Raw genomic sequence first — 144,179 nt, forward strand, 5'->3', positions numbered from 1 at the left:
CTCGCGAGCAGAACGAATCCCATCGTTCGCTTATATGTATCCGTAGAAAAACTAGATTGCTCCTATTTCGTTGCAAATGCGTCAAGATTTAACTAATACAGAAAACGAAGAATCCATTCGTCAGCCTGATTCTACGTAAATTCATTCCTAAGAGAACCTCGTTCCCTTTCAGTCGTTGAAACCTCAACGAAGCTTTCTAGTTCCTCTTTCGTCCCTTTTTTCCAAGAGGTATCACCGCTTAAAATTATCATACAACATAATTACCTCAAAGGATAGAGGGTAAAACGCGTTAAAACACTCTGACGGCGAGAGCAAAGTCACGATGGCCCTTTTAATTTCTCTGCTCAGCAAATTTTCCATCCGCTCACCCTTTTTCAGTGTCACACCCCTGGAAAAAAGGGATGTCGCGAGCACGCGAGTAGAAACAGCGGTCGTATCACGCGAAATGAAAGTCTCCTTCCGTGAGTTTAATTAGAGCGTGCTGAAATATCGGCACGACCGAATACCGGCAAGATGATCGCAACGGATTGCGGTGTGACGCATGGTGCAACGCGGATAGATTTCCACGGTCGAATCCCGCGAAAAATGAAGCGCGCACCGCGTGAAAACGATTTGTTCGACGTACTTTTTTTATTAGAAGCCGCCATCATACAGATTCTATCGCCGTTCTCGCTCGCTACACCACCTTTCATCCAGGATTTTTCATCGTTGCTCGCGCGTATAGCGATAACGATTGTATAATCGTATACGTATAGGGTATGTACCTGTCTCTGTTTGAAACGTTTTGAACACGCCTGAACACGTAGCTACGTAATAAAAGAACGAGGTATCCGTTTTAAGGATTGTAACGTCTCTTTTACAGTGACACTTTTACGTTTTAAGGCCATTTCACGATTAAATAGATAAAACTACATTACGCCCTCCTCGATATCGTACGATTTTTGGCCCAAACAGTTTTTCCTCTCGTTCGTATTTTTGAGCGTTTCAAGTTAAACAGAACGTATCGTATAGTATAGCGAAAAATCTGTACTTAGAAGTTTTATATATTCAAGTAGGAGAATTTTTTATTCGTGATCGTATAATAGATCGACAGAGAGCTTTTATGATTTTAATATTTAAAACGATTAGTTTTATTATTTCATTCTAGTATCCAAAATACGAATAGAATTGTCGATATTTTGTATCGATTTTCTAAAAACGTTTGTTTAAACGTTAATTTAAACGAACTTTTCACGAAGCAGGTTTAGATTATATCGTACCGCGTTCCCTGTTGGTGAAGCATTTACGATTTTATCGGCCGATTCGTTCGTCGTGAATGATAAATGTTTATGGTTGACTGTGGGGTGGATAGTATAACCGTGAGACTGAATTTGACGAGCCTCTAACTTAAAATGAATGGGATATACCGTGTGTTTGTTAGAAATGGAATACATATACGCGTTGGAAAGGTGGCAGTCTTTAAAAGATGCCGAAGAGAAAAAAGAACAGAATTAAAACGATATTGCGTAATTGTAGAATTTTTCATTGGCTACGCTATTTAACGTAAATACATTGAGATTTTTTAGCGCGAAATTTTAGCAGCGATAATCATTTAAATATCTGTTACATACCTGCGAAGATACCGAACGGTTAGTGATTCCGCAAAGTGTATGTTACATACGTAATACCCGACGAATATGCATAATTAACGGAAATAGTATCGTTATTTCGTGTTCGATGTCGAGATTAGAATTATGTGTATAATATAAACTAGACATTGAACCCTTTCCCTAGGCCTAAAAGCGAACGCATTTTTAACGTAGAGATCGAAATCATGGTTAATATGGAAAGAAATAAAAAAAGCACGAATATTTAAGTACTTCGTATAATTACCCACTTAAAGTAACCGTATTATGATCTAGAAATTATTTGCAGAAGTCCTCGATGAGAGGTCTAAACGAGATATCCGATTAAAAAGAAACTTTATATCCATACTTGATTCAAGTTTCACATGTGTAGGCTGTGCACATTTAAATAATAATACGCATAAATCAAGATCTTATAGCATGATTAATTCAACTTTAACGAGACGGATAATTAGAATGTGTATCGTCGAATTATTTTAATGCAATAGTAATGATCGAAATAATTAGCTTATCCGAGGCTAATTATCGAGCCCGCTGCGTGTAGCTTCTAGCTAGCGAGCTATTCCCTCCCTTGAATGATAATGCATTGAAATTTGAGGCGGGTACGTTTTAACTCTATTATTAATTCGGTTGGGACCGAGGTATGCACACGATCGTCTCTATGCCGCGTAGCCACGTTACTTTATGCGCTAATTATTATAAACGCAAATTAAATTCCTAGAATCGAGATTTCAGATAACGCGTAGGCAATCATTCGTTGCTGGCAATTTTTTCCGTTTCCGATAATTTGTTGTTTCATCTTGAAAGTGAATCTTTATAGCGTAGCCATTCAGCGATTCATCCGACGTTACTATGTTATTTTAGTCTTAGTATCTCTATTACCGTTATCCTTCGGTATCGATACAAATCAACTAAAACGTTCGGATATTTACGAACGATGGTATCTATGTCTGCACTTTGATATCGCTACACGTAGTCGACTTCCATTGGAATCGAATTTCAGTAGTTGTGCACAGCATAAGCAATCGGTTAGATAGGGTCTATGGTCGTGAAAAATCTAAGTCTTACGTGAGGTAGTAGGAAGGTCGTCATGAGGGGGTTAAAGGGCCGAACGGTTCACGCGCTGACTCGAACTACTAGCTGCCTCTGCCTATTGAATATTCAAAGCCCAAGTTCCCGCTGCTGGGTAATTATAACGACATTACCGTTACTTGTACCTTGGCTGCGACGCGGAACCGACTTGATATCGGCGAATTAGCGCTGTACGGGCTAATAATTTTGAAAATATTAGCCTGGCCAGTGAGTCGGAGGATGTGAATCGAACCTTGGGAGGCGTATCCGCTCGGGGCAATAACTATCGTCGAGCTATTAATGTGTTTTCTTAAGGATCGCACGGCCGTGTAACGGGGACTTTCGCGTTTGAATTTCCAAAACGTTCTTGCCAAGGTATTATCAGTATCGGTAAAATATGTTACGGTAACGTTGTTAATTAACCCTAGGAATCAAACTTGGGATCGTTAAATTTGTCGAAACAATGGTTTTTACGGTATTCGTATTACGTTGTATTTCGAGATATCTTGCGACAAAATGATCGCTCGTAAATTGCTTTGCAAAACTTTCGTCCCTTCCTCGAGACTTTCGATAGAGAAGAATTACATCGACCGATTGCTCGGTCACATCGTTCCATCGAGGTCGCGGATCATTAGAACAAACCGCGTATCTATATGCGCGAAAAAATTAAATTACGATCGGAACGCCGAGGCGGTCGGTGTCATCTGTTGCTCGAGCGTGCCGCCAACAAGTGGTACAGGCCGAAATTTAAGGGGTCGAGAAAACTCGGCTAGTCCTCCCCTCGCGTTCCATCTCTGCGAGCTTGCCCTCCTTTCGACATACCCTCCCCCTCCCCCTTCAATACACACAAATACACGTACGTACATGCCTACATACATAGGTATAGGTGTATACATAGACGAAGTAGAACGGGTTCGGAGCTGGGATGGCTCTCACGCTTCCTGCCTTTAATTGTGTTCCGGAAAGAGATCCTCTCGGACTGGATATCCGGGCCGGTGTAATGACCCGCGAGCAGGAACAGCGGAAAAAGGAGCAGCAGAAGGCACGTTCGATATCCTCGGCACGCTCGTGTACGTACGTACGAGTTCGTGGACGTGGTACGCTCTTGGAATCATGATCGACTCGATTCGCTAGAACGTGTTGACTGTTTAGTATAATGAGCTTGCTGGGGAGATGAGCGACGTGTGATCAAAACGTGGATATACGGAGTGTATAGTCAGTCGATGAAAGCGATACGAGCGAGGTAGTCAAATTAATCGGGTATTAAGGATTGCGCGGTAGTATCGTGAATCGGAACGGAAATCTAGCACACGCAGGATATTTTATGAGAAGGATTTTTATCGACTGCGACGCAGTTATCGGGTCGTATATTTAAAATCACGTACTTTTTGTTTAGAGTAGCAACTGACTTTGCAGTCGAATCTTTTATATGAAAGATATGAAATCATTGGATAAAACATATGCAATTTAAGTTTTATTATCGTACCAAAATTATAAAAGTGTAATCCGATATCTAGCGTTCAACCTATGTATTCGGTGAATTTTAAAACATCGTTATTCGCTTTTTCTATCGGTTGTTTCCAACTGATCGTTACTGCAATTTTTTTTCCATCTAATCTTCGCGTCAGTCAAAAAATAAATCGCGTCAAACAATTCTGCATACAACATGGTGTAATTTTTTTTTCGGCGAAAGGATAAAAAAAAATAAAAACGAGGAGAAAATGAACGAAAAATACTGTGTGACAAACGTCGCGTCGATCGATTCCGGTGATCGGGCACGAATCACGCGCGGAAAGCTTAATCGATTCGGCCGGAAATCACCGGCTCGATGCGAAGTCTCGCGCGTAAAATTCAGTCGCGTTAATCATAACGTCACGAGCATCCATCCCGATAGAGACTGACAAAGCACGTACACGCGCGTCCACGCGCGCTTAATGAATCCCCTTGTGCTCGATGTGTTCGGGCGAAAAGCACGCAAAATACACGACACGCGCGCAAAACACACGACAACGCGCGCGTACACGCGCCAACAGACCTCGGCTGTTGCTGGCATCCGCTTGTTGCCACGCTTCGGACACTTTATGATATCGTGAAATAGCTATCTCGCACAGAAACGTTTCTGTAACTCGATCGCGACAAAGAGTTCAACGATTGTGAGAATATTATTCCGAAAGTTTGTAGAATTTTCTAAAGAAAAAGTCAATCTTTATAACAGTGGGATTTCTATTTTGACACGAGTTGGAATTAAGTCTTCTTTGAAGCGTTCGACGGTAGAGCAAAGTTATATCCGACTATGTCTCTGGTTGAATTTGGACTGGTTTCGTACGATAAATACTCGATAAAAATGCTCGTGCTCAGAGACGGATTTGCCCAGCGTAGAACGTTTATTGATCCAGCCAGGATGTCCTATAATAGCGACGAATACTCATAGAGACTGTTTGAAGAATCAGTCTCGTGTCCCGTTTAAATTTGTATCAGCGTATTAACCACAAGTTACGAAGTCACTCGCAGTACTTAGCGAGTGAAACGTGCCTGGTCAAATAATTTAATTGGTGGCACCGGGGAGCAACTGCTACTTTGATTAATCGAGAATCGGAATACCTATACTTTGCTCTACAAATACTCTAAATGAAATTGTCAGATAAAGTGCGTTCAATGCAGATTTTCACAGTTAAGCGTTTATAAGATTAACTGAAAATTACTTTGAAGAATTCGTATCATAGAGCAGGGTATCTCGTCACGTCTAAATTGTTTCCACTGCTACCGAAGATAAGAAAAAACGTCGAATTGTAAGAGAAGTTGGAGTCGTTTCAAGAAATCTGGTAATGATGAAAAATTTTATTCTAAACTACGGCACGATATTACAGAGAATAGATGCTGATATACGAATTATTTGAATGTCATTCCGAGTTGAATAGGTTGTCTGATCATTGATCGACTTATTTCATTTTACTGCAGTGTCGTTCTGATTGCGTCAGAATCTACATATTTTCAGACATTTCATCATCGCTGTTTTTATATCTATCGACTTCTCCATTACGCTTGCTTAGGTGAAATCATTCCGAGTAATTCTTACACATAAACCGTTTCTAGTGTTTCCATCGTATCGAGGCATGGTATGGTATGACTCATGCAATATTTTGGTTATACCATAATAATCATATATGAAAATAGTGTTAACTAGAAAATGAGATAAATGATACATTTTCCACTAGATGGACGAACGAATAATGCAATTAAGTAAAGATGTGACTCGAAAGGTGTTTCTTTGTCTTCTCTCGTTGTAGAAGATTGCAGCGTGTATGAGAAGAGGGAACGTGGATTAAAACCCGTACAGGAGAGAGAGGAATATTTTTGGTGATATTCGGTGGCCGAATAAGGACATCCCTGTAATAGTGCGAAATAATCATAGACGAAGTGGTTGAAGAGGTATCGGTGAGGGGGTTGTTGGAAATCGGCCGTTCGAAGAATTGGAAGAAAAGGCGAGAATAGTCTGGGGAAAAGACAGGGGACCGAGATGATCAAATGAAAGGGGAGAGGGATGAAGATGGTCGCATGAACCGGCGACGAATAGCAGGGGATGTTTCAGTTAGCGATGGGATCAAACGTGACTCGGATGGTATTGATGTGGCTTCGTTAAATCGATATTTTAATATGCCAGCCGCTAATTATATTCTATCCTTCTTGAATTTTATCCATTTTTCGATTTCGTTCCTTTCTTATTTTCTTTGAGACAACGTCGGCGTTTTTCTACCGCGTTTTAACCATTTAACGAATATTTCTACATATAGGAATCCGAACATGTATTTGTTTCCCGGATATCGACGTCAAAAGACAATGTTAATTTACATTTATTCAAATCAAACGTTTCAACTTCGTGATTAATTCTCCGAGTTGTCCCCGTTTTTAATTGATTTTACTGCTGAAGCAGAATTTTCCTCGCGTTTGAATAGCTTCAAATCGAGGACGAATCGAGCTTTCAAACGCACGGTTACTATTTCTGTTGTGCCACGTTGAATTTGCAATTCGCGAAGCTCTTTCGTTACGGTATCACGCTCTTTTTACGCTAAATACTTTTGCTGAAATCACAAATGCGTCTTAGAATTCTGTCCGATCGATAAATTCCGAAAAATGCACAATAATTCGATATGTCTGAAAGAAGAAAAAAGAAGTCTCAATTTAGATAGAAACCAGAGAAAAGAAAAGGAGACCAGAGAACCCAAACAAGATCTCTCGAAACAAGTAAATTAATCAGCCATAAAATTCCTCGTACGCCGTTTCCACTATGAATTCGCTTAAAACTGACAAAGCTCGACCAATCAAACGACAAATCGATGAAAAATAGCAAGTAGGTCTCGGATCGGTCCCATCGCTATTCCACGATGGAAAGAAAGGAGAAAGAGGAAGGAACGACGAGGCGTAGAGGGACGTACGGGGCATCCGAGCAGAAATCGCACGCGCAGGCGCCATTTCGCAAACATGGCCAGCCATCTTGCGATGCGTAGCGTTCGAACGGCGGAGAAGGGGTTGGAATATAACCGTTCTTGGTATCGAACTGCGCTTCAGTACCTACGGAGACAGAGACAGGCATAGAACGTCCTTTAACACCTCTGCAATCGCTACGCGTTCACCATTTTTTCCCCTTTCGACCTCTTTTCTCTACTCTTTCTCTTCTATCCCTCTTTTTTCCTTTCTTTATCTTCTAGTTTTACCATTTCTTTAATTTCTCTTCTACGTTATTTTTACTTCGATTCTTTTCTTTCGTCGCTAAAATCCCGTTGGAGTTAACCAAGTATGCGGCCACGCGAGTAATTGATCGCGCCAGTCGCGAGTCGGTGTGAAACTGTAACGATACATCGCGATCTTCGCTCCGACGTCTCGAACGAGAAAACGTAATATATCTGTCGAAAATTTTCAAAGCCACTTTACTTCGAATATTTCTCTCGACGAATCTTGCTCAGTCTCTTTCTCTCGTTTTTTCTGTATCCGCTGATCTTTTTGATTAAGTACAAGCTGGTACATTGTGTAATTAAGAGCCGTTGATCGCTTACGTGTGAAATTGAAGGGCTGGCACGTCGAAGTTCGCACGAAACAGGTTTCGAAAGAGGTTGTTTGAAAGCTCCCGAATAGTTGCCTGCTCTCTGATCAACGTGTTTTAACTCGGAGCCTTTCTTTCAACGAATAGTACGGTGATTTCACGGCGAACCAATGTGGTGATTCGATAGACGATAAAAAGTTTTGTTTCGGAAGTAGAAAGTTTCGCCGGTTTATAAATTGGAAAAAAACACGTTGAAAATAGCAATCACCGATCGAAAATCGATGGTATCGTGAGCTTTTCTTTTTAAATGATTTTCAAAGTAGCTTTTCGTTCGCGACTGATTAGAAATTTGTTGGCGAACGAGCGTGGCTGGTCATTTGTTAAAAGCGGCACAAAGCGTGCGCCAAAAACCGGGTCATCCACTTCTCGCGAAAAATCGATACGAAATGGTGGAACGCGATTCCTGGTCTGACCACTGGTTGACTCGTTCCACTTGTCGCGCCGTGGATAGTCATTTTTCAATGGCGAATTTCGTGGTTCGCGTTGCATTGGGTTGCGTTAGTTACGTCGCGCTTAAACCGAGTTTGCCAATATCGTGTCATTAGACGACTCCAACGGTACGAAACGACGTTGAACGATCGGCAAGAATGAATCGTCGTCGAAGGAAACAAGACGTTTCGTTCGAGATAATCCGATTCTTCGATGAAAAATATTCCTAGAGATCGTATAGATATTACTATCCCTAATTGTTTCCTACGTTTATATTTTGTCACCGCCATATTCTTCACGCTCCAATTTTTTTACTTTACTTACTCTCTTCTACGAAGAGTTACCATTTCTCTTCTCATCCTTTGTTCGGACGAATTAAAATTCTTTTTATCGTTTTATTTATTGGATATCTTTCAACGACGGATGCGAACTCTTCGAAGATCATTCTTCTGGAGCCAATTCGTGGATCGAATCAGGTGCACATGACAGTGAAATAATCGTCGTTAGAAAGCGAGACGTTGTAAGTCGGTCTCGAATAAAATTCCGTCGAAGCCAGCTGTATCTATTTGATCGAGAAGTTCCAATGCGATACGATTCGCGAGCAAGGCGACGTTCTCTACCTGTTGCACGTTGCTTTCATAGGAAATTGCCTTACCGACATATTGAACATTGTCATTCCTGTCTATGGATGGTAATCCTGTGCAGAAACGTGCCACTGTGGGATTACGACGCCTTCTTTTTGTCTTTTTTCATCGTTATCGGCCTCGTATGCGCGATAAAGTCACTCGTTGTTCTCATCTGTAAACGCATTTGTTCAGTGCGGTGCAATTTATCAACGCACTCTTCCTTTAGAGCTTATTATCGCGCCTGATATTTCCCCATGTCTGACGGAAGATCGTTTACCGTTCCGTAAATGGTATGCAGACAATATTTACGAAGCTTTTGCTTTCCCTTTCCTTTAATCTCATCTCTTATCTTATCTCTTTAAAAAAAAGATCTTGCTACAAGGGGGAAAAACGTAACGGGGTAGTTCTTGGATATTCGTAGAATTAATTTTCTCGTAGTTCGGTGTAGCAACGATAGGAAAAGTATTTCAATCAAGGGAAAGAAGTCGTAGAAACGATGCACCGCGAAATTGGTTCGTATTGCTTTGTTATTTTGATCGTTTCTAATGAAATCTCGTATTATCCTATTCGAGGTTTTAATCTGGAGAGAAAAATTATTCGTTCGTTGGAATTAAAATTCCGGAATGCAATATTAAAGTCGGTAATTTTCGATTTCTTTAAACTCTGGATTACTAAACAGCCGAGAAAGATTCTCACGAGGAAAAGAATAGATGGCTCGTACCATAGCTACACACGTTTCGTTCTGATAAACGTGGATCGCGTCGAGGAAATTAATTCCGCTTCGTAGAAGGATACTAAGTGTCTACCTGTTGCACCACGCTGCCAGACGAAACGGTCTCGATCGTTTTTGGAGAATCGCGAAAGTGAAGGAGAAATACAGAGAAAGAAAGAGGAGGAGAGAACGACAGCACTTGGCGAATGAAAAATTTTACGCGTCTACGCGTACGAAGAAACCTGCTGGTACGTCGTTGCCTTCGCAACTTGTTGCTAGTCGTTCAGAGATCTCTCCACTTCTCGATTCCCGGTGCTGCTTCCTGCACACAGGTAATTTTCCCACTAATTTTCAAACTAGAAAGATACTCGTTTCTCCGAATAGACGTTATGCACGTAAATGCCCGAGAATGAGAACGCTTTTCATAAAAGACGCTGCTTATCTTCAATTTAGAAGTACGTATCGCTGAATTACGTTTCTGCTTGCCTCTAAACGTTTTCTTGGCAATTTTTTATACAGCAATCGCTTTCACTCGATACCGACTGACTTATGTTCGGAATATTCCCTGTTATTTCTTTCTATAATTTCTTTATAGACTTTCCTATAATCTTCTTCGGCCTGTGCCTTCTACTTGTCTATTCTCAGATCTACGTTTAATTATTCACAAAGCTATCGTAAGTCTTCCGTCGTTTAGTCGGACCTTCTGTTCTTTGTGGTTTTGGTCCCTTATATACTAGCTCGTGTCTCGACGTTAATTCCTTTTTAATTACAAGTACCGCGACATCTTATCTTACGTTCACGGTTCATCGATATTCCTTTGACATTCGAGGAAAAAAATTCGTTCGGCTATCGTTTCAATCTCTTCGAGTCTGTTTTATTCGGAAAGCTCGTCTCCTTTGTCGACGATATTTCGTTTCTCCTAGCTTCTTTTTGCCGTTCGCGATCCTGGACATCTCTCGGATTATCGATCTCCTTGCTCGATGTCTGAAAGGACAGTGCACGTTTCTAATTCCCAAATGCAACATACCGATATCGTAGTCCCGTATAAATCTTCTGCGATTCGTTGCTATCTACGCGACAGATTAAAACGGTTGCGTTCATAGTTTCTCTCGTCGAGCGTAAGTTACGTAGCTCGAAGCGTGTTTTAAAAAGTTATAACAAAAATACTTTGCTGCTTTGAATACCGAAAGAAATTAAAAAGAAATTTACGGTTTCCAACGGGATAACTTTCTCAACTTGGAGTCGAGCAATTGACGTTTCACGTAACATCGAACTATAATCCAGGCTTAAACCGAGTGACCCGAAACTTTCGTCCGCCAGTGCACGTTCTCACGATACTTGACGCCATTTTCCTCTGACGCAACACCGAGCAAAGGTGTTGGTTTGTTGGTTCGTTCGACAAACGCAGGACGCGACAAAATGACGAGAAAGGATGGAAAAATTCGAAATATCCGTCTCGCTGAGTTATGCGCGGACAGTGTAGGGACTCACCTGTTGCGCGTTAATTCGTCGCCAGGGAAAGAGGGTTGAAGGGGACCGGTAAAGGGTAGAAAAAAAGACATCGCGGCCGCTCCTTTCGTGCAATATTTAAACAATTCTCTTCGACACGCGCCATACACGACCTGTTGCGCTGTTAATTTAATGAAAAATTCAGGCTTTCCAGCCAGGCGCCGCCCTGGAATTTCATTGACCGACGTATGTAGGAGGTCTTGAGGAATGTCTCTTGCTTTATTCGCCTCGAACCAAGCCTCCGAGGCACGTGCTGGGGACTTGTCTCGCGAAATGAAGTTGAAATGTTGAAGAGACGCGCATTTAGGTTGATGTATAGCGGACGGTTCAGCTTTCACGATGAGTCACTTCTCGCCTTATGTTTTTTCTCATAAGTTACTCGAGCGATACCATTAACTGTTGCAGCACCGTGCCCGATGTAGAATATTTAAATATTATATTTAACAGTTGTTACGTCGAAACTTTTTTAAATTCTAGGTGCTGTAATGGGAGAAAATTCTCGTCGTTTCCGTGACACTGATCTTTCTACGATGGATCCATTAACGCCAGCGTGGTATTTTCAAGATACGTTCCTGTTTCCCTTCGACGATGGAAGCCTCGCCTCTAGAACGATTCTAATTGTATAGCAATTATGGTAAGTGATTTTAACGTACCCATAATGTTTTACGTAATGAAGTTATATCGTTTTATTTTGCCTTCAGAAGGATTCAAAGTAAATTCAGTGCATATTAAATACGATTCGTAACAACATTAACGACCATCGCGATAACCTGCCTGAACTACGTACCAAACATATAAAATTTCTGCTTTTTCCCTATTTCGCTTTTCGCGAAGAAAATAACGCCAGTGTACCGACTCCGTTAGGGGTTAGGGGTGGCTCTAACCAATTTGAAGCCTGCTCGATTTTATCGGAAGTCAGGTCGGTAGACAGTGCAGCCGAACAACACCGCAGGAATTTAATTCAACGAGCAATTCTTCCATCGACCTCGGCAACCACGAGAATAAAGTTTCGGGAAGAAAAGATCCGCCAGAAGCGTGTTGCTATCGATCGGCATGTTTGGTGTGCCGTTTTCGGTTGCGTGCCTAACTTTCGGCCGATTTTCTCGCTGTTATTCGATAACGCGAAGACTAATCGCCGAAATTAGCTGGTTTAAAGAGCAAAACTAAGAATAGAAAATGCCAAAATTCAGGAAGTATGGTCGATTACGTTCATTCAATGTTAAGGCGTCGATAATCGCAATTGGAGGCAATGTTTAATTGCTCGAATCGAATCGACTAATTGTTAAAAGTAGCTCCGAATATTATTACAGACGAAACTGCTTAAAAATTATTCGTTATCGATTTTTCATTTTCAGATATACCCGTATAATACTTATTAAAAGTACTAAAATTTAAAAAAATTGCAACATTCTATTCGCATTAATTATTCTCAAAGATCCATATGACACGCGTATCAGTGAACGCTCCTCTTTAAGACGCGAGTCGATACGACTTCTGCCTTTTGAGACGTCGTCGTTCGATGCAAAGCATAATTTTGAATATTTCGCTGTGTTTGCTCTCGTCGCACACTCTCGGATTACTCGCTCACACTCGTTCATCGACTTACGCACGAGTCGCCAGAGCTAGGCAATGATAGGACGCTGAGTCAACATCATTTTTCTGTTGCTGCCAGCGGTGTACGTAATTTCAGGAAGAAAAAGTAGGTCACTCCGTATCTTAGAATGTCAGCCACCGTTTTACCATGCCGCGTGTCTGAGACGCTGCGCTCCAATATCTCGTATCTCGGAAACTAATCGAGTTATCGACTCGAAACAAAACCGAGATTAAAGAGCAAAGCTCTGTCTCCTGTCCAACTCTTGACACCTTCCCTGACGGAGTTTCGCGTTAAATTTGGCCGTTTGAAGAAAGTTCCGCTAGCTTTGGTATTTGGTGGATGTTAACTTAGGCGTACAAATGTTTCGTCAACGTACACAGATGCTCAAATAAGCGAGTAGATCGGAGACGAAAGAAAACTTTCTTTTTCGAAAAAAGAAACTACGTTCTGTGAGTGATTTATTTACCGTTATTCCGAAAAATATATAATCCTCGAATTTTCTTGACAATTTCTCTCGAAAGTATCCTTCTCGCGCAGTTTCGTTGCAGACCTAGCATACACCGTTAATATTTATATTTATTACAACTATCCCGAAAGCAAGTTTTGTTGCTCGTTTAAACCATCTTATATAGCATCCCATTATCTACTTGGTCGGGACAGAGATTTAGCCGGTGCAGCGACGGTTTCGCGACTAAGGGTGGCAAACGAAGGGCGATAAAGCTCTATTTACGAGGCTCGTGATAGCAAAGTCCATTCTGAGTACATCGTATACGAGAAAACGATCAAGGATGCGCGTTAGTCGGCCGCTTAATGGGCCGCCATTCTCGAATTCATTAGGCGATTGTCTAATTAAGTTAATCGACTCGAGCTCGTCTTGCCATCGTAAAAGTCGCGTAGCGCGCCTCGACGCTCACGCCAGACACGTTCTCAGCGCCGAAATTGTTACTTTGCCACGGCCTAATGGCGATAGAAGTTATGACTCGGTTTATTCGATGGCGGATGACCAGGATTATGGCTATCCCATGGACGTTCTATTTCTTATATCTGCGTTGGTATCGATAACGTTTTCTTTCTTTCCATACCTTTTCACGAATTTTCGATCGTTCTCGTGGTAACTTAACGTTGATCGAATATTTTCCTTGATCCGTAAAATGTATAATGTCCGTCAAACGTAACAGCCGTTACATTTGCATATACCTAGCAAGTAGCTATAAATTACCAGAATACCAGAAGTTGGACCAAAAATCCCGCGAAATCACCAAATCAAATGGAGAATCTCGTTCCCCTTCTCGCACGAGATCCAGCTCCGGTAGTACCACTAACAAGCGTCGAACGATCGATACAATTATATTCCCCGATCATTGATATCCCTGCAGCAAATGATCCGGTTCGAAACGGGTCATAAATCCGTGGCCTATTAGCCACCACGTGGTTCACGGATTCGGATTCAAGCGATCGTTCCTAATTATATGTCGCGTTTAATTGACAACCTTTAATTAAAACCGCCGCGAAATCGAGAATCGAACGAGCGAAACACGACCCGTTAGGTGAAATTCGTCGAACGATAAAGGAAACGAATGCGAGGAAACGCGCGAGGACATACCTTGGATCATCCGGCTACCAAACAACTACATAGCTCCAATTTCATTCCATCCGCCAAACGTTTTCTCCAGTTTTCTCTGCCCCTTTTTTCTTCCATATTTTTTTTATTGTTTCTTCGAATCAATTTTCCGTTTCTCGCTGTTTCCCTTTGTCCTATCTATTTCCACTGAAAGCTGCGCAATCGGCTCGATTACACGGAGCGTGAGGATGCGGGAGCGATATTTCGTCACGAGGATAATCCCAAAGCTGGTCGAACGTCAGTTTCCATTTGCACGTACGGAATTAGCGAACCGCATCGGCGAAACGCATCGATCGGCCGGAGAGGATCAGAGTCGCGCTTCGGATAATTTGTCGCGGTTTTCTGCCCACCGACAAATGGTGAGATGCGATCTTGTGGCAGGAATAAAAGGCTTTTTGGGAGAAGCCACCTTTCGATAGGGTTATAGGTTTTTACGGCGTTTTTAAGGCTCGTAGAAGGTTCGATATAGAGTAACGGAACTGGATATACCGGATATGTGAACGCGTCGAATATGTCTTAAAACGTGGTAGACGAAAGGTCAACCGAAACACGAGACCAAACCAGCGTATATTTCATCCTATCGTGCAATGAAATTCCTCGCATGATGCGGCTATAGAGCTTCTTGTTAACTATTAGCCTGATGCACGTGAAATGTCGTTTATACGAAATTTCAATTTTACTTGGTCCTTAAATTTTGCCCTACCGTCCGATATTATCATTATCAATCGTTATATCGTCGTGGATATCTGCTGCGCTTAAAAATACGCAAATAATATTTTCGTATATCCGTTTCTAGGATCCGTTTAAATATAAAACTATCTTAAATAACTTGATTCGTGTCAATTTTGTCATCGATTTAAGATAATAAGATACATTCGCGATATTCGATGCTTTTCTTTTATCGGAAAACACGAGCGAAAAGCGAATCTCGCTTGCATTTAGCAAAAGATCGAAGTATATTTTCAATCGTAACCAAAAAAGGGATGCTCGCGCAACGAAAACCACACGAAATACAGCGACGTATACGCGACTAAACCGCATACGGCTAATTTATTGGACCGTGCCATCGTTCGGTCGACGAACCACGACGGTGAACAGAGATGGAAGTACAGAAACGTAATTATATGTAAATGGAAACTTCTACATACGTAGAATTTTTAATTACGATACTCTGTTGGTTCTTGACCAGTATTATCGCGTAAAAGATGCTCATCAATGCTGGGTATTATAACAACATTCCATGAAATTGACCAAATTGATGAATATTTCGGACGAACGGGGGGTTCAACCACGATAACGTTTCGCCGAACGTTTTGATTTACTTAGCGATCTTGTTTCTGGCAAATATGATTCTATGTGACATATAAAAAGCATTCGTTGAAATACTCTAGACGATCCAATAGAAAAGGAAATTGAAATTGCATACGATTTAAATTGATATAATTTGAGTCGTAAGCGAGTTAATAATAATTCTCAAGTTACAGTGGAATTTTTATAATCTTCGGGTATCAGTTAAGCTAACAGTGTTCTAGCTGCGCTCGGGTCGATTATAATTTTCGAGCTATAATTAAAGTAACGAAACATCCTTTGGGAGCACATTTTAGTTGAAAGTGCCGTGTTGTTTATTATGGATGTTAAAAGCTGCAGACAAATTGATCGAAAGAAATTTGCCAAATTTATTATCGGAAATATATTCTCATAAAGATTCGGTTGATCGAAATTGTCGGCATTTCTTTTGGTTGGAAGCGAAAAAGAATATAATCTCGTAGTTCTTTGTAATCGTATCGTGTTATAGATGTTACGACAGAGATTCGTCAGAACCAAGAACGTTGTTTCGACATGGCTGAAGCAGTCTTAAGGACACTTGTACGAGCTTTATTGCAAGTTGCACATTGTTTATCGACGCCCTTTCCTCGGGACACGGCGTACAAAGCCTGGCTGTGTCGTGAAAACAAGTCAAGCACGACGCAGCACAGTGTACGTAGCGAATACATCTCGTTACACGCTACACGGTAGCAAGCTGACGTGATTTTTGCTAATCAACCTGTCTCAATGTTTACTCGTCGCTCGCAATGCCGCATTTATTCTACGATGGTCGGTCTATTAAATTTATTTCTTGAGGAAACTTAAACTCGACGTATATATATCGATACATGTTTGGTATTATATCACGTAACAAATCGACGAGTGTGTACTATTGCTCGTCGTACCGTAAAAGCCGGCATTAACACACTGGAAACACAATGCATAATTTATCTCAAATTGGGAAAGAAGTTTGGCTACCCGAAGATTAATTAGCAGGAAACGCAACAGCGGACGCAAGCGGCCAGAGAAATAACGATGATAATAGTTGATTTGTAATTCCCGATAGTATTGATTCAGATAATAGACGAAGCTACTCAAACGTCAATTTCCATTTGCCTGGTTAGAATTAGCCACGTTTCGTGGAACCGCGTGAAACGCATCAATCGGCAAACGAACGAAACGCATCGAACCATTCCTCTCTCTCTCCCCCCTCCCTCTTTCTCCATCCACTCGAATGTGCTTTTTCGCGTGGGAATAACAGGGATTTATTTATACGTTGTGCACGGAAATTGCTATACATGATACGATGCCATAGATTATATCGAGCGTAACGGACGTCGCCCAATAAATCATTATTGCGAGGGCCAATTATGATAATTACAACGGTTGAACGTCGATAATGTCGTTACGATGACCAGCTATGTATTAACGCTCGACTCGACTCGCTAACACACACTCAAGTATGTTTTTTTTTTTATTAAATCGTTTTTAATCATCTTGATTGGGGTCGAGTCGTTGGCGTTGCGCAACGTCAGCTTTATTTCGTTGGTTTGGAAGATTGTCCGATTATGGCCAGGGATGGGATCGAGCTCGATACGTAGGCGAGACCGGGAAACCAAATGAAACGAGTAACTGAAATTGTTTATTAAGAGGACTTTAAATCTTTGGAGAATGTACTTGCAATACGTACGAATATAAAAGAAGAAACAAGCATAATATGTAATACAGAATGAATGCGGAGTACGCGTATAAATTACGATGCATTCTCCTTTAGTTTTGTTCTCCGTTCCAGTACACTGGCATAGAGATCGCATCAAAATAAAAGATGCGAGTGTAAATATCGCGAAAAACGCGGGGAAAATCCGGCACGTGACCTGAATATCAGACGGTTCGGTGTTACATTCAACGTGTGAGGTAAACGGTGAAATATAACGTCAGATAAGCGCGAAAAATAATGTCACGCTGATGCAACATCAAGCTGTAACGCGAAGGGTTGGGTAAAGATCGCGAGAGAAAAAAGGTTTTCCGATGCTCCGTGTTTGCGTTTTACCTGGTAGTGTACGGGTAGATTGAAAAAAAAGGGAGAAGAGAAAAGATACGAGGCGAAGCAAAAACAAAACGCGACGATGATAGCGGTGGTACGATACGAAAGATAGAACAGCTGGTGAAAAGTTTTCTCGGCCGATAGAAAAAGAGATGTGCGGACAGGAAAGCACCGAATTCGGGTCAATGGGAAACGGGATACGGGGAACTGGAACGTTTTTGCTCCTCTTTGAAGTTTTCACGAGACTCCTAATCTCTTTTTTTTTTCTCTTCCTTCTTTGTTCTGTCGTTTTTTTATTACGCGTGACTAGGTTTTACAGTTTCATACGACGCATGATCTGTTTTTTTCCCTAAAGCTTTAATTTTAAATGTTTCGTCGAAGATCGTTCAATCATGGCGGATGAACGTCAGGTTATCCGAGGCGAAATCTGATTCACGATCAAATTTTGCTACCACGATGCATGGTAGAAGCCATCCTGGATAAAAAATGTACGATTATCGTATTAAAAGGTTATCGCTGTTCGATCCGAAATTCTTCGACGAAGCCAGAAATCTCTCTCTCTCTCTCTCTCTCTTTCTTTGTTTCTTCGTCTAGAATCAATGTTGTATCGCGTTACGCGAATTCGACGCCAAAGTGAAGGAAAATACATTTAATGGCTTGCTGGCTTTTTTAGGTCACTTTCGTGCCACCTCTCTCCATCGCCGCCAGTTTCTCCGTTACGTTTTTCTACCTGGTTGCCTTTTAAAAAGCGGACCTGCACGGCAGTAGGATTCAGCCGATAAAAACCAATGTCTTGTTACCGAAATTCATCACCGGTAATTAATCGTAAATGCCGTGCTTGGCACCTGGTAGGCCACATACGTATCGTGAAGTTTGGTTATTTCAAACCATCTACTTTCTTCCTCGAAGAGTCCCCTGAAAAAACTATTTTTTGAAAAGAATTCCGTGCTAAGAAAGAAAAATGGAAGAAAGAGGAATAGGAAAGACCGCGGCACCCGCAGAAATTACTTGTCGGCGCCCCCGGTGACTCGATAAAAGTCAATCCGTCGCATAAAGCGGCTAAATAACATCCCTTCGATCGTATTTGAAATCGCGTAACAGGGGATGAAAAGCCGTGACGTGCAGAAGGGTGCAGTCACCCTGCTCCATCGCCCTTATTCGTCTCCCTCTCTCGCATTTGAATCGAGTTAAACCTTAATCAGGCGTAAATGCCGGCACAAACGTAACTTTTAACAGGCCAATAAAGAGGAGGAAATGGAAATCGCGGACGAGCTTGTGTCTTGCGCTCGCGCAAAGCTCATCGAGATAATAAAGCACGTGAACGCATTCTGCAAAACGTTTTAAAAGCAACGTGCAGAGAGAGAGAGAGAGAGAGTGAGAGAGAAGGGAGAAGGAGGTGGAGGAGGAAGGTTTATCGTGTCTGAGCCACGAATCGCGTGGTCGGTGACGCGAACGAATTTATCGATGCTATACGTCGATTAGAATTGTGCGAATTCGGTGAACCGCGATTCTCTTTTGCTTTTTTCCGAAAATCCTTCGCCTCTACGTTTCGTCGGGCTTTTTACAGGAACAACGGCATCGCTGATCGTTCGACCGAGGAATCGAGCGAAGGCCAATTCGCATTCAACCATCGCGTTGCGCTGTTGCGACTACATTCCTCTCGATTCTCGATTATTCTGGTATCTTGGTTCGATGCTGATAAACTCGGCCGTTTCCTCGATTCCCGCTTGTCGTTCACTCGATCACTCTATTACGGTAATTTCCACTTTTTCAATTTCATGCCGCAATTTCAACCGTTAAATAACAATCTTTAGCACTATCGCGTATATCGACGCGTGAGATTATTAAAAATTACATCGGCCGATCGTTTCTTATTATCATTCTTGCCGTTGCCAGCAGTGCAAAAGAGAAATTTCGTTAGAATGGGCGAGTGGCAGATCGAAACGTCGAACGATTGACTATTTGACAGAGGGTGGCCGATCGAAACGTTGAACGATTGACCGTTTGACAGAGGGTGGCCGATCGATTTTTCGGCGTCGCCGCTTTGGAAGCGTGGAACGCCGACAGGGAGTCGGAACGTACCGATGAATATCGGATGGAATGCTACGAGCTTCAAATATTCGGGTTCGGTTATGATTTAGAGCTGTTTGCTGATTGATTTTTATTTTTCTTGGAATGCTCGCGCGCAATACCCGCGGCATTTCGCGTACGTCGATATTAAAAACAGATACGCGTGAAATTGCTATGGGGGGTGCGGGTTATTGATAGCTCGCAGCAGCTGCGGCGAGTTCACAATTATACTCGATTCGCTGGATATTTCCTGGTGATAACCAGCGTGTACGCGATATGTTCGTATAATTAGTGGGCGAAAATTTATTCGAACGAAAAAATATGAAAGAGCGATATTTCGAAGGGACAAATTTTTTGAGACATTGGTCACGATGCACGGTGTTTTAAAACGGCCGTATCATCGCGAAACGTTGCGATCTCGATCCTTTTGATCGTGCAAACCGCTATTGTCGCTGTACGTTTCTATTTTCGTTTAAAACAGATGCCTGAATCGTGACAAATCTCGCACGTACAAATACAATTTCCAATTGCATCAATCTCTGGCGCACATTCTCATCTATGGAAGCAATTCGTTCGTCGTTTCACGAAACACAGGCTGTTCTCCGTTTCGCTAGAGTGGCGAAATATATTTTTCTCGGCGGCGTTGTCGCGGCCGTTTCCTCATTTAATGAAACTCGAAGTTGTGGTGGCAGAGACGCAGCCACCCGGAAAACTTTATCGGGTCATGAAGTGTGACTGGTAAATGAAACGAAATAGAAAAGACGAATCGGAGCTGGCTTGGCGGATATACGTGGCTGGCAGCGAATACACGCGAGATAAGAAAAAAGTTGGAAGTGAAATATAAGTTTCGACAGAAAGAGATACGATAGGGGAATGGGAAGGATGGTCGGGCAGGCAAAAGCGAGCTGGTATTACCAGAAATTCCGGAATATAGGCGGCAGGCTAGCGAAGGAACGGGAAAAACAGAAGGCTATACAGACAGATAGTACATTTTTTATTTGGAGTTCAAGTCACACCGAATAGAACCGATGGGCCGTGGATTCGAACGATAGTTGATTGCAGCTTGCGAATCGGCATGAAAATAAATCACAGGCTCTCTGTCGCGAAAGAGATTCCTTCGAGGTCATGCTCTCGAGCTCGACGTGTTTTCCTTATCTTCTTTCTCAAGTGGGTCGAGTTGGTCGTGAGGATCCAGTCGAGCTAAGGTTCGAAGATATTGCTGGAAAACTTGGAACATGTAACTTTTGTAATCATGGTACAAGCAGAATTACAATATACGTTTTTCCTGGCTCGTACTTTTCAAACTTTGGAAAACAAATACAGCTAGAAGCTAAGATATTTTAAACAATCCTAAATTTTCGCGCTTCCACTTACATAAGCTCTATGCAAACGCTACAGTATGACAGTTTACGCGAATACAGGTATCGAAGATGTCCGTGAGCCGTTGATGTTACGGATGTCTGGACTCTGATCGAGGCATCAGCCTGTACACTGTTAAACACGGGATCATTTGCGAACATCATCGTCAAGTCGCGCGTAAATAAATTTATCCAAGCGCCATCGTAGAATATTTGATAGCTGAGATAACATCCACTGTGCACCCAACTCTGATGGAATTAACTTCATCTTGCGTCGTACATAAATAATTAATCGTTATTAAACGCTACCACGTATATTAAATGCATAAAAAGCAATTTTGAGCGGGCGAGTTAAGTAAAAAAGTTTGTCATACTGTTATCATTATCAAATATACCAAAATGGTTTCCTCTTGGCTACAAAATTTCGCTATAGCCATCATAAAACATTTGCCGCACGATCTTCTTGGCCAAAGTATAGGAGAAGCGGTAACCCGGTTGCGCGGTTTCCAGAACTATAATTCTCAGCCGTCCGTTCTAATACTCCTTGTAGCCACGGCACAAAGGTGGCGGCGTTCGCCGCTTAAAACTTTCATCCAACAGGGGTCTGCAAGTCTGTAACTTAGATTTGAAGGTGGGAAACGAGGTTGGACGAGGACTTGCAGCAGCTTGCGGTGCCTCGTGGTCGAGGTCGCTCCTCTTTAATTCGGCCACGCAATCATCCCACTCGTCTGTGAAGTAGTCTCGTCCATGTTTTTGCGAGTAATCGGCCGAACCCACGGGTCGACGTTGCGCGTCATTGAGATACTCACGGCAGCCTGTTTTGCCCTCGAATCTTCCTTGCAGAAGCGCAGATTTTCTCCCTCGCGCGCTAGAAAAAGCCCGAGGAAGAGAACTTCCACCAAAGGTCGCAACTATTATTAGCATCGGACAGGATTTCTCTAACTTGGAATTTTCTACCGTTAGCGAATTAAATTAGCTCGGCAGAGACCACCGGAGACAACGAAACTCGGTGGTTTTTACATTGGACAATATTAATCGTCTCGTTGGTGATTCGTTCGATAGAGTTATTGATTCGTAGATTGACAAGAACGTACGTTTCGTGACAGAAAGGTAGCGTCACCTCAAATACTAATATTTCTTATACGCACATCCGTCCGTAAGTGTTAAAACGCCAACTGCGTCAGAACCTTGTAATCGTTTTTTCGCTTTTCAAAATTTCTTCGTCAAATTCTGAACGAGACTGCCTCTCCACGACGAAGGAACAGAGTTTCCGAACGATTGGAAAGCGGACTTGCGCGAAAGAAACAAATCTGTCGATCACTCCGCAGCGTTTCTCGGCTGTCCTCGAAGAAGTTGGCTGGCTCTCTTTGGCCGATCGATCTTCACTGAATCGCGGCCAACCCTGCCAACTGGGAACCGCGTGACCTTTGTCGACGCGTCGCCAGGCGTCTCGGGGAAACGTCGGCGCGGCGAGAAAACGCTGGCAAAAACGAAGGCACGCTTTAATTTGAGACACCGTGTCGCGCTCTCGTGCCTCTCAAGTGGTCTCGCGTCTTTGCCAGTACGGTCCGGAGAGAGCCGCCTCGACGGCGGCCACTTGTCCGACGAAAGTCTGTCTCTTTCTACTGGCGGTGGCGTTTATCGACAGTTTCGCTGCTTATACTAGTCGCGCTGAATGTGATCGAAGCGATTACTTTCGTAGAAATTATATCTCGAAAGTTATCGGATAAGTAAAAAGCACGTTTCGATTGTACGCGATTGTCCTCGAATCTTTAATTTGCTACGTATGCTTCGTCGCACCGTTAACACTGAAAATAATTTTGTCCGAACGAGCATCGTCCTTGAAACTAGACGTGCTTGTAACGCTGGCAGTCGTTTATTCGACGCAACCATAGCTTTCGCCACTCGGGCTAACTCGGACAGTCGAGTGCGTGAAGTTTTATCCAAATATTATACGCTTACAATTTCGTTTATAAAAAAGCAATCGAACGTTAATATTTTATACTTATTTTAATATCTTATATTTATATCAGTAGCTGCTGTCGAAAGCTTTTTTCGAAGAAATAAAAGTCAAATAGGTTTCGGAGGTTCGAAACTCGGTTCTAACTTTTCGCCATTCGAAAGCATCGTTTATATTCTCCCGAATTCCATAAAAATCCTCTAATTTTCTAATTTTGAGAAAATTACGATATTTTGTACGAAAGTCATAGCTCGGTATTCTCATTCGAATTCTTCCGGTTGAATTGGAAAACGTTGGGAAGTTGTTGGCATTAGCGAGCAATCGATAGGCGAAGAGGGGTTAATTCATCGTGACGGAAACTCGGCTGTCGAGTTGAAAACCGGTGCGAATGAAATGCAAATCGTCTCGAAAAAATGTCGGACAACGGCAGGTTGTCTTAATTATTTATTTATACGGGTGGCCGGAGCGTCGCGTCGGAGGAAATGTTCCATTAAAGCAGACACGCCTAGGCGTTATTCGACAGGGTCGAGCAAGCCTCGAACTCAATTCACTCGGAATTCAAATTACGGCGTGCACCGTCGGAGCCCGGCTTCCTTCTCTTCCGTTACGTCGTTCCCAACCCTCGTCCCTTCTTCTGGCACCCCCTTTATTTTCCTTCGCCCGGTGCTTCCACCGTCGTGTACGAAGGAATGCGTCGCAGACGATGCGCTCATGCGGTTGGAAACGAGCAGACGGTACCTTACGAACTTGTCGCTGAAATAGGCTGATCGAGGGGGACCTTGGTTCCTCTCGAGGATCTTTCCAGGCTTACGATCATCTACAACTAAAATTCTCTTTATTCCCACAAGAAAAAAGTTGTACGATAGACTTTCTCTTTAATCGGTTGTATTTTTCGTTGGGAGATCCAGGAGGATGAAATAAAATACTCGAATCGCGCGTGAACCAAAAAGAAGCGACTTAATACTTTAATCGGCGCGTTTTTAAATAAAATGCTCGTGTGAGCTTACGCGTTTGAGTGGACGCGAGATACCGTTCGACGTTTTTCGTCCAAACACAAGTCACGATTTTCTTGTTCATCCTTCCAATAACTTTAGCCGTGCTCTTTTATATCGAAGCTCAGTCGCGCCGCGGAGCATAGCCCGTAACCAGCGAAGCGAATGCTATTGCGGCAAGCGATAAAGTTGATGGAATCGATGTTTATTTGGACAATGGTAAATGCGCGTTTCTTCCGGTGGCCGCGAGAATAACGGATATATCGAATACACGCAGATGCTTTCGCTATCGAAATACTTTCATTTAACTGTTATCCTTTAACCATTCAGGCCATATTTATATATACTATACAGTAGAACTCCATTTGTCCGAACGAAATTTTAGTTAATGCCCGATTAACCGAACTTCTGCTGCTTGAATTCGACTATCTGAACTTTGTCTCCTATTATACGAACGAAAAATAGGTAGGAAGGATAATTGGCGAGCTCCTACAATACGAACTGCAATTATGTAAACTGTTTGTCCCCCGAACAAGTTCGGATAAACGGAGTTTTATCGTATTTACTGTACCATGTTACATCGATGGAATAAAAATTCAGTTTTGTGTGAAACATCGATCGTAACAAAGGGCAATCGGATCCAGCGAAAACATCCAACATCCGGCCCGTTTCTCTTCGGAAAGTTCTGGCTGAGCAACGTTCGAATAAGAGGAGGCGTCACGGTTAGAAGTAAGATCGGCGAGCGAAATGACTTTATCGAAAACTGCGCGCGACGTTTACTATGCTCGCGATAAAGTTTTAATCGGTAACGATAATTTATGGGCCGGGCAAGTCGGCTAGCCGAAAGAAGATCGGAAAGGGAGCGTGTTCATCGAGAAATTCGAGCGTCGATAATTCACAAGCGGAGTTGGAGTTTACGAGAAGTCGTCCATTAATCGCGAGAGTGCTTTTAATGTAAAGTGGGCAAAGTCGTAAAGCTCGGGCTAGATCCCATCCCTGTCGTTTCATACGTAGATCATAGAGGTTTCCTTCCTTTTACGATCCCTTGACCATCATGGACCGCTGATCGCTTCTCTATCTGTGGAGCATGTCAGAAAATCGCCTTTAACCGCTCTAATGTATGTTTTCGCGACCTTTCGCTTCTTTGCCACTGACCACTTTGATTTTTTTCCTCTCGTTTAAACTACTCGTCGTTACGTCAAATATCTTTCATCGTTTTACAGTACGTAACGTTTATCGTAATTTAAATTGGAGGAGCGTGCGATTCAGTTCCATTAAGAACCAAACTGTAGAACAGGCGTGCTAATTTTTTGCCCGGAAGCGTAGTTCGCAGGAAAGTCTCGATAAGTAGATCAATTCGGGGGAAATTGAGAGAAGCCGGAAACCAAGACGCCGACGGAGAAGAGTTATAATCGGCAAGGAATTTCGACATCGTGCATTTAGTTTATCATGTCTGTGTAGCTAAAGCGTTCCAGTTTGTCCCTACTAACGACTCACGGACCCGCAAAAAGCGAGCCAACAGGTTTAGTTGCATAGTTACAGTATCTAATTGGTTTAATTACAGAGAGTTTATTACGGAGTACAGCTAGAAGAATGTTTATCGTAAAATATTTAGTTTCGAATTGTTTAACGTAAATGTGTCAAAAATTTCGTAACTTTAAAACAATCCATACATATTTATAACATTTATAGAACGTTCTAAACTGTTGCCGATAAAAAATCGTGCCTTATCGATGTTTTATAAATACCATACCATGCCTCTTCTCTTAAGACGATTTAAAAATAATCATCGCCGTAATAAACCGTTATAAATTGGGTTGCATGGTTCCACTTACTTTCCTCCTCTCTCCTCGAATTTTGACGTAGAAATATTCTGTTGCAATTACTGGAATAACCGAGACACGAAGGAACGCATCGACTAATCGATAAATTCTACCAAGATATTGCCAGTATTCTGTTGCAATTACCGTGGTTTACGTAATCTCTAAAAGAATATTATGCGAGCATTGATCAGATCTCGGCGATTTTGCAACGATACGGTAGTATCGAATCGACTTAATTAAACGTAAAACGCTCCTCGAAACGTACATCGAGTATTCAAATTGATCCCACTGTATATTATTTACTTTACTATTGGACATTGCTACGTACCGAGTACTCGATTATTCAAGCGAGGTTTTTCATTTCTATCCTCTGTTCGGCAGCCGATTAGCAATTAGCGTCCCGACAGAAATTTTCTATCCAATCGAAATTATTTATTATTAGTTTCTGATAAATTATTCGTTAATCGTCGAGTTACGATCAGTTAGTACGAAAAGAGTATTAATCGGAAGTGGAAATTATTATCGTTAACACACTTTAAAGAATTTTGTAACAATAAAACGACTTCAAAGTCGAATATATGCGATTTATGTAAATGCGTTTCTCACGTTTGACTGTGGCACCGATTCTAAAAAGCGTATCCGATATTTCGAATAAACTTTGGAAATATACAGAAAAATCGATCGAGAAGTACGCGACAATATTTGATATGTGTTTACGCAAAATTCCGTGCAAATATTGAACGTAGTATGCATGTTGTATAAATTCTGCTACTAGCACGCGATATTCTAAATATTTATCGAAGCTGTTCGATTGTTGGGACAAATTCACGCGCAGCTTGTCTATTCTGTAGAATTATTATCGCGATCTATCAACTTTAACTATATTCATGTATTATCGTAGATCTCGATAAGGAATTATATTTTAAACGGTCTAAAAATATCGTCCTAAAAATATTGTGCTTTTTTTAAATAAATTCCGCTCCAGTTGTACAAACATTACTCGACATCGAAATACGATTTGCATTATTTATTTTATCTCTGTAAATTCTACTTTAAAGGCGCATCGTCTTCCAGTGAAATAATCTAAAACATCCTAACACGAATATTTATGTCAAAAACCGCCCTTTAATTAATCTGTTCTACTTACTTATGGTGTTAATATACCATGAACTTAGACACGGTATGTAGCAGAACTTACATCTTATCGTTAGACGAGAGAGCTGACGCAATGCTCGTTCACCTTTGTACTAAATATGTACGCAGGCACTATACAGGCATACATGACACGCGTACGTGTACATAGTTGCATGAATATGCAACGCCGAAATGCGTGTAATGTTCAGCCATCGTAGCTAATGTACGCATTATAGTTGACGCGCATATAGATCTTACGACAGTCACACTACGGATACACAAACCGCTATGTAAACTTTTTAATAGTTGACAGTAACATAAAATTTCCGCTTTCGTCGCAAAAAGCGAGCAGAAATCGTTATTTCTTCGTCGATAAGCTTACTCGAAACCCGATAAACTAGAATCTCTGCTAAACTCTTGGTAAATTAAGCTCGTGTAAGCAATATTCTCTACCAAAGTTATCGATCTTAAAACCTATATTGGTTTTTCACTTTTTATCTTTCTTGCCGGGTATCGTAAGATTTCAGAGTAAACACTTTTTAAAAATATCCTTCGTACGATGTATTGCGAGGCATATATTTGAAGATGAACGAAGATTATTTTTTCTTACTGAAATTATTATCTTTACTCCTACTTTAACCTTAAACGATATCTCAAAACGAGCGTAACACGTCGATATTTCGTTAAGTCGAAATACAACTTGGTTCTGTTTCTACCCGATCGAAATATCGTATTAATGTTGATAACGCTCGTGCATTATTTATCTACCTCTACGAAGGAAAGCGTAACCAGAAGATATCGTTTCCATAAACCTCATTACGTACTTATTTCATTATCCACATTGTTACCGTAAGAGATTTCAATTTCTCGTTTGAATTACGGTTACACGAAATTGTGAATTTTGCGATCCGTAATCACGCTCATATTAATTACCGATTGGAATGAATCGCGGATTTGCACGTTCGTTCGTTAAATATGGCGAATAAACGTTTCACTCCTATCTTCTTTCCTATATTCGTCTACCGCATAAATTACGCGACGTGCAAATTTTGCATCGTATATAGGTATGTAAATTATTAGGTTCGATACGATATTTTCACGCTGTTATGAATCTTTCTCTCGGATAAAAAGTATTAGCGAAACTTATTCTTTTCGCTTTCTATTACATAGTACGTATAACCGACCCCCGGCCTTACTTTCCAAGATCTTTGTTCTTCGTCTCTACACATTCTCTTGTTATTCCTATATCGCCTTCTCAGCTCGCTCGCGTACTCTCTATCTTTACATCACTACGTTGATATTACGCTACTAAATTATCTTTGTCATGTGTGTAACACGCATATACGTCTCATTAAAAAGCTACGAGCTCGTTTCGTTAGAAAGTACTTGTAGCCTATGGAATTTCTCTGTCCGACAGCCTCGTAATTAATTACGAAGATTAAACTCTATATCGCGGAAACTTCAGAATCCTGTCGTTTCCTATTTATTTACGAGCCGTGTCTCTAATTAACAGTTCGCTTAAATTCGCGACAAAGCGTGTCTTTGCTTAACGCGTGTCAATCATAAATTACACGCGAATACACAAGCTGTATGCTCGTTTCGACAATGTCGAGCAGTAATTATTTCTGAAACTTTCCCAAGTGTATCCTTCGGCTGCGACATGCACGTGCCTACTTATACTCTAGTATACGTACGAAAGTTTCCTTTACACATCGACGGCCGCCAATGTCGACATTTTATTCGAAATATATATACCTCTGTTCTAGTACCTTTAAAGTTTTACCAATCGTTCGAAACGACAATTAATTAATAATTCCGAAACTTGTTGAAGCGCGTTTTCTAGCTGAAATGCTTATACACAGACACACTGTGTATCCTGATGCAGATTTTTGCGTACGAAAGGATGTTAACGCGGGTGCGCGTATATTGCCAGGAACCGAATATAGACCGCTCGCTGATCGGTTTGCATGCAAATGTACGGCGGTCGTAAGACGATCGAGCGATAATTAATCGCGCAGAGTGTGCACGAACGTGACGCGTTCACGTTGTTACACGCGTTCAGTTGTGATTGAAAGCCTAGAGCGGAAACGATAATTGCAAACATGATCGTTGAATCGCGACCAGAGGCTCGCGAGACTATCGGCAAGTTTGTTATTAATTGTAAATTAATAATCATGTACGGCCGTCATTGAATCGAGCCTCGACATTTTGGAGTATTTATTTCTGAATAGCTTGGTATTACAGCTAATTGTAAATTGCCCGAACACACGCGTTATACAGCACATAATTAATAACTGTAATTGAGAACACTCGAAGATACGCAGAACAATTTGTCAAATTTACTTAGCAACGAGTGTACCGTATTTATGTGTATGGCAGTGATGCGTATTGATGCATTGCAAGTTAAGGGTTGATCGATCTATCTGCAGCTGCATAACAGCCAGGAGAGATAATTAATGGTTTGCGTACGTGTTTACGCGCGCGCACACGTGCACGTATCACGTGATACAGAATTTCGTTTACTTTGGATACCGTGCGAACCAGTGACAATAAATATTCGTATAGGAGCGTCGATCGTTAATTAATTTTCCTTCTGAATTTAAAATAAGCATGTTTTAAAGATGTTTGTCTTGTTTTCTACCGTCATAACTTTAAACAAGTTTCAATTTTTCTACTTTAATTTTCCTCGCACAGAACTTGTTTACGACTCTTCGTCAAGTCGACTCGGTGTGCGCCTATATAGTTCGATAAAAGTAATCGAAAAAACCTGGTGGTGCAATTTTCAAGATTTTCGATTTTATAAAATCACGGATGATTTCATACGGCTATCGTCGAATATAGTTTTCGTATAGAGACACGGACCACGTGTATTTCCACGCATCATAGTGGAATAACGCAGGTAGGTGTATCGTGGGCTAAGGGCCGGCCATGTAGGTACAGGTGCACGAGAGTGTAACGCTATGAGGAATAATTAATCGTCGCTACGAACTTCGTGCGCGTATACGCATTCGATATCAGTCGAAATTTTATTAATAATTAATTAGTCGTACGATGGCCGCCATATTTCGCCACACTGGCGGCGTTCCCTACAGAGGCGGCAATTCGTTTCCAAATTGAAAATCAGAATTCTTTGTATAAATTTATTTTTACGCCTACTTACTATAAACTTGTTACTGAAATATCTCGATACCTGTAATTTCATTTCTGCGCGAGTGTACAACGTTAATTATCACTTTCGCGTATGAAATTTTTCATTCTCTTCTGTCAGGACTGTACGATGGTAAATATGATCGTACGTAATAAAGGTGAAATATGCGTTCGAACGGACGTGACGAAATTCGAAAATGGTATTAATAAAAATCAGGTTGCTACTTGCTTGCTTCGGTTCGCGTAGCTTGGATAGCTTAACTTGGTCTTTGTATTTATGGATGTCTTTTTTATATATAGAGTTTGCCCCCTCTGGATTTATTTTTAATATCGTTCCATCGACACCTTCATCTCGTATATCCTTCTTTTTTCATCGAGCTTTTACAAGAGTATCACCAAGGATGATAATTTCTTCTTCGTAAAAGAATAACTTACAAGTAAGGGCAGAATCAACATTTAATCCTAAGGAATTTAACTTTCATTTGTATTATTTATTACGAATCATATTAAATTAATTAATTAATTATTTAATTGATTATTCTCTATAACGTTACACTCGCGTAATTATGGAACGCCGTAAAATAGTCGCGAGGTTATCAATTGTTCGTGTTCGTCGATATACAGGCGTGCACGTGCGTGTTACACGTGATGCTGCTACGCAGAATAATCGTTATCATCCCTGTCGTCGCGTGACACGTTACTTTCCTCGGCGCTCGTTCATAATTAACAATGGATTTGCGTTGATTCGACGATAAAATCCCGAGGCTGGTTTCTATCCTGCCAAACGGACGTATCTCATAACGAAACGTACGTATGGTTTCTACGACGGGAAAAGCAACGCGGAAACAATCGTTCGAGGTGCGAACGTTCGATAGGGATGAAAATGGTATAAGCTCGAAAACATTTTATCGACGAAAATTTTCACGTAGCCTGCAATTCTAAAAACGTGAAAAACGGAGATTCGCTTTTGTTTCGTCGAGGATTAAGGATAATATTTTTTTACAGTTCCCTTCGAAATCGTTCACCGTGTATCATAATACCGATGCGTTAATGGCAACGGTACTGTAATAATTAGACATTATCAGCGTTAGCAATTATTACCGCGATGGCCGATTCGGCCTGCTTTCCGTGTCGTAATTTTCTTCGAAATTAAAGTAAATTGTTTAAACGAGGAGAGAGAGGCAGCCCGCGCTTTTATACGCCTAATGTAATGAGATTCTGCGCGGTCTCCTGATATAAAGTCCGCCTCGTAATTCCGCGAAAAAACAGGATATTTTCATTTTACGCGAGCTTAGGGGCATGCGTATCATCAAAGAGAAATAAATCTCCCAGAATTTTCGGGGATTACGCTCGCAGTTTTTACTATGTTTCACTACGTTTTACGACGTTTCTATTAATTTGTTTAATAATCGCGGTTCGACGTTGATAAATTCCGAGCGTGAGAGATTCGACGTTTTTCAGAAATTTTACAGATTAAAATCTCTTGTTACGTGGTATTAAAATTATTAATCAAATTAATGAGATGTGGATATAAATCTAATCTTGGAAAGTTCATACGAAATCGTAGCATAGCCAGATTATTCGATAAAACGAACAGAATTAGAATCTCCCTAGTATTCGATAACGTACGAAATTAAAAATTCTCCAAATTGCCAGTCAGAATTGGGGTTAATTGTAAAAATTGGAGATTAATAATCATGGGTATACACGTTGCAAGAGCTTACTCAAACGTATTTGATCCTGGTAATTCAAATAGATAGATGTGGTGTGTTTGATAATTTTCATGTAGTCATCTCGCAGATAATTTTCGCTACGCTTTACGGAAACATTTTTAGCAATATAATTGCACGATACGCATTCGCGTGTGCATAATGATCACAAGGTAAGATTAGTGGTGTAATTTCAAGGAAAGTGGGACAATATTTCTTCGGAATAGCGAGTACGGGGGCGTGTCATGTATACGTTTGCAGACGTGCAATCTTCGTGTAATTTCGCAAATTAGCAAGATACTCGATGAAGAACCGCAAACTGCTTTGCCAACCTTCGGACACCTCGACATCCGAATACGATCTCGTTACTGTGGATGCGATCGACCGTTAATTCGATATTTCTCAATTCCGAGGGAAGAACGAAATAAAGTAACGACAAATAAAAGGGATAGCAATACCGTAAAGTGTAATAAATATTTGCGAGGATAACGAGCATTTCGTTTCATCGGAATTTCTTAAAAAATCTTCATCCAGTTAAAATACGAAACTTCGTACGTTAGGAAGCGTGATGCATCGCCGCAAGCTTAGCCATAATCCCTTTGTCACAATCGTGTCACCTAGTGGCTTTTGCGCAAAGTCGACGTTAAACCGAAACGTTTTTAATTAAGTTTCCTACCCTCGAAACAATGCGAAAATTACGCTTCGGTGTAAGATTACCGGGAAGCAGCTTTTCGTTGCATGAATTTCTAATGACGCGGAAGAACGGGTAGGCGGCACCATTCGAATAAAGAAGGTCGTCGAATATAAAAATTTCCGCGTAAGCGGGACGTGGCACTTTCATAAAGCACGAACACGCGAAAGCGTTCCTTTTCCTTCCTCTTTCTTTTGCCGCGTTCTTCTTCACTCCCGCTCTCCAGTTTTCACAGTCCTCCTTTTTCCTCGTTTTCGCGCGGAAATATAAATTCCGTGTAATTTCCGCAGATTAGTGCCGCGTATCCGGTGCAAACTCGCAGCTAGTATAAGTTACGGGGAACGTGCCTCGCTCTGCCGAGCAATTAACATGATCTATCGCGTAAATGTAATAACTGGCATATACCGGCCGCGTGTTTTAAGTGTTCCGTTCAGACAGCCCTGAAAATTACGATTCTCGTTATCGAGATACCGCCCAAATTTTATCTTCTTCCTTTGCCGTCTCGCTCTTTCCAGAAACTGTCCCCTTTTCAATTTTACACGCATTTGCAAACGAAATACTGTACTTTCGATAAGTACGATTGCTCTAGTTGTATCGTACATAGATCTTCGTTAATTGTTTTCAATTTAATTGCAATTTTTTCACGGTTCTTAATTGCGATAAACAATCAACGATTCGACGAAAGCATCATCGTTACACGTTCCGGCATCGTCTTCGACAAAATGGACCAAACTACGAAAAGAAAGAAAATAAATAAAGGAAATCCTGTCGAAATGGTAGAAAGCTCGAGCGCCGCAACAGGCGGAATCAAAGGGATGATGGCCGGGATTGCCCGAGCACGAAGAAGAAAAAGAGCGGAGAAAGAGAAAGAAAAGGAGAAGAAGAGCAAGGATTCGGGGAGAAGTTTGCTGAAAAATGCGAGAGATTGTTCTGGCGGCCGGGCCGCAAACATTCCGGTTCCTCCGCCCAGTTTCTCCTTTCTTTTCGTCTTTCTTTTCTCTCTTGGAAAGCGTCACGACGTCGTCCAGCGTCGATGTACCGTGAAAAATTCCGGCTTCTCCGCTTCTTCGGGCAAATCGCACGGATCTTACGGCAGGTCGAGTCGGTCGCGTTGGCGAAAATTTTCTTGCCACGTCTCCGAGTTGAAGGTGGAACCGAGACGGTGGATGCCCCGTGGCGAACTAACGCGTTCAACGATTTTCCGCTGAAACTGCCGGTTTCACCGTTGATGGTCTCGTTGGCGATTTATTCGCCGCGTACCTCTTTTCCAATCTCCCGTTATCCCGCTGAATAATTACGTGGATATCTGCGATCCGTTGCTTGTTCTTTCTTCTTTTGGTAAATCCAGTTGCAAGACACGCTGTTTCCTATAAGTAGTTGTTTTCACAAACTTTTACAAGTGTCGGAGTGATGGAGAACCGCGCGGAAAAGCAGAGCTCCAAGTCCTTAATCAACATCGCAATTATCTCGTGCGTGGCACAGAGCAAACCGTTTCATCCTTAAAATCTGCACGAAGAAATCACGTCGCTAATAGGCAATTAACCCCCTCAAATCAGAGATCGTGTCGCCATGACAGAAATGCAAATGCGATTCAGGGCACGATCGCCGTTGTGACCCGAGTGAATATCGTCGTAACTGGCCTGACTAGAAGAAGAAGGTCAGCTACCAAAAAGTGACGAGAAGGAAGAGAAAGAGAAAAATGACAGAAATAGGAAAAGAGAGAAACGAGTGGAATACACGTATCCAGGATAAATCCGGCATTCATACTCGTGGGGCGATATCAGCGCGAAGAACGCGTGGAGAATTTCGTTACGACGATCCGGTAGAAAAGCATGGAACTTTAGAAACGAGATAGAAAATGCGAAAGAGGAGGACAGCGACGTCGAAAGGTGCGATGGAGGCTGATTTTCTTCTTCTGTCCTTCGAGGACCAGACTAGATTTAATTCCTCTTTTTATCTTTTTTCGTCGAGACGTGCATTTCCAACGGAGAAAGAGGAAAGCAAGATTAATGAATATTCAGGAGCACCGGAGTACAGGCAGCCTGCTGGCTGGTTCGATGAAAAAAATAGGGCAGTCACGAACCGAAGGAAAAGGTGAGAAAACGTAAAAGGACGCGGAAGAAGGGATCGAGGAAAAAGGGTAAAAGGGTGTGTGTTCTGAGGACGCTGGCGAAAATATCCCGACTTTAATGCGATTAATTTGTCAGGAACTTTTACGTATTTTAATATTCATTCGAAGGGAACATTGTGCCTTTTTCAGCCGTAGACTTTTCTGTTGCGCTGGCAACAGGCTCGTCGTTCCTCCTTCGTTTCTATGTGCTTTCGCGTTGCAACATCACACACAGTGTAAAGTAATTGGAACGAAGGATCAGGAATATCTGGATATATCTGTACATCTGAACTTGGAAAGTCGCTAAAACTTACTTTTTGCTTATTCGAGACGGCCGGTATTAAGAATATTATTGCCAACTGCCCCCTGGCAATTCATAAACCTAACTTTCGCTGCAATCAACGCCAACTTGGCTTCGCAAAGAGATTTCTACCTCCATTCAGCCTCAAGAAACAAAACAAAGAAGGAAAGAAAGAAAAACGCTTGCATCCCCGAAGTTCCCCAAATTGTCCTAGAACGAAACGAAATCGCATTGTTCCGCGAATTCTCGAGTTCGCGTGACAAGGAATAGGAAGAATCGTCGCCGAACTTTCCTTGGCTAAACATCCAAGTCACGCAGCCGAGTGTCGCGCTTTAAAGCTGAAGATTCCTCGAAAGGAAAGAAACTGAAGGTCCGAGCGATTGTGTCTCGAGAATAGTCAGCGGCGAGAGAAAAGGAAAGGCGAAAAGGGGGAGAGGATTTTGTCTTCGACGAGCTTTCCTCTTGGCCGACAGGCAACTTGCGATTCAACATCGAAAAATAAATAGGAAAGCGATTTGCAGAATTTCCATCGAAGCGATTTCCATCGAAGATAAGAATTTTTCACACGACGTAGTGAAATTTGGAAAAAAGACGGATACGTGAATACGTAACTTTGAAATCATAGAGTTACAGAAGGTTAAACAAATAGAGAAATTAATCGGATTTATCGTTATACGGGAAACGAAATTTGCCAAAAGTGCCATCCGGCACGGAAAGTTTCTCCAGGCGAAACTATTGGCACGGTTTCCGAAAGAACATGCGTTTCCTTAGAGCGTTCCATATTTGTTTAATTAGTCGAGCAATGATGGCACTGGGAGCACCGGGGTATTGGACACTGTAGATAGATAGCCCGGTAGGAAGCTCCGTGTGGAGTTGCTAATTAAACTCAGTACGAACTACCCTCAACTTGGACTTTCGTCGTGAGTGCTGGTTTTAACGACGACAAGCCTCGTTCCGTAGAAATCCTCGCGGAGAATCTATTTGCTATTTCCCTTTACCCTGTATCTGCTTTCTATTTGGTCTGTCTAGCTTCTTGAATTTTCATTTCGAACGCCTTTCTTAATTCGTCAAAGGAACTCGTTAACGGATTCTCAGCCGCGATTCGTATTATCGGGTCGTAATTTGCATCTACGGTGGTTACACGGCGATTCTGTAATTCGAGTCTCCTTCGTTTTATAAGACGAAGAGCATCGAGCAAATCGGAAAGTGTGATAAATTCCGCGCGATGTTAACGTTGATAATTAATTATCAGACATTTAGCGCAAGATGGCTGAAAAAGATACAAATTACGAAAAAGAGTAGAAAATTTTGAATCGGTTCTAATTCGATGTCCAAGGATTTAAAGTTTTACCCAACAGGATAATTAGTAAACTCTTCTGATATTATGATTCCTCTATCAGGCGAATGCTATCACGGTCTGCCTGTTGCTGTCAAAGATTGGTAATCGGCGATATCATGGAAATAAGGCAATAATATCATGGAATCGAGGCAATAATAATGTGGGGGCAATAACAACGGGAAAAGGTTTCTTTCATAGATTATCCCATTGGAAGAATAAAAGGCAACGCTGTGGACATCTTTCGTGCTTGATCGTATAGTTTAGAATATTTCGAGGTCTAGGTGTTAGCCTAGAATAGTTTCGAATGTCAGGCATTTCGGAAATTTCATGATAAACGAGCCGCATTCCCAAGTGGCTCTCGAGTCTCGAATAGCTGAGAAGTTTCGACATTTTTACGAGACTCGATGTAATTAGTGTGAAAATTGCGGTGGTAAAGGTACGTATGTATTAATGTTTGTGATTATGTATGTAGTTAATATTATATTTTACAGAAGAAACATAAAAGAGGTGGTCTTTTTTAACGCGAGCTCTAAAAAGGAATAACGTTGCTCTTCTTTACATATTCGTTGAACGATCAGCCTCCAAGTTCCTCTTTATTCTTTCATTTCTTCATCGTCGTCTGAACTTTTCCCCTCCATAATTTTATTTAACGCCACTTCTAGAATCGCTAGTTCGCACTTCTTCTCCCTATTCTGTACATCTTTAAAAGCACTTTCCTCCACCATCGTCGAAGGAACAAAGACGAAAAAAGCCAGACTTTTAAAAAAGGCAACAAAAGGAACCATCGAAGAAAGAGAAAAATGAAAAAAAGAAAAACAGGAAGAAAGTAAAAAGATTAAAGGAACATCGTCGTTAGGTTCGATCTTTTCGACATGGTTCGATTCGACGGGAAATCATCTGGCCTTCTAGCCTACTCTCCTCTCGACCGGTTGCATGCACGAACCCGTAATAATATGGATGACTTCGATGCGATTAGGAACGCAAGCTCGCCGAGGATGGCTCTTCAGAGGTGCTTACCAGGCGTTCACCTTCTCTGTTCCGCTCTTACGAGTTCGCTTGCAATATTCGAGCCTTCCTACCCGTAAGCATCCTTTCAACCTCGCCCTTGTCATTCCCTCGCCATACCGCCTTCGCGTCATCCTCCAGCCTAAAGGACTGCCAGCCCGAGAGTATCTGCCTACTTAACACAAGCACCGTGCATACATTTTTAATCGGCTCCACGCGATGCCCGACATCTTTGCGTTCATCGATCCGTGCTGAGATTCGCGCATAGGATTTACAATTTACGGAGAATTCTCTCTATGCTGCTTCGTTTAGGTCTCCCTTTCACGTTGGTCTGTTTGAACGTATGTCTGCCAGGTGCTAGTTTCAGACAAAGTAGGAAATATTTATCGAGGCGACACTAATCTCTCAAGTGAATTTTTGTCGATCGTTTGGAGAAAGATTCGAGAATTGATATAGTTGAACTAGTTAAATGAATTTTAACGCGCATAGAAATATTTGCGAACAGACAAGTGAAACGACAATGTTTGTTACGATACGATTAAAATTACGAATTGTAGCAGATTATTGCAGCACAGACTCGTTCAGCTGTATTCAATTTACGTTTCCTACGATTGTCGTTTTTTGACGCTGTACAATCATCATATATCCTCGTAATAACATCTACACGGTAATTTGCATTCGCTCGATCACTACATTTATGTAAATTTAAGATTTAATTACTTTTGATAATCAACGATTGAATACAGAAATAAATTAATATCTGATGATACAAAGCATGTAATAATTAACGTCGATCGTTCATTTCTACGAACATTTTTAGTTTTAAATATTTAACGTAGAGTGTATTTCATCGATAAATTTGATGATAAATTACATATCCTGTTTTTGAACACTCGTTCTCTCACGTATCTCCGCGGGAAATAAAGTTAAAGGAGCGCCAAGTGAAACAATCTCGGAACATCCCCTAATGGCGTTCTTTTGATTCTCTCCTATCGCGTATCTTTATATTTCTCTTTTTTACTTTGCTCTTCCTTGTCCGAAGACCGCTTGTCTCTTCCAACTATTTTCATCGCAATTTTTCATTTTTTCTCCTTCTTTCGTATATCTTGCTTCTGAAGGATTTCTTCCGTTCTACAATTCGATTTTCCTTCGCCCTTTTGCCATCCGCCACCTTTCAATCCCTCGTGTAAGCTAGACACGGTGCACGTTTAATTTCCGCCCTCTCGGTTCGACTGTACGCTCAGAGGTCGCAGAAACGCGAAGGGACCTGGTAAACGATAATGACGAGTATATCTTATAATTCTGCGAGGTCGCGCCAACTTGAGTTTCGTCGCTCGAACTTCCGCCTAATTGTTCCATCAAATATTATCCATATCCATAGGTACCGTGACCACGTATTACCAAAATTGTTACGTATCCGATCTCTTATTACGATGTAACGCTTTGTTTTGTGAATTTTTCGATCGATAAACGATCGAACGAACGATGAAACGAACGACCGAATAAAGATATTTTTCGTTCTTTTTTTTTCGTTCCATTAATACGAATGAAATTTATGTTCGTAGAAACGTAAGAATAAGTGCAAATCTGATTCGCGTTGTGCGTATCTGAACGTACAGTCACTGAACTTTTTTAACTGCAGCCCCGATACAAAGTAAAATTACGTGGATAGAGAAAACGACCAACGGGTAAGTCAGTTTTAATACTTTGAAGCGTTTAGCGTAACGCCGCAAACAGAAGATTAACGTGAAATTATGTAATGTATATAATCGGGTCGCTTTCTCGTTCGAACTCGCGATTCTTAAGTACTTCGTTACTTAACGAGTAGTTAAGTAATTATTACATCGTTCTTACACGAGCCTATTAAAACTTGCTAATTTAACACCGTTCTCTTATAAAAGACTCCGAAGAAATTTCTTCTATAACCACCGTAAGAATGCAATTTGTGCAAATGTAAATACTGCATATAACGATTTATACGTCTTTCTATGCACCGATGATCTGGCAAATATTTGAATGAAGTGAATCGTCCCTTGAAAAAATTCCCATTCACGCAAAATGCTACTATATTCTTGTATAATTCGTTCTTGAGTCCCCCTAATTGTCAAACATTTATTAACATAGAACTAAGCCCAAGACGTTGTTGTTCCTTTTAGTATGACTAGTCTCGAGACATTGTATAAATTGTATTAAATACGATATCTTTTATTCCTTGCAAATTATGATTCTTGTCACTTGCCGATTCATCGATATTAGTTAGCAAATTGTCATACGAAAAGACCTTGAATTACAAAAGTCTATCGTTAGCCCGGTAAAAAAAATAACTATTCTAAAAAATAACCACCAGCTACTCGTTGAGAAAATTCTGACGAGCTCCCTTTAAGTCTTAGGGGGTCACGCAGTCGACTAAACGAACGTAATAGCGAAGTTCGAGCCGTTGCAGAAGGTTCGTGGCAATTATCATCGTGAAAGGTAAGGGCAAACGCGAGGCGTTTCGTCTTGAGGGCAGAACGCTGCTGGACGTAAAATTTCTTTAATCTGGCGAAGTAACGCGCGAAGAGTCGGTCGCACGCGGCCGTAGAATTCTTCGTTTCGCTAAGTTGGTAACAATTAGTAGTTAGTAAGCCCCGAGAGCTAGGTCGTATTCTCTGGCAGCAACGATTATTGCGGGCCAGGCAATGGTACTAACGATGCGTACGCAAACTTTACATTTATCGTTATTGTGCCTCGTCAACCCGCCGTGCCAGCTGTTCTACACTTCCGTAGCCACTCCTTTCTTTTGTTCCTGACGCTAGTGCCGGTTTTTCTCTATTCCGTTTTCCTCTTTATCTTTAAGTCCTTCTTTTAACGGATCCCATACGTTGTCTCGCTATAATACTCTTCCACGATCGTTACGACCGTCGATTTTCTTCTCTTCTATTCTTTAATTCTATAGCTACTATATAATTTCTTTTATCATTACAGTTAGCTCTCGCGATTGTCTTCGTTTTCTGATCGTTTTTGCTTTTAATCGTCAATCTTCCTTGCAATGGATATCAAGTTTCTCCTCCCACTCTTGGTGGTTATTATTCCTTTTTCTTTATCGTTTTTTTACTCCTACGGGTACTTACTTCTTTCATCGAGTCATTTTTCTTTTCAGTTTTCTTCATCTTTTCACATTTACGTCGATGGATATGTTTCATTCTTTTCTTTATGGCCGCTTCCTTTTATCCTTTGCTCGTTTCCAGGGCTATTTTATGTTTATGCTATCTGTTTTCGCAAATGCTTCACCTTTCCGCGATTCTTTTTTCTCGGGAGATATCCAATTTTTCTATTTTCCGTTTTTATCGATCTTCGCTGAAAGATATTTCCTATTATTACTCTTCCGAGCCTCGAAACGGAGCAACCGAAAACATCGAAAATCTATTCAATTCTTTCTTATCCTTTAGCATTCTACAACGATAAACAGTCAGTTAAAGAGTTCAGGTTTTGTGCGATTAAATAGCGTCTTTTTGCGTGACTTCAAAATTTTAATATTTTCTATACAATGTAAAATTATCTTCGTTAATACAGTGTCAAGAAATTGATTCCTCGTTGCTAAGGTATTAAATAACAATGTTGTGTGTTAGAGTATTCTATATTCAAATATTATTTCTTTCAACATACGTAAATTTTTCAATTTGTCAGAGACTGAGCGAATTCTCTTTAATGAAAGAACGATCATTTCTATGAATCGTAATATATAACTTAAATAGGAACAGCGATTCGTTATTGCAACTAAATATTATTCTTGCACATACGAAAGAAATACATATAAATAGGAACATTTTAGGAAGAGCCGGATAGAACGATCTCTATAAATATCAATAACTCGTAGAAAAGCGTTCATAGAATAAACGTGAAATGGCCTTCTTTATTCTAGAATCTCTTTGAACAGAGGTATGGCTGAGGTTAATAAACGTAATACCGGTTTAAGTCTTTATTACAATATGAATAAGAATTCGATAAAAGCTTATCTTTTAAGACATATCTTTTTTCAATATTTAGTTTTATTCGCTATTCCACAGGATTCACCGTTCTTTTCAGGTTCAGGTACAAATCACCGTGATAAATACATTTTCACCATTAACGAAGAACGTAAATGGTAAAACCTCGTTTCTTCAAACTGTTCAAAATGTGTCTTAAGAAGGATTTTGCATAGAAATCGTTCTATCTGGTAGATTACCGAGTCAACCTATCGAGCAAATTGTTAATCTTCTCACAGTGTAGTACGAGAGAAAGTTAGACAAACCATGGAATACGATACCGTAACGCTGTACTAAAACGCCCAATCAAAAACCAAACACCGATCAATTCTGTTTTCTGAAAATTACTTAATTTTAATGTTAGAACGAGTAATTGTTCATCTCCATAGAAACCATAACCGAATTGTTAAAACTCATTGGGTAGGAGCAGTCGATGTTACAAATTTTTACATCTAGCTTCACGAATTAAAGAAATAGTTTGTTAGTCGTTCCCTTTAGCCTTCTTCGTCGTTCTATTACACTATGAAGGAATTCAGTTAACAAAAGTATTACACAAACGCGATTATGTTACGGTGCAACAAAGAATTTCCGATTTCCTTTAACGCATTCTCTCGATCCCCTGAAACCGATCTTCGACGCTCCTATCTAAAATGCGATAAAACTCAAGGTCGGAGCTGGCGAACACGGCAGTTGCGTAGAATTTCGAAGAGGGGATGAAAGAAGTCGAGGAACGTGTCAGTTTTTTTGAGGCTTTATCAGCCGGCTGGCCGGGGGTGGTAATTTGTTGAAGCCAGCGTTGTCGAAGACCGGAAGCAGATCCCTGACTCTTTGTCCAGCACCGACGGCTGCCAGCTCGAGCCATCTGAAACGATGGCGGGTCTTGTTGAAAAACGAACCGCTTCATATTCGATTTTTATTACTTTCCGGACAGTAAGAACTCCACTTTCGTGCTAGTAGCGTTAAACTCCCAATTGGGATAATAATGATTTAGTTTGATTAATCGGGTAGTGTTTCGTGCGTAGCGCTGTAAGACAAGTTCGGCAAATTTCGATCAAAGATAGAACGTGCCGTGTTTTAGTAAGTGCGGATTAAATATAGGCAATATGTATAATATTATATAAGGCAGGCAAAGATGTTAAACGTTTGATGGATTTTTTGAAGAAACGCGACTACGCGAAATCACGCTTATCCAACCACACTTCTACGCTACAGAGTCTATAGGACATCGTAGTTATTATTTCGACGTAAAAGCGACGGAGGATATATCGTTGAATGAACCAAGTTTAGACTGGAACTTAGATATCCGTTTTCAGTTTCAGCGATACGCGGTCGCTTTGTCTCTCTTCGAGCAGAAACAAGCGGAGATTTCGATGCGGCGGTTATTTTCGGCATTTCCAATTTACGCTTTAGAATCGAACAGCTAAAGCGTGGCCTTTATGATTCCATAAGCGCGACGCGTATTCCACCAGGCGATACGGTTGTCTATTTTCCGTCGACCTAATAATCTCGCGTCTGATAAACGGCTAAACCCGTGAACAACGCCGTTCCGAAGTATCGTCGTCTTCGATGAAACGTACCAGACACGATAATTGACGTTTGGCGGATTAACGTCTGCCATCTGCATGCATAAAGTCTGGTTTAATTGGTGGGAGGGTTTTAATGTTAATCGCGTTACTTGGTCGAACGATCGATTGCTCTTTAAGAGCAACGAATAAATTAGATTGCCGGACATACCAACGAAAACGGTTAATTCGTTAATTTCTGTTTCCGTCGACAATATCGTAATTTTGTTCATTTTCGCCGTAACAACGCGCGAGGAAATTTGAATTACTCAATTGCAACTGGATAAACTTTGTACAAATATATTCGATATCTGAAAAAAGAAAGGGCATGATTGGCGAGCGCACGATGCGGCGTGTAATGAATCAAAGGGCCAATTAAAAGCACCAACGCAGAAAGAAAATTAATCGGGCGAGAGCGGAAAAAAGGGAGTGAAAAGCGGCAACTCCGATAAACTGAAATTGATTTGGAATGACGCGGGAAAGCGTATCGCGAGCATATGCAAGCACACACATTCGTTTCCCACCTGTTGTTTTTGTATTTGGCCAGGGGCTGAGCAGCTGGATGGGGAGTTTCGGTGGGGAAATATGTGGCTCCATAAAAATCCAGTCCACGGCTGAGCAGCGTCGAGGTCTCTTCCACGCTGGCCAGGGTTACCCTTATAACGGGTGGCCCCGTGTAAATCGTCGCAGGCTCGTTCTGGCTGTGAGCGTCGCTTTTCAACTTGTCGTTGATCGCTTTCACTAATTCGCAAAGCAGACACCGGGTCAGCGGGCACGCGGTTTGGGAAATGACCGGTGAAAGAGGGGAAATTAATTCGATCAGGAACGATCCAGGCAAACGCCTGGAATTAATGTAATTGATTGCGTTAAGCCCGTGATTTCCGTATCATTGTACGAGCGCTTCTTTGCGCGTTCCGACCGATACGAAAGTCGACAGGATCGATATGGAAACCGACTCGAAAAGTATTCACGATCCAACGAATCGATCCGATATAAATCGACGATATCGCGTACGCACGTAAACCTGTGGCACGAAAAATTTCGAAAGATCCGACGTATCGTCGTATCGCGATGGCGAGCATAGCGGCGATGATATCGTGGAAAATACTCACAAACAGTGCCCGTGTTGAGAGGTAGCCGCGTAATTTCGACTATAGACCGGTACTTGTAGAGAGCGTGTCTAATATCCTCCTCGGGTAATTCTTCAGGTACGTCCAAAACGTAGACGGTGAACGTCTTCGCCGGTCTGCAGGGTATAGCGACCTGCGTTCATGAATACGAAACGTCGTATTTAGAGGCGTTCTGAAGAGGAGGGTCCTTTGTGTACCGAAAGATAAGTACCTTCTTGTAGAAGCGTGCCCCGGTGACTTTGTGGAAGCCCTTTTTGTAGACCGCCTGAAAATCGTCGATGTTGCTGAACTTGAAGAGTATACCGGTGGCCGTTTTCGTCAAGGAGAACGCGCCACTGTAATGCAAAACGACAACCACGCTTTATCTCCTATCTCTCTTTCCTCTTCTGCTCTCCGCCTGTTCTTCGTCTCCCTTTTTCCTCGAATTGCCCATCTCGCGTAATTCTACTACCAGCTAGCTTTCTGTTAGCTGATCTTTTATTGCAATTTTCTCGGCTACTCGGTTTATTCAACCCCCGTACGATCGTATCTCCAAATAATTTAATGAGTCGATTAAATTTAATAAATTAATCAATTGGTCATCCATCGAAATGGAAACGTCGAAGGCAACGAGAATTTCGATTAAATCGTCGTCGTACTGGCTTGTCTCCGTTTAGTATTAACCAGAGACTCTCTTCGCCCTCCTATCTGTTGTGATTTACGTGTGCCGAATCATTAGAGACATTTCAAACAGTACGATATACCATTTTACCGATAGCGTACGCTTATAAACCTTTACGCGAAACGAAAATTTATCGCGCAATGAAGCTTTATTTGTCGATATTACCCAACATCGAAATGCTATTAGACAACGAAGTGACTTATTCAATAAGATCCAATTGAATTGGTAAAAATTAAGATTTATCTTTCCGAGATTGGTTCTTAATCGGAGAAATTCGAAAGTTTAATCGAATTCCTAAAAAGCCATGCCTACTAGTTTTATAAATCGAAAATTAAAAAATGCTGATCCATGGAAAGCCCAAAATCCTCTAGTTTTAGAAACGTAAAACTACGTAACTCGAAGTTACGAAAGGCGGTTCAAAAAATTCGTTTCTATTCCGAAAACTTTAAAAACGCTTTAATTTAAGACATTCTGATCGTTAAAAGTGCTAGAAAATATCATTTCGAAAGTTGAAATATCCTAACTGGGGAAACCGCAACATGTCCACCAAAACTTTCGATAAACAAATTTCTACCATAGCTTCGTATACGATTTTACAAGGAAAGCTAACGATCACGGCAATAAAAAGAAATCTGCGTGAACCTCACCGAAAATTCATCTTCTCGCATATAGTGGCTGCCTTCTCGATGCTGAGCTCGTGGCTCGGTGTCAACAAAAAGGCACCCTTGGTGAGGAAGTCGGTCTCGCTGATCTCGGAATCGGTGTCCTGATCCTGCCAGTCACCGGAGTCTCGTCGACTATCCTGATTCAATCGGGACAGAGAGCTATTTTTCGACGCGGACATGTCGTTTTCGCACGTGGCACTGCTATCCTGTCCTCTCTGAGACATCTTTTATAGGGCGTCGGAGGTGGGATCGGCTGGCTCACGATCGAACGTAACCCGTTACGCGAGATCGACTCCTTGCAAGACACGTTCTCGACGCACTGTCAAACAGTTACGCATCGATACGCTCCTTTTATACAGAGAGCAAGCTCTATGATCGCTAATCGTCGATCGTTCTGCCCACGATCTTGCGGCGATCTTAGATTGGGCTCGTTCGAAAAAGGGAGTCGTTAAGCGTCGACGGACGAAGTTTGATGGATGGTCGAGACGTTTTTCTCTCGAGGATGCGAATTTAATAAAGAGTAACGCGAAATCGAAGAGAGGAGAGATGTTCCGGGGTGAAGATAGAGAAAGGTTGACTGGATGTTCGAAAGTAGAGCAACCAGAATAAATATAGATAAAATAGAGATGAAGCATCGCGGGCGCGATGGGCAGGAACGTACCAAAGTTATAACAAAGTTTAGTACTAGAACTACCAACCTATATTATATACCGAAGCATAATTAAACTAACAGAGGGGCAATAATTTTAACTACCGAACTAACGTTCTATGTATCGTAGCAAACCAACGAGGATAAACGATGCGATAAAAAGTTGTAGTTGATCGAGTTAAAGAAATAGGGGACAGCGTTAACTCGGATCAAGGCTAATTATCTCCAAGACGCTTTAGATACGTGGGCAGATCTATTACCTACGTTATTATTAATTATAGAAGAAGCGATACAGTATATATGTTTGCATATATCGAAATTAGTTAATTTAGCGTGAAACAGCGTTGTTCTATTAATCAAATATTCTGGCCGTTTATGGTAGAGTGCGTGACATGTCATTTAACACCTACCATGGAATATACGTATGTACACGCCCGACACGTTTAAATCAATTTTTGCATGCATCATTAACTAAATGATGATGCATTACTTCCATCCACCTCCTATACCCTTTTTTTAATGACCTTCTATCGTATAGAAAATACGTCGATAAATATCCCCTAGCTGGCGCAAGAAACCATTTTAAGCGTAAGATGGAATTTCTAGCTGCGCGTTTCAAATTTTCATCTGTATTCGCGTTTAGCAATATTTCGAACGATAGAGTCGGTAATTAACAGCGACTCGTTTTCTTCTACCAGATGTATTTTGATTCTCGGTAATCGAACTTTGCCAACTATCGATACCAAAAACGTTATAACCATACTCGAACTTTTCTGAACTTGCGAATTCTGAACTTATGAAACTCTCGAACTCTTGTTAAACTTTATTACGAACTTTAGCGAAACTCGGAGTACTTGTAACTAAGGCGAAGATCAGCCGAATGAAAGACAGAAATTAACAGAAGTGGTTCGTTACACGTTCTTCGAGTTTAAGATACAATGACCAACTTTACATCGATACGGTAAATTTTCCGTATATTTAATCACGAGACAGCTTCTCAAATGAAACTAAATACTTAATTTCCTTAACATCTACTCACTCAAAGATCTATCGTTTCCTTAGTTTTTCACTCGAATCGACGATTCTAGCGTCGCTTAAGATCATCCGACATTCGTTTAAACAAATCGTCGTCCGAATGCTGCCAAGACCGATCGTTCAGTCGATTGAAATTTCATTCAAGCCGAGCAACAATAAGATGGAAACCGAAAGCGCCAATTAATACGGTTTCATCGATCTCTCTAGCGACAATGGTGCCAAGCTGGTACACAAAGATGCAAACAAGCATGTACACGAGACAGAGCATGTACAGAGCGAGAGAATATTTGGCAAAAGACGACAGAGAGAGAGAGAGAAAGAGAGAGGAGGAGCAGGAGGAAGAGGAGAAACGTGCGAATCGCACGTTCAGAAGCTTCATTTGAATTGAAATCAAGAGAGCCTCGGCTTCTGGCAGGATATTCCGGCGACTGACTGCGACAAAGCGGCGAGATGCATCGATTTGCACTAATTATCGGCGCGGTAATTGCCGTGAACAAGATCGCGATTCATCGAACCATTGCTGCTGGAGATCGAGCCGATCAATCGTTAAATCTGGCGTTAATGAAATGGAATAAACGTGCGTGGATGAAAGTACTCGACTGCATTGTGCCGTCGCAGAGACTCTTCGCTTAAGAATCAAGAGTCCTAAGTCTAGCAAAGTCCTTTGAAGTTACGAGTGACACTTAAGACAACGAATGTACTTAAAGAGAGGAGAATTGCGAAAATCCGATTACTTATGCCGTTTTATGCCGCGTACCATATTTGATATTACATGATTCGTGCGAAAATTAAAAGGCGCCATTGTATTATATTACTAGCAGAAAGAACCGATAAATTATCAACGATGACCAAATAATTAATCACGATACTATTAATTTTCTCTCACAACTATAAATTAAACGCGATACATATACCAGGCGATATTACATTTTCGTTGTAATTAATACGAAATCCTACAAACGAAAAGATCGCGAACGTGCCACGGGCATTAATTCGGAAATGTTCGATTTGCGAAATCGTCGAGTCACAGCCGGTCCGATGGAATTCATTATGCACGGAGACTATTCTTATTGCATCCAGGCTAATAATGATTTATGGTAACACTCGGTATCCACAACGACCATCTGTTACCGGTGCGTTTCGCGGTGCACGACGCAAGATGTGCAATAAACTTCGCCGCGAAACTAAATTGCTGCCGTATTATGCGGCCGCGTTTCGATTTAATGACTGCGTCTCGCAACGATTCGAAACAGCGAAAACAGCCAACGTTGCCCGAAATCTGTAACGCTCTGTTCGTTCGCCATTGAATCACTTAACGTCCAGAACGATATCTATCAATATCTAACGTGGTCCTGCGAATATCGTACCGGGAAATATCGTTATCTCCTATACTTTGTCGTGCGATAATCTTTTTTATTTTTCTACTTCAAGTTGTCATCTTTTACTTCGGTTACAAAGGAAATTTGCGTTTGTAACGATCGTCGCGACCACTCTGTAACTTTCGGAACAATCTGGAAACAATCTGGATATAAAACTAACTTAGTCGATCAATTGGTTCGCGACGAAGCGCGAAGCGAAGCGATGGTTACTCACCCCGTAATTTCCACGCGACGAGCACTTAACACGATTTTTTCTGCTGGATTCGATCGAACGTGGCGCGCATCTGTTCCCCAATCACGAACTGGGGCGGCACGGCCGATTTGGTAATCTCGAATCAATTATTATCGATCGGAGCGCTCGCAAATTCCCAGTCGGTATTGGCAAAGGGCGCACCAGATTACCAGGGCAAACGGTCGTAACGCGGTCAGCATAATCCAACTAAAAACGAATATGTATCGGCATCAGGTGGAAATTGTCGCGAAGCCGGACATCGATTGCTCGTTGCTCGAGCGACGATCGTTTACAGTTACAGCAAGACAGAAACACGATTGTGCCGTTAGCCAGCTGCAACCTAGTCCGTCCACGATGTATTTCGTTTTCGCGCAGTTTCATTTTCCTGTTGTCGTCCGATGCATTCGATTTCTACCAAAACCGAATCAATTTTATCATCGTTTGCGTTACTTTTTCGCGTTTCGCCAGGTGTTTGGCCGAAGATTACATCGTTTTCGGCGCTACTAATCGTACTCAATCGAGAATAATTTTCAAAACGAATCGATGAAAATCAGTCGCACCGAAAATATCCTCTATCCGACCGATTCTCTATCGTTGTTCCTTCTTTGATTCGTTCCACGACCGTGAACTTTTTTAGCAATCTCACGACCTAATTCGGGAACGAAGTACGTACTAGAACGCAATTACGATTTGCTTTCGAACAAGAACCAAAATCGGCCATCGTGGTTGCCGATAATTCACCGGAAATCAACGAAACTTGCTCATCGATAATACGTCGTTGTATTATCGATAATGCAGCCACACTATGCCACGGTCGGTCGATACGTGTAGGCGGCCAATCAACAACTTACTTTTTCAGTAAAGACGCAAGCAGAGGCGTGGGCGCTTAATTGGATGATTGGGTCCGACGATATATCATCGATAAATTGGCGTAAACAGAATGAAAGATAAAAAAAAGGAGAAAGAACGGAGGATCGTTCGATTCTTCTCGGTATCGGATCTTATTGTTTCGAGCGGAGACTGGTTTGGTATATGAAACGCGAAAAAGAAGCAGCCTAAAAATTTATAACGTGTACGTTGGCTAGATGAAGGGCCGCGCAAAGTATTTAATTGAAATTGGATATCGATGCATATTGGATTCAATGTAACATAGAAATTATGTTTTCTTAATTACCGTGACTGAATCTTTTGACCAATTGCCTGCGAAGCAATCATAAGTTGTCAGCGTATAAATCTAGAAAATATAATAATCAGAATATACAACTTTAAGTTACACACAGTTAACGTAATCAACGTTTCATGGGATAATGTCGATTCGCAGTGGTGAAATTGTTCGTCGTGGAAACTCGTTTACATCGCATTGTTGATTTTGTTTGCTCGTGGCATGCATACATTCAAGTCCGATCCGGAAAACATCAGAATGCGCATATATTTCGCGCTTCGCTTTTCGAAAAATGATCATCGAGTGAAAAGACCGAAATTCAACAGGCCGGGAGGGAAATATATCGATAGACTTGCCTCTTGCGAATAATTGAAATTCGGGTGACAATTTTTTTACAAATTCGACGATCATCGATCGATTTGCACGCGTGGATCTTGAAATTTCGAATTTCGAATATATACAGTTTCTTTTTTCATGTTTGACGCGATAACTGACAGAATAAAGCGTATAATATTCTTGTCAGTTTTCGTATTCAATTTTTCTATATCCTTTCCCTGTTTTTCTCTTTGTCCGAGTGGAATTTCGTTCAGTTTTATTTCGAATCTTGCGATCAACGATCGATATTCCAGCCTGATCGGAAAGTTCTGTCGTCAAGGGATAAAAGATAACGAGTAGCCCAAGATCTTTCCCTTCCTTCCATTCGTTCCATCTTAAACGACACCTGTCTCGGAATGGAACCTTAAAGCCTCGTTCCTATTGTTCCTTTCGGGAGAGAGTCGAGGATAATCGCGAAAGAGGGTCGAAGAACCGTCCCTCGATTAGTCGTGATCCTCGAATCGACACGCAGCCATTAGCGGCGGCGATGAACGTTCCTTCGAATCGAGCGGTAAGAGTCGAGCATTCGTCATCGAAAAATAGTGGGCCAAGAGGGTGACTGTGATGACGAGCACGAGGGTGACAAACGTTCGTTTTTGACGACAGCGCGTCACAGATGAACGCAGCGTGACTGCCGCTTTGAAACGGGGATGAATCGTAATTGGACGGAAATGGAATTCGGATAGTGCAGTCCTCGCCACTGCGACGGAACGAGAGAGCGAGAAATATCTATACGTATGTATATATATATACACACACACACACATACATACACGTTATATATATAACGGAGATAGCGAAACAGAGAAACTAATAGACAGAGCGTGCTAGGCTGAGAAGTGACCAGAAAGAGAAGTAGATAGTCGACTGAGAGAGGGAGAGAACGATGGAACGTTAGGGGTTGGCGGTAGGGGGTGAAAAGGCCGACGCCACTGGCCTGTAACTCTATGCTTCTCTGAGCTCCGATCAATAGACGCGGTACAACATCGAACCGAACGCAGCTGGCTAAAATAGTCCGTACAAGTTGCACGCAGCAGCGGCCAGGCAGTTTTCAAAAAAGAAAAAAGAATCCTCGTCTATACAGCTTGCGTTCGAGAGAGAGTGGGGAGAGGAGTGGAGGGATGATCGAGGCGAACGATTTTTCCTTCTCCACAGAGACGCGAGAGGAACGGGGAATTAAGGGGTCGACGTTGAAGCAACTCGAATTTTGGCAACGATTTCTGGCGTGTGTTTAATTGGGTGAGCCTGTTAGTCTGGCTTTCCAAAAGTTCACGAAGGTCGAGTGTTTTAGAGGGATGGTAGGAGGTGACTCGCGCACCGACGAGAAGAAGCTGCAACCGGAATGAGCAACGCTATTACGAGGATTTAACTGTTACGCTGCTAGAGCGGATGAAAGGGGTGTCGAGAGTTTGGAAAAACAGAGGATGCCGAGCGATGTTGAGAGGAACGAACCGAAATCTAGCTGCAGGTGAAAAATTTCCGTTAAAGAGAAAAAAATATTTTTGTAAACGGAGCGCGGATGAACTTGACAATCGTAAAACTGGTCAAAGGGTAGTTTCTCGGAGTTATTTGAAGCGAAATAACGCATAATGGGCGGGTCTTTTTCCAACGAAACGGCTTCGTCACAAATAGCCTTAGGCTGACAAGAATCGATCGGAAAGCAGTTTTAGTAAGTTATCTTCTAATTTCCTGCGCGCCGACTTATCATGTCGTCGATGGTGTTAAGCTAATCGCGTTGATAGCCCGCAGGCAACAAGTACGTCGTACCACTGTTGGGGTTCAGAATATTTATATAACGTTTATACCAATTTCCTGTTTTCGCGTTAAAATCTCCCAATAACTTTACTACGACGAAGCGTATAAAATAATGTTACCGTAATAAACAAAAATATATAACGTGGAAAATAAGAAACGCGTGTCGAACTCTAACACTGATTAAATCATTAAACGACCTAATAATTAGTTCCGTCGAACAAAGATTGAGTAGTTGATCGGGATTCATCGCGAAATATCCTAAATGTAATTAGGCCAAATATTGCTCTGCACTGATTTACAACGAGTCGGGGGCACGCGAGACAGGAAAATCTCAACGTAGAGGAAATAGGAAAGCAACGAAGAAATTAATGTTCTCCCGGAACGCGTCGGAAGAACGGTGCCTCTTTTTTCCAACTGGTTGGCTTCGTGGGCGAAATTTGCCACGACACAGAGCGGATGCTTCTCCCCGATAAATAAATGCACGATCGGGAAAAACTACGACCGCGTTGGGACGTAATTCGATTCGAGAGTCGGACAGAACTCGATTGGCAGAAGTCCCTCTCTGGTGTGAGCGCGCGCGCGCGCGCGCACCCATATGGAATTACTACGGGGACGACGACGAAATTCGAACTGTCCTATCGCTTTGTCCATCAACGAAGACGAAGTAGACCAGAAAAATCTCCAATTCGCTCGGTCAGCGATTTCTGCGGATTGTTAAAAAATAGAGGAAAAATGAAATTGGATCGAATGGAGAAACGTTCATCGGTACGCGAGCCGCGTGATAAATTATAGAGAAACGAATCCTCGTTAGTTCGAAAGAAAGCCAATTTTAATTGAAACAGGAAAACCGTATAAATTTATATTAAACGTAAACACTAAGATTTTTATTGTTCGAAATATATAATATCGGTATAAAATATCAAAGTGATATTTTATCGCGTGACCACGAATGAACGAAAGATCGTACATCGCGTTAGAGCGACCATTCTGCATAGCTACAGAACTATGAAACATACGAGATATATTTCGTGGAAAATATATGTGACGCCACGTGAAACTTCTTGCTTAATCCGAGACGATCGTTTTCATAACTCGATTCCCCTAAAAGATGGTAGGTCGGGGTTACGTTCAATAAGGGCAGAAACGGGAGTTTGGTTCGCGGGTTGTGTTAATCGCTTCCAAAATTAAGCCACGGGGAAAAAGACGATGTCTCGGAACGAGAGAGGAAAGATGATCCCATGGGTATTGAAGCGGCTGAGACATTGGGAAAGGACAGAATCCTGGAAAAGCGAAAGGGAATCGGAGGACGTGGGGGAGACGGCGGTAGGAAGATTAAAAGGAACGAGAGGAGACGTAGGGATTGGAAATAGTTGAAAAATTCAGAATATGAACGGAGCACGAACGTGAAAAGAGTAGGAACGAGAATGAGAAACTAGAGTGACGAGAAGGGAAGTCGAGAAGATGTATTACAGTTGATGTACATATATGGAAGATCCCAAGTTTTGTAACAATTATGAAAATAAATAAAAAATCACGGAATAGTCCATTCCTCGTTTATTTTCGTTTCAACTGCTTCTAGAAGATGACAGCCCTTTGATACTTATATCTCTTTTCTTTTCGATCTTTATTGGATTATTTTGTACAATAGGACAAATATGAAAGGAGCAAAAGTAACGACAGCGAAAGGGCGGGGAAGAGATAAGCGAAAGCGAGGAAGGGAGAAAACAATGAAATAAAGAAAAGGTATAACGGGAGAAAGGAATCAAAGAACCGAGCGGCGAGATGAGAAAAGGTACGAAGAAATTAAAAGTAGACAAAAGTTTCGGAAGAGATGCGTAGAAGAAATATATAAAAAAGAATATAAAATATATTATGCGAAATCTTGTCTAATCGAAGTAGAATTCGCGGATGAAATTTTGCTTGTCAACGGAGAATAAAATATAGGAATACGAATCGGTCGCCTATTTCGTAGCGAGCTATTCGAAGCTGACTCTCGAGAAAAAACGACGAAAGCAGAGGCGCGCGGGTCGAACAGGAAGCCAACGAAGGCAGGATTAATAGAACCGAGGGAGGAGGGTGGGAGAGAAACTCGGTGGTCGTCGGAGTGAAGAGAAGAGATCGCGACGAGAGGTTCTCGCCACGTCGAAGAGAATATAATTTAACGGCATAGTTGGCCACGCTGGCCGAGGATTAATTTAAATATTGACATGACCCTGCAGCCGGCCACGCTCGACGAAGCGTCGCTAAACGTTCGTTCAATTTGCGTGTCGCCCTTCGTTTCTCAAGGCACGATCGGCGTAAATCTACGCCGTGAAACGTTTCATAAACGGGACGGTTATGCTTCCACGGAGCTCACGAGCTTTCACCAGGGGCGATTACGCCGAACAAGGTAAAAGTTACGTAAGTGTTCGGTTTTTCGAGCGTTTCTACGCTCGACTTCCTGTATTCGACGCGAATTCCGGTCAGTGCAATGGAAACGGAGATTGGCGTTACGTGGAACGAACGTCGAGAGACTCGATGGACTTGCAGGATGTTTATCGGTGTTGCGTTGCTGCCGCTGTTGTTTCGATGGTTTGGTAGGCAATCGAAAAGCGATATCGAACGGGCGTGCAGCAATCGTTGATAACCTGAAGCGACGTTTGAAAATGTAGTAACGAAATGTAGTACCTATATACACCGCCGACTAAAAGTTCCAAATCGGTATAATCATCGAACATAAAATTACATATACTGGAATCGAATGAATTTTTTTATAGAAATTACGTGATAATTTTTGGATTGCCAATTAAAATAAAGATTAGAAAATGAATATTATATGCAAAAAATGTTTTCCTACGTCTGTTCTGCTTGAAACATAGGACTACTATCTTTAATCCTAAAAGTGATTCCGCCATCGTTCTTATGGTTAATATTTGTATCTCCTTTCCAACATGCCCTGGCACGTTCACGACATCAAAATTATCTGTATAACAACTGAATAATGTTGATTATAACGTTAATTTTTGGTCGAAAAAAATAATTTAAAAAGAGGTATTCTGCTCGTAGTCCTTTAAGAAAATTTATCACGATCACGCGAATGAAAGATTTCGTTTAATTTCCTACGTCATTATGCACGGTTTCGCCCCGACAATGGATTTTCTTATTACCGTTCGACATTATGCATTTTAAAGGTGCGCCGAGACCGGTGCACGTGATCGCCCACTAAATATAATGCGTCCGATCGAGAGCGAACACGAAGGGGAGATCGTATTAAAATAGCCGGTGATTAACGACATCATTTCTACGAGCAAGAAAGTGAAAAAGAAAGGGTGGAAGGAGAATGGAAAACGACCGAAGAAACGTTAGCGACGAAACGAACGAAAGATAGAATGCGAAATCGATTGCGCCCGCTGAAATAAGAATATTTAAGGAAACGTCGAACCGAACGTTCTATGATTAATTCGTCGAATTTCTTAGGATCCCTTAAGATCTGCCGGAATGTTACATCCGGACTTAGTCTGTGATAGAAGAACATCGTTGAAAAATACTTATTTAATACCTTTAAGACATTTCGTAGGGTAGAAAAATGTTATAATTACAGGAATACGAACACGAACGAAAACAATCGCGGGAAAGAAGCAGAAGAGAACCGAATTGTCCTTATCCCGTGGTTAGCCTCGTCCTTTTAGAAAATAGAATCCCTGTATTCGACGATGCAAGTGCTCGTCTGAAATAACCGATCGTCGAAGCGTGAATTTTTGCGTATTGTCAAGCGATGAAAAGGGAACGAATTTCGATCACGAAAGTAGCTGCAATTTCAATATTGCCGAAGCTCTCACCGACCTATTGGACTATGACGGCGTTCATAAAAAAGTTGCATTATTATTCGATTTTTTGCAACGTTTTTTCTCTCTGTAGATTCTTCGAATACCAAATTTCATCGAGTAATTTTCATAGTAGAAAAATTAATATTCCGGAAAGCTCTTAATTTTCTATTCAAAACTGTTTTCCCCGAAATTACAATTCCGACTGCTTATTGCGTTTAATCAAAGAAGGAAAAAAAAGAGGAAGAAAAGAGAAAGAGATCCTATGAGCTGGAAACGGAAGGTTGCAAAATGGACTAGCGTAGAAACTAGTTAGAGGGTAAAGAGTGGTAAGACGATGGTCGAGGCACAAGTATGTAAAAAGGGAGAGTTTGCATTAGAAAAAATTAGACTGCCGAGAGGAAAATGAAAAGGACAGAGTCAGGATTGGAGAGCGGACGCAGGTTGGAAAAAGAGAAATTCTCCGGGGTGTCGTGACGGATGAACGTGTTGTACCAACCGCCGGTTCATTGTGAATTCATCGAGGATTTTCCAAGTGATTTCCTCGGTTATGTCCGAGGGTTATGGCCGACCCTCGGCAAGCAACCGTGTCGTCACGAGGGGAGAACAAGGCAGACATTGCCAATTTAATATTTGATCGCCTTTTTCTCTCTGTTCCTTCGTTTTACGTCTTCTTTTAATGTTACGTTTCTGTCTCTATTTTAAAGTAAACGCATTGTGACGTCCGAGCAAATGGATCGTCGAGAGCACAACGTTCGACGTTTAGCAATTGTCAGGGACCTGACTTTTTAAATATTTTGATAAAAGATACCGCAGCAGGAGAACTTTTTCTGAAAATTTTCATCGAATAAACGACCCGAAACTTTTACGCTATAGCATATTTTTTCACAGAGAGTAGTTCTGAACTTTTTTCATTATTTTTCTATGGTGAATTAAGCATCGAAACACCTGCCGTACACGAGGAATAATCGCGTACATCGCTGAACGTCGACACGCCTATACCGTTCGTTGTAATTCGTCGATAAATCCAGCGGTGGTTGTCCCAGGACCATTTCAAGCCCAATGCCCGGATCTTAACCGTATCGTAATATTCCAGGGATGCCTTCAAAACATTCCCCGTTCGCCGTTCGAATGCCGGTCGTATTTCGGTCTGACAGTAAAATTCCGAATTGCCGCGCGGCAGATTAGCCTCGGTTAGTTGTACGTTTATGATTAGTCGGATTCATAGATTCCCCGGTTCGGTGAGTATAACAGTCGACGGCAATCTGTATGGTAATACGGCTACCGGTTTTGGGCGGGTTCCGCGACACCGTTCCGTGTACCTATGGAACTCCAATCAGAGACTTCCCATAATCCGGAGGTTCGTGGTAATGCAAGACCACTGAGAGAGAATGCTCGTCCGAAGATTGCCCGATTCTAGTTCCACGTTTCTTATTTTTCTTCCGAATAACCTGTGTAATCGAATGCCGCGTTATTTTCATTTTAGAAGTTATACTTATTTCTAACGAGCTTTCAACTTAAAAAAGTTCTTAATAAAATAGTAAATTTATCCAAGAAAACCCACTGGAAGCGGTCTCCCGATCCGTTAACAAATGGTCCTTCGTTAATAATTGAAATTTGCCGGTCGCGCTAACGTTTCATTAAAATTTTATCATGCGCTCGGAATCGCATGTTCCGCGTAGCTTAAAAATGGATAATTATTTGCCAAGTGTTTTCGGTGAAACGATAACGACTGCTCGACTTCCGATGGCACCGTTGAAAATTCCGGGCCCGACCGTTTCGCCGCACTCCTCTCTACCGTTTTAATTAACGTTCATTCAGAAACGCGACCAAATTAATTATTTACACGCACCCGTCGGGCTAATTATTTAATGCGAGAATAGTACGTCGCGACAGTTCCGTGCTGTATTTATAAAAGTATAGCCGACCCGATTGTTGCTGCGCTCGGAGCGCGTCACTTGAAATATCGGGTTTCCAGTGTTGCGGAATAGTACGATCTCATTAATTCCTGATATGTATCATAAATACGATTTTGGAGTCTTTGCTATGGGAAAATCGACGTATAAATTCGCTGGTCGATTTACATTTCGATATCTTATTTAATTTTAACGACGAATTTGAAAATTTCAAGCGGAACACCGCTACGTTAAAGTATGGAACGATTACAGTCAACGGAATATTTTCCAATTTCGCCAATTACACGACAACATATTTCGTGGTCATTGAAATCGACGAGACGCGCCCTTTCCCGTGTAATCGGCCCAATTTCTCCTATCGCATCGAGCAATCGAAGCATAAATGACATAGGCGTGGATAAAATAAAACAAAGAAGGGAATCGTCTAGCGAGAAGAAAGGACGACTTGGCAAAGGAACATCCGTGAGTGAATTCAGACCACCTCGTTGGAGATTGTTCTTCCGCAAGCACGAGGCGCAACCAGCAGCAGTCCGCTGGCCAATTAAAGGGAAACGAACCGCGATACGCCGGGAATACCGGGCATCTGTTTTCGAATTCCGTGATCGTACGCAAAAGAGGAAGCCCTTCCGGAGCCAGTAACGAAAGGATATCGTGGTCAGACCTCCCTCGTGGCGCGTGTTTAAATTCCTAGGTCGCAAGACGTCTTTTTACCTGGTCGATGCTCCGAGGCGAACAGGAAAAAAGGAACCATTAGCCCGCGCAATTATCCTCGGACGGACAAGGCTAGAGTTACGCCAGCTAATAGCGCCGCTTCCTGGCACTCCCTCGGGAGACACGGGTGAACAGGGCAGAAAACAGAGAGGGAAGCCTGCCAAGGAGAACAGAGAAGGAACGCGAAAGGGTGGCCGAAAGGACGAGACGATGGAATTTAACGAGACAAGAACCGCGGCAAGGGAAGAAAGGGTTTTTGCGTGATAGAAGGCGAGGAAGAATGCACGAACCGAGACAGACAGACAGGCAGAGAGAGAGAGAGAGAGAGAGAGAGAGAGAGAGAGAGAAAGAGCAGAACGGAACAAATTTGACGTGATAGGAAGAAGGCTGAGAAGAAGAAAGTGGAAACATGAAAAGGAGGATGATCGAGATAAGAGGGGAGATATTCGACGAGATAGAACGGTAGAGCATGGAATAATGAGTTTAAAAAGAAAAGTAAATGGCGTGAAAATATAGAATGAGTAGCAAACGTATAGGGAAGACCTAGAAAAATAAAAAAGACCAAGAGAGAACTATAAAGTTACGCGAAAGAAACAAGAGAGGGAAAAAGTTTGCTACGAGACATAAGAAAACTTGATATACCGAAGAAATAAAGAAGAACGAGAAGGAGAAGAAGAAAGGAGAGGTAAATCCGAATTTTTAAGTGTAAGTAGACGGAGTTTTGAAGAAACGTGAAATTTAGAACGCGAAATTACAAGAGTAGATACGAAAAGACTATAATGAAGAAAAGGGCTTGCAAGACCAGACAAACGAAATATAACATATATATATGAGAGAACTGTCGCGATACGAGCATGCGAGAGAGAGGGGCGGGATAATAAATGAGAAAGAGACACGACGTAATAAAAGGAAGAAAAAGGAAGGAAGAGAATGGAAAAAAGAAAGCGAGAGAAGAGTAGGGGTCGATTGAGAATAGGGAGAAAAGGGAAATTTAAAAAGAGAAAAAGTAAAACTCGGATAGGGGAAAAAAGAAGAAGAGTAACTCGATCCGACAGATAGAGGGAAGACGAACGACGAGATATCTCGCATTATCGATACCGACGTTGCTACGATCGAAAGGATCCTCGATAGAATCGTGAATTTCAAATCGTGTTCAAACAAAAGATCCTTTAAATTAAACTTCTCGATGTTTCTTCCGAAGCGGACGCATACGCAGGTCTACGCTGCACCAAGAAATTTAATAGCCAGAATGGAAATTATTTTAGAAGAGGAACTTTTCCATCCAAGAGAATATATTCGTACTCGTGATTGGCAGATATGCAGAATTTCATCGATATTTCGGAACCGAAGAATCGCATAATTCTATAAAAACGGATCATCGTATATACCTTTTAATTTAAATATTATCTAGAATTTATTATTACTTTTCTTCTTCGAGCGTTTCTATTTGTCTATTATATTATTTTAGTACGAGCAAACGTCGTATCCGAATAAAATGAGTTTCTCCCAGTATACTTAGCTGTATATTGTGTAATGGACTCGTGTGGCTATCACGTCATCGAAGCTCATTGATTATATGTCAATAACGAACAGCAGCGATAGCAGACGGTATAATAGAGTTTATGAATACGTATCAGAGGCGAGTTACGTGCAAATAAATTTTATAACTTTGTTTGATATCCCTCGAACGGCAACTTCCGCGAACCTTTTGATGTACGAAGGATTTTAATTTATTTAATAACTAAAGTTTCTATATCGAAATTTCTTTCATTTCTGTGGATTTACAACTTTTTGCGAAATTGCAAAGTATCTCACGGAAATATTACGGACAAGGTATAGCTTATAAAATGGCAGTAACAAACCCTAATAACTCTTTCGGTGATGAACGTATCTATAAATTGATCGAGTCATAAAAATTTCTACACGCAAGTTGCTCTATACGCTTTAACGGGGTTTACATAAATTCTGCGCAAAGTATTTTTTGCGATTACGAAACTCTATTTCTTGTGCAATCTCTGAAATCAATGTCTGGATGATATTTGATAGGTCACGATAAGGTAAAAGAGGGAGGATGATTTAGCGTGGCTAGCTCTCCCGATCCTTTTTACAAGATTAAAGTGTTCTGATGGAGCGACCAAAAGGTTAAATATTGCATACCTCATGCGATTCGAGGAACCACTTTCGATTAACCGACCGTAATTTATTCGGAATCCTATTTCCGGTTATTTCGAAGCCAACGAAATAATTCGTTCCTTTGCTTCGGTGTTTCTCCATACGCGTTATTCATCGGGTTCAACTATCGTAACAATATGGCGTTAGCTAAATATATTAAGACAAAGATTCATCGAGAGAAAGAGAGAGTGAGAGAGAGAGAGAGAGAAAATAATTGCTCTGATATCGAATATGCGCAAGTACTACAATATTAAGAAAAATATATTACAAAATATTTCTCGAGGATACCAAATCTTTCCCTTGAATCGATTCTCTATCTCGTAGATTCGATACGACGAGAAAGCTGAGAGCACACCGAGAGACTTTTTTTTTAACAAGAAACGTGTAATAATAAAATAAAACGTTTCGACACGTACGTGGAGACATCGGGGTTCGTCGTCGATTTCGGTACATAAATGCGCCTATAGAGAATCGTAATTCCTGGCGACATGGTGCGGTGCGGTGCGGCGCGGTGCGGCGAAGCGATGGATCCCATGGTGGCTCATGTCATCGATGGTGCGTGTCACGAATGCCAACTGCGCTGAGGACGCTCGTCTATCCATATCCTTCGTGGGCATGTAGCGTGTAACGAGCGGTCCTCGCCCACGTTATTGTCCACGATCAAGGGGCAAACTTGCTCCAAGTGGCCGCCGACCACCGGAAATGTATCGTCGACTGGCCGCCTTCCGCTGGTCACGACTCGTCGCACATTCCTTCCGTTCTTCCTTCCTTCCACCTGGCCCCTGACAACCTGTCAAGGTTAAAGCCCAAAAGGATCAACTTATTCGACGTTTTGGTTCTCTTCCGGGCATAATAGCCGTAATTGGATGCGACTGGATGTGTCGTTGTGATTGGATAATTTTATAATCAGTATCGTAATTAACACAGCGTCGAGTTAACTTGTTTTCGTTATCAAAGCGTTTCAATTTATGCAAGAAGCGAGTAATCGAAAATTCCATTTATTAAAGCCGACGAAGGACAAAGAGACGATAAAACGAATTTAACGAAGTCGGAGATCTCATTTTCGTGCACGCTCGCGCAAGTAATTACATAGTACGATGATAGACAGATTGATAAATAAGTAGTCACGTCTGTCCTTGGGAAAATGTGGTCTTTGCAATTAAACGTTATTCGCGGCTCGTCTCGTTTTTCGTCAGGAGTAAAGTATAATACACGAGGACGGTCGTACATTGCCTCGTCAACTTCCGATACTTCAAAGAAAATATCTTACAATTTCGTTTAAATTTTTTCTTATCAATATGTAAGTATGTACCGTAAGGTTTCAAGAAGTAGGAGGAGACGTATCTTTGACACGCCTTTCGCATACGTATCCTTTTTACTTATGCGCGTACTTCTTGCAATACCTCTCACAATGATGGATAATGCGCATTAATTATGTTACTCATTCAATGATAATATTACACGTTACACGCATAGCTGTAACAATACGCAATTATTCTAATTCGAATGCGTTATGAAGGGTGATTTTCCATCATATTCCGATGATTTCGGCGCCTGTTAGCACTCCATTGTTCGGTTCGCGATGTTAACAAAATTATACATCCTGAATAACAACGATTGTCCGGATCTGGCAGACACGGTTGAATACGACGATCCATGAATTACGAGAAACGAATCGATCGATGTTTATTAACCGTTTTTTGTAACAAACGTGTAACAAAGTTACACGTCGAACTAAAATTTCTGTCAGTTCGCGCAACTCTTTTGCGATAGTTCGTTTCAAAACTCTATTTAGGCGAAGCTCTATTTACGGACTCGCGTCCATTTCAACAACCGCGGGGGAATTAGACGAATTACTTATAACTCGATTGCGTTATTTAATCGCCTGTGTAATAATCATGATAAATAATTTCATTCGCTCGATTCGTATTGCGTACGGATTTCGAAATATCAATAATTTATTTCATTTGCATAATATTAATTATATAATATCCAATCAGAGAATAATAACCGACATCTTTCCTTGACAAACTGTACAATTAATATCAGATTGGTTGAAAGAAATTGAATAAATCATTGTCATTCGAAAACTTTATAACATAAATGTAGAAATTATAAAATCATAAATTTATTTTTCTCTCCGATAACAATTTTTTGGGTAACACCATACCCCGTAATATAGATCTTTAATGAATATGTTGGTAGAATTCCAGAATTTGCTTCGTTATCATTTTACCATAAAAATTATAGCTTTTACAGAGGCGATAATTTCCAAATATCGGCCTATATATCACGTCAAAATTGGTACAGAAGGTTCCCAATGTAACCGCGGTAATAAATTTGATTAATTTTGGAACTGGGAACAATTACTTTACAACGTATGTATAGCTCGTTGCGATTACATATAATTATCATTTGATAGCTTATTACGGTTAGAAATAGATCAATCCATGAATTTATCACGTTCCATTAATTATAATATCTTCGATAAAAGGACATACATATGTACGTATGACACCGTTATCGTTTTATTTGCATCGATGTTCGAGGAGCTTGTAGCAGATCGCAAAAGAATAATTTATTACAAACTTCTGTCAATCGATGAAATACTAAGTTCGGACAGGTATTGCTCCTGGTATACTCGTCTGTGTTAATAGTTGATAAGATTAGCAACTCGTTTTATAAACCAACGCAACGTTAGATATTCAGTAGGCTGGAACGTTCAACCCTAACATCTCCACCTCGTTCATTGGATGCAACATATGGATATAGCATTGGATATATCCAGGCATTAGTTGGCTTCTCTTCCCTTTTGGTTCTATTAATCGTCGATATTGTTATTCGAAACAGATCGTAGTAAAAAAAGGTGCTCGTACGTTCATCGATAAAAACGCTGGCAGTTGTATAATTGCAAACCAGCCACCGTGATATTTTCCCCAAATTCACAGCAATTTTTCCATTGTTTGCTAATTGCAGCGTGTTTTGGTAGCAGGAATTTATCGATTGCAGTGGGAAATACACGCGGGAATAGACGTATCGAAAAAATTTCAGCGTAGCTTGCTAATGAAGATTCGCCGTAAAATATTCACATCGATGACCCAATGTAGCTGATGCGAGGAAACATATTCGACCGAAGACTTCAGAAGATTAGCGTGTAATATCATTAGCGAAAAATTATTTTCAATATACAGTTTTCTTGTTTAATATGATGTTTTTAATACGGAATACTCGTTGAAAATTCGTAGACGAGATCTCAAGATGCGATAATAAGTATACGTATATAAAAAAGAAAAAAAAAAAAATATTGGAAAATGTACAAGTACAAAAAAGACACCTGACAAAGATTGCAAAGACGAGACGTTACAAGCTCCGATCTCTTTTCACTCTCCATTTATCCAACAATTAGAAAACTTTAATCATTCATCAGCCAATCAACGTAAACGTTGCTAATTTCCATTCGATTATTAACTCCAGCATGCGACCCATCGAGTTAGCAACAACCAATACACAGACTCAATCCCTGGCAGGACAATGTTCTAATCCATCGTCCGAGTGAATATCGGGCTTTACGTAATAATCGATCTCCACGATTATATTCGCATTAGATTGCGCAACATGGGGCGTCGATTAGGCGAGCGACCCTCACGTGGTCGCTCAATCGATTTTCATCTTTTTTCTTCTGTTTTTTTTTTCATTCGGCACACGGGCCACTCCTTTGGTCGGTTGGCTTTGTTGCCTTGATCGGCATTATTGTTGCGCGGAGTTTAAGGCTGTTCGAGGCCATTGACAGATGAAACAATTAAACGGCGTATCGGCTAATTAGTCCGAGCTGGTTGGTGTGCACGGTGTAAACACGTGATCCACGTGACTCGACCCCGCAGCAATCGAGGAATAAAGGATGCACATTGGGGCGCGTGCACGCGTATTGACGCTGGCAAATGAACATTGTAAGCGGTTGGTAACGAGCCGCGTAATCTCGTTGACGACCACTTTGGAATTTCCAAGGGAACATTGGCCGCTTCGTTGTTCTTTCGGTGTTTTCAGCAGTTTCGGATTAATTGGAATCGTTTGTTTCTCTTTTGTTACCATGTTTTCTATTATAATAAGGGCAGAACGTGGCTTTTTAATCCCCTATAACCGCGTATTGCGTCGACGTGACTCGTTATTTCGAATAGTTGGCCTTTACTTGTATTTCGAGCGAAATTTATCTAAGTTTGGCAAATATACGACCGGCGATATACGATTGGCAAATATACAATCAGTACATGTACCGATCCATGAACAAGCCTGCCATAAAATATCGCTGCCGAGCCCCACGCAACCATTCGATTAGCTTCGAAACTCCGATGAAAGACTATATTACTCCTGTATGTCATGCGTTTAAAAAATATCCGGTGCATGCATCGTACGAGCTTTCATATCTTGGTAATGTTACGCGTCGTATTCTCCTAATACGAAAACCTAAATTTCGAGTAAAAATCCCCGCGGATCCCGAGAAATTCATCTTCGAAGATATATGCACGAGAAGAAGCGCGTCAGCTAAGATGTATCTCTCCTCTATACGGGTGCTAGGCACGATACAGATACCTTAGAATATACGTAAATGGTACATTCAAATAGGTATATTTGTACATTTAGACGTAATCCGTTCCAGGCCACGGTCTAAAGTAAAATATTACGGTTAAAATTTCCATATGCGAGAACGAAAATATGTTCCCATAAGCACAAACGTTCAAACCTATCAACGATGTCGTGGCTACGTCAAAAGCTCTCGGGGAAAAAAACACCTTTCTCGAGCATTTTTCCTTTATCTCCGCGGCTAGAGTCACCTGGTGCCCCGTGGAGTAGAGTCGCACAGGGGTACCCTCTCGTGAAGCGGTACACGTCGCTAGGTCGTCACATCCAATATTCGTGGTATCGCGACGGGATAGGCGCACAGTCGGCCGACACGCATATCCCGATGGATGAACGGGAAGCACGATATTACGCGAACGCTGTGCTGGCTAACCGTACGACGCGATAAAGCCCCAACCTGGGAGGGTCCTGCCGTTTCGAGGAAACGATGCCAGGGGGATCGAAGAGTGGCCGACACGGCAATAAACAATTACTTAAGGCAGTGTTACGCGCGCGGCACACCCACGCATTAGCCCAAGTAGAATGCCGCACCCATCCGTGATCGTGGCCCGTGGGCTTGGTTCCTCCATTAGTATACAGTATACACATTGATGCGGGTGAACACGGTAATACCAGGGAACAACTATGTACACTACCGTTCAAAAGTATCCAGACACTATTTTTCGTTGGATTTATTAGATCGGCCAATATGAAATCGTTCGCTCCAATCAAATTTTAACCGCGCGTTGTTACTTTCGAACGAATAATCTGCCAACTACCGGTATTCTCTTTCGTACGCAACACCTTCAAGCATGTATACATACTATTATGCAACATAGTAGCTCCTTTACGACTTTTCAAAGTGAAGAACTATTTTTAAAAGTACGCGATTCATCCTACTTCCAAACAACGTGCTAATTTTACGAGCGACACGAATATTTCGCCAACGAATTATTCAACATACTTCACGCTCGAAGAACATTGCCGTTGTTCGACCAAGTTCCGCGATAAACTTATAATTTAAGCGCATTACTCCGGACCGCGACGAAACGACCTCGTAAACGAGCGGTGTTTAAACAATTCGACGGGAGGGCATTACCAAAGGAATGAAACAAGCTGGCGTTCGTGTAAGTACGACCGGACACACCGGAACGATCAATCATAGTTTTCAAACAACGAGTCTCGCGGAAACGAAAACTCGTAACGATGGAGCTTTCTCTCCAGCAGAAAGAGAGAAGGGGAAGAGAGTTTGGTGGGACGATGCGCGTAAAAGTAATTGAACCAACAGGAACTTTGTTTCCGCAAAGAAAAACGTCCGAGAACCAGGCTGCTAGCCGCGTTTTATCGATCTTACATCCATTTCAGGTCATATCGAACGGCTGATTACCGGATATTAGGAGTTACGTCATAATCAAGTTCGAAATCTCACCGATGGATAGACCGAGAAACAAAGTTTCGATGATAGAACGAAGTTTCGATTGGTTTTTACCGGTACACGTGCTTCCATCGGTGCTTCTGCCTTTGTTCTCGTATCGGCGATGAATTCGTTAACCCCCTGAACACGGCGTTTGCTCTTGCTATATTTCACGTTCCTATTGTATTGCTCCGGGTAATTAATTTTTATACTTGGACAGAATTTTTAATAGCACGCGAATATTTGGATTATAAGATGTCCGTGATTTAATAGAACCGATAGGATTAACGTCGGAAAATTTATTGTGTAATTTCTATAATGCATCGATGGATGCATTATGGAATAGCTTCATCGATTTACACGAGCTATATAGCAGTCGTATCATAATTTAACACTATTTGATCAATTATTCAATTCGATTATAACATGCTAACAAATTTCATTATGTACGAGCCTGTATAACCGGCTAATTATTCAACGCAAAATGATTAAATTTACGTATCTTTAAAATTAACGTATATGCTAATCGTTACTGATATTGTTTAAAAATATTCAATGCTACTATATTACTTAGTTGGTAAAATGCAAATGTAAATATGCAAGAATGTACAAAGATGTGCACAAAGAGGAAAATAAATTGGCACGTGTAAATGCACGGTCGTGTGAAACGTATCAGTGATACAGGTCAATGATAATTCAACCCAACTTCTATCGCTTGTTTCAAACTCCAGTCCAGGATTCAAATAACGATTTAAAGTTACTATTTCAAACAATTAATTGTGCTGTATTTAAGTTTTAGACTCGATCGTAAATCCTAATACAGATTGTAATAAAGAACAGAACCAATTATGAATAAATAGCGTAACGATATCGGATTTCTTTGCCCTTGTTTGGAACCGTAGCAGTAACAATGTCAATATCATTCGATTACGAATGACAGCGGAACATTTCCGAGACAAACCTAAGGTGTGGTAATCATTGGAGTTTCCGCGACTTTAATGACCGTAGTTAGGGCCATACCAAGGCAATTTACCGTGAATGCAAACGCATATACGTGACTCATAGTCATTCCTTCTAATGTAACTAACTCCCATCGCGAGTGTGGCTAAAGGTTTCGGTCTGTTTGGACCTTCCGTCGTTAGCTTCGAAAATGAATTGAACTATAACCCGGCCTTAATGTTTGATCGTTCATAATCGTTTTCCCTTAATGACGCTGCTAATGGAATAAATCGATTCAAGAAACTACAAAATAGTGGTTCTAGTCGATTTTAAGGAAGAAACGAAACTCGGAACGTACTGAAACCTAAACGTACCGAAGAATATGTCGTTTCCGTATCTTGGTTGTTTAAATATTATTCGCACGATCGCTCGTCGAATACTTTATTTCGCTTCGTTCGCGTTATCGAACGTGCTAAAAGAAATTACACCAAAAATTCTTCACGGTGTATTTACAACGCGTTCATAACGATATTCCTTGAAAATACTCCGCGAGTTTGCGAGACACGGGGAATTCCAGCGGACGACTTTTTAAATTTCGCGTTCTCCCGGTAACAGGAAATTTTCTACGTGCCACCGGCCGGTTCGTATGGCGCAGGAATTAAGATTTATGTCAGATTCTTGTCAGCGCAGCTGTGTGCTGCGATCTGTCGCAAGAAAATCCTACGTATTACATCTTGGCTGTATTTTGCCACGCATCGTTATAATATTTAAAAAAGATACAGAGGCTACAGATAGAAGTTTGCATTTTTCCTCTTCTTATACATATATTATTTCGTGTATCTTTCACTTTTGTTTCTTTGGAATAAAATTTACGCTTCAAATTTCAACTTTTTTAAATTCCGGGAATGAGACTTGTAAAGCATCTTAGATGAAAATCTTCGAATCAAAGTCTGGAGGATTTTCTTCGGGTTTGATAGAACGACGTTAATCTTTCCTGATATAAAGGGAAGTTTGTAATTGATAAAAGAAGCGACAGATGGTGCAATTAATCCGGGAAATTGAATTAGTTTTGTCCGCAGATGGCAGCGTGGAAATACGGTTGTAATTTGAGCGATCGATGTTTTATGTATCCATAAAGTAATGGAATTAGAATTTTATCCTCTGCTTAAAGTTGTTAACATTCTCGTCGACAAATTTCTTACGAAGAATCGATTAAAATTTCTAAAAATATCGCCTCGGAAATAGCAAACTCGTGCTTTATCTCGTCGATTGTATACGATACTGGGAAGAAAATTCAGCCGAATCTTTACATCGCTGGAATCAACGACATTTAATAATTATTCCTGAATAGGATAGTCGTTCGTTCGTAGAACGACAGAGCAGACTATCGTTAGTTTCCTGCTCTTCCAGGTGGATCTCGAAATCGACGGCGAGGCTGACAAATAGCCTAATTAATCGACCGAATTTAATTAACTTCGTACACCCATGTGCACCGACACCGACACACCGTTCCAACTTATGATTCGGGTTCACGCAACTTGGCATGCTGCGTTTCTCTCTCTCCCTCTCTCACTCTCTTTCTCTCTTACACACCGTTTCAATCGTTCGATTCGCTGTCTCGCTCGAGCTTCGATTCGTTTCGAGCCCCCAGGCCATCGAGTCCAGCCCAATTTCGCCCTAATGAAAATTGACTTTCGGGAATTCGTGCGACGAGTCCCAGTTTTGACACCTCCATCGTTGTCCGGGCTTTTTTTCCATTTTCCAGAACCACGGCTCGAATTTTCGATCGAAATTGAGATCGACACTCGGGAGAACGAACGGACAGAGTAGAATTTTTTCTGCCGCGGAACTTGTTAACGGTTAGTCCGTTAATTGTTAACATTTCGGGAATTATATACATCTATATCTCTCCTTTACATAAATATTTACGACGTTGTTATATTTTATGTTGCAGGTTTGTACATGGCAGCGCGAAGCAGAATCACCACTGGAGTATTAAATCGGTGAGTGACATCCGTTAAAAATATATTTACGTGATAATTTTACTACACATTCGCGGACGATCAATTGTGATAATTCGTGAATTTATCGCGTAAATTAATTCAATCAAGAATTAACTCGCAAAGTATCTATCGTATTATTCGATATATTTTTCTATCAAAACTACACTTTTTCTTTGTTCGCAATTTCCGTGAAAGCAATTTTGAACGAATTGCGCGAGATAAACGCAGATAATTTCGCCCGTGATATGATAAATCTGTTTATAGCCGTGCTCAGCAGAAATACAGTTTCCTCATTAAAATTAATAGAAGAATGCGAGTGTTTGCGTTCTCAGCTATTTCTTCGCGTGCTGAGATTCGCTTTTTCTTAGCATTTAAACGACACGTTTCAACTTTTTAGGTCTTTTACGTACTTTTACTATGCTCCTTAGTCCCAACTATCGATAGTTGCTTTTCTGCGTGATCGAAATTACCAAATACAGCCTGCGATTTCAATAATGCAATTTCAACGCGCAAACCGTAGACCAAACAATACCGCTGCGATTCCTACTTTCTTTAGACTTCGATCCCCTTCCACAGGTCCATGCGTAATAGCTGCCGGTGACCAAATCGATATTCCTCGAACAACTTCTCATCCCAATGGTCGATAGCCGCGTTACGCTCAATCGGCGCATAACGACAGCTGTGCCGCGTTTTCGTCTTGGGAACCTGTGGGGCCGCTATTAACGACGAGATTATGGTGCGTAGTGCGTAGGGCTCGCAAGGTGCAACCAGGGCCTTGCCATCTGCTCGTGCACGTGGCCCTGGCACGTGCCACCAGCTGATAATAGCGCCTTCGATCCCGTCGCCGCCGCGCCGCGACGACACGAGCACTCGTGCTACGTGCCCAACATTTCAAGCGGTGGCTGTTTAGGCGATAACGAAATTTTCGGCCTGCACGTATGCTGCTCGATTATATCGAATATCGTGCAAACCGCCTTGGTTAAACGATTTAATTTTATCACGTCCTTTTTTCTCTTTTCGAAAAGACATCGGGGACACTATCGCGAGGAATCGTTTCGGGGAAGTTCGAAGCAGCGAAAGAAATATCATCAGCCGCAAATGCCTATACCTGTATGGAATAGAATCGCGAAAGAAGACAAAAAATTCGCGATTTTCGCAAACGTATCGCGCGATTGATCAAATTTCCCCGTTGTTTGATTTTATCAAGAATAAATTCGTCTTGCATATTTGTCTCCGGCACGCGATAGTCTTTTCAAATATTAACACTTTATCGCCAACTATTCGCTCCACAAGCGATAAGCGTCAAGCGATAGATTTAGATTCGATAGATTTAGATTACGACCAAATTCATATCGTACATGGTTATCGTTATGGTGCTAATCGTTTGTCTGAAAAAGTGACTGGCCTTACAGTCACAAGCACCGACGATCTATGCGAACTGTTGCAAAACCTCGTGGGATCGATTTTGAAGAATTAAAATACACGGTTCTTTGGAAAACGGCTGGTTAAATTCGATTCGAGGAAATTACGAGACTTATCGATCGTACTTAGGGGTGAAAGAAAATCAAAATAAAGGACAGGAGGAACACGGTGTTTCTCGGTCCCGGGAGGAGCAGGACGATGAACGTCGCGCAAATCGTCCGTAGGAAAAGGCAGAAACGGCGTCGACCCCGTAAAATGAAATTCATCGCTTAACCCCGTGGAGTCTTCTCCGCTGTATGACGGCGGGGCCGAAAGGTGTGCTAAGGTTACTTTGCGCTTTCTACGTTTCATTCCCCTGGCTTAGCATACGTGTAAGGTCGTGGAAGCTCGGTTACCCTGAGTTACGGCCGCATAATCCAGCTCCCCGTGGCATTTCCCTTGCATCCATCCGCGCTTCCCCTTCAATTCATCTCAGGCCCATCCCCGTGCAACTTTAACGTCACGAGGTCATCGTAAAACGCATCGCTATTCCGCCGAAGGCTGAGCTGCGACGCGAATCCAGTCGCACCGCCTCTTACCCGTTTTTACACGTAATTTTCAGTCTCGGATCGTTAATAGGGGCGTGTACCACGAAAAACTAAAGGAAGTTCGCGTAGGAAAAGAAATAGCTTTCGTTCTTTTGCTACGACATGCGCGTACAGAGTTAATCGCGCGGTTATCTCGTTTCATTTCTTTCCAAAAAGACGTAATAGTCGTTTCTCGAGTCCAGTCTAAATTCCGCTCGTCCTGTAACGGCGCGCGGAGAAGGACGAAACCCTGCGAGCACCGTGTTCCAAGTCCACCGGAATGTCTTGTAACCAGGCAATTATCGCATTCGTCGACGCGTGGTCCGTTTTGACGCGCATTCGAGCAAGGGTGGTAGGAAATTTCTGGCGGACAACAGCTGTCGGGTCACCTGTTCAAACAGCCGTATTTCGCGGCGCTGTAAAATCGCCTCGTGCCATGGTGAGGCCAGGTGAGGGCCGCGTTGCGGGCATCGAGTGGCGTTCGATATTATCGGAAAGTCCCAGTCAGGGTGACGAACGTCCTAGGAAATTTCCACGCTGCTTTCTCCCTACCACTAAGTCGAATTTACGATCCGTATACTGTACAGGACATTACAGAAAAAGGACGCGAGGTCTTACGAGCTTAGGGAATTCATCAAGGAGATAAAAAGTGTCTAATCAAAGTATATACTAAAATCGACCTTTTCAATATCGTATTCAATTTCGCGTTCACCAAGTTTAGAAATTTCATTTTACTAGTTTCTCGTTAAGGCATCGTCTCTTTGGCCATTTGTTCTTCACGGTAAGATTACGAAACATTAGACGAAACGAAATATCCGGTGATACATCGTTCCGACTTTTGATACGATAGAAGGGCGTTCCACTTAAAACCATAGTAATTGACTTTGAAATTATGCTTGACCTACTATTCCCCATATGCGAACCCCATTCACCATATGTTCAAGTTCAAGCACTGCCACTTAAACTACGCTTACGTTCGAAGGCACGTCCATTTACAAAAATAAAACGTCTGCGCGTTTATTCGCGTTAATTTAACTCACCACGGTACAGACTATATGTTACGCATAGTTTCGAGAAGCACGATACACGATCTCTAACCGAAATAACACACTTTACGGACACAGGGTATGTAGCAGGAAGATTATTATCGGATATTTATGCGAAGAAGTCAGAGGGCACTGTTGTGCCATAATCTCGACGTGTTTAAATTTGCTACAAGCGCACGTTTAGCTAGATAAATATCCCCAAAAATACGATTACTATCGATTTTATCGAGCGCGTTCCGTTTCGTTCCATTCCGTTCTTCGAAATACATACGTAGCTATGAAAGTCGAATCAATCGCAACGATCGCATCGATATCAAGAAATAAATTGCGCCCGAAAACGCTTGCATCAGCGTTCGTTTACGTTATCACGGTTGTAGAATGGAATGCGCGTGTCAGGAGCCGCATAAATTTCAATTAGATAATCCAAAAGTCACGTTTAAGGTTTGCAGCGGGCGCGCCAGTCCTAAAATAACAGGGCAAAAGGAGGCGTCGTTGATACCCGCAGGCTGAATCCGAAAAGAGGGGCTTCGTCGTCGCTCGAAATTCAATTCTGCGGGCATTATAAATAAGCGTGAGCGCCGGAAACTCGGTCGATCGACGATTATGAATCAGCCATTGATGACGATGGCTAGCAGCTTCGTCATGCCGTCGTTAATATCAATGTGTCTTTCCCCGCGCGATGACTCAAGAGATCTATGGATGAAGTTAACCCGAGGAAAACGAACTGCTAGATTTCCCCTTGTTTCGTTTTACTCACGAAAGATGGAAGATAACTGTTGGAAATATCAATTCGGCCATCTTAGATACAAATACGATGATTATTTCCAGTCTGTTCCAATTTAGAATAGGAATAATAATGAAAAGCAACGGAAGCAAAAAAACAAAAGGATAGTACACCGGAAAGTTAATCCGCTGCAAGTTAAGATTCGTTTAATACAAAAATGATGCAAATAAATTCGCAACGAACTTGCTAAACCTCTTTCCAAGTTAATCGCTCTCCCTTCCCCCCGTGTACTTAAACACTTTCTGACTTTCGATCCACGTTCGAGTTGCCGGGTAAAGGGGCAATTCAGTTACGGTTTAATTTCGAACTCTCAACTGGCTTTGTAGCCAATCGGATTATTCCTTTGCGAGCTAAAAATTCAGCGCTCTCGTAGGAACACGATTCACGGTGGCAACAGAATCCAAGAAGAGACGAAGAGACGGAGAGAAAAAAGGAAAGAAGACGGCAGAAGAAAGAAACGAAGGGTGAAAACAGAGCTCGTACGGTGTTAAGTTTGGCAATTCGATTTTTCGGAACGAAGTCCGCCCTGTTTTTCTAGTCGCGAATCGAAACACGAATGACGGTATAATCGCTGGGACAATAAAAATCCATGGAAATAACCGATTTCCTGGCTTCCATCCCGATGTAAATTTCGATGCAAATATAATTGTCCTTTTCTCCGCTATCTTTTTTACGCAATCCCTGACTCGGAATTCAACGATAGAAGAAGAAGTCGAACGTAAAATTTACAGGAACGAAACGACATCGAATAATTTTTTTTTTTCATCGGCGATTAATTTTTGCATATTGCAGATAAATAGGTATCATCGTTGATGCTATCGGAGGAAAAATAAGAATAAAGACACGTTCGAGTAACTTCTTTAACGAAATATCCGTGTACTGCCGTTAAAGACGATTCGCTGGTTCGGCTATCGAATCGAAGGAAAAGCCTGATCTAACAACTGAAAGTCTAATCTCGTTTTGAAGCGAGGTGTCGCGTGGTTGGCGGAGAAACGTGTATAAAGGCGGCGATGGGTTCGAGAATAGTAGGAAGCGAGGGTGCGGCGACGATAGCGGTTGCCATAATTTAACCGGTGAGTTTAATAAGGCATACCGTAGCTCAAGCCTGCCGGGCGCAAAGTGTCAATATGTCTGAGCCGCTGAGTGATATACTTCCGGCGTTCTTCGTAAAATTGAAGAGTCTCCCAGGGGCGAGAACCGTGTCGGTCCATTCTACCACGCCTCTCGCTCTTCCGCCCTCGTGTCATCGCGTCGTATCGCCGATCAAAGTCACGAGACTCTCTTTTTCTTCGGGAATCACGGAGAGATCGGATTAACGACGAGTCTTGAGACGTTTCGAGACGAGTTTCCGCCAGTTTCGAATCACCACCGATCGCTTTCCAACGATTTCGGCAACGTCTGATCACCGATTACGAGCTACGCAGCTAAGAAGGACGGCGTTATTAAGACGCGAACGTGAAACATCGCGTTAGGATAGTCGAGAGGAGAGTTTCGAGAGATCGAAGAGGTTCGTTCCACGCAGTTATCGAAGAGGTTCGTTCCACGCAGTTTTCGACGAGAGGCCTCCGGTTTTTGACACTTGCCTGGAAATATCGCGAAGAGCGGCTTTATTTCTGTCAATGTCGCGTCTTGATCGGACGTGGGTTAATCCAAGGTAGACTTTGCTAAGAGAAGTTTCGTTTCTTTGCCTTTTGCGGACTTTGAAATTTTTAACGAGTCTTTTCGGATTCCTAGGTGGTTCCTCGCGTCACGGATCTATTCGTACAAGAGCGATTCGAAATTTCATGAGAAGGAAGGAAATTCACGCGAAATGGAAACGAACGCAAATGAAAATGAGAAAAAACGTGGGATAATTAAACAAATATTGAATTTCCGTGCAAACTAACGCAAGTATGAATCCGTATAGACACGAATTTCGAATAATCGCGCGGCTTTTATGTTCGTATTTCTGGCATGTTTCCGAAGACAATGAGCCTCGCAGCTGGCTGATGTGTACATCGGTATACCGGGCGTCCTGAGAACAAAGACTGTCCTGTCAGCAGACAGTTTCAATCTTGAGCGTATTACGTCCACGAATTTCCAAGTATAAGGATGGAATATAAGCCGATTAGGAGAGTATAGAAGACAACAGAGAATATAAAGAACTGTACCTAGATGAAATATAATCAACAACAATTTCCATGAAAAAATTATAAGCTTCGCAAACTTTGACAGATTTATTCGAATAACCTCCTTTTTCTGCTACTACGTATCTTTTCTAGGAAATTCGAAGGTTCGTCGATCTCTTTTGCGTGCAAAACCAACGACAGAAAAATTCAATAGAAAACCGATAACTCATTCTTCAAAGTAAACAACTTTATTCGCGTTTCTCTTTGTCTCGTTTTCCTATACTATGTGACCTGATTTTGTAACATGACAACTCGTGCATTTCCATTATAGAGTCGGAGCGTCGTTTAACGTTTTTTTAAATTACGTTCTCGCACCATTCTCCGAAAGAATACGTTGGTCAAAAGATTCGCGACACGGAAAAACAAGAATAGAAACGGAATAGTAACCAGGCATGGTCGCTGGTGAAATTAAATAAAGTTTATTTGTTTCGAATAGAGGTTGATTCATAGTTGCGTCATTCATAGCGGCGCCAGAATGTAAAGGCTCGTATATAACGGTCGCGCGGTTCTAACGAAATTCACAATGCGCCACGTAATTTTTGCACCATTCGTCGCCTGGCACTTTGATGTACCTAAGAGGATAAGACCCAGAAAACATTCTCTGGAACACCGGGAACAATAGCGCATCGTTTGTCTGATGAAAATTACAGAGCGATGGTGCCCGAAAGGAATTACATCGCGTCGCGCGCTGTGGAAATACGAGACGAGGCCGGGGCTTTTTCATAAATGAACAGCTGCATCGGTTTCGGTTAAATTCGCCGCTTTGATGTTGAAAAAAAAAACAAATATAAAAAATGGCGTGTTACGCCATTGATGCCGCTCTCTTTTTAATATTTGATATTTTAAGTTAATATTTTTACTGGAGAGAAAATTGGAAAATGGCCGGTAGTTTGAAACGTGATCAAAGAAAGCTCGATATTTCGGAATAGGAAATTTCACCGCGGGTACTCTGAAACGCGTAGAAGATATCTATATTTTTATATAATTAAACTCCTTTTCTCGAAAAAGTTCCACAGACTCGAGTCTATCGCCTCAAATTTTAAATTAAATATCTTTGGTCGAATCGATTTTATCCGAAGCCTTGTTTTTTGCGGACAAATTTAAAATCCTCGAAGAATATTTCCCAACAGCACGGTACGTGGTCGTAGTCTTATTTATGCTTTTAATATTTTCATTAAAATTTATAGCGCGCGACTTCGCTGTGGCAACCGGCTGCTTTAAAATAGATGCGTGACGCATAAAAACTTTTGACAGTTTGTACGGAGTTCGAAGGGGAACACGATGTGCATCGCCAATTTAAATTAATCTGGAAAATGAGAAAGAGGCTGTTCTTTTAAACTCGAACGAAGGAGCAATGCTTTCCTGCAAAATAAATACGAATTTAGAATATGAACGACAAATAATCGATCGTCGCCCTTTCTCTATCTAATCTGTCACAATTTCGGACGTTGAAACGACCACTATTCGAATCCTTATATTCCGCAAGAAGAATCCTACTATGCTAATAAAAATATAGCAACTTGTACCATCAAAGAACAGAATGATAAAATAGTCGCAAGTTCACAATAAACTTCGATAACAGCATACAGAATTAGTCAACCGAGAAGCTTTGCACGTTCCGTTATTGTGTATGACACAATTTTGAAATTGGGTTGAGGAGTTCTGTATTCAGCCGGCATTTCAAGGTTTATCGCCGTCCTAGATCATTAAATAGACACATGTAACGCCGAGAACGGATAGTTAATTTCTCTTTTAAACGCACCATTCGCTTACATTTTCGATCGTAGTTTTATCATTATAATTATTAATATATAATATATATGTTTAATCGCGTTACTTTCTTGCGTTATTTTATCGTATCTCAAACACGGTCGTGTAATCGACAAACCGCGCTAAACTCAATATTTTAGAATTACAATGTGCAGGGACAAAAAGGTGAAGGGACAAAAATCGGGTTTTGAATACGATAAAGAATGTAATATACATATTTCTTGAAATTGCTTCGACGACGAATGTTAACAGACTAAAGCCGGGATTTCCTACGTGGGTCCGAGGCGCGCGTCTGCATCAGGAACAGAAGCAATCTTAAACCCGAATCACACGAGTTACGCAATCTCGCTACTACGTGACAGCGAACGTCTGACGGACACATTTGTACTTGTACCGTTACGACCGAGAAGCATGCTTTGTTTTCGCAGCGTCGTGTGATTCTGGTTTAACGCTGCTTCTGCTTTCCGACGAAGGTACGCGCGTTTAACGCACGTAGCGAGTCTCTTATTACTTATTGTCTTACATCTGTGTTCCCTCATCGACTCGATGAAGTCAACAAAGTATCCTCCTGTAATCGCCTGCAAATGGCACCGTCGCTATTTCAATTAACCGGGAGATAGGATCGTTCGAATAAAGGAATATTCGGTGCATCACGGTCGAAAATGTATCGACCGTATACGCTGTCAATAACTACAACGTTTCAGGAACTCCTCTAATCTCCAACTCACGACCAAAATACTCCGATAACGCGATATCATAAGCTTCGTGCCACCGTAATAGCATCTAGCATAATATCCTATCAACGCTCCTGGATGGCTGCACCCTCCCCAACAACGCCATTGCCTTTTACCGTCTCTTTCAGCGGGAAAAATCTTCGAAAATCTTGGAAACGAACAGCACGAGGGTATTATCCGTAAGCCGATACATCAAACGATACCACAAATAGCATAACATTCCGCGTCCATTAAGCCCCGTAGCTGAGCAAACAGCGGCAAGCAACAATCGGTTATCCATCAGAGCTGGACGAGAAAGCACGCGAGACAATTTTTTCATCGAGTTTCAGGGAGATGGTCGAAGGGATATAAAGGTGTCGGCAGCAAACACGGAACGCAAGAGCGCAACGTGATAGACCATTAGACGAGAAGACACGTGAAAGAAAACGAAGAAAGGGGATGAATGTGGGATGGGAGGGGGAGGGGCGAAGAGAAGGGAAATAGGGAGCTAATCGATACGACCTGTTCACGGGACGGGAACCGGCCAGACTGAACGAAGCTGCTCGACCCTGCAAAATATTATTACCCGCCCCAATGAATCCGATCAGTTTCCGGCATTGCATAAGCCGTCATCGACAGCCGGACAGGACAGAGGGGATAGACGGAGAAATGGATAGATGAATAGATAAGGGAGCGCGTAGATACACGCGCGTGTAGATTAACACGCGGATCGATCAGAACCTGATGGCCCTCTCTGTATCTGTCGCATACCTCGGTCTTGCGCTTTCTAAATAACGGAGTGTTTTTGGTCGCTGAAAGAAATTCATCGGAAACGAATGAAAATTGTCGATAATCGAGTTAAATCCAACAATAACGTTGCGAGCTGGAACACGACTCGGAATTTAAAAGAAAGTCTGTCATATTTATAAACGGGGATGTACATCGCGCGGGATTCTTCCAAGATAAACGTATTATTGATTTCAGCAGCGATTTGGCATTAGAATCGCATCCATTGGACGTCGAACGTGTGGTGGTTCCACGATCAGCGTATTCACGTTCAATTTGGTACACGAATTGGTTGGATCGAAGTACGAGCAACGATCGGCTAGTTGGTTGGCGAGGCGTGTGCGACTTTATTCCGCGTTCACCCTGGCAGAAGCACATTATTCGTGTAATCTAATATTTATTCGCGACATGGTTGTTTGGCGAAACGCGGTAAATCTTTATCTCGACGCACGTATCGCGCAAAAGAGAGAAGCTCCGCTGGTAAACCGAACGTGAGGCCACTGGAAATCAGGCCAACGATCAACCACGAAAAACGCGCTGCTCGATAAAAGCGAAAATGGAACAGTTCTATCTCTGTATCTAGCGTGATTATTCATTCGTGCATATGTCGAAGAAGAAACGAAGAAAGTTTCCAAGGAAACGTCGTAGGTCGGCCATTTTATACTCGCTCGAAATTCCAACAAAATCTTCCCCCATTTTTGTTGCCACTTCGCGGAGAATTCATTGCTCGCTGTCCTTCCAACAAATGGCAGATTCTTGCGCGTATCAGCTTACGTAAGTTTTTCAGCTGTTTATGGATAACAAATTTATCGTTCAAAAATCGCGAATTTCAAACAATCCAAGATGAAAATTTAAGATTTCGTATTAAATTATTCGTATTAAATATTCTTCGTGCTCTCCCTTTCTATAAAATAATAGGATTACAAACAAAACGTTATTTTTTTATACAGTCTACTCGAGGAACGCGAACTCGAGAACTTTGATTCGCGACTCGATTCGAAAAATTGCAAGAATTCTCATTTTCGCTTATACGTTCTTAACTTTTATTCTTTTTCGTAATCAAATCACGCAACGATACGATTCATGAAAACTGGAAACGAAAACTATACAATGCGCAAGCAATTGATCGAACAATTTCTATACATGCAGGTATGTACGTATATTCAATTTGTTACAACTATACGGCTATTACTAAACAAAACTGTACACGAATATTCGTATTTGTGCTACGAAACCAATTAAATATAGAATTTGCCGCGTATAAAGGCCAATTTTATTAACGCGTAGATGGCACGAAGAAAAGATGACGAGAATTAACAAAATTTACAGAGAAAATTGAAATCGTTGGGAGGAGGAAGATGGAACGTTGAAAAATATTTGTTCGTAAGAAGTAGATATCCTAATCGATTTTCAATATTTGCATCTCTATATAGATATGGCTTCATCCTCGTATCTGCTTTACACGTTACAAGGTGGATCATATAGGTTGCGAAGATGGAAGGCAATCGAGGTGACGTTAAGTTGCACGCTAAGCGCGACAAAATTTATTTTCCCTCTTGCGCTTCTCCCTCGAATCGAAACAGGGAAATCTGACTCTAAAATCAGGCTTGGAAAATTTGGAAAACAACGTCCAACGAATTCCACTAGCGCGTTCCACGGTCATTCTATGCTTTACGTTTCGTTTCACAAAAAAATCGCTGAAAAGCGGTAGACACGGAAGCTGATGCAACTTGTGCCAAATTTTGAGAAAATAGCTCGCAACCGGCTTACGCAACCTTCTCGCGATTCCGTTAATTCTCTGGTCTGTGATCGGAACAAAGAGTGGCCGTAACTATTAAGCGTAGATTGCAAAACTCTTTCGCGGATAAACGGACACGCGATGCGCTTTTATTTGCGCCGGAGGTGGCTGTTCTTCTCATTTTGATTAAAACCGGGTGGCAGGGAGAACGAGGGTCTGCGTAAAATCGGGAATCGTAGACTTCGTACTCTGCGCGTATTTTTCTGCATAGCCTACTCGAGCACGTTACTTTGGGCCGTATTTCACGGGCAAGAAGATAAAGCGGCCGTTTGCCTTTCCTTTTTCGGATTTTGCACGAATTTGTCCGAAATGTCGATCGAAATTTGATACTCTGAAGTTCGTCTTCGAGATCCGACTGGGTCGCGTGGTTCGCGAGGATGTCTTGTTATTCTTTCTTGGTACAAAGGATCGAGCCTCGATCGAGAACAAAACAGGGAATACGCGGAATGGAAAGAAAAATACGAGCGGTATTACGAAACGGTGCAGGATCGAAGGAAACGCTGAAACTTCGATGAACCGTCCGCTCGTACCAGCGCACGAACTCCCGGGAACTTCAATTTATACCTTTTATATATATATATATACACCAATGTATACGTATAATTTAAACCTATTATACGTACCAATTGCTTTGCATTGTTCGCGTCTCCTACTCTCGTGATATTTAATCCCCTTTCTTATACGCGATTTTACAGAAGATAGAGCTGCACGCATAATTCGTAACCGTACACGCCAAGTGTACATAATTGTTTTGAAATTGGCGGATATATTAATTCCACGATTTTATTGCAAGATAATTAAAAGAGGTGTCACCTGTCACCTGTTGATTATCTTTTCACACACACTGCTTCATCTAACAAATATTGCTAACGAGTATATTAAGTCTGATTATGACAGATACGTGACCTACTTGTTCCACTACTTAAAGCACGTATATTACGGCTAATTAAGGACATCCAGCGTTTGTAATTTCATTTTTAATACTCGGATTGCCGGCCATGTCCGCGTTACCGTGACACGTTGGATCTTCAACAAAAGCAAAGATAACACGATTGCTCTTATGAAATCTGACGTTGTATTATCCAGATACACGCTACCGGCCGTCTACCTTCTTTTCTAATATCAGATTACAATTGTTTCGTATATTTAATTGTAAATTCATAGAACGTAGGTGTCAGGTTAAATTAATATGTACCGATCGCGAATGTTTCGAGATGTAAAGATAGGAAGGAAGTGATTTTGCGTTCAAGATTGGAATCGGCGCGCGTTTGTACGGAAGATGAATAACGTCGATCGTATCGTAAATGAGTATACGTGGCTAATTTCTTCTTCTTCAACGTGGTTGATAGATTAAAATTTAATGGTACCGATTTAGCGGTATCAAGCAACAGGATTTAACGGATCGGAAGAGCAACGTTTAATATCTTCGAGTTGTAAAGCAACGATCCAAACTCTATTATCAGGATCTTGGCGTTGTTTTCTCGGCGTAGAACGCTCGGTCGATCACCGTGGCACAAAATTTTTCGCTCGACTCGACTCGACTCGACTCGACTCGACTCGCGGCCCGCGTTTGCCCCCGTTATAAACCTGTCACCGGGACAAATATTACGTCGATAAAATTTCACGCGGTGTGACACTCGGCCGGATTGGTAATCATTTTCTCGGGAACTTTCAACCCTGAATACGAGTATCCTCGAAAACACGGTTGGCTGTGACACGGTGAGGGGGTACAGAGGAGCTCGTATCACTCGGTACCAACGTACGAGAATGGCGAGAAGTATTAAAAAAAAAAAAAAAGGAGAGCGAGAGAAGAGAAGAGAGATAGATGGATAATAGAGTTCCAGTGTATGCGTCCTGCTTCTATCGCGAACATCACACCCCACGAATATATGGACGACCCGGCACGCTTCTTCGAGTGGATCTCCTATCAAAATACATGGCCGTTCTGCACCCTCTTCTACACGCTTTCGTATAGAGCGAGCCATCTCCAAGAAAGGGTTAAAATTCACTTTATGGCCATAGAAAAGAGCAGAGTAAAAGCAGCAATGAAATAAATTTATCGTACGCGCCGTATAACGTTGGAAATTGTTAATTGGATCGAATGTCCGCTCGATCGCGAGTCTTCTCAGGTCGCAAAACTATCTACGACGAACAATTTACTCGACCGTGTATTCGTCTCTGAGGAAAAATCGGGCCGTTGGAAAATGTCTGGCGCAGTGACTCGCGCTTCTCCTTTTCTTCCGGCAGTTACGTCGCACAGGTTTATACGAGCGTAGACCAACGGGCGAGGGCTTGCCGCGTCTCCGGCGGATTTTCTCGTAAAAAGCGCCCTTAAAGACGGCTCCATGGCTGGTGGCATTAACGAAATGTCGCCGTGAATGGGGGGGCCGCGGCGCAACGGCCTCGGCCGTCTTAATGTCAATCCTCAAATGTCACGTAACCATCCGAAACCGGTGTCCTTATCGTTTCGACTCTCCGGAGACTGGCGGCAATAACGTTTCGACACGAGTCACGGCACAGTGTCTCCGAGCCGAAGGGCTGCACGGAATAACCAGCCAACACGCCCACAACGCGTTCATTTTCTTTCAGTGGCTCGTTATTCCGGCGAGTGGGCCGTTCTCGCTAATTGGATATGTATCGCCATTGTTTGCCGCGCGACCTCCTTCGACTCTTTCGTTCCAGCCTCGTATAATGGAAAACGCCGCGAGTTTCGCGTTGTTATCGATGGACCACGGTCGAACGCTGATTTTTCATAAGTATAAGAAAACAGGGTTTTCACGAGATCGGCGTGTATATAGCGTACGACCGATCGTCGAGAGTTTCGCGACTTGAAATTCATTTCACCGGGTTTTCTCCTTGATGTACGAGCTATCTATCCTATACGCGGATTAATCGACGAAGGTCTAACGTAAACGCGGATGACTCGAATCGAAGATTTGTTTCAAACTTGACCGACGTGATCGTAGACGTTAACGATCGTGTCATCGGGAAAACAAAGGTCTTGAAATTCGTTTCTCGATCCATCTCTATCGATATTAATACTCGTGAATAGGATCGAGAAGCTGAGAGTATAGCGTTACGTGGATCAGATTGCCACTCCCTTGATTCGTTTGCACCGCAATAGGATTAATACGATGCACCACAACTATCTACTTACGCGTGCACACACCAAATCATTGGCCACACGCACAGCTAAAGATACGATTATACGTGGTGGTAGACGGGCGTACACGTATTCAAATTCAAGTTACCGTCGCTATCTACGGGACAGACGACGCCCTGTAGCGTGGTTAGCCGCAGACTCGGTACGCACTTCCACCGATTCTCATCGCCGGTTACGTAATCCTCTTTGGATCATGGATCTACTCTTTGATCTACGTCGACCGTGGATCCAGTGGATCGTGGATCTTCTTGTACCATCGTCCGAGGCTTTGTCATACGTTTGCGTTGGTTAAGAAGCGGATAGGTTTCTACAGGCTGAGTCGAGAATCATTTGAAAGATACTTTGGTTACCTTAAAGATTACGAGACAAAGAAGGATATCCGCTATCTTTGACGACTTGATTCATATATCGAGGGCGTTTATCAAGAAATTTCCTTAATACTTATATCGAGATTCGTATATAAGATTCAAGGCCACCTCTACCGAAAGGAACCAAATATTTCCTCTATAAGTTTCTACCATGTTACGTCGCTGTTAACATATTGGAATAACAATTTCAGAGAATTGGTTTATTATTAAAACATACATTGCGTTGTTTCCGATATTACGTTAATCATCGATGAATTTTACTCGCTGAAACATATACAAATAATTAAAGGAAGCAAACCAGAGCACCATATGGTAATGTGGTGTAAAACTTGCAACAAGATTTTTTCTCTTAATCGCAGGAAGTAAGACAGGGAACACGGAGATTCGATGGATGAAATCTCCGCGGCTGAATGTTCAATGGCGGATGCGTTTGCTCCTTGAGCAGTCAAATTTATCAAGAGCAAAACGTTTCGAAGGAAACTGAAAGCAAAACAGCGTAGTAGTATATAGCTGAAACAGATTTAGTCGGCGCGGCTTATGGTGCAAGCCAAGCCTAAATTTAGCACCGATTGACGCACGGCACGAGTTTTATCGCTCGAACTCGCATCGATGCGATCGATTTTCACCGGTCGAACACCTGCCCCGAATATCGACTTCGCGCCACCGATATATGTATGCTTGTGCCGAAAAATCGCACATACATTACGATAAATTACGTACAGTTTCGCAGAGGACGCAAGAGTCTGAATCGTGACTTTAATTCGTCGTAATTTGCTTTAGAATATCTCGTTTTAATCCGTATCCGGTACTTTGAACGTTGTCGATGAAATCTATGGCAAGTTAGACTTCGATAGTACGTTTGCACGATGTACTTGGGTGTATGGCTAGAAAATTAGAATACCAAAGCATCCAATATCTCTAACACGTATAATATAGCCAATACCGAGGTAGCTGTAGCGTCTGAGAAACGTAAAACTTGCTTCCGCGTGATCCATCCAGAGGCAGAGCGGCGGAGAGGCAGGCTAGGGACTATAGGGATGGCACTATATGTAAAAGCACAATTCACCGTGAAAACGTCTTCTAGGAACGTTTCGCTGACGTCGTACAATCGGGCCGATCTTTTTAGTCGAACTTTCGTCTCTCGCCTGGAGGGACGTCTTTATTTCCTCGGATACTGTCGATAATTTTACGGGCTTTCGAGTCTGGCTGACATCGGGAGTTAGGACGGGCGTAGATATAACCGGAAGTATCGGCTGGCAATCTCAATACGTTCCGGCCGCCGTTCAAAGACGTATAAATCGCGAATGCAATGCGACGGTAAAATCGTAAATGGCTGCGACAGTAAAATCGTAAAGCTCTCTCGATCGACCGATTAAATTCGATTCGATTTCCTGGTGTTACGGTGTTAAAATATTCCATCGGTGTTGCACCAGATTGGATCGAAATAAACCGACAGGGATGTACAGCAAGTATGTGAAACGTTCGGCTCGACGCTTCGAGGCCAACGATTAATTTCGAAACGCGTTCGACGCTGGTACGGTAAATGAGAAGAGCCTGCAACAGGAGTTTCCGATCGCCTAACGAAGTCGTTCGTCGGAGTGAAAGACCTAGTAACCTGAAATACGTTCGGAAAATGAAAATCTAGCTTCTTCGAGTATCAGTCTTTTTTTTCATTTCCGTCTTGGTATTGTGTCTGAAACGGAACACCGAAATACGATTGTATTCGGTAATCCATTAGTACTGGATCGGTAACTCGTACCACGAGTTCGACTCGAATTACGCGTAAGGCAACGAAGGCGGCTCTAAAATGTAACGCAAGTTTATAATTTATTACGTAACCGAATATGCTTTGGATAATTTGGTACGTGTATCGATTGGCCGTCGTTCTTTAAATTGCCTCTCTCATAGTAGTTTCAATATGGAATCGACGTCCAGAAGTACCGGTAAGTGGTTTCTAGATTTTCGAATAAAACGATATTTAAGAGATATAGAGGTACGGTATATAGGATCGCCAAGTCGTTCCAATAACGTTACAAAGGATTAACTTCGATTTTCCATTCGATTTATAAAGGCAAAAATAAAAAATACCTTGCTACGTTTCGATCTACTTCTCGTTCGTTTCGCTATTCGTACGGCAAGAAACTGTTTCCAGCTAATCTAGCCGAAAACCCGTAAGGTAACGAGTTAACTCTTAACCACACACGCAAGGATCCCCTATCACGATCTTTGCCCCGGAAGCGAGAACCCTATTTTTGCCTCTCGAATCGGCCACTCGTCCAAACAATCGGTGCTCGAGCAAGCAAACGGTGTACCATGATTTTCACCTTCTCTCTTTCTCTTCGTGTAGAACGGCGTGATTTCTCTCGAGCATCCGGTCAAATCCGGCTATTTAGCATCGCTGAACCGGCGTTAGAGAATTTCCACGGGCATGCCGGCCTGTCGTTGAAAATTCCGCCGTTCCACCGGTTCTGGAGGCTGACGTCTACGCTCGATGTCCACGCGAACGTCACCCACGTCTTATGTAAATGGCCGTATAATATCTGTACGGTTGTATTCATGCACGACTCGCGTACACGCGCGAGCTCGTCGACCGCTGCTGAATATTCAGGCGAGCGTGCAAATATCCAACGGACGTTTGAAAACAGATATTTGCCTGGATCGGAGCTTAATGTCCCTTTCACGCGGCTGGAGTACGCCAACTTTCTCGAAGAGCGCGTTAAACGACCGAAGAAGCGTATTTTCTATGAACAAACTTTCGTTCGAATTCACGTCGAATCGACATCTTCGCGTCGCACGAAAGTCTTCTCGTCCTAAACGTCCCACGTACACTTTCCTCTTTGATTTATCTCTATTAATATTCGACAGAGGCAAAGGTTATTTCCATTAACATGGTCGATAATTACTCGCCGTTCTATGAACGTCGTTTCGGAGCATCGTTAAGAACATCGAATCCATGTTTAATTCATACTCGACACGTTCGAAATGAATCGAGATTGGTTCAACTATTCTCGCGATATTCCTACCACCGCGCACAATGCTCCCTTTCTCATCGGACCGAATTAATCTCCTTGACTTTCAGCGTTACCCTTATCAATCCACGATATACACACAGATAAGAGCGGTGGGATTATTGCAACAGCTGCAACATCGTGTACCATTTATTCTCCTTTCCCACCTCGGTCTTTTCATCGCGCTTCTTACCACCGGAGAATTATCTATCCTCGTGTTTCTTTCATCTTTAATATCTCTTCATTTCGCTTCCGGCTAAGGGAGATAGCCAGCGAAAGAACAGTATCGCGTTAAAGCGATTGCACCCTTGAAAGACTACGAATCGTTAATCCTCGAAATTGAGTTTCCCGCTAAGCACGCGTGAGTAACATTTCGCACAGTTTCTTTTTCCCTGCTATTCTCCTATTTTTTTCTTTCTTTTCTTCTTCTTCTTCTCCTTCTTTTTTTATTACTCTATCTGTAATCAAAAACCGCATGTTTTTCGTGATTCGTTCGCCGAAATATTTAGCTCGAAGCTATTTATCGTTCGACAGATAAGTCAACTTTTGCAAAAACAAATTTGCTCGTCCATATTGTAATAGCGGTTTATTCGCGAAATTTTATCGGAGAATAACGCCGTTGGAGCTAAACGAATTTCGTTTTCCGTTTTATTTTTTATTCCTCTCGCGTCGATAACCAGAGTGTAACTACGCGATAAATAACTATCAGAGAATCCTAGAAAATATAGGACATTTCGAAGCCGTAGTTTATTGAAACAAAGCAAGCAGTGGAAATACATACGGCTGACATTTTTCAAACGAGTCCCGCTTTATCATCCGATAAAAAACGATGTATTGTGCTAGGAAAAGCTAAAATCCGCTTAACAACGATACGCGTTCGTACCTAAAAAGTCGTCCAACTTGAGGTACGCGGATCAATCCGAGGAATCGGCTACTTCCCAGGGAATCGGACTTTACCTAATAAAAATATCCTGTCATTTAGCAAGAAGCGTAAAAATAACTGGAAAGAGAAACGACCAAAGTCGCGAAAATATACTCCGAGATACCGTGACGTGGAAACAACTCGAGTCGTATGCTCGAATACCGAATAATTACACTCTCGGTTATGTCGCAGAATTTATTGTTTCCTCGGAGTACTGTCTCGACCAGCAGCCTCGCCGGGATATCTCATTTTTTTCCGCCGCGTACGGCTTCGCTAATGAAAAAATATAATTAGCAGACACGCCCAGACGACTGGTGCGGTCGTCTTAATTCGCCAGGATGTAAAGCGAGCAGGCATAATCAGCTTTTGCTGCCCTTTCACGGCAAAGTTTGCTTATGTTAGACCGTTCGTTCGGTCCCCGGAATAACTTCGATAAACATTTCGACTTCCTCCTTTCCCTCCACCCTCGTTCCGTTGCTTCCTCCCTTTAGAACTGGACGCCATAAGCTGTGCACGTGGACTACACAGCCAGCCGTTGCAGTTGTACCGACTGTTTCCAAAGCCGGAATTTTATAGCGAAAGAGAAGGGACAGTTCTTACGTGGAAGGATCCAAGTTTCGAGTATTTCTGGCGCTATCGTCAGCCAATTCTGCCACGCATATTTCATCCAAACGTACACATATTTCGCGAAGAAAATTATTCGAACAGACGTTTAGAAAATAGCGTAACAAGTTCAAAGACAAGGACGGTGTTCGCGGCATCGATGATCAACGGATCATGGAAATTCACCTACTAATATTAGTAGCTACTTTAAAATAAAAACAAACTTCACGAGAGTCGTCCACACTGTTTTCCATATTCGAAACGAATAGTCGTACTTCGGAGGCCAGGAACGCCGTTGAAAACCCCGTTTCAAAGCATTATACCGGTGGCCGATCGATGCAGCCCGATACAGATCGATACAGATCGACCAAGAACGACGAGCGTTGTCTTTTCGCCGGTTGTTTGCCGGAATTGGACGAGGCCAGCGAGAACGTCTCGCTTTTACAAAGCATTCCGTCAAATTAATGCGGCGATATCAACTTTCGAAGTTTTCAAGCAGCGGAAATGCAACGGGGCCGGCAGACAGCGATAGAAGCACGTCTGGGTCCGAACTTTGGAAACTTCTGGTATCCGCGCATTAATTCGGACTCGAACAGTCGTCCTACGAAACCGCTGTCATTGAATTTCATCTGCGCGAATTTCAAATCGCGTTCGCCCAACAGCCGCTCCGTTTCGCAGAAAACCACCCGTTAACGATGTTTAAACGACCCCGACCCGAGACACGTGATATTTCAAACAATCTTATTGTTCGTCTTACAGGCCATTTAACCGTGAACACGACTCGAAGCTTCGGCTTCGCTTGTTATACATCCACAGCACATACCATTCAGAGTTCTTGCCTTCGGCAACTTTTTCGTCGGCCTTTTATCAGCTGATATCGCAGCTGTTTGTGCGTTTGCGTTAGCCGAGTACGATAATTGTTTAAATATCGTCGAGCTGTTGTCGGCGAACGCTGTGAACAGCCGATGACGAATCGTTTCGGAAAACCGGGAAAACGATGATAAAAATCTTATACATGTTCTTGTAACATCGAAGAAGGATATTTTCACTTCTTCACGTCTACTTCCAGCGACTTCCAGTTTCAAAATTTAATTTAGGATTGTACATTTATCGTTACTTCTTCTGTTCGTCTAACTTTATGTACATTTTTCGATTAATCAATTTCTCGATCTTTTCTCTGCTTCGTTTTTTTACCGAGGAAAATTCGTCACCTGGCTCGTTTACTGCCGACAAATTTACGGCTTTTTCTAAAGTTCTCTATCTGGGTCCTCGGCTCTGAACTCAAGTAGCATCTAGCCAGCTAGCTATAGTCGTAGACATCTAAATGCGGCATGTGTATGGCTTCGTCGTAAACGCTTGAATAATCCGACAGACTTTGTGTCAGGTAACGCATAAACACAACGGAGCCTTGTCGGCGACTCTCGAGAAATACTTCTCAAAAATATACTCCCTCCGTAATGAGTTCTCTATAGCTGGACGAAATCTAAGCGCGGTATCATTTTGAGAGTCACAGAGTACAGATCGACGCCTACGAGAAATCAAATACGCCAAGGGGCGAGCAAATCTCATAAAATTCGGTACATTGGCTTTGTATTCTGTCTTATCCCTGAATATATCTCCACGTTCGATGAGAAAATTATTGAAAAACGTACCAAATATAAACGAGGAGCGTTCGGATGGATGAAATTCTGTGTCTGAATATGAACAAATCGAAATTTACCCCATTTAAGAATACGTATATGCGAAGCGCCGGTACGGTTAGTGTTAAAGTCACTGGCACTGTACTTGGTTCATTTGCTCGAACCGTACGGTCACTTCTCAAACATTTGTAACAGCTCTGCTGGTGTATGAGAACAGTTATCGACGTTGCGAAATGTACGCGCAAGCACACCTACGGTGTGAAACTGCGCTGATCGATACGCGTTTCTCGATTTAAAGTAAATATAACGCGTTCCTGAAACGCGATATTAATTTCGTTTGGAACGAGATCTATACAAAGCCATCGTTGTTCCGGCGATGTTGCGCTTATATTTCGCCGCTTCTTTGACCAACGATGTCGAAGGACTTCTTTCAAGGATTTGTTACAATTACTCAGATTGAAATAAAGGAACAAATATTTTTAAAATTATTTTCATTAAAAAAACCAACGATCCGTGTTTGTTATAAAATATGAAAACGTTACGCCAAAATAAGCAATTACATATTTAATTATTATTCATTGAGTTTTTTCATCACTTTGTTCCAAACTTCCGCCGCATACATAACAAATAAAATTGATGAAAAATTTTCATAGAAATACTGCCACAGCGCGTATTTTAAAAAGCATGGAAAAACATAACGATAGAACGTAACGAAACGAAATAACGAAATAAATAAAAAGATTTGTCACAGTTTTGAACATTTTCGTTTTGTTTATTCAATCACGAATACTCGGTGTTGTCAACGTTTCATTGTACAATCTGAATAAAATAGCATATTTCATCTTTTTCTACTCTACGATTCAGCTTCTAAAATTAATTCTCGTTCGATTCGATGAAAATTTTATATATAAATGAAATTTCTATAAACTCGATATCGTAACGTTTATTTGTATCGGAATTAATGAAACCCGACTTTTTTTCATGATATTTCAATTAAATATTTCCTTTGGTTTAATTTTATACATTTTCCTAAATTCACTGAACTGCAAATTGTTATAAATTGGAAATCGATAATTACTAAAGCTACGACGTTAATAATTCTCGAGTTAAATACTCCTGAAAGAATAACCGTAGAACCGAATACTACCGAGCGTCCCTCTAAATACGAAAGATTTCTGTTTTTGTGGTACGAACTCTAAGACTTTGCACTGATACGCGTCATTTTCATACGTTTTAATTATATTTAAGCTTTTTGCGAGTGGAATACGTTACTCTGGAGCATTGCCGCGGGCCAATTAAGTTACACAAAAGCAATTACGAAGAGAGCTACTTTAAACTCGTGAATGTATTGTAGGTTAAAAAACCATTTTAATGGGAACAGTTCTCGTGGCGGTTGCCTTCTGCTACTTTCCACATCACGGTATCCTCTGGCTAGAAACGCGACTAAAACAGTTTTCGAAAGCAACTCTCCAAACAGAAACGGTTAATGTTTTTAAACCCATTAAAAATGGATAACTACAAACGCGAAAGTATTTTTCTTAAATAAATCACAATAATCAACTAAAAGTCAACTTTATGTACGTTGATATAACGTCCATACTCGAAACAGCAGAGACAGCGTGAACAACCTATATTTATATACGTACAGTTGTTCTTAATGACGTTCGAAAAGTGTGAACAACCCCGTTGCTCGAGACTTCAAGACCGAAGAAAGGCAGCCACGCGCGAGCGATTCCATGGTTGGCGAGCACCTTGTTCGAGTCGTCCAGGAAAGGAAGAAAGTGTTTTTTTGCGCTGTGCTTGTGATCTCATTGTCAGTGAATCGACTGGTCGAGCAACGGGGCCAGGGGCAACGAGTCGGACTTAAAGAACAAAGATAGAGGAGGAACAAAACGGATTGGGTTCTCGTATATTTAGTCACGGTCCTGAACGCACGTGTATCTCGAGCCATGATTGAACGAGCGATGATATCATCCGCGCGATACACAGACACACAGGGAATTCCCCTGTTTTTCGTGACGCAGAAATAAGTTCTTATTGGCCGACCCATTTGCCTACTAAGTAACGTTTACACGTTGCCAGGAAGGCAAGAGGAAAAACGAGAGAAAGAAAAAAGATGTCAGAAAATTAGGTATTGCTTCTAAAAATGCCATTAACGATTATCGATTATAAACGAATAAAAGCGACCAAAGAACGATATAACGTGTATTAAATGTATTACACGTTCAAGCTTTCTTCTTCTTATTCGAGGCGTATTACAGATTCGATCTGATCTCAAAGTCAATTACTACAAATTAGTATCTCCATTGCAACGATGTTACACAAGCAATTTCTCGAGATTTCTATGTATATAACGCGTTCTGCATTAAGAATGATTCAGAGCTAAATTGTAATAGCTATATTCAAAGTTGCCTTCCAAGTTTCAAATCTGCACATCTTGAACGCTGACTAAAGCGAAATTAATTTAGAACGGTTTTAACGGAAACTACCGAAAGCTATCGCTCGAATCGCAAATTTTCGAGTTACTCGTAAAACCTCGAGTAATTCGCCGCTCAAACTCGTCGAACATTCCGAGATCCACCGTGTCGTTAGGTGACTCGCTAGATAGAACAAAGTTGCGCATATACCTGACGTCCTACTCGCATACGTGTGTATGCGTGTTTCAAAAATATAAATCGGATAGAAAATCGCGAATAACGACGGTAGATCGGAGAACAACGTCCAATCTACTCTAAATAATTCCTTGCGGATTGATTTGTGTAATACGTACGTAGCGTTTATCGCGAAATACAAAATATTTGAAACTTTTTCCATGTTTTTAAAGTTAGAGCGACTACAGCGAAGGATATTATTATTTAAAGAAAACCGAAGGCAGAAGAATTGAAAATATAAAAAGAAGAAAAAACGATACGATAAAATGAATCTGAGAAAGGATACTAATGGTCTTTCAAGCATTCCTCCAAACAACTTGCAAGTTGTGCACAATAGACCGTAGAAAATTTTGAACGTTGAGAAAGTTTCTGTAAGCGCAGATAAGACCACGAAAAGTACGAGCCAGGGAAAATTAATCCCTGTTTTTAATTCCTGCTATAGAGTTTGTACCAGACAATTTCGAAGTTTACACGCGAGTTAAAACGCCACTCTCTTTTTGTCCGAAATTGTCGTCGTTGTAAAAGCTGTTTCACAATTAACATACAATTCCGTCGAATATCTTGTACGACTTTCGTACGATTCATAAAAAGATCGGAAAAATCCAATGCCTAGAATCCTTCGATCGGCTAAAACCTAGTCAAAAGATCCGTCGACGTTGCAAACCGTTCGAACTGAAGTTTCGAGCGTTCAAGCTCGATCACGATTCGTCCGAAGCCTCCATTTCCATCGTGCAATTTCGTAATCACCGTTGTTCACGGAATGCATAATAAATCGAGGGCCAGTCTGACAGTCGCTAGTCGGAAGGAATGCCCATCGTGCCCGTGGGACACGCGTTGCAACGTGGCGCGGCGTTGATTGTTCCAGTTGACATTTCCGCAGTGTCTGTGCGAATTACGAAAGTTTGGTCTCGCGTCTCTACCCGGTTAGACTGCGGCGCGCCGTGTGACCGCGTTTTTCGAGTCGAAAAATCAGGTTGTTGGCCGGGCGCGACTTCGTTGAAGAGAGAGAGAGAGAGAGAGAGAGAGAGAGAGAGAGAGAGAGGAAATCCAGTGGACGGTGTTTAAACAACGGAGAACGAACGGAAGTAACATCTGCGTGCTCGCGCGCTTTTTTCGGACGATACTTCGGAAGTGTTGATTTATCGCTGCTGTGTTCGTCATTCGTCACTGCACGTGTCTCACAATTTCGTATACATATATGTATATAATACCCTTTCATTTTCTTCCTTTTCTCCCTTTTTTTACGTAATTAGCGTTGATGATTCGTTGAAGGGCGATGTTTGGGGTTTGACGCTTCGTCGATCGCTTGATCGCGAATTCAGATTTATATCTTTCGAATGTGTCGCGTATATATCTTTTTACCAAGTTTCTCGTAATTGTCGATAACGAATATATATATGATATCCGAGCAATTGACGAGATACGTTTAAAAATCATTCCTGTCGATTCGAAGATGCGTTCGATTCAACTTGGGAATATCTCGAACCTACTATCTCATATCAATTGACAAGGTTGGACAGAAAGGTAGTCAACTCGAATCCCTGGTATTGCCGTTTTCAACTTAATAAACCGATAGTCAATCAGCCAGTCGAATACCACGCTAGTAGCATTATCATTTCAAATCCGAATATCGGAGTATATCATCCGGGCGCCCTGATAAATCAAGTTAGAATGCCATAGATCAACGACGTGCGAGCCCAAACGTTTTGCGAAATAGCAGAATCGAAGAGACTCGAATCACATTTTTCGCCATTTTAAATCCGGTCACAAAGATTCGATACGAGGCAACTTGAAACATTGAAAATTTTATTTCAGGATTAATTCAACGAAGCTAGATTAAAGATAGGTATTATTAAACTTTCATACTCCACTGGCACTGTCATTTTTACCATTAAATACCATTTCTTGGTAAGTTCAAACAATACTGTGCGAAATATCATGAAGAAAATAAATATTAATGAGCTTTGGCGACAAAACGTCGGATTAATAACCTGCGTTAATTACCATATTAATTAGTATATTAACTCTCGTAATATAGTTATAAATTTATATCGCGATATAATTATTTTCGAAAAGGGAATTATTGGAAAACTTAGACGAATAATTTTATTACTCCGGGTTCTCAATAAAAATGTTTATCTTTTATAGATAGAGCGGTGAATTTTTTTTCTTTTACTATTTTTGCAAATATCAATTTCACGCACATTCAAATTCTTTCACCTCGCATCGGAGTTACTATGCTCTATGTTGACCCATCTCGAGAGTAAAAAAAGTAAATGAATAAATCCTTCCGAATTGAATTAAAAGAGTCCCTAATTATGTAAAAAAAAAAAAAGAAAAAAAGGAAAAAATGAAAGATGACGAGGGAAATGTAATTAATGTACAAGCAAGTTTCGGAGAAATTTTCTTCTCTAATTTTCTCGACCGAGTCATCTATAGAACTGCTCCAGTCTCTTACATCATCCAACACACAGTATCACAAAAGATAACAATTTCTTGCATATTCCCCTTACGCGATTTTCATTCCTAATGATTTTCCACTTTGATACGTAACTTTTGATAGCGTAACTTGTCACGGGTGGCAAAGTTTAATATTTCTAAGTGGTTTCCGGCGAAAAAACTTTCCAGTTGGACGATGGCAGAGAGAAAACTATGTCGAATTGTTTCGTAGCCGAATGCTCGGACGAGAGTGCACGCGACCCAGCTACGACTTCCGCCTTGAATCGTCCCCATTTAAATGCATTGTTCCCTTCCATTTGAGATGCGTCGCTCGATGTGACGCTTTAGAAGATCAAAGATATGCGGACAAACGAGGAACGAGGAAACGAAAGTGCCGCGCCGAGCATCTGTCTGGTAATCATACGACCATTGGAATTTCTGCACGATCGTCCGGCAAAACGCGTACGAATTTTCTGCCTCTCTGGGTCTTTGCGTTTAAAGAAAATGGGAAGTAGGAAGAAGCAGTTCTATCCTTTTCTTTTCGAAAAAGGAATAAAAGTAGTGAAAGAGAAGACATTGATTTATAGATGGCCGACGAAATACGCAGATACAAGAAATCGTGAAAAATCGTTTGAATTTGTAAAAGATGAAAAACATTAGACGCGAGCGTTGGCAAGAGTCGATTTTTCGGTCAAATCTGCCCTATACCTTCTTTCAAATGTATCTGTCATTCTCTGTAAAGGTATCGCTATATAGTCCGACCATCGTGCTGAAATTCTACGTGCATTCCAACGTAATCGCGATCCAACGATTTCGTTTGTACGGCAGCGCGTGCGCCGGGACTCTGCCAATACGGTCTAACAATTTCCAACGGTTGCTGCTCGGCGCAGCTAGGCCACAAGGGTGCACTCGAGGAACTAATTTTAGTTTTAAGTAATGGTGGCGCAACACGCGGCCCGGCCAGCCTCGTTACGATTCCTGGAAGGTCGGTCGAAGTCACGACGACGAAGGAACCCGAGCGAGTCCAAGTGTCGTCTCCGATCCATAAACACTCGAGAGAGAAGAAGCTTGTAAAGACCGGTCTAGAGGGACGGTCGAAGGATGAACGGGGTGGATGGGGAAGGGTTGCAGCAGGCTGGAATGGTGCATCGGTTTTTAGGATCGTCGTGGGAGAAGAAAAGCTCACGGGTACGACACGCTCGTTTCCCTCGCTGGACCCGACCCCCATCTCGAAAAGAGTCACCGGGGACTGCTTCCGGCTACTTCCTGTCTACGTATCTCCGCGAGCAAGCTTCAGTTTGTTTTATTCGAACGTCGAGAATAATGTCCAGGGAATCGACCGCGTCGACGAATAAGTTATTGCTGTAACAATAAGTTTTCGAGGAGTTAATTGAAAGAATACGATGCATCGACCTTAATCGCGCTTAAGCATCGTGGTGATCGGTCGAGACACGTGTGTCGTTGAACCTTCTCAGGTAAAATATTTGGCGCATTTAGGACGAACGGACCGATCGATCGTTAGTACCGAAGCTTAAAAGGATGTATTCTATCATCAACATGGAAATGCATCTCTATCGAAATTTTTGAACAGGCAGATCGATACGAAAATTCGTTCAATGCGTTTGTAACTCGTTAGTGGAATACAACTTTTCTGGATTTGGACTCGATGAACAAGGCAACGTTTCTTGCAATTAATTTAATTAACATCGACGCGACTAGGGACAGGGTATAACGTTTTTCGCGATACTCCAAGGAGGAGTGTCGAATGTGTGTCACCTGCTTTTCATTTTCATAAGAAGTTTTTAATTAACAAGAACTGTAGAACCGTAATACAACTGCGAGATATCGTATTTACAACCTTTATCTTTAATAAATAATAAATAATCTATAATAAACCTTTAATAAATCCTTGATAAATCTTTATATAAATAGATATCTTTGGTAAATAATATCTTTAATAAATGTGAAATATTATCACGTACGTGAAAACGTGAAAACGTGAAAACCTTTAATCTGTAACAACTTGTTTAATAAGAATTTCATCCTTTTGTTGCAGAGCTTTCCCAAGAGTTCATCGTGGACGTCGACAATCGTTATTTCTACGTTCTACGTTCGGTGAGTTAGAGCTCCGTAGTTGGAAACCTGTTTCGTAATCAGAAGATATTAAATCGATAATACGACGAATTCTGCATTGTCCTATAAAGTATAGTACCTATATACAGAAGTAAGTTTGTTTGCGTACAACGATCATTTAGCTGCTAAAAATTCAGCATTTCCAATGGACTCGTTTTTGCAAAGTATCCATGTTTCGTCGTCTGTTACCGTTCGCTCCCAGAATGGTTCGTATTGGCAACGAACGGACGAAGCGAAGGACAAATGGTCAATCGATCCGCTAAATTCTCGTCCGTTAGTTGGTGCAGGATCCATTGGAAACACAGTAGAACGAATCCATTATACGAAATACCTCTTATCGGAACGTTCTATTATTTCGAATAAAAGCGGGGAAATTCTTCGGGTTTAATCGACACCAGACACTCTCGTGCCGACGTTGTTCCGTTACGACAACCGAGAAAAACCTAAGAGGGAAAATAACACGTTCCATCGCTGCCTCGGTTCAGGCATAGAGGAGACGACAAGGTTGGTCAAGGAGTGGCGAAGGGCACTTTCGAACTCGGAAGGGTTTATCGCGTATAAACGCGACGCTGTGAGGCACTTCCACTCGGCACGTTTACTGCTGTCCAATAAAAAGAGTCAACGCTCGATCCGGTATTGGGGACATTCTCAAATGAGATCGTAACTCTCGAATCGCTACCTTCTCGCAGACACGTCGAAACGGCTTCTACGATTATTACAAGAAACTTATGCAGATTGCAAGCAGGTTTTTAAGATGGTACAAATTATAATCGCTTATATATTTTTGCTTCGCTCGTTTTCCGGCTTTGCGATGATTTCCGCTCACAGGCTTTACACAAAACAGAATTAAACGTTAATTCTTCGAAACATTGATGCTGAAACTTTGAGACTCGTCGTCTTCCAAGCTCTCGACATTCGAGCAAGAACGTTAATGACAGTTCTGTTCTAAAACGACGTGATAATTCCATGAAACATCAAGTCCACGCATAGTCAACGTTCGCAAAGATTGTTTACGTTGTTGGAAGCCAGAGTTCAATCTGAAATGCCTTGATTTTCCAAGAAAATGTTCGCAATTGCGTATAATGATTTGAAACGAAGTAACAATACTGATAGTAAGAAGGAAAGTATTTAGATATTATTCCATATCCCACGAAGCGTACTTTGCGAAAGTAATTTATGTATCGTGAACGTGGAACAATTTTAGCGGGAATAAAAGGCAACCTCGGCGAAGTCGCTGTACGCTCAATTATTTCAAGTGGATCTTAAAGTACAATAAAACGTTTTTTTAACGAAGCAGCGGTATATCAAGAATATCAACTATTTTATACCGGTCCGTATTGTCTGTGTTCTTTGACAAAAAAGAACTCCTTTCGTTAAAATCCATGAAAGGATAACGACATAAAGATAAGTAGCTTTTATCCATCATAATTTCTCTGGCGAAATTAGCGAATCCACTACTGTACCGGCGACTTAAAAAGTTAAATCACTGTTTTAAATTTCAGGAAACCGTGATATGCGAACAGGCTCGCTTAGTATATTCCCATGACAGCGCTCGGATACCTTTTACCCTGAGCTGTACGAGTGAAATTTCACGCGAGCGACGCTTATCAATTGGCAATATTTCTGCCGCTTAAACGAGTCGGCGATTCTTTCTCTCTATCTTGAGTCGGCGAATATCTGTCTCTCCGATAAACAAGCGGCTTCTCGCTTCTCCAGTCCCATTTGGTGGCCCTCGTGTTCGCTCTTCTACGTTGTTCCCATCTTCCATTCAGCTGGCGTTGCTGCCTTCTGAATTCTATTCCGACTTCCGTTACGCCGTTGAAGATCGTCGTTGGCTGGCTGGCAGAAGCGTGCCGTGACGTGGAAATGCAAATTTCGCCCATGCGGCTCGTTGAATTATTATTTTAAGTCCCGTAACGGCCATTCGCTACGGGAAAATCTCATGAAAATTAATTTATTTTAATGCACTCCTCGGTCCAGGCCGGGGCTGCAGCTGGGAAACGAGCAGACGAAAGTAACAGAGGAGAATCGAGGGTGGTGGAGAAACGGACGAAGAAGCTCGAAGGGAAACGGGTGGTGAAGAAGCAGGGAGAGAGAGAGAGAGAGAGAGAGAGAGAGAGGGAGAGAGAGAGAGAAGAGTAGTTTTTCGACACCCCCGTTCCAGGCTTGACGACCGATTCGAAATGCCGAATTCACAGTCGCTCTTCCACTGCGGATCAACCAATATTCCGACCGCGCCTCCACGGACCTGTAGATCTCTCGAATACCGTGTTTCGTTTAGACTTTTTGACGTTCGACCGAGGCATTGAAATTTCAAAGCGTTGCAGAGAAATTCTCCAGACTGACAGCGAGAGAGCAGACTTGAGAAGAATAAAAATAAATTCGTCGGAAAGAACTTATTTACGCACCACGTTACATCGTTGCGTTTGAGCGTTTCCAGTTAAACAGGACATACCGTATATTCGGGTTTCTTACGCCTGGCGCAAATCTCGATTCACCGATGAATCTAGCAGAAACCTCGCTCGATCGTTTCTTCCGTGCAATCCCTGGATCTTGTTGATCACGAGGAATCTATAGACGTGGAACTGCGCCGATCTCGCGACTCGTATGGAGAACTTTACGGGACGATAATGGACAGATTTATGAGACGGCTTATCGATCCTCGGGTAAATCCAATTTTCGAGGTCGACGCTCGCGTGCAGCCAGCAGCGTTTCCCTCGCGAGATGCGTCGCGAGTTTCCTTCCGCTCAGGGAACGAGAAGTTAATCGTCCCAAGAAATTTCGAGACGTTCGCGTGGCTACAAATTGAAATTTGCACCATCAAGCTATAGGTATTAAAAAACAGGGAAGCTTAACGATCAACGAGAAAGGCAAAACACGATTTAAAGGAGGGACTGTGTCGATCGTGTCGTTAGATGTCTCGACAAATTGGAATATCGATTTTTGTTTCGGCCGACAGGCGGCGGGCTAGGTCGATGGAAACTGATGAATATGCACTGTGTTCCTTGGGCTTTTGCTTTGATCTCGCGGTGGAGTTTGTATCGTTTTATGACTTGTTTTAATTGGTCACTGTAATTTCATTTACAATTTATCGTTTTTCCTTTGCCACTGTTCCTTAAAATTTACTATGATTTCACGCGAAATGAACGATATACGATTTATTTTTGCTGGTCCGAATGTATTTGCCTAGCAGAAAAATACTACATATTTGGATTTATGCTCTTTATTTATTTTACGCGAGCCAGAATAAACGACGTAGAACGTTGGAATTTGGATAACCGACGTAAGGTTGCATTCTACCGTAACTATATGGAATACGTAATAATAGATGATACTCACTGATTCAAGGGAAGAAGGAACAACGTTACGTGGGAAAATAACGTTATCGTTGAAATTTCCAGATCGTATTTCGAAATTCGAAAAGACGAGAAATCGTTCGAAAAATAGCAATTATATTTAAAGAAACGGATTCTTATAATCCAAAAATAAAGCGTTTCCCTCGATATATCCGCCTCTTAATTTACTTAATAATTTTCAAGCAAGATCTCGACGCTTTAAATTCCTAATTACACTTAAAAGTAGAAAAGGCTAAAAAGAAAGGAGAAAAGTCATAAAGATAACACATCTAACCATTGAACCGGTGGATAGCAATTAACGCCGCTCACCAGAGTCTGCCGTGGCTCAAGAATCGAGCTCATTCAGCGGTGGAAATTATTTCGGAAACTCGTTCAAAGCTCGTCGACCGTGGCCGACGAAGGGCGATGAAAACGTACGAACGAACGAACGAACGAACGAACGAACGGAGGTAAAACTGCGGTCTGGTCGTTGAAGCTGGCGCGCTCCTTCGTCGAGAACGAAAGAAGGCGAAGAACAAGTGCGACAAGGCTACCACGGCGGATCTTCATTTCCGCGAACTCAGCCCTTGGCTTTCGGACTTCTCGAGCTTTTTCGTGGTTTAAGGACAGCATCGAGTCAAGAACGTCTCTCCTCGCTCGCCTCTCAAATCCCATCACAAAGAATATCCACCCTCTGCTTTCTATCTCTCGTTCCAATTCACCCCTTGCCTCGCCTTTCATCCTCTCCGTTCCTTCTACACGTTCCCTCTACTTTTCTTTCTCGCGATAGTTTCTCAGACGTCGTCGTCGACTATCGTTCGTCCTGTTCGCACGATCCTAACTTCTCGTTCGTTCCATCTCGCTCGGTCGTACTCGCGGTACCATCGACATCGAGAAAGAAAAAGAAAGAGTGGAACGGCGGGAAAGATAGCCACCCTTAAGTCGCGAGCGCTCACATCTGACGGTCGATGAATAAGGGAGTCGCTATTTAAATTGTAATTTCGGCCGTGCTAAAGATACCGGGGGATTTGCCGAGAAATTTTTACGATCCGCCGCGCCACGTTCCTACGCCGATTTAATAAGAAAGACGCTGCCCGCTTTTCCATCTGCCCAACGACAGCGGCAAATTTTTTATCTCTCTTACGTAGTTCCGTCGAGTCGATTGAATTTTTCCAGTTAATCCGTACGAATCGTTGTCAGAACGTTCTCCGAGCTTCCTGGTAGCTCAATTTTTCCTTTAACATATTTTATCGTTCGATCGAACGTTTATTATCTTTATAAATAACCCGTAACCACTCTACTTTAAATCACAGCGTCCATCGCGATTTCTATTCTAGCAAATACTTAGGCCACTCTCCTTTTTCCCAACCGACATACACGCACAGAATCAGGCCAGGTTATCGCAATTTACATTCTGAATGAAATTGAAGAGACGCACGACTCCGAGTATCATCTGACGGATTTCAAAGAAAACTTGTACACGGAAATGCATCGTTCCTCCTCTTGAATTTCTCCAGTTCTTCCACGAGGAATAACTCTTTGTATCTATGTCATCCTTTATCTTACTTCTCCTTCTTTCTTCCCTCTATTTATATCCCTCCCACCCTTCTTTTCGGATTCTTATTATTCCAGTCGCATTTTTTCCTCTCCCGCAAGCACTGAAAGAACACGTCTAAAGGAGGAAATAATAGCTTTCTGGTATCGTGGAGCAGCTTCGATCGGTTCTGCCGTTCTCGAAGATCATCATTTATTACTTACATTTTATTACGCGAAACGATGCTCTTGCGAAAGCACGTTTTAAAGGAACGATATTGCACGCAAATAATTACGCTTTTAAACGAAATGAAAGCTAAGCTTTCCGATACTTTCGCAAAAAATACCGCGAAATTACGAAACGGATTTATTGAAATTTCCTTTCCATTCTTTATTATCCGATGCGTTATCTTTATTTGAAATTTGGCCAAAGATCGATTTGATTACTCGTTCATCGCGGTCCATCAAGATTTTTAAAACACCTTTATGTAGTTCCTCTGCGATTCGTAATTGGACTACGGATGCTTATGCTTAACGTTTGAAAATCGTACACATTAAAAACTGTATAGAATGCGCGTAATACGTAAAAGAAAGCGGATGAAACTTTTCGCTTCGTCGTAATTGTCCATTTTCTTTGTAATCGATCGTAATTGTCAAATAAGAAAAGAATGAAAACGATTATTACGATAGCTATAAGATTTCCAGCTGTGGATTTGAATCAGGTTCGATATTTTTAACGAGGTCGTACGAACGAATGCCTTGCGCAGCTTTGGATGCATGCCACTTATTAAGCTGCGTCATCAAAATAAATTCCGCATCTAACGGTAAGACGGATAGAGAAACGTTCTGAAATTGCTAGTACTAAAGCGCTACGTTTGCCATGGTACCACCTAGATACGCGTACACGAATGAAATATTAATTAATTGCCATTGAAACATCTGCACTAGTCGTAGAAATATTTCATCGTTATTCTGAAAGAAAGGCCTCGGATCGAGGACAGTTTACAAGTAGATATCTCCAGACAAATTTCGTATCGAGCTTCCAACATCTATGGAGCCGAGACAGTGGGTTTTATTCGTTCTACGTATATTTCCTTGGAAGATTGAGAAGAAACGAAGACGAGACGCGTAAGGAAAAGAGTATTCCTTCCGTTTGAATCGCTCGCGGAGACGGAGAGGAAGCTCTTGCCTCCCTCTAAATTTCCATCCTTTGCAAAGACGGTTTCCTCATCCGTTATTTGCTCCTTTCCTTTCACGCTCCACCAGCCAACAAACGTACACGTATATTTAATAGTCCATCGTGACACAATAGCCGGGTGAACGGGATAACGACGAGACATAGGAACAGCTGGCATTCGGAATTTCGTTTAACCCGTGTAGAAACGCACAAATACGAAATAGTTTCTGCTTCGAGGCTATCGGTTTTTCCTCGATTTCGGTGTTCCTCGCGACAATTTTCCGCGGATCTTTCGCTTCCCTTCGACTCGTCGCGCGTCAGCTTCTTCTCTACGCGCTGAGATAACTTTATTTTCGGATTGAGAGCGCTTCTAGGATACTTTACGTCGAGAGCCAGGAGGATTAACCGCATATGAAACGCCATTTTCGCGGAATGTACGTAGTACGTGGTATCCAGTTTTCGCAGGAATTATCTCTGAAACTTTTTGAGACAGCCGACTCTCCCGGTATTTTTCATTTACAGGATTTTACTCTTCGCTCGATTGTTTATCGTTTAGCGTGCGTATTTCGGTGTGTAATTTTGCGCATAGTTCGATAGAGATAAATAACGCAACTGGGATAAAACTTATGGTATCTAGTCGCGATAATGGTCACTTAATCGCGATAAACGTCGCTTAAGCGCAGCTCTAATCCATATAATCATAATAAATTCGACGTGGCTTGAATATTAATCCGAGGTTCGGTATAACGTTGATATATGTATTGAAATTTTAGTACATTGGGTCGCTTGTATTTTTAGCGCCGATTTTTAGGCGTTATGCAAAAGGAAGTTCGACGAAAGATATTTGGAAGGGAACTAAATGAGCGAATTTTCTTTAATTTCCGAATTTAATTCGCAATTTTAATTTATAATCTGGCGATACCGTTACGACAGATTGATCTAAAACGATAGTCTCCGATTCGTTTGTCTTACAGCCAACGAATAAAGGAGCCGTCATTTACATTGTAGATGACCACGATATCCGCGCGAAAGCAAACCTTCAATTAGACTCGGTTACGAAGGTAGACGCGAAACACGCGGAACAAGCAAGCCATAGTCCCGACTTCCTAATAGACTGGGAAATCAATTACACGGTATAGTTTTCGCTTTTCTTTTCTCAATTTCGATATTTTACCAGGAAGCGAACGTGATCTCGAGACGAAACACGCGGCCGTTTAAGTTTTAGCAGCCATAAATACATGGAAATACACGGAAAGTTTATCGAAATGTCTACGCTTTATTACGTTGACCAAATTTCGCAAATCTTTTTACGATCGTAAATTGTGCAATCTCTAAGGGAATATATCTAGGCGATCCTAAGTGTAAGAGTCGCATAAATCTGTAAGAGGCAGCACTACGTCACTCGAACACTTTAATTATTCTTTTCACGTTGAATTTCTAAGAAACCCTATATTGGATACGTGATACGACGAGAGGCAGCTATACGGGGGAAAAAGATTAATTTCCACGTAACAAAATAAATCCTCCGATACGTGACATTAATGACTCAACCCTGTTCCGTGCAGTTTAATCGCTCAAAGGGTTACCGAATCTCCGATAAAATATTTCCGATGCATCAATTTCGAAAAAAGTTTTAGGTCGTACTACCGGGTGCTCGAAATCAACGTGAAATTTATCGTGGCGTGTGGCCATTATCGTCACACACGTGTTCGCTAATAAGGAACGAAATGGACTCGACCGCGTCGAACCAGCAACGAGTCGTCGGATATTAAAATCTACGAGAAACGTAACTTTGTTATTTGTTATTTGTTATTCGTAATGTCCGATTTGAGATCCGAGGAATGAAATAATTATTCAGAGAATACTAATATAACGCGAAACAAACATCAATATCCGACGTTGTCGATCTACGATAAAGTCACTATGAAAAATTACAAATTGATTACCTTCCACGCTTAAAATTATATTTTTTCAGTAAATGAAACTGTCGAGATTTTATTACTTAACATGCTTCAGAGACAAGATTGGTTTTAGACGTTCAAATGATATCTTTTCCACGAGACAGATCGATAGAACTCGATTCGCGATTAAATAAAGCGGTTTACAAAGAAACCGCAAGCAACGAGAAAAGTCGAGTTAATTATCCGGTACTTAGGAACTCTCGATGACTCGGAGCACGCTCCGTCGTCGCGAATTGCTTTTGCAAATGTTCGAGCCGAGCTATCAAACCCTAACGAAACGTAATTACCTGGTTGCAATAATTTTCTATATTCTTTCTTGTACCGTGAAGAGATTGCTCGCGATTGACTCGTCGTCGGTACTCGCGGAATCCAGCTTCAGTGGTGAAAAACAGCCTCTGAAGTTCTATTTTTTACTTTTTCTCTCTTTCTTCAAAAGAATGGCAAAAAGAATTTCCACGATTCGCGAGTATATCGGCGATCTGTCTCGAAACAGATACATTAATATTCCACGATCTCATTGATATCACAGAAGACAAAACCGTCCAAACAATGCGAAACGAAACATTGTTTCGCTCTCACGTGACAAATAATCATTAGGAATTCTAATTCAAGGCGATATATACGTCGACGTTATGGCTAAGTTTGGATCAATTTATCTTCATACGACTACCATCACCGCCACTTTTCCAAACAACGTTTCGCGTTTCTCATGGAAAATCGCAGGAGATGAAACGCGGGAGCCACTTGTTCGTCGTTACGGTCGTTTGCCGTAACGTACTCGAGCTCGGAATTCTGACGTGACGCATAATGCAGAATGCATTCCATTCAAACGTACATATATGCAACTTTGTATGCGTGTCCGTACGTCAACGTTCCGCTGGCTGTCTCGCTCGCTGAAATGTAGTCTTAATGGTGTTACCATTCGGCATACCAGATTATGATTTAGATCATTGTTCATAAATCCATCGCGTTGTCGACGAACGAGCTACGTCCTTTTTTATTTTATTTTCCAGACTCTAGAGATACGAGATTTTTCCAGCTTCGAGTAATTATCGCAATGGAGATTCTTCGACGCGAGTTATTGTGTTTTTAAAAGAAATATTACGATTAGCAAGGACCTTCGGCAAGGATAAGAGAATAAGTTATTTCGTTCATATAGATTTACGGTCACTCGAGAAGATCTTCGTGCATCCCATTTAAGCGAGATGTTGAGCTTTTTGGCAAGCTAGGAATAGCTCCGAATGCGTTTTTAGACGGTTGCTGTTATAGGGCGCTTGCGAGGATTTAAAATTAAAATGCGAATTCCAATTTTTCTCGTAGTAGTATTTTGAGGTTTATATTTTAAAATATTTTACTTGCACGTGACATCTGCTACTCTGCATTTATAATTTATTTCTCTAATAAAATGCTCATGAAATATGAAATAGTTGCTCCGGCTCTTTAAATAAATTCATGCTTACGAGAACATAAAATTGAAACAAAATGTCCAACTTTTGCCACTGTACTTTATATATTTTATTATAAATTTACATTCGAAGAACTTTATTCGTTCGCGTATCGAATTTTCCACCTCTTTTAACCAACTGTCCCCGAATGAGTTACCAATTTACTCTGGATGAATCAATTTCTTCTTTCCTAAATTCTCACACATTTTTATAAGAATGTAAAGTTTGAATACAATCAGCTAGTCTCCCTTTTGCAAAAATTGATTTAAGAAAGCTGATATCTGTGATATCCGTTACTTATGATAGCCTTGCAAAATTGTTCTATCCACGAAACTATTGGCAAAAGATGTGGGTCAGAAAGAGCGGTGGAATTTTTTAACCGAGCGTCGCATCGAATTACATTACACGCTGAAAGCATATAATTTTAGGTTAATGCAAAAGTTCTGTCATCTTTTTGGGCTAAAAGGGTACTGTGAATCCGTACGCGCGAAGGTGCAATATCGCGCAGAAAATTGCATTAACAGCGCAGAACGTGTCTCGACCTACTGTCACGTCGGCCGTGTTTCCAAGTGACAGTCATTAAACGCTTATTACATATTCACACAACACTGTATCACCTTGTAGAAACGATCGTTTTGCTTGATTCGACGTACGCGTATGCTTATTGTTAGTCCCGTAGCTCATCGTCGAGTAGGCTATTATTATTTTTCTACCATAGCCGAGCTTCTAGTACGATGTTATTTATAGAAAGACCGGAGGATACTATCATCGTAATTCGAAGCGAAGAACAATTTCTCGATGGCACTTTTACACTTTGCGCTCTGTGGAAATAGTTGGTTTCGACGGAACTGCATCCACGGCGGAATTGCAACGGCACGGCGAGGTAGTACGTTCGATGATCGTTCGTAAAACGGATTTCGCGTCTCTTCTCACGGACGGTAGACGCTTGCACGGTTGATTTGTAAAAGAAGCGTTTGCGAAAAAGCCCGACAACGTCCGGAATCGTATGAAACCGTTCTTCTTTTGCTCGCGCTTTTATCAACGTCGAACGTTCGCTAGATAACATCCTCGTAAATATATGCATGTACGCTATACGCTCTTCTGCCGTGCATATGCACCGCCGGAAGAACGCGCGAGAGACCCGTTGTTGCAACCATCGATCGCAAAAGTTATGTAATGAGTCTACGCGAAATCTAGGTTATTCGAGTGCTTCTACCCCTCGTCGACACGCACTTCAACCCTTCAAAAACCTCGTACGTGCAAAATTCTATTCCCGTCGCATTTAATACGCAATTCTTCCTTATTCTTGTCTCGATTTCGCTCGAGTATCGTTCCGTATTCGTAAACGTGGATCTTTCTTTTTCGAGTTGTTTCGTTTCAGTTGTTTGAGAGAACTCGAGAGAAAAATTTTCGACAAAATGTTGCGTTTCTACGTGATTGGTGCAAAACGAAGGATCGTTTCCATAGAGAATCGGAGAATTTGTGACGAGGATGATTCGTCTTAAATCTTGCAACACTCGAAGAGTTTATTCACAGATGATAATCCTTAAAGAGCTGGAGTCGCAGGTGCGATTAGCTAGATTTATTTCAGCTCGCATAAGTACATAAGTACGGAAAGGGATACGCGAATCGACCGGTACTGCTCCCAGTTTGACCGGTAGTTTATGATCCGGAGGGAACGATATTAGGACTGGAGGATTAATTTTGCAGTTGCAAACTCTCTAAGCTAGAGGGTGCGATACATTTACTCGTATTGCTTACCCTGAACGTTATGCGGCTACACCGAAATCTGGGTTATCGAGTTGGAGTTGTTGAATTTCCTCCAAAGGCAGTCGTGCCTCTCGTCGGCAGATTTTGATAGTTTCTCTCGCATCTTTGCTCGCACAAAGGTCAAAGCTGCAGGAAATCCTCGAATTAACGTGAAACGCAAAAGTCGCGAATAACCAGAAGAATTACATAAATGGAATGTCGTCTTCGATAAAATAGTTGGGAGAAATGCACTTTCGTCGAATATCATTCGGAAATAACGTCATTTCTCCTCTTCTTTGCATCGAAGAAATATACCGCTTTTACTACAACTATATGTCGCAGAAGTATGTCACAACCGTTATTCGTTTTTACTTTATTCTCTACGGCTTTCGTATTTCTTCTTACCTCTCTTTTTCTTTCCGTCTCCTCTAACACGCAACACGCGTTATCAAATTTCAAGCCATTACACGCGATGCAATTAAATCGAAAATCCCTCTACCGTTCGAAAGTTTACGTTCGGTATGCTCCGAGTTGCCCGTTTTACGGATTTAACCAAACGAATCGAAGCTCAGTTCGGAACGAAACAGAAACGATCCCGGGGAAAACAGCCCGAGAGAAAATCGAGGCCGTTTAAAGGCATGGCTACGATTGGCCACGACGTAGCGTGCCAATTAAATTTTATTATGATAATCGAGTCCGCGTCGGTGGCGGCGGATCTTCAAAACGTTGCATCTGGAAGCAGCCGCGGGCTGCGAACGGGGCCGGCTTCCTCTTTCATTCAGAAACTAGCTACATAGGTCGGCTCGATTAGCGCTCCAGGGAACCAACTTTGAAAATCCGTCCAGCTCGATAACTTCTCTCTTTCTTTCCGCCCTCCTCTCCCTCTCCCTTTCTCTCGTTCAACGAGCAAACTTTTCGTGAGAATCATCACCACTAGGAACCGCAAACATTCGAGTGAAATAAGACGACAAAGCAAAAGGAAGGGAAAAGAACAGCGTCCAAGAGGCGAAAGCAATCTCATCGAGAGTAAAAGGATCGACGCATAGTTTTAACGGGCAGGCGAGATACGTAATATTCGAGATCGGTGTCATTACCGCGGATGAATAATGGAACGCGTGCAAATGCGTTTCGAAATCGGCGCTACTCGCGCGCTGTACGGATATCGTGCATCGGATTTGCGATATGACTCCGCGATCGCGTACCTTCGCAGCCTCGCCGATGATAATCTTAATGAAAGGCGAAAGGAGAAATTGGAAAAAATTGATACGTGTTTTATCGTTACGTACTCGCTGGAACTTGGCGTTTTAGTTCACACGTTGAAAAGTATCTCGTTGTTTCGATACCGGAACGAAGAAAATTTTAATAAACGTATTAAACTCCGAAATAAATGTTTTCTCTTTTACTTCTAGAGGCATCTCGGAAAATAAGAAGACAGAGGGTCGTGTTCGTTTCAACGTACGCAGCGAGATCCACTCGCTAAAAACCCTTACCGCGATCCAATTATCATTCCGCCAATCAGCCCCGCGAGAAGGATATACGTACTACCTTGGCGCCAGTAAAATTCAAAATTACTATTCCCCGGGTAACTTCCTCGGACGTAGAGGTAATAAAGGAGAGGCCAATAAAAAGAACGATAAAAATTCCGCAAAAATCTTGCTCCTTAAACGGGGTCGCCCGGTTGAAATCGGACAGGCTGGCCGGCTTGCCAGGCTGCGCGCACGAGCCACCGACAAAATAATAAAAGATTCACGAAAAATCTACATTCGAACGGGGTTAAGGCCGCGAGCTCACCGGTTACGATTCTCGGCACACCCGTTAGAATATCGCGAAGAAAAATGACATAAGACATCCCTGTTCCGACTCGGGCGCCATATGACCGTCTCTGTCGCAAGCTCTTCCCCTCTCCCGGCTCTCCTTCCCCCACTACCGGCCGCCGATATCCTACTACCGTCATTCCTTGCCCTCTCCTCCAAGCCAGCTAAGCCCCCTGCCCGCACCCACTCACCCACCCACTTACACCCCCGCACTTTCATGCAAGCCACACATAGAATCAGCGTCGTCACCACTACTACGCGCCAACGTCGACCGTATCGCCCGTACTACTACCACTATTACTACCACTACTACTGCCACTACTACCGCCACTTCCACCAATCCAGTGACCAACGCTAATTGCAGTCAGCTCATCGTTTTCCGTAAGCATAGGATTCAGTCGGTGCTGAAAGAAAGGAGTATAGGCCACGCGAAAAAGCAGGACGAGTCGAAGGACCGGAGGAAGATAAAGATAAAGGAAAGGAAAGGTTCGAGAAACAAGGACGGCGATAAGAGGAATATCGCAGGAGGAAAAAGAGGAAAAGGAGGAAAAGGGGGCCAATTACGCGAGGCTAGAGAATAGAGGACGGAAGAGAGAAGAGAGTAGTAGAGCTTCGAAGCATAGCTTAGCGTGGACCGACACGGCATATCCATAGACATATACACTGTGTCTATGGGCATATCGACGAGATCCGAGAGCGGCCGAGCACGACCGAGCCGGGCCGACTCGGACCCTGCGCGCTCAACCCAAACCGGAGGAAGCATAGTTGCATTTAAACTGCCATCCCACTGAGGTCTCTCTTCCGTAGTGTTGGAGTAGTCTGTTGGCTGGGCCAGCCGCACTCGACGAGTACGTGTCGCGTACCTTGCACCGTTCACCCGCACTCTCTTGCACCATATAACCGGACACTCTCTCGCGTGTGACACTTGCTTCTGTCTGTCGCGCTCACCCTCTCGTACGCTTCTCGTCTCGTCTCGTCTCGTCCCATCTCGTCTCGCCTCGCCTCGCCTCGCCTCCTCACCGCTTTGTTTCGGGGAAAACGTGCGTCGGCTGGATTCTCAACTTGCAAGAAAGAAAAAGGGTTTTCGTACGAGGAACGGATCCGAGCGTTTTCACCCGTGTCCCTTCTCTATCAAGACTCGTGTGCATCCTGCTGATTCAAGAACGAAAAACTTCGGAATCGAGAAAGGAGAAGAAAGAAAAAAGGAAAAGGGGACAGCGGTATCGGTCGTCGAGTATCGAGATCGAAATGTTTCCGGAATAATAGCTTTCAGTCGCAATTTTCAACTATTCGACTAGGTGGCCAGAATCTCGCGGAATCTCTAATCGATCTTACGGTGTCTGGAATAATCTTCTTTGTCTTGTTCGTGTCCGAGGAAACTCCAAGTTGATTCAGTTGAGTGGACTAGCCGGGACTGTCAAAGTTGCGCCTCGGAGTCAGCTGCTTCCGTTACGTCGAGCCGCAGACCCGTGTCTATAGGATGTCCTCGAAACGCGCATCGAGGTCTTCGTTTCTCTTTCAACCGATCTTCGGTGAAAAAGAAGAATAGAGGGCAAGAGACGTCGTACTTGTCGGGCATCGAACAAATAAATACGAATGGTCAGATTTCGGAAAACGGTCGGGAAGGTAGACGTTGCCGTTTCACATTTTCGTGTTCCCTTTGTCCAACTCGGTAGTAACTTGTTAGCCGGGCGTCTTGAAATTTTAAACTCCGCCGCTCGTCGAGGAAAGAGAGAGCCTGCTCGTTTTTCCTCCGTGAATCCCGACAGCTTTTCGCGTTCCCACTCGATCAGCGAGAATAACTTGTTGACTTTTCTCTCGCAAGGGCAATCGCGACGTTTTCACCTGTATCGCACCAATCGAATTTAAATTTCTACAATGATCTTCATCCGCTATAATATTTTCCAAGAACTGGCGGTGAATCTGCTTCGATACAAGCCATCGTGTTCTTCCTCATTTTCCCAAAGATTCTTCGATTTGCTCGCAACGCTGTATGCATGTTACGCGGGGCCACGTCGATCAATAAAACACGGCTATTTCGATCCGTGAATTACGTAATTTCCCGAATTTCCCTAGCCAATCCTCGGTGCTCTTTTTTGTCATTGTGCTAACGAATTTTTCACGTTTCTAACGAACAGAAGGCGAACGAGGCACAAATAGCATCAGAATTTACCGTAGCAGCCGTCACCGCTGTGCTATTCTTCTCGTTCAATTTCATCGGCCGGTTTCTTTCTCGCAATTTTCGCAAGAGAACGCACAGAGAATCCATTATGCCACTACGGTAGTCGACTTGAAATTATCGATTCCATCGAAAACGTTTCTTTCGTTTGTACTTCTCGCTCACCACCTCGCTCGCCAAGAACGCTTTATCAGTTAATTAGACGAGTTAATCAGTGTCGTTTCAAAAACAGAGGGCAAACTAGTTTTTCGGCAATCTGTTTCGAGATTTATCGTCATTTTCGATGTTCTTGTGATTTTTCGTCGAACGCGTTCGACCGATATTTTCCAACGCTTCGACGTTGGTAATTCCCGTGGAAATCACGTATGACGTAAGATTTCATCGAGTATTCATCGGTGTGAAACGAACAGGAAGATTCGAGGCGAGAATTTCTTACCAGTTTGGTTTTACAATGCATTTTTCTCGTTCTCCACGACGATTGGTCCATACGAAAGGTATCGAAACGCTGTTGCTACGTGCTCCGATGGGGGCCACCTTTAAAGCCGATATCGCGGAACGAAGTACATACTTACTTGCTATGACCAGGCGAAATGCTTAAAAGTCCAAGACCGATGATCTCGATAATCCTCTACGATTTCTGTGCAAGGTCCAACATTCTCGATCGAAAGAGACTCTTCGTTCCACTTTTGACCTTTCCCAGCCGATCGATCGGTCTCTGCGATTTCAAGACCTAACCTCCTCTTTCCTGCAAACCATTCTTCGTTTCTCCATTCGTATTTTAATGAATTCTAAACGTTCCTCGCCGAAATAACCACCTTCCTCGAGAAGACGATATCCTTCGACCGATGAAACGGACGGAAATGTTAATCGCGAACAGATTGGAAAATATTCGAAAATCGAGAGAGCTGACGCGACGACCATAGCCCTCTCAGAGTGTTGTGCATCGTGCGAGGTTCGTTTCAGAATGATTCCTTTTCTTCCGTTCCATTTGCACTCGTAAGCGCGAATTATCGGCACGAGGCCAAACTTGCGCCCCTTTTTCGCGCCTCTGACATTTAGTTCGACGTTGTGCCAGCTTTCCCAGTCTCTTTACGTTTCTCAAAATTGTCTTTCGAAATTAATACATCGTCGGAAATCGGCCCGATATCGATATCGAAGAGAACATAAATTAATAAGGAACCGCGCGGTTTAAAGCGAATAGCTTCAAAGAAAGATGAGTCGATGTGCGGTGTTGGAGTTAAAAGCGACATCGTTCGGTGGATGGCTCGTCGACAAATTGTAATTCCGATTCGCAGCTTCTGCAGTTGTCGGTTGATACTCGGTTCCGTGTCACGGGCTCGTTACGAGCGACCAAAAGGTAATTTCTTACTCGGCGTAATAACACGTTCCTGTGTACACACATCGTCGGCCACTTTTCCGCAACTATTAGCCCAATTAGTTCGGACCAGCTTCACCGTCAACTGTTGCACGCGAGCTCTAACAACGAATCGACGGAATTGGACGCGGCAACTGCCTATCGATCAATTAGCCATTGCGTCGCAACTTTGCCCTTCCGTTTTTGAGAATGTCATTAATCTGGAACGGATAATTTTTCGATGGTTCGCAGCAATTTCTAATTTGGATTTTCTGGCCTAGAGACGCGCTTAATCGTCGCGTCTGTTCCACGTTGACGAGCTTTTATCCGTCAAAAACGATCTCGCCTGTAATTCATCGTTTAGAAATTTCCAACTACTTGTACAAACGTCCCTCGAGTTTTATATTTACATTCTTCGTTTCTATTATCTGGACATATTTCGTAGCTTTAGCAGGATATTTTGGTATCGTTTTTGGTGCGTTTTAAGAGACTTCTTTTAAGAGAAAGTAAGAAGTTAATTAGTTCGTGATAATTAAAAAAACTCGTTTCTTCCTGAATGTTGGCTGTGGCTTGCCGATTTCTAGATAGTCAGTAGCTAATTTCTAATCTCTTAACTTCAGGTTCCTTAGATGCGAAATAATTCGTTTTATGGAAGGAAAATATTTTTTACTTCGTATCGTTTCGAACCTGTCGATTCGCCAGCCTAATTCTTTATTTTCCATCGATTAAATCGAAGAATAATAAAAAAACATTTGCCCCCGTCAATTAAAACAGGTATTCATCTAAATTCATTCTCCCTCGACGTTTTATCCAATTTTAACTTCGACCCTTTTAACTCCGACAATATCGAAAAACGATTAAAATCTTTCGATGAAAATCTTTCCAAAGCGAAGCTCTTCTTTCGTTTTCTTTTTCCTTTTTTCTTTTTTTTTTCTTTTTTCTTGTTCGAAAATGGCCTCTCGATACTCGGCGCAGGCCGAGAGAATTCGTCTGCTCTGTGAGAAAATGAATAGAATCGATCGATCCGAGAAAGGGAGTAGTAAATTTACGTGAGTGATCGGGAAGGATTGATGAGAACGGTTCTTTCCAAGAGCGAGGAACAGACGACGAGCATCGTTTTTCACGTTGGACGAAATCGGTGAGTAGAAAACAAATCATTTTTATCGACAATTTACACCCTGCTTTTCTTTTTCTTTCTGTTCGTCTGTCTCTTTACGTGGTAGAGTTTAGACGCAACAGGGTCACATGTGACGCCATGCGATCCCTATGGATGTACTCCAGAAGGGACTCTACTCTAGTTCTGGGAACCGATAGACTCGATAAAATGTCTCTACGTATACGAAGGCGGAGACGTTAAAGAGACACGAAGGCATAAAAGAAACAGAGATAGGATACGATGTTGAATAATACATGCCATTATATCATCGACGAAAACAAAGTGAAATAACACAGCAGTTACATTTTTTAATGCAGCTATAGACGGCATCGGAGGAATAGATGGGATAAATAAGTTTTTGTAAAATTAACTTTCTTTAAACCACTTTTGCCACGAATTTTCCTTCGATCGACTATCGATCTGTGTCTGGAACAGAATTTTGTTATAACGAGAGAAAAATGCCTTTTTCGTATACGCACGGGGATAGTATTCGACGACAATTCTATAGTCTAAACTAGAAATGTTACTATTTGCTATCGACTGTACAATCCGAGATGAGCGAAGTACGTGATACGGCGATAATTGATACAGCGTTTCGCTTAACCGTATACGCACCGATCACGTCATTTATTCCAATTTGGATCGACCGGACGACCGTTTGAAAAATCTTGTTCGACGATAAATAATGCTCAACGTGTCGCTGCCTAACTGTAAAAATACCTGGCAATATCACCGGGACAGAAAGCAACAAGAGACCAAACGTTTCATCGGTGCTCGTACTGGCCGGCTATAACCGCGTGTGTCGCGTTCGCTGCCAAATATTAGCTAGCGAAGCGGCACGTATACGCGATGCATTATCGCGGACACGTGACACGGGGGTGAGATCGTTGGTGCGGAGGCGGAAGATCGATAAATGCAGATAGACGCGAGTCGCTGAATCCTGCTCGTTCGAACGAACCGTGTCGGCCGTTACGAGGAAATTACACGACGCTAGCCGTGCAAGCTTGCAAGCTTCGGCATGTACATACTGGAAATTATTTGGCGCGAGATCCGTGGCAATCCGCTCTGCGTGAATGTAAAGAGCCTAAGAAGACCACTTCCTGTTTCCTTCCCAGTCTCCCTAATTGTATACATATACCTGCACTGCCGTTCAAAAGTACGAGAGGTTTGCTCGATTATGGCAAACGATAATTTGCATTCCAAAGCGAGATACGATAAAAAATGGCAAGTGTTCTCGTACTTTTGCACGGAGGTGTATGTCCCTCTATATATACATATATATATATATATATATGCTCGTAGATGTTGTTCGCGGCAGTTATAATTGCGTCGTTTCAAGGCTTCGAAACGCAAAACACTTCCCGGAAAATTGAATCGACGCGCGCGCGAGCTTCGCTGGTAAATAGATTTCATCTTTCTCCATCGCTGTTCAGAATTTTTTTTCTTTTAATTCTTCCGATGCCAGCTCTCTTCCTTATCCTTTTCCTTTTCCTTTTCCTTTTCCTCTTTTTCTTTCTTGTTTCGAGAATGACCGAAGTGGAAAAAGCGGGGAGACGGAGACGAAGGGAATCCAATTTGTACGGATTGCTAAATGTCTTGCCGGTTGCATTCGATGCAAACACCAGGGGTCAGCATAATCTCGGCAAAGTAACAGAGATTAGAGCTGAAAGGCTCGATTATCCGATGTCTCACTCCTACTCCCTGGTCCGCATACTAGCCTTTCTAGGCAGATTTTTATCGCGACTCACCGGAATTCGATCTAGTTATCGGATCCAATCATTGGCCGAGCAAGATCTCGATATCCTTTAGATAGAAATCGATGGAGATTCAGTGAAATAAGACCGGTTTTTAGAGACTATCGTTTACCGCGACCAAAGGTGTCGAATTGGTTCTTTGATCTTTCAACTTTCTTCGCAATTGGTACGAGGTTAATTATTCCGATTCTTTGCTAGATATTACTACGAAAAGCGTAGCAACTGCTTTGCCACGAAAAAAACCCGAAAACCTGTTTAGTGGAGGAAAGTCCGGAAGCGATATCGGTATTTGACGATCGTCCGCTACGTTTGTTTTCAGTCGGAAGACGAACGAGTGATCGTGGCGAGCGTACGACATCGAGTTGTTAAGAAGAGGCGTTAGCGTTTGGTTTTAGTATTCGATAAATAGGTGCTCTCCGCGCCTACCATTTCCACATTCCCACGCCTGTATATTAAATCGAGACGTAACTTTGGAAACTTTGGAATCATTCGAAAAGTTCGTCTAATAGATTAATCGTGTTGCGTCGAAAAAGGATGAAAAATGTCACCGTCTACGTCAAGTTTATTTATAATTTCTACGGAATCGTTTTTAGAGGTATGTACATCATACGCTGTCGTGAAATCATTTACCTTCGTTCGTTTCTTGAAAAGAGGAACGGAGATACGTCCGACGTGTTATTTTTCTTCTCCAAATGAGAAATCTAGTTTCGCGTGCTGCGAGGTAACAGATATTTGCTTCGAGCGAGCTGAACCTTCTGTCTAAAATGAAGGATAAAGACGTTGCATGGGCAGATTTTATTTAAACAGTGAAAAGGCCGAACGAACCTCGCAAACAAGCCTTCTCGGAACTCTTTAACATCGCTAGATTTTATAAACATGTTAGAATCCTATCACAGTATTCTTTGATCGCGTGTAATATCAATCTATTTCTGCTTCTATTTCCTTGGATTTTATTATCTCGTATTATCAATTATATATTTAGTAGTAGAATCGAGATAACAATTTCGATTTTTTTAGTTATTCTTTGTACATTTCTATAGTTTCGATGAATAATTTGATGAATCGCTAAAAAGGGCAAACGATCAAACTATAAAATTATTCGATATATTTCAAGCATCCTTCAAATAGTTGGACAGTAAAATGAACAGAATAACTTTCGTCGAGTTGAAATTTCGAGCGCTCGGACTATTCGAGGGTTGCTCTATGCTCGATCCTGGCACAGAAACTCGCGCATTCTAAATCGAAACTTTATTTTCACCGAACAAGATTCTTTCATTGAAACTTCACAAGCGTATGATCTTCAGCCTTCAAAGTCAGATTACGCGTCCGTATTTCACCGAAGAAAAATGTTATTACTTCGAGATGCATCCGTTCGTCGAAGATAGGCAATTCGATCGAATCGCGATCGTAATTATTACGACGTAATTAATATTTACAAATCTACAACCTGGTGAATATATTAGTTTATAATCAAACGTGACATCGATGTTTCAGTTTTCTCGTTAATTAAAATTTTTAAAATCTAAATTAAATTTCAAACTACTATTTCAAAATTATCTGACCAAGCAATCATTGTTATTATCGTTATTATATGAGTAGAATTCAATAATAAGCTGAATAAAATGCAATGATAAATACGATAAAAAAAGAATTGAAGAATAGAAGAATAGGAAAAAGACCATGAAGAAGTAGATATCACATGATAAGAAAGTATTGAAGATAGGGCTCCATTTATTATTATTATTATTATTATTATTAATGATGCTAAATAAAAACGAATAGTATGTTACGATCCTACGGTTCTCGAGAGTAGACAGGAGGATATCATCCAAAATAGGAAGTTAACCTGTGATCGTATAGAGATGACAGAGATGACACTGTAATATGTAACATATAAGCAGCACATGTAGGAAATTTTTTGGAAAAACAAATTGCGTGAAACGGTGGGTTTGTTCCAAAAACGAAAGCGGGAAGATGAAGCCGAAGAAACGGAAAGCGGCGAGAAAGGGGAGGAAAAGGAGCGGATCGTAAATTCGACGGTGCACCAAATCGTTCGTGGGAAGGAATGTCAGGTTCGAGATACTCTGACCCCATGACCTTAATGGTGGTACGCCATGGCGGTCGGGCAGGCATGCGCAGCCACGATCTAAAAGAAAATGGGGATCGTGCAAAAGCTGCCGTGTGCTTCGTCGCTTTCTCCCAACGCCAAAGGTATCCTAACTTTACGAAAATGATCAAAAACGATAGAAACGCGAAAGAATAACTAGACAACGACCGTTTTGCATCTTCTCGTTGCTACAGACGAATGATTCTTCGACGAGCAAATCGAACTGCCGTTTAAGATCGAATCGCTCTTCGGATCGTACAACTTTCCACTTTCGATTCTCTTCGCTCATCCATTCATTTGCTTTTATTATGGCGACTTAGAGGCGAATCGACAGAACATGCGAAACATCTACAAGCTTCTATCCTTGATAAAAAAATAAATAAATCGATCGATTCTCCGTATATATGTGATCGTTTCTTGCAAGAAATCAAATATGCTAATGGATGTACGAATGCGTACGAGGTCGTACGATACGTACGATATATACGGATGATTTTTGGTCTAATCTTCTCTTCTTATCAAATATTCTATTTTACCCAAGCTTAAGAAGATCGTTCTTTCAGGGACATTGTGTCTCTGCTCCCTCCTTCAAGATTCCATGCTACATATATTTAAAAAAAAGAGTATGCAGAGTGGAAAATAGTTTGTAACTTCTTTTCTAACAATCAAAAAAGTCGTGGAACTTTAATACGAATTTGGAGGAATAGCCTGCCCTTAAGGTAGCAGAGGCGAACGAACGAAGGGATTTAGAAGGATAGGTCAGCATGACGGAGGAGGTTGGTAACGCGGACGCGCCCCCAGAGAAGATTGGCAATTTTCGCAAAATTAAGCGAATTGAATCGAATTATGTCGAGCCGATGACGTCAGCCTTGTAACTCGCTGAATTGGCCAGAAATGTGACTCTCCGTGTCGCTTATACATCGATGTCTTTATACCGCGCTCGTTGCGCTCATAAGCCTCGCCAGAACGTTCCTCGCTGGGCTCTTAGAGACATCGATGATTCATTTTTCATGGTTTGCTTCTTTTCACTTCGTGCCCAACCATTTCTTCAGTTCGATGAATTCAGCCTATTTAATCGTAGCAAGTTTTCGTCTTAATTTTATGAAAAATATCGACTGATTGCCTTATGCAAAAACTAACGCGTATCACCAGCTATTTCTACAATTTCAAGTTCAGTTCGATTCAATAATTAATAATAAATAAAGCGAAACGCGATCGGTGATATTTTTAAGTCGCAAAGTGGTTTCGCAAAATACAAAGTGCGGTCGCCTAGATTTAAACTGTTTACTTGTTCAGTCGTAACGTTACGTTGCGTAATCTATAATTGCAAAACTTCGAAACAGTTAACCAGCTGTCCCGCCGGACTTGCCAAATTGACGAGTACACAGGTTCATCGATGTCGAAGCTTAATTATCAGCTTATCGATTAATATTCAACGGCAAAACTTTCCATTCCCGTGATTCTGGCCATCGATAACTCGTATCCCTGTACGATTGTTACAAGTTTCGACCATTAATCCTTCGAACTAAATCGACCAGCTTTGTTTCCAACAAATTTATCGAAGCTTGTCGCGAGGACTCTTCGAGGAACCGCTAAAAATCTCTTAAAAAAAATATCGTACAACCCGACGTACGGGTGTCGTCGCGGGTGGTGTACACGTTTGTCCCTGTAAAAAAGCAAAACTATATCCCGCGACGCTAACACAGACTGCGATATCCGCTGGTTGAGTCCGCGGTTCGTTTAGGAACGTCGACGAAAATCGATAACTCAATCAGACGAGTTGAATCCGACGCTGAAAATAAATTCATCAAACGCGGAGCGGCGCGAGCAAAAAGAAAGAAAAATCCGTTCGCCGGCCGCATATCGAAGGAACAATGGAATTCGACGCCGAGCCGGTCGTTCGTTGATCGAAAAGGTCAGAACGAGCTGTCTCGGGGAACGCGTTAATTGACTTTAAACCACCATGGTTTACAGTGTCGACCGTAGAACGAGAGAAATATAGAGAAAAAGATAGATGGATGGGAAGTCGAGGGAGGAATGCGGAGCGTGAGGAAGAGAACGGGTTGTACGCCAAGTCAATTAGCATAGGTACGAAGTTTGCGGCTCGAGGCTGCCAGGTGACGGGGGTGACTCGAGGAAGAGCAAGGGTGCTTCCGGAAAGGGGGATGTCGACAGGGGCAAACGAGGGCAGAAGGGGATGGATCGACTGTCGGGGAAGAGAATGTTACAGGCCGCGGGCGATTCGCGTCGGCGGCGTCGATGACTTTATACAGTCATCGTCGGGGATAATTGGCACCGCGAATCTTAAACCGTTTAATTGGCGGCCGGTTCTGCTCGAATCGCGTCGGTTTAACCTGTCAATGGTAACTGGCGAGCGTTTGCTTGCTTTTCTTCCACGACGGTTAGTCGAAATGCTTTCGAAAATAATTCTTAATAATTACATACGAGGAGCCTGTAGATATATAGTCGCCGTCTGTATTTCCATGACAGGAGATTGCAAAATGTAAAAAGTAGCTTTCAAATTTTCACGCCGTGCATAAATGTCCGTTGTATTCTCAACGCAACGCGTCCGTATATAAATTGACTCGATAGAGTCGTTTGTATAGAATATAAAATCGAGGCATAAATTACGCGAATAAATGGAAACGGAAACAAATATCAATGGAAATATGTATATCGGTTCGTCTTTATGACAGATTCGGAATATACAACCGACACGATTTACGAAAGTTCGTTTCGTATAGAAATATTTTCTGCGCCAATTCCATCGAAACTATAGATCGTCCTATTTCTTATCCGATTATTCTTTTATCGTAATTGCGCTACAAAGTATTTGTTGCCGATTATGATAAAGTTTGTCGCTGAAATTCTTTGGATGGTTGTTAAAAGGGAGAGAGTACCGCCTTTCTTCGCAAATAAGACGTTAGAAAGATTTACAGGCAGTAACTCGTCTTCGGGACGTCACCAACTATTTTACGAAGGTTACATGCATTTCCGGCTCCGTGTAAACACATTTCTGCACTTACAGCGCGAGCACGGCGTTTACGCGAGATGCAGTTTCACCGGAAACAAGGCAAAGATGAAACCTCGACACTCGCCGAGTGCCGCCATATGTTGTGTTTCAATAGCTTCTTGCGTAAATACTTCCGTTGAAGCTAAACATCTGCGGCGTTAATACGTTGCGTAAATTCCCTGGAATCTCATACCGCGAAAAATTGCGCGAAACGTGTGCACGAAAGAAGGTCGGATGCTTTGAAACGCTGTTTTCTTTTTAGTGCCGATATTTTACATTTTACGTTATTCGTGGCGTGTGCGTTTGTTATATATTTCAAGTAACGGTCGAGTATTTTCAGTAAAGAAATATTTTCTCGGCGCAAGCTTGAAATACAGGAACGACAAAACGTTCGTTGCCACGTCGTAGCTAGTTTCAAAAGAGTAATGAATTAAAATTGCCGAATAATTTCATTTCCAATTTCTCCTTATCCTCCGAGTTACCGAATTCTCGTTAGAGTGAAAAGAACAACAGCCAACGAATGCAAACGACGCGGCGAACGAAAAGTAAGAGGTGGGCTGGCGAGGTCGAGACGTTTGATGCGCGCGAGAAATGGCCTCCGTTTCGAGGATGAAGAAAAAAAAAAAAAAACAGAGGAAAAGGGAAAAAGCGAAATACGAGCGCGGAAGACGGGGTCAGAGGTCGAAGAGGATGTAGAGAAGAGAGAAGAGAGAAGAGAGAAGAGAACACCCGCGCGGTAGAATGATGGCAGGGGTATGAGACGTAGGGAAGGGGACACGAGAGGCACGATGAAGGTTTTACTGCCGCGGTTATGCCCGCCGGTTTGCGCAATTTCGGTGTATCTGAATTGGCGGAGGAGTCGTATCTAAACGAGGCCGGATGAATCTGCACCCTCCTACTCGGATTCTCTCCAGGGGGCATGTCCCATAAAAACGTTGTAACGTCGGTTTCCAGCGTAAGGTTCCGCGAAAAGGAACGAGAACAGGTCAGGGAGGGACGGCAGGGAATAAAGGAGACCTCGGTTACTCCGAAGAGCAAAGAGGATACGCGCTGCTGCGATCGGTGTGCGTGCAGCTTTGTTGGAATCCGTGCGAGAGACAGGAAGCACGAGCTGTATTCGCGACAATAAAATGTATCTTCGCTCTGGCGGTTTCTTGATACGGCTATATGAACCGTACGCCAGTGGAATGGGAGTTCAAAGATGTATCGATTCCATGAATAAAGCGAATATAGACTCCTTTCGAGTTCGGTATTTTATTTCTCGAAATTCTTTCTCGAGATTCTTAAATGAAAAGAAGCGTGACTAGGCGTAAGCGACTACAGGATTAAAGTAGAAACGATGGCGTGTAAACGCCTCTTGCATTTAACATCGTCGTTAGTTACGACCTAAAAACGTCTTATCAACGCGATCGATTAAAAACTTCTCTAGTCGATATTCGGTTGACAAAGGTGCTCGTCTCGATCCTCCAAGTTTCAGAAATTACTCTCAGCTTTCGAGGGGACGATCATTATCCTGCCTGGATTCGCCGAGTGAAAATGTGTTAACGACCATAGTTTCGACGGTCATTCGCATGATCATTCTTTATAGAGCGAAACTTCTGTACTTTGGGAGATTACGATGCGAACAAGGATCTTACGAGCAAGAGCAAAAATGTTGGACCGAAGTGGGGTCAAGTGCCATTAAGTTCCGTTGCAAGCTCCGCAAGAATTTCATTTCTTGGCAAGAAAATATTTATCGGCGATAAAAGAGGACAATAAAGAATAAAGAACAACGCGTTCGTGGAGTCTCGTTAAATTAAAGACGTAGAAACTGCTTACCAAAGAACCTATCAACCAGCTATTTTATTCGTTCTTTCTTAAATAGTAACGTATCGTTTTGCTTCGAGACGTCCTTTCTTTTACATTTATCGCAACTACAATTTGTCGGAGCGTACGAGACGCGTATAATTCCAAATATCTATTTGAAATCTAACTTTTAATTCCTCGGACAACCAACCCGTCTCTATCGAAATTATAAGCCATGAAAAATGATTGCGACATTAAACGAACCTCGTCGAAACACGATGACTCGCGCATTGACGTTCGCTCGCGCTTTTCGCTTTTGTCCCTTTTTTTTTAAAGCTTTCAAAAATTCATTCGATCAAGGACTCGCCAGCGAGATCGGTCCATCACCAGGGGAATTAATAGTGCTTGTTATTAATTTATCGATAGCGCTTGGTGCGTCGCATAAAAAAATGGACGCATCGAACAGTGCTTTTTCGACGTCAATGTTTAACATCGATCGCTCGATATTGCGACGCGATATTAAAGGGTTAAATGTTAAATTTCACGCGCCGTTTACTTTTATTTTCCACCCATCTATCGTTTCTAGATCCCGAGTCCAAATATCGCGGAAAAACGACGTCGATTAAAATAATTATAAATCAAGAATGTTTCCATAATACGGAACAAATGGAAAGTCGAAGCCGGTTAAATCCAGAGCTTCGAGTCGACGAATCTTAGGAGGAATAGACGCTCGAAGCATAGCGAGACATCGAGCTTTCTTCGCGTTAAGGCTTCGATAACAGAAAGGCAGAGGCGAAACGATGAAAGCCATCCTACAGACAGAATTAAAGCTGCCATGGATACAGCCTCCCCTTCTATCACCATCTTCGTGAAGCATAGCCAGCTACTTGCTGCCTGCTATCCTTCTTATTCCGACCAGACGCGCTTGACACGCCGAATCGAACGAGATTTCGCGGAAATTCGATGCAGAAAGATCGGCGACAAAAAGTTTTCCGCCGCGTGTGGCTCCTTTCTGAGGACGGATCGAGCGAGTGGCCTGGGCGCTCACGTTTGTCTTGCCTGTCAGAAATTTCAGAGACTAGGCGAGAGACGTTTATGAAGTTGCCGTGCAATCTTAAAGTTTGATAAGTTTGCACACACGCGTCACGCTGCCGAACTTTGGAAGAAACGGTTCGCCAACTTCTTAGAGGCGGCAGGCTTCGCAAACACGATCGGCCATTCTCCCGTTTATCGCTGATCCCGTTTCTTAGGATCTTCGTGTCGTTTATGGGAGACAAGAAAGCGTAACGGCGGGATTCTTCCACCGTATAAAATTTACATCTTCCCGTTATGACAGTCGTTGTTCGTCGTTTCGACTCTTTGGTTACAGCGGACAATTCATTCGTCCTTATAAAATTCTCCTACTTGCGTCTCAAAACCTTCCAAACTCAAAATCAGTCCAAGCGAAGTCTTACCCTCGAATGCTCCATCCATCCCGTTCAAGAAACTACAACCTACATAGAATACTTTACTGGTGTAAAGTATTATTAAGTCTTATACGAAAGAAAACACATAATGACAGTCGATGAACCAAGGGCCTCGCGATCCTGCGACGTATACGAGATGATACGAGACCGAGGATGAAACGATTAAGAAAGGAGAGAACGAAAGGACGAGGAGACGACGTCTAACCTCCGAACTGACCCAAGTCGAGACTCGTTACGCGTAATTTCGATCGAATCGTTCGAATCCTCGTCGATGTTTCACGGGCCGGTAATCATCGTTGCGCTCGGCGGAACAAGAGTGCTAGGAAACGCGCAGCTCGACAGTGGGACGCGGTGTCAGGAAAGAAGAACGAGAGTTACAGAGGGTAAAAGGGACATGGGTTGAGGCAGAAACAATGCTGCGGGCAATTTGAATCGTCCGCCTTGTTAGCGGCGATAGACAGAAAGAGGAATGGCTGTGTTCTTGGGTCCGAGTTCACTCTCGTTGTGGAGGAACGACAGAGAAAAACAGGAAAGTCTGTACGCTTTAAGAAGCAGTAAAAATGACACAAAGGAACTAGGAAGAGGGAGAGAGATAGAAGAAGAGGGAAAGGAAGGAGAAGGCAACGCTAGGGGCAAAGAAAATGGAAAGACCGCGTTACGTCGCGTGAAATTGAAGTGGATTTGTGACAAGTGGCTGCTAACGACGTGTACACAAGCTACGGGACGACGCGACGCGACGGGGTCGCATGGAAAACGAGGACGGAAACCTGACCGAGCACGTGGTTGTCCTGGCGATTCGCCGCTTCCGCGTACCCGACGCCTACCCGACGCGGAAGTTCGACGTGCGAACCTGACTATCAAGCTGACTCGTTTAGTACGAACTCCGACGATTATGGTTAACCGATCCAATTCTATTCTCGCCTTTTTATCGCGTTGATGCTCTCATCGAAATTAAAAAGCGAATTATTTAAAAAATCACGATGAAGATGCGTTTTTAACTTGGGAAGACTGTCGTCTCGTTACTTTCTAATCTGTTGCGATACTCGTATCGTAACCTTTTTAACCATTCTCTATAGATAATTGCCCAAGAAAATTTCTTCTCTTTGTATCTTTTCTCTACGCTGTTGCCATTTTTCTTTTATACATTGGCGAACATTAATCTACAACATCGGTTGTTTCACCGTTCAGACAGGGTAAAACAATCTTCCGTGACGCTTCGCTTTCAAGAAAGACTTTCAGGATAAACTTTGCCACGGTTTTTTCTTCGGTTTCCTCTTTTACCAGCCTTCGGCGGGGTTACGAAGAACCTATAGTCTCGAACTAGCGTCCGTTGTCGTCTATTCGGTTAAAAGCCGCAAAGAAGGAAGGCAAAGGAAAAAACGAAAAAGAGCGAACGACGAAGCTGGTAAAAAATTCTCAGAGGAAATGAATAAAAAGAAGAGTCGATTCGTTCGATGTAACGAACAAGCGATCGCACGTGCGTGCGAAGCATTGGATAAAAGCAAACGGCCAAGTCGATACTGACAATGAGTTTGATAGATAATACGAATCAATAGGAAGTTGTAGGAATGAAGGACAAAATCGCGAGAGCTTAAAATTCGACAAAATGTCGGGAATAATCGATAGCGGAAGAAATAGAATTATTTCAAACCTTGATTAAGGTTTTGCATGAAAAATGTTCTCTTTTTTATCTTTTTACAGAGATTCGGAGATAATCGTAAGAATTTTGTTTAATATACCGAATAACGGAAATATCTGCTAAAGCTAGAAACGATGAAAAATTGATGACTCGAAGAACTTCAATTCTCAGCCAGGGAATATAGGACGGATTACATGTATCGAAAATCGTGGTGCAAACTGAACTGTTGAAGTTCCATCGAGTACACGTGCACTCGACTGACGAGTGGTACAAGACTCGATCTCCTCTACCCGTAACTCCGCTGCCCGTATCTGTCACAATTTATTAGTACGAGACGAATTAATTAATCAAGTTCTAATAACGCGTTAGATTTTTTAGGTTTTTAGCAAATAAAGTTTAAGCAAAATGCAAGTTAGTTATGCTCTCGTAGGTTCTTCGTGTTTCGAAAATTATTTCAAAATCAAATAGGATAAGTAATTAGTTGATCGCGCATATATCAAACAGGAAAGAACGGAGCGAGAAAGAGAAAGAAAATGACATGAAAAGAGAAGAATAAAGCGGTTGTAAGATCGTAAGGAGAAGCTCGCCAAGTGACTAACGATCCCCTCCTGACTAACATTCCGTCTATCGACGCTGCTAATTCGTCATTTCTCGCACGTCGAGTGATTCACGAGCCTCCAACAGGATAACGAGGAACTGGTCGTCAACGGTGATACACACAGGCCGGCCATTATGCGGCTCCATTTGGTCGTTCTCGTTTCGACGATCACAATGACTCGTTGTGTTCCGTCGCGCGACCGTTTTACCGAGGATGTACGTACTACGTTCAAGGTTCGTCGTGGCTTGTCGGGATTGCACAATTACGTGAAATATCAGAGTGCCAGAACGGTGGCATAGCATGAGAATTACACGGCCAATAATAATTGGAGCAGAGGTCGTTGAGTTGAACTCGTTCTTCCGAGGCGAGGAATTGAAACAAATGATTATTGAATGACTAACCGTATCTCGGATCGACGTGACATCAAGGTTTCAACTGTTATTTCATGCAAGCGATGCTCTCGTCATCGAGTTTTCGCGTTTTGTTATCGTAATGAGCGACGATCGAAGCTGATGGAAGTCTCGCGTACGAACGTACGGTTCGAAATTAAAATATATTTTTCCGAGCCAAGAGTGAGAGTCGTGGTCTGGCCAGTTTGGCATACGGTGGTTAGAAATCGTATCGCTTGGAGGCTAAGGAGTTTCGGCTATTTTCTTTCCTTTTTTTACTTGATAGTAATTTTCTCGTAACTCGACGTCGAAAATCGAAGCTTTATGCTTACGCGTCATTCTCGCATCGTCTAACATCTTTGCTCATCGATCGAGTTTTAACGCGATATGAAACAATTATGAAATACATCGACGACTCTTGCAAATGCAACAAAATATAATATCCGCGGGAGTTTTTATTTTCAAAAAGCCTAATCTCTGCTTTTCGCGTTTGCTTCGAACGAGCAATTCGCCCAAATAAATCAACGTAAATCGCCGCGCCGCTTCGAATAAGACGAAACGCTTTTAAAGCGAACGTGACTCGATTTCGTGAAACGCTTCGATCATGAAACAAATCGAAGAATCGATCCCTGTATTCGTAAACCAAATGTTTCCCTGTCGAAAGTCTAAATTCACTGCGGTGAGACGTTTTTAGAACGCAATGGTGTTGTTACTTGAGCTTGCAGCGGCACATGAGCTTAAAGGACAATTCCAACCATGTTGTTTTTTTATCTCGGAGTATCGACACCGTTAGGATATACAAAATGTAATAATAAACAAACTTCGGAAAAAACAATTTTTCGCCACTACGCGCAACCGTCAACCAAAGTTGAATTTAAACTTTTCAGGTTCTTCCTCGATCAGTATAAATAAACGAACGCGATCGTTAAGACGACCAGTTTTCAGTCTCAGTCTTGAGCATTTTTATCAGCGATCGGTACGAGTCCTTAGCGAATCGGTTAGTATCGAGCGTTCTTATCGAACATTCTTATAACGACCAGTATCGAGCGATCTACGGTTCACTCTTCATTTTGTATCACATTTATAAATATTTTCAAATATATTTGACGGTTTCGATATCAAGTAGTCTCGTCATTAAAACAACAACACGACCAACAATCCTCCACAAGCTATTATTTAAGTGACTGGCAAGAGCGACGTTGAGTTGTTGGTAGAGTGCAATGCTGTCGTGGTGTGTCCTTGGCGAGCTTGTCATTGGAATTCATGGTGAGTGACACAAAAGAAAGAAAAAAGAAACTGTAACGACGAATACTTGGCTCGTATGTATCGCGAAAGATGTCGGTATGTAGGAGAACCACGATATGCCACGTCGTAGCATAACTTTGCAATGGGAATTATCTCATATTACGTATTATACCGTCGTACGAGCCCGAAAAAACTTACATGTTTTTCCCATCTTTTTTCTAAGCATTCAATTGCTAACTCAACGGACGTAATCGTCGATAGCTATGTTAGAAGCGCGATTATACGTAGCGAACAACTAGGTGTGTTTAAAATAATTCGTATGGAGATCGTAGCGATTACCATGATAATGGATACAGTTGTAACGCATTAAACGAATCTCAGTTCGTTACGGAGAGATTTCCGAGAATTTTCTGACCATATATATGGTGTATATATATTCATGCAATATCAATTAGAAATTTTAAATCCAACAAATTTTTATAACTCGCTAGCTTCGACACGCGTTGGTGTTTTTTTTTTCCTTTCACAAAAGCTCTGGTACTAAAAGAATAATATTCTAAAGTAATAAAAAATTACGTAAAAGACATTAGTATACTGGATATCAATGCGAGATGTGTATATTATATATAGACATATGCAGTATACTACGTGTTCATGCATATCTAATCTTCAATTGCCGTGGAATAAAAAATCAATTAAATGCACGGTGTGACACGAAGAAATCGAGCAGAATCTAATCGACTTTTCTTTGGGCGGACTAGCGATGAAAAGATATAAAATATACGCCGCTTTATACGCATCACCGTTTTCACGGTTCTGCTCGTAACATTGCGTAATACGCCAGTGATTCACGCGTGTTTGTCACGGCGCAAAACCGAGAACACGGCGTAAACGTGACTCGACATTCAGGAACCAAAGAATAATTCAAACGCTCTGTCCCGATATAAATATACATACAGGGCGTTCCATTTTAATAGATCCACGAAAATATCTCTTAAGCTATACGTTATTCGAAAAAACGATTCGATTGAAACTTACTTTATAGAGAATTAAAGACTGCGTCAAACGGTATATGAAAAACGTATAGTTCCATTCGAAAAAACAAAGGTCAGCTTGATGCGTCGAAATCACGTCCACGTAATTAAGATTCGTGATCGTTACGAGATATCCTCCTCGAAACATAGCAAGTTTTATTCGAATCTGCATGTCGTATATCTTTACGACGGATTTACGTTTAAGGGACTCGTCCCTCTGCTTAACATTCGCAATTATTTCATACGTCTAGTGGCGTTCGTTTAATCTGCTTTCGTTATAATTTCTGTTTTATTATTTATTGCTTTTTTCTTTTGCCTCGGTTAAAGTTAAAATTACTTTTCCAGTAATGCTTTATCGTGTTATTTCGCTGCTTGATGTTCGATATCCTAAACATTTATATCGCTTATCCAAAATAGAGTCTAAGGAACGATCGATGGTAATGAAAGCCACAAGGCAATAATAACGGGAAGTTAGAAAATAGTTGGGCGTGAAAAGAAATCATAAAACACTGGCGTGAAATTACTTCCGCTATAGCAGTCAGGCGAATTTCATCAATTAGAAACACAATCGGTTGCGCGAAGATAACAGCTATAATTCTGTGAGCCCGAGTTAAACAAATATCGTAGGTGTCGTAACGACAAACGGCGGAAGATAATTTCCATACCTCGAAACGAAAGTTCTTTCTTCTTCCAGAGTTAGAAGATCAAAGATATCTACTTTGAAAAACTCTAATCGTGAAATTTAAATCGACCTCGATAACTAATTTCGTATCACATCGGTCTCGAGTAGTTTTGACACTGATCTCTTTCTTTCTCTTCGAATCGTCTCTATACAACTGCTTACACAAACGTAGAGCGATAGTATCGTATTATCGGCGTTCGTGCCCATTCGTTGTAAACTAGGATTTTGAATTTCGTAGAACTGCTTTCAAGGCCCACGACCATTCAATCGAGTATAGCAAGCGACGCACACACATTCTCCGGTTTCATACTCGCGTCATTCATTCCGCCGCTTCTATTTAAACCCCGCCGGAGCGAATAACAAACGCGTTGCTTATTTTAGCATCGAGTTGATCAATTGTATCCAACGTTCTCGTCGAGGCCTCTAAAAGGAATCCCTCTAAGAAACCATTCTCGCGTTCACGGCGAACGGAAAGCGAGTCTAGCCGCGCGATACCGAGGCCAATGGCGCACAATGCTATCGACGAATTGACGGACCGTGAAATGCGACCGAACCCATTTGCATCATAGGGAAAAATGAACAATATAGCCTTATTACGAAACAAATTTTCTTTCGTTATATCTAACAAGGACAATACGAAACGTTCGGGTCACCGATTTCCTCGAAACTTTAAAAACGCAAGGACTTGCTATTCGATTGGTCGTAATATTTAATTTTTTCTAACTTTCTCTAATTTTTTCTAATTTTTTCTAATTTTTTCTAATTTTTCTTCTAATGCTTAACGGCACCTTACACGATACGAACAACATTACGATAAACGTGAGGAATAGCGACCAGGAAAATCGAACGCGTATACGCGTTAAAGATGCAAATGGGTTAATCGTCGTTACGTTGCACGATTCCGTTGGTTGGTTCGAAATTACCGTCGGTCAAATAGTAAGCGTATCTTAAAAACTTGGCGTCATGCGTCAGGTATGCGGCGCACGACCTTACGACGAGGCGAGCGGATACAAGAGCTCGTTTATGTGGGCGCTTCCGGCAAGGGCATGGGACCCGACGTAATTGCATTTGACTGTTGTTAGTTAAAATAAGCAACGCGTCCACGATGCCTATCGTTGAAAAGCGACCGAATCCTGTCCAAGGGCTATGTATACTGTACAGGGCGATATTGGATATAGGCGAGCGTTGAATTATTCTACGTGGAAAAATAAGTCGAGAAGAAGAACGTACTTCGAATTCTATTTTCTCGAATGCGAGGCTTCCGTTCATTTTTGCACGTAAAATTATCTCCTGCTCGGATATATCACGTATTCTAAGTCGCTCGAAATCGAGTTTCTATTTCTCTGTCCCCGTGGTATGTATACGCGTATATCTGAAAAATATAATCGAAACGCGCGCACGCGTTTGATCTGCCCCTTTCAAACGATCTATAGTCTTTCTTTTTCGTTGCGCGTATTTCTTTTTTCTCCTTTTTTTGTTTATTTTAAACGTCATTTGTTTCGAATAATGCAAGCCATTCCATGGCACAAACGACCAACATTTCCGGTGGAAACATTGTGCGGTTGACGCGCGCAAATACTTGCCTGCGGCAAGAGTTTCCATAAAAGGCATCGGAATAAAAAAAGAGAGAGAGAGAAAACACGGCGAATAAATGTTTTCATCGCGATCCGATTAACGCGTTAATAAAAAAATGGGAAGTTCAACATCGTCCTTGGTAAGAGAAATTCCTCGTTATTTGATTGACAGGTAATCCGCGGATAATAAACAACTGTTGTAACCTTACGATGTTTCGCAAACAGCGATAAATAGCAATATAAATTTGATTTTCTGTATGTTTTCGACAGAGTTGCCTTTTAGTTGAAACTTAAACGATTCTCGACTATAATTATATAATTATTATTTGAATCCGTGTCAATTTAATCGTATGCCATGCGCTAACGTTACGAATTTGCTTAAAAATAGAGCGCGTCTAGGAAGCCTGACAAGAAATATCGAAACAAGGAGTATAACTTCGTTTTATATCCGTTTTCCAATTTCGTCCTGTAAATTATCAGAGACTGTAACATTTTCGAGAACTTAAAGCCCGTTTGCACAACAAACACGATATTTCGAGGATAACTTCTTTCCTTGCGCTTTCGCCCGCTTATCTCGAACATTCTCCTCGTCTACCTCATCTTTCCCTTTCGCAAACTTTGCATTAATTAAATCGCGTTGGGAAGCGCGCTGAACGCAATCATGATTTCAGCTCGAACAACATCCGCAATTTTTTTCTTTCGTACCAATTATTGCGTCGTAACGCAAAACTGATAAGCTTACGAATATCTTCCATAACGAGTTTTTAATCTCCTCTATAGGCGTCGATTTTGTCATTAGCTTACCCTGAATATTTGTGCTCGCAATTTCATTTATCAAAGGACGAAATTTTATGATCGTAAATGTCCAAGTTGCGTTTGTTGAACGTGCGACTTTTTAAATAAACCGGCCGAGATAACTTGGATTACATATTCAAATTGCACGAAACTTGCACAGCAATTTCAAGTTGGAGGTAAGGACGTATCGATTTGGTTAAACATCGGCATGGTTGATCTTAGGGCGAATCTTAACAGGTGTTAAATAGACCCATTTCGAGGTGTTTAATGAAACAGCGAGTAACTAGCTAAACGCGTTAACTATTCTCGTTTGAGGTGACCACTTTGGTTGCTTAATCGTTTCGAGGCGGCCGATTTCACTACAGTGCAAGTTACGTCAAGTCAAATAGAGTCTGCGCTATTGACAGAGGATTAGCGTGGTTATGGCACCGTTCATAACTATAGATAATTTTCTGGCAAACGATCATCCCACCATCTTCCACCATCTGAACGCCACTTAACGTGAAAATGTTGTTTAAGGAAGGAATCTTCAGGTCGTTGATTTCTTTCTATCGTTCGAGTATCGACTACGCTCGATCTTAATTAAAAAACTGTGAAAAAAAGAACGAGAGATATCCAACAATTTATCCAAATTTATCTAGCGCAATAGCGTATTTACATCGGACTTGTTAAAACTTTTCTACTGTATTGTAAATATAAAAAAAGGAAGCAATGTTAAGCGAGAGACGAGAAGATTCTCAAAGTCGATCGAACGAAGCCCGCGTGACGATAGCTCTTCGACGTAACTAAGCGCAAGGTCGACGATAATCAATATCGAGACGATGTTTTTTTTCCTTAATGTCTATGGAGAAGACTATACTCGTGGGTGTGCTTTAAGTATCCGTAAATCGAGATCCAGAAGTTCTTGCTTCTCTCGCAGTCCGCCTCCGCTCGAGATATCGCGATACCAGATACATACATACGTACATACATACATACATACTTTTTTCTCTCTTTGTCCTTCCCTGTCCTCTTTCTCTCTCTCTCTCTCTCTCTCTCTCTCTCTCTCTCTCTCTCTCTACCTCTCTCTACCTCTTTCTGCCTCTTCGACTTCTTCCTCCTCTTTGTGGACCTCGAGTGGAATTACACGAGGCGCGTCCGTGTGTCCTTGCAGACAACACCCACGTCGAGTTACGAACGCTTGCACTCCACGACGCCGTCTCCTACATTTTTATTATCTTCTTTCCGTGCGATTCTCGCTTAAATGCACGGAATTTGCTTTTTTTTTACCTGTCGCTTTTTTACCTACAGCGACGTTTACAGCAACCGGTCTGCACGATTAACCGCTTCGCCCGATTTCTGATATTTACGCGACAATCTTTTCTTCGCGGTTTGTTAACTCCGCAAGTATTTAGCTCGCTCTCTATGGTAATGCTTGTCTAAGGCGAAGCTTTGAATTCCAACGCTACAAAAGTCCGCTCGAATACACTACGACTCTATCTATAGATTTACTCGATTGCAAGCCACCTAATAGCGGCCAGAAAACCGTAAAAACGTCACGTGGCTAGATAAATTTACACCGTCCAAGCGCGTGGAGTTTCTCATCGCCGATTCTCGTTTCACGATCGGAAAGAAAGGGCCATCCTCCGTGCAAGTTTAAGAACGTTTTCACGAGGACAGGCGGCTTGGCAGAAACTTCATCACCTGTTAAGGACAGGTGTGAACCGGCTGAAATTTCGTTGAAACATATCCTACATGCCTGTTGAGATAGTGAAAAAAGGCCACCGAGAACGAAGAGAAAAAGGTTCAACAAAATCCGAACAGCTGATGCAATTATAGCTGACCGTCTGGTCCTTGTTTATCGGTGGATAAAGGCTAGAAAAGGTACGGTTTTACCGTTCGACCTTACCATTCGTTCCGAAAACGAATAGAAAAGTGAGGTAGTAAAGTTTGGAAATCGGAGGAACGAAATTTTACCTGGTGCGATACTTTGGGTGATTAATGTTTCCGAAGGCGGCCAAGATAGCCGGATAAGGACGAAGTTCGCTGCCTCAGCGTCTGACGATGATGACTATGTAAGGGCCGCGATTATGCTTTTACGTGGCACACAAAGTTAAAGGGGCGTCGGGATTAAAGGGGCACAATGAAATTTTTAACGAGACTATTATATCACGATCCTCGTGAACGATAATAAGAGCTGTATATTATTTTTTCTTTCTTTTTTTTTTTTTTTCGCTATTTCTCGGCTTTCGGCCTAACAGTTGTGATAATATATACACACGACAGTTAGGATAAAATAATATCCTGTCTCGTTTGTAATTTTGTTAGAAAGAAACGGACGAAAACAATGATTTACACGGATTTAATCGTCTTAAATTTCGCGCGTAAATTACAATTTATCGGTACAGAATAATTTGTTAACGACCGTTAGAATTTTCATAAAAGCCCATACGGTTGGTCAAATTTCTTCGCTCGAGAAGATAGCAGTTCCGTTTACTAATTATTATGTAAACACGCGTGCTCGTTAGCGACGAGATGTAATGGCGCGTGTTCAGCTACTCGAATGTTCATTAAATATTAAATCGAACGAAAGCACGGCCGTGGTCGTAAAAAGAGCACACGCATCGGGGCCGATGTGTTTTCATTTAGTTTTATTCGAGGACGATTTAACGATCTCCGGTTTTACGTACTTTCCTGCGAGATTGGCATCGTTTATTATGCTACAACCGGTTGTAATGGTCACCGACGATCGATCGCAGCACGCACTGTGCAAAATTATTACGTCATTATGCGCTATTAAATCGTGATTAATCGCGTTCGTTAGGTAATTCAATTGAACGTTTCCTCGAACGAGTAAACGCGATAAACGTCGATCCGTTCGAGTCTAGGCTTTGCTTGTGGCCTTTTTCTTTTTCTTTCGATCGCTGTATCTCGTTTGTCGTTTGATTTTTTCAAATTTTTCATGTAACTTTTTATAAATATTTCTTACTCGAAAGTTAAATCTCGCGGGGGCGTAGCTATAAATTTTCGCACGAAGAGAATAAAGAATGTCTGAACAATTTCAATCCTATAGTACCGTGTGTATTTGGTTCTTTCGAAACGAAGCCGTATATTTCTTATCTCGTCTTCTAATGTTTCCCGACAACAGCCATTTAACATGGAAAATAACAGTTTACACGGGATACGCAGCGTATCCTCCGGTTGCTTATGACACGCATCTCCACTCTGTTTGCCGCGTAACATCGCTCCGGGCGAGCGAGCAATCGACAGTTTGACGGATCGATGACCGAGCACTGCATGGCCGCGGCGCGATCGTCGTTCGCGTGCATAGATTCCTGTGACAGGATCGCACGGAGGCGCAAAGGGAGCCATTATTTATGGGGGCGTAAATCAGGATCGAGCAGCGATCCGGCGGATCGATCACACGTCAACCACCGACAACCGTGTTCTCCTTTGTCGAGGAAACACTGACGAGCCGCCCACGCGTAACACGCCTATCATCGTCGTCGAACCAACGAAACGCGTAGTATAGTACCACGATCCGGAGCTCGATCTTTCGCTCTTTCTCTTCTTTATGCAACGACCTGGTTGAACGTTCTGCCAGATCGACGGAGATCTCTACCAACGCCGGAGACTGAATTTGCATTTTTCTTAGATTCCGTTCGCTTACGGCTATCTTTAGATTTGCATAAGACTTATGAAGAATCGCGGAGCCGCTCGTGCAAAGATGATGCGTTCGATCAGTCAAATCGTTCGGTCTGGTTTAGCGGTATCAGCGTACGGTCTACGATAAACGAGTGCAGTTAACCCAGTGAAGTTTGTTCCAACGAATCTTCGTCGTGGGATTACGAGGGATGCGAACGTCTGCCAGTAAAATTGATAAATTTTCAAAAAATGGAGCTAATCGGAATTTGATTTAGCTAATCAGATTTGAAGATATATACGCCGTATATTAAGAACATTGGAACTTTTACGCCGAAAGATACGGCCAAGAATAGTTGGCATTCGGTCCGTTTAATTACTTTAATAATTTCTCTGGCCAAAGCGTTGCAACGGAAACAGCAGCAGTGGAACATCAACGGATTGTCGTCCTGTCGTTCGATCTAATTACTCTTGCCGAGTGTTTTTAATTGAATTACGCGATAAATCTGAACAACCGGAGAATAATCTAACGAGCTCGAGTAATGGTGAAATAATTTCTTAAGTAATAATTTCTTACGACGCACACTGTACCTAATTGGTCGTTATCGTATCGGAGAGATCGGTCACGCAATTATATGCGAGGGCGATCTTGTCGTGAGGTGTGGAAAACCGATGATCATTAACCGGATCATAATCGCTGTTCAACGGAGATGAAATGGAAGATACGAATTTTTATTGGGATTTCTTCGTTCGACGAAAAAAAGAAAGTAAAAGAGAGAAAAAATGTATGAAACATAAAAATATGTGAGAACGCAGAAACAAAATACTTACGCCATCGACGGATTAACAACGGTTTACTTGTTCGTTGAATCCGATTCTGTCATTACGCGTATCAACTCTTTTTGCTTGTTTCCTCTTTTGTCCTGTTTGTTGCTTTTTTCTTTTTCATTCTTTCGTCTCTTGTTTGTCGGTTTTTTGAATAACGAAACGGCTCCGTGCTTTGCATGAAATTTATGTATTAAATTTGTAACGCGCCGTAAATGTAAATTGCACGTGATATTTTACAGAGAGCCAGTTGGATTCGCAGGACTTTTATTTCTGCGTAGAGTTTAAACGTTTACCGGGGTGGAATTTCTTTGATCGTTGAAGCAAAAAATAACGGGCCAAGAACGTAAATTTTTGTATTCCAATCTCTTGGTCTCTTTGGAACATTATATACGTTTTTAATAAAATTCTAGTTTCAAAGATATACGATATTACCGTAGAATATTGCAAGTAATCGAGGAGTTAACGTTTGCGTTTGAAAATTTGCAGCGTCAAAAATCTGACGAAATTTCCCTCGATAGAGCCAATATGTATATGAAAAAGTATCGTTATTCAAACGTCTTGGATATCAACATGTTTCTAACGTTCGAACGTATCTTTCTATTTCCCAGGAGACCTGCCGTTGCTTTGCAAACGCCGTGAACCTTGGGAGTGATCACCCCTCGATCAATTATCCATCATTCAGGACCAAAATTCGTGGCACAATCCGTGCAGTTGGCGATCGAACGGCTACTGTAACACTTCCCAAAGCGAAATTATATTTCGCGACAAGGGTGTTAATGAACGAGCTCGGGCTTCAAGCTTAAAATATTCAGGCGATCTAAGGTTCTCTAGAAGTCTGTTCTCAAAGTACGTATGAAATTTTAAATTCGAGTATTCCTGGCACGCTGATTCACGAGCATCGAATTCACGGAATTCGAGCGCACAAACGTCCGTTTATTAGAGGAATATTCCGGCCTGGTTGTGCACGTTACTTAACGCAAGGTTGTTTAGCACTTAAGAATAATTTACGAGGTTGGCCTACCGTACGTGCAGCATCTGGCCGGCGATTTGGTCGTTACAGAAAACGCCAGACTAAAGAACGTCAGAAAAAATATTATGATTTCGTTTCCTCAATTGGAATTCAATTCTTTGCGAGCGATTCGATTCGCGACCATGCGATACTTTTACGCAGATTCATTCGTGGAAACATTTTTCTTTCTTTCTTTTCGTGCTTTCTTTAAATAACAAACGGATGATCTATTGAAATTGTTTTTGCACGATACACTGGTAAACGCTGTTGCGCTCTTATAAGTTCACTTGTTCGCGGTTTCAACGTGGCGATCAACGCATCTTGTTATTAAGAGTTTAGCCTTCGACATTATGCTTTATATTATTGTCGCAGTGTTACGTGTTGCTTGTCCTTGGTTAACCTTCTGAGACTTAATGACACTTAACACGTTTAGGTTCATCATGCGAGCAAACCTGCCTTTATTCATGAATTAATTACGACTCAACGACGTTTTTGAGTCACCTATGTGACTCATTTCCCGTTCGCAATTACACGAACGTTCGTTCAAAAATTACATTCGTGTTTTCGATAAAAATTGAAAATATCTGTAGACATATATATTTAGAAAGCAACCTGTTACTTGGAATTCTGTAACCGTTTTATAATTAAATCGCGATTAAAGCAATTGACAATCGAAAGTTTTCCGTCCAATGTACGCGATCCTCGACTATTCGTGCATCGAATTTTCACTCGTCAAGCGTTCGAAAATAAGCGCTGTCGATTACGACGCGAAGAAAGCAATAATTATTATCGACGAGCTTGCAACAGATTGTACCACCACTCAATTAGCACGCCGTTCGAACGCGATAATAAAATAAATTACCTTGTACCGATTTATTTTCCGACAGGTTTATAGACGATCGATACAGAGCGAGTTAGGTGACATTTTTTTTACAAAGCAATGAAAATAATGAATAAACGATCGAAAGATCTCGTGTCATGGTACCTAAACGAAGCTTGTTCGCCAACGGAGCAATTTTGTTTTACGTCGAAATTTTTACACTGTAAATAGTATATGCCCACCAATGAAACAACTCTATTCTCCTATAAATCATATAAACATATCGATAAAGTCATGAAGCATGTTATTAGTATTTAAATTACCTATAAAAATGATATTAAAATTCACTAAAATTTTGTTCAAAGCCAACAAATCGATCGAAATAAAATCCAATCAATCAGGCAACGTAAAATGCGTATCACATTTTTCAATAATTTTTCAATTGAAATTCTATTCGCAATTAATAGCGGTATACAGCTAGGAATTGTGAATTTTCGGAATTGAGAGAAAGATCGATACACGTGGATGGTGGATGAACGTGCAAGTTTTTGTATCTTTTGCTTCGCGCGTATTCATCGTCTCACAATCGAAACAAATAATAGGATTCTTCGATGAATTTCGTGCTTTCCTATCTAACTCTGCTAGAAATGACGATGTACCTGCATTCAGGCAGCTCTGTTAACGATTCGTCGTTAAAATTCAATTGGTTTCGAGCGGTTCGAAAATGGAAAGGGGAGACAGAATGTGCGAAGAGGAAAAACCGGGTGTTGCACGGGAACGCGCCATATTTTTTTCTCCGCGATTACGATTCACGGGGATTAATCTTCTTGGAGTTCGAACGAAAAAAGAAATACGAAGAACAGTTCTGAATGGTGCGCGGCTGTGCAATTTTCTTCTCTTCAGATTTAAAGATATTTACAACCTGTTCGACGTTTGTACAATGAATTTTTATTATCGTTAATAAGTGTCGAACAGTAGTCGGTAATCATTGCAGGCATTTCCTTTCCTCAGTATATATACCGCTTTCTATAATAGAAATTTCTCGGTTGAAGCGTTCTACCGGTCCATTCGTCGTTCTCATTATCAGACTTCGAAGAGAGTGTACTTTTCAGGACATATTCTTTCATCAATTCATGCGGAATATAATTTTTCCATTTTCCTTTTCCAAGGAAGCATTGTCTCGTTTCTTCCAAATAATGTCCACGCGACTCTTCCCATGTAATTTATTTGTAAAAGTTTCATCGTTTATTAAGTTTCTTATCTGTGGCCCAGCAGATATAACTCTCTTTATCTTTGTTTTCAAACGAGCAAATCCTGGTCTGGTTTTATTCCTCGGTCGTACAATGTTTATCGTATCTCTTAATTTTTCGTATAAGTGGTGTAATATAATGTAAACGGTTTATATATATAAACTTTTTAAAGTTTCCTCGTGGTTAACGTTACATTTTAAGAAACTTGTAATAACGAGTAAGTTTTTTTTACGCGATTCAGAATTTTTTTCGTGGTCGAATTTTAAAAATGTTATTCTGTTTCAAAGAAATTACGAATACTTTCTACTGTACTTTCTACTTACGACGTATGTACTTTTTCGAAATTGATCGCTAGTGTTTTATATTTCTTTTCCTGATATCGATACGTTTCGAGGTGACCGATCTTTTTATACAGCGGTGTCCCCGCACCCTGCTGTCCCGCTCGCGAAGAAAACAGCGATATCTCGCATATCTTGTATACCTTAATCGGTAGCCAAGTAAATTAAAACTCAAGAGACACATGTACGTTATTCCGATATCTAAAAACACTTTGAACGAATTTCCATAAGACACACGAATGAATTTATAAATCACCGTAACCCGATCGAATGCATAGAGGCCGGCCGGTTCTCGTTAAAGCCCAGCTAAAGCTTCGAATCTTTGATCTTAATTATAGCATTAATTAAGAGTTTATCTGACTGGCAACTAGTCGACGATTGTCTCGGTTCTAACGGGATTTCTTCTTTTTCCGTCGCGTTTCGTATCGGTTCTCCCTTTCCTCTGGATAATCGGGCAGGCACTTTTATAAAATGAGAACTGGTTCGGTGGCACGGGTAAACCGCACGTGTCGAGCCCCATGGAAAATTAGATTTCGCGTAATTGGGTCGAATAAGTGGAAACGAGCGAGCAGCCAAAGGTAAAAATAACAATCACGATTTTACGTAGCTACCCTCGCGCGCCGTGGTTACCGTTCACGATGTAATTAACCGTGGAATGCTAAACAGCCACGATTTCGACCGGCCACTTTCCAAAGCGAATACATATAATCCTGCGATTATTTGTCGTTTATCGAGCCTTCGTAGAGTTACTGTTACTTTATTCTAGAGATCTAGAGATCAAAAACTACGTTGTATTTGAGCAACATGATTTCGTTGGAGGAAGATTCACGATGACAAATGTCACGATGTGTCATCGCTATTTATCGAGAGAGACAATGATCATCAGGTTAACACGGTGTATACACAGGCTTTCAACTCAATGGATGATGTTATTCTATAATTCGTAAACCGATAGCCACGAGCTTCGTCGGAACATCGTTGTCTGGATAGCTAGCTATCTCTCAAATCGTCACCTTCTTGTGAAATTATCGAATTTAACCATTTAAATGCTCTATCGGTTCGTTGACTGTCCAGATATTCGAAAAGAACATCTGAAACCGTATGCTCCCGGGATTATCCATTAGAAGAAGCCAACGTTTTCGTATCGCTCCATACCGGACTAACTCGAGTAACTTCGATCGTATCAAGAGACGTTGCTCAACTGCGAACGGTGTTAGCGAAATCGTCGACTTGTTTCACGGATCCCCCAACTTCCTTTGAAGCATTCGTATTATGTGAAAGTGCAGGAATCGTAGCTTCAGATTAACGCTCGCTCTTTTATACTTTGGTTCGTACACTCGTGTGTTCGACGCTAAAGGGCCCGTGCCCGTTAAATAAATGAATAATCGCCGATATCTACGATTGCCTTCTGCTTATGTATTTCGACGAGCCGACAAAAGCGGAAGAGGATCGCAGTCATGGCGGCGCTGATAGAATAGAGGAAAGAAGAAGAGAGGGAGAGAGAAACGAGGAAGGAACTGGAACAACGGAACGGATTCGGGGCTCTGTGCTCGCAAGATGACGTCATAAACCTTATTTATACCTGCGCGTGTTTCAAGCGTACAAGAACGGTGCCGTTATTCGGGGCACACCTCGTCTCAGTTGGCGCGGGTGCGAGTGCGAGCGAGAACGCGAGCGAGAACGCGAGCGAGTACGCGAACGCGAACGCGAACGCTCCGATGCGGGCGTAAATACGCGAATACCCACGCCTGTGCACGTCCGTGCTTTGCGGTTGAACACGCACCAGAGCACATCCTACACTCGAGGATTGCATCATGCAACCAGGCTGCGTTGTTGGGTTACGAAATCCTGGAAAATCTACGAGCCCACGCGAGCCAGGGTCGCGTACAATCGATTCCTTCAGCGTTCACCCATCGGGGATTCAACGTACAACATACCAATACCATCGAGGCGGTAGGATCGTTTCCTACGTCGTATTTTTCTCGTTTATTTTATTTCTTTTTAAATTAACCCAGATATTTCGCAATTCTTCGTTTTTTTTTTGCTTTTTCCTTACACAATAAGCGCATCTACATTAAATTTAGTCCGAGGTAGTTAAGTTATTTGGAAAAATCAATTCGTACTTGGTCAAAGTATCAAAGCATTCGCGTGTTTCATTTAGCCTGTAACTTCAATTACGTTTGTCCGTGCAAACGTTCATCAACAATTTCGCGTTCGTGCTGTTAAGCTGCGTATCGCGAAAATTTCCCCCGTAGCATCGAATACAGTGATTCTGTGATAAAACAAGAAGAAGAAAAAGATAAAAAGAGGAAACAAAAAAGGGGGGAAAGGGGAGGAGAAAGCCGATTCTCCGGTACGGAAATGGAGAGAGTCGAGGTGAATCCACAAAGCGGATCGCTACGGAGAGATTGTACAGAAAAAGAAGTAAAAATTAAAGACCGAGGGAAATTCGGTTACGCTTTTGCGAATCACGAGCTCGCCATGACGTTTATGTGTGTATGCTCCTTTATGAATGAGATAGAGACAGAGATAAAGAACGGCGAGGGTCTGTAATGTTGCGACGCGTTTCTCCACGCGTGTGTTAGTTAACAGGAAACGGGGGAAATATAAAATGAATTACGAGTGGAACGGATACGTTTGTGTCGGCCATCATTTACAGTTAATACGAGAAAAATGCATATTCGTGTTTCCCACAGACGATGTTTTAATCTTGCCCGTTTAAACTTCCCTGTGAGCGCGTCTCTGTGTTGACGATATAAGATAAGACGCGGCCAGAAACCTGGGAAAATATGATTTATACGCGACGCGACCGAGTCGTCCTCGTCATTAATTTCGGCATTTACGATTTAAAATGTACGAGTAAAAATAATTGCGATTCGACGGTTAATATCATCGGATCGATAGCATCCATCGGAAAACGTCAATTGCAATTAGCCGTTTGCCAGCAATTTGTAAAGCTATTTTAATTTATCGATTGATCTACTGCTAAAAGATCCGGCGTTCTCGAATTTACGAATTTTTTGAAATCTTGGTCGTAATCTTTCCAACCAGATTCATAGCTTTGTAAAGTCACAAAATTTATTATTAACTTGCGT

The 144,179-nt window shown here is 41.9% G+C and overlaps 1 protein-coding gene and 1 long non-coding RNA gene across 3 annotated transcripts; one reads left to right on the forward strand and one right to left on the reverse strand.

The window, feature by feature from the left end:
- The first annotated feature begins 7,280 nt into the window (after positions 1 to 7,280).
- LOC125386207 lies at positions 7,281 to 73,509 on the forward strand. Its single transcript, XR_007226174.1, has 4 exons — positions 7,281 to 9,893; positions 11,548 to 11,704; positions 69,406 to 69,454; positions 70,031 to 73,509. It is a non-coding gene; the product is annotated as an uncharacterized LOC125386207 (long non-coding RNA).
- Positions 40,760 to 61,469, reverse strand: LOC100647235. 2 transcript variants are annotated; one of them, XM_048411443.1, is made up of 5 exons: positions 60,901 to 61,469; positions 44,181 to 44,304; positions 43,952 to 44,102; positions 43,364 to 43,580; positions 40,760 to 42,139 (listed from the first exon to the last, which is right to left on the reverse strand). In XM_048411443.1, exons 1-5 carry the CDS (start codon positions 61,017 to 61,019, stop codon positions 42,013 to 42,015), a joined length of 738 nt encoding a protein of 245 aa, XP_048267400.1. In that variant the 5' UTR covers positions 61,020 to 61,469; the 3' UTR covers positions 40,760 to 42,012. The 2 variants fall into 2 exon arrangements, with proteins under 2 accessions (XP_048267400.1, XP_003400295.2); XM_003400247.4 differs by lacking the exon at positions 60,901 to 61,469 and adding an exon at positions 45,278 to 45,634.
- Positions 73,510 to 144,179: the final 70,670 nt, after the last annotated feature.

This window comes from Bombus terrestris, chromosome 13, assembly GCF_910591885.1.
Source record: "Bombus terrestris chromosome 13, iyBomTerr1.2, whole genome shotgun sequence".
NCBI lineage: Eukaryota > Metazoa > Arthropoda > Insecta > Hymenoptera > Apidae > Bombus > Bombus terrestris.

What these genes read in the sequence shown, in the direction of transcription:
- LOC100647235 (XM_003400247.4), bottom strand. Translation starts at nt 45,519, where the DNA reads ATGTCTCAGAGAGGACAGGATAGCAGTGCCACGTGCGAAAACGACATG. An exon ending in TGCGAGAAGATGAATTTTCG is followed by an intron (nt 44,305 to 45,277) that starts GTGAGGTTCACG and finishes TTTGCATTACAG; the next exon opens with TGGCGCGTTCTCCTTGACGA. An exon ending in TCTCAACACGGGCACTGTTT is followed by an intron (nt 43,581 to 43,951) that starts GTGAGTATTTTC and finishes TTTGCGAATTAG; the next exon opens with TGAAAGCGATCAACGACAAG.